The 103252-nt window shown below is 45.2% G+C and overlaps 2 protein-coding genes and 1 long non-coding RNA gene across 4 annotated transcripts; 1 reads left to right on the top strand and 2 right to left on the bottom strand.

Annotated features, from left to right (window-relative positions):
- Positions 1-15602: 15602 nt before the first annotated feature.
- Positions 15603-42285, bottom strand: HEXA (hexosaminidase subunit alpha). 2 transcript variants are annotated; one of them, XM_083475840.1, is made up of 14 exons: positions 41975-42285; positions 39100-39195; positions 37941-38006; positions 37624-37670; positions 36896-37006; positions 33687-33788; positions 28784-28916; positions 27820-28000; positions 26612-26698; positions 25167-25239; positions 21709-21889; positions 19787-19877; positions 18654-18758; positions 15603-15856 (listed from the first exon to the last, which is right to left on the bottom strand). In XM_083475840.1, the coding sequence occupies exons 1-14, from the start codon at positions 42207-42209 to the stop codon at positions 15793-15795; spliced, it is 1572 nt and encodes a 523-aa protein (XP_083331966.1). In that variant the 5' UTR covers positions 42210-42285; the 3' UTR covers positions 15603-15792. The 2 variants fall into 2 exon arrangements, with proteins under 2 accessions (XP_083331966.1, XP_083331965.1); XM_083475839.1 differs by having other exon boundaries at positions 26612-26694; positions 27816-28000; positions 41975-42279.
- A 7168-nt stretch (positions 42286-49453) lies between these two features.
- ARIH1 (ariadne RBR E3 ubiquitin protein ligase 1) lies at positions 49454-99084 on the top strand. The gene is made up of 14 exons (XM_083475820.1): positions 49454-50064; positions 64760-64827; positions 70129-70273; positions 79075-79167; positions 80037-80092; positions 85479-85545; positions 87536-87642; positions 88001-88043; positions 88565-88636; positions 89803-89933; positions 90238-90295; positions 91089-91349; positions 94182-94294; positions 95933-99084. The coding sequence occupies exons 1-14, from the start codon at positions 49681-49683 to the stop codon at positions 96015-96017; spliced, it is 1683 nt and encodes a 560-aa protein (XP_083331946.1). The 5' UTR covers positions 49454-49680; the 3' UTR covers positions 96018-99084.
- On the bottom strand, positions 98320-101717 carry LOC310693719. Its single transcript, XR_014519361.1, has 2 exons — positions 101381-101717; positions 98320-99234 (listed from the first exon to the last, which is right to left on the bottom strand). It is a non-coding gene; the product is annotated as an uncharacterized lncRNA (long non-coding RNA).
- Between the last annotated feature and the right edge of the window lie 1535 nt (positions 101718-103252).

Here is a 103252-nt window from a genome sequence, read left to right as displayed (position 1 = left end):
ACGAAACAGAGGTGTTCATCTGAGCTTAAAGAAAAATATAACAAACTGAGCTAAACGTCTGCTAAAAATGAAAATAACAGAGGGTCTGAAGCACCACTGTGGGTGCTTTAAAAAAAAATCAGGACAAGAAAATAACCAGGGTAGCACAATTTGGAACAAAGGATTTGCCTGCAAAGGAGAGAAAAATAAGACACAAAAGACTTCTCTGTGCATGAAAAGCTCAGGGTCCAAAATGGCTAGGAAGCAGCTTGGGAGATAGACCCATTGATTGATTCATCAATACATTTGACGTCTAACATTGACAGTAACAAGAAGCTGCTCTTCAACTCCAGCTCCTTGAGGCGGTCAAAGCAGAAAGGTTCAGAGAGTGTAAAAATAGAGTTCTAATTGAAAGGCCTAAGTATTGCTCCCCGAATAAGTCAATTTGCAGTGCACATTTAGACCTAGTTTGTCCTTCTGCTCCTAGTTTTAAATGGGGTGGGAGACAGGAGACAGCATGCAGGCGTGTGTATCTTCCTAACATTTTCTTAATAAACATTAATTGTGCATATAATTTAATTTAGCAGGGAAATGCAAACAAGAAACAAAAGCTGGGAGCCATAACTACAATAGTAAAGACCCATTTGCAGCTGGAATTAGGCAGTGAAACGGTGTCTGGAAAAATGGCCCACAGGGAGGGTCAAACTCAATGAGGTCCAGGATTCACACTCCCAACAAAGCAGGGGTGGGGGCACTGGATCAGAATCATGCTTGCCCTGTCCCCGTGCTTCCCCATATTTCAATCTCTCATGCCCCCCACAAACTGTTAGTAAGAACTTCAGAAGGCCCTGCTGGAGCCAGTGTCCTGTTCTCACACTCTCCCCACTTGTGATTCCCAGGAACTGCTATGGTTAAGGGGGCAGAAACAGATATGTTGTTGTTGTTGTTGTTGTTGTTGTTGTTGTTGTTGTTGTTGTTAAATTAGGAATTTAAACCAAACATATTATCTTAAAACATATCATCCTTAAATTCCCCCCCTTTTCCCCTCCCCCCCATAATGAACTCCTGCAGGGCTCCAACACGCTGCGGATGTCTGCCCGGGGCGGGGGGCGCTCTGCTTCAGGGCGCCCCTCGTGCTGGGCGGCAGGCTGCTATCCGCAGCCTAGACATCCTTGCAGGACCTCCCGCAGGGCTGCCTAGGCTGCGGATGTGTTCCCGAAACACCGGGTGCTCTGCTTTCAGGGCGCCTGACGCTCCAGGAAGCAGGCTGCTATCCACAGCCTAGACAGCCCTGCGGGACCTCAAGTTCCCCGCAGGGCTGCCTAGGCTGCGGATGTCTTCCTGAAGCCTGGAGAGCGAGAGGGGTTGGTGCGCACCGACTCCTCTCGCTCTCCAAGTTTCAGTAAAAGCCTGCATTCGCCCCATAGGACGCACCCAGATTTCCCCTTCATTTTTGGAGGGGAAAAGGTGCGTCCTATAGGGTGAAAAATATGGTATTGAATTTATATACCGCTCAATACTTGGAGGTCTCAGGGAGGTTCACCTCTATAGCATCCTCTGCATTGCCATGTAAAACTCTCAGGTAGTGGGTGAGTTCTTCCATGACTGCAATGTGCAGAGCATCCTTGAGCAGACACCAACATGTAAAGACGACAAGTGACTTGAGCCAAGTGGAAGATTTGTCACCTTTTAAAATGGACAGAAGGAACAAGGCCAAGTCTGCCTCTCCTCTGCAGTCCTAATTTCTGCAATTGCAGGGAGCCAGAAAGTGTGGACTGATTAGCAGGACCTCTGGAGGTGCCAATTTGCCCCCGCAGTTCGACAGTGTCGCCACAGGCGTAAGAAACCACCTATGGATAGTTTCCATAGAGTTTTCTCTAATGGTTTCTGAACTGAAACAAAAAATAGCCGAGTCCTATTCTACTTATCTCAATTTCCTCCTCAAGTCCCGCTCCCAGGGGGATTTCAAGCTCAGCAGCAGGTGATATAAATAAGTCAAAAGTGTAAGATAAATTTGAGAAACCAGCCCCTCATTCTGGACTGTTGGTAATGTTAAAAATAAATTTCATATGGTAACAAAGGTTTGGGTATTAAAGTATGTATCCCCAGAGATTAACTAGAATATTTAGAACTGAGTTTGTTTTCTTTTCAATCTTTCCGAAAGTTAGTGGGTCAAGAATGGAACAGCTTGGTTGCTCCTCCATTCTTGAGGCATATATTTGAGATTGCTTAATGCAGCAACAGAGAGAGAGAGAGAGAGAGAGAGAGAGAGAGAGAGAGAGAGAGAGAGATTGTAGTTAAGGGGCAGTGATGGGTGGCTACTGTCTGGCATTTCCAGATGTTATAGACAATAATGAGGATTCTAATCTGAGAGATTCTGGAAGTATGGACATAGCAACCAGATTCTGGCAGAGATGGATCAGCACGACACCTGTAGCAGCCTAATCTGTTCATCTGCGTTCACACCCATAGCCACACGCACACACACATGCAGACCCACACACAAACCTGCTGCTTCTACTCCTCCCTTCTTTTCCAGCCACTTATCTCAGCTCGCTAATACTAGCTGTATCACAGCAACCGTCATAGCAACCAGGAGAGTCCTCAGCTAGCCCAATTGGCAAACAGTTGCTAAGAAACCAACTTGACCTTTCTGCATCCACTCTCAGCATCTCTCCGTACCATCTCCAACTAGCCTGCATGGATGATGAGATAATGTGTCGCCAGAGAGATCTGGCACCCATTTGGATGAGAGTTGAAGAACTATTCCCCCCGTCTCCTCCATGCACACTGAGAAGTGCGGAATATGTCAAAAGCAGCGCAAGGCTCCCTTCCGATGTTCCTGTTCTCATCCCTGCACAGGGGAAAGCAGTTCTGATGGCAGTGGGAGCTGGTCTGCTAGGGTGAGTGGTGCACTGCCCCACCTGCTTTTGTCTGCCAGTCCCTATCTGCCTGCCAAGCGACGCCACTGCTGTCAGGAACGAGTGTCAGGAACAGGCCAGCAATAAATCACACAATGTTAGTGCAGCTAACTCTCTATTCAAGAAAACATGGCCAGGCTTAGTGAGCACAGCAACTTGTCTTGGTAGATCTTGCCCCTATGAGACAGTTGTGGGGACTGAGAGTCTCTGCAGTCCTACAATTGTCTAAGTCTTCTCCTCCACTGGGTCTTTCCCAAGCAATCTGAGACTCCTTCACCATGCCTGCCATTGTTCCTCCCTCTTCATACCACTTGTGGTTCTGGGAGACCAACAGGGAGGGGAACCTGTCAGAGCCAGAGAGGGAGACACCCTGACTCATCTCTGCCTCTTGGCTCCCTCCCCTGCAGCCTCCACTTCTACCTCTGGTTTTGACTGCTCTCTGCCACATCCTCTTCCTGCTCACTAAACCCTGTTACCTCTTCAGCTTCTGACACCTCCTCTTCCTTGTCTTCTCCCTCTGAACACTCATCATCGTCCCACCATCAACTGCTGGACTCCGAGTCTTTTTCCCATGGGGGTTTCTGAGTTGGTCCCCCGCCCCCAGCATCCAGCCAGTCCATGAAAACAGCCTCTCCGTTGCCTGTTGTAAAATGAAACAGGAGGAAGGAGGGGGACAAAACTAGAATGAGTTGGCTTTGCCTGTCATTGGCTTGGGCTCCACCTACTTTTGGGCTCGCTGCCTCCTACCCTACCAGCCCCCACAGCCTAATGGATAAGGATCAGTGCATGAGCTTCAAGGAAAGGATGTGCAGAGCAAATGGCAGCAAGGTCCCTTAGTTTTTATTGTTTTCGGAGATGTAGATCTGGCAAGACAAATAAACCTATCCTTGTTCTGTATATGTGTTTTGGCACTTTTCTTGCCCAACGGGCAGGGATGGGGAGCCAACGGCATGCCAGGTGTTTTTGGGACTCCAATTCCCACCAGCCCCAACCATTGTGGACCACAGCATCCAGCAACACCTTCTGAAGGACCAAAGGTCCCCCACCTGTACATAAGGAAATGATGCTGAAGCCAGTGCTGCAAACTGCATTCACCAGACTGGGCTAGTTCATGATTCGTTTACATTTGTTGTGGTTCTAATTTCCCTTCCCTTCAGATCTCCTCTAGAACAAAAAATCCCAAATTGGCACTCTTCTTCCTGCTTCCCCTGACTCATCCATGATGTTACTTGTTCTCAGTAAGGTAACCCAGAAGTTTTGATGATTGGTGTCAAGGAACCACTCAATCTATGAGGTCATTAGCAAATATCCAGCAAATATCTGGCTATGGCATGCAAAGCCCTAAATGGCTTGGAGTTCAGCTGCATGAAAAGATGCCTCTCCCAATACTCTCCTCCTTGCGATCTGAGATCAGCCAAGCAATTCCTGTTAATTGTTCCAACACCAAGGGAGATCTGTTTACTGAAACCTGGAGCAGGGTTTTCTCAGCAGTTGCACCCAAGCTCTGGAAGGAGCTCCCACCAGAATGAATATTAACCGCAGCTGGAGCCTGTTTTATTTCATCAGGCCTTCAGGCAGGGCAGCAGATGTTAATAATTATTCTGCTCATCAGAGATGAAAAATATTGTGGATGTGAGGTTATTGAGACTGGTTTTAGATGTTTTAGTGATTTAATTTTGTATCCACCAATTTTATTTAATTATCTGATGTTATAGCCAGCTCTGTGACCATACCGTGAGGGGTGGGATATACATGTTAGTAATAAGAAAATAAGCCAGTGGCCAACACCATGCTACTCTGGTTTGCATGCAACATTAAGCCAAACCATGGTTTAGCACAGGCATAGGCAAACTCAGCCCTCCAGATGTTTTGGAACTACAACTCCCATCATCCCTAGCAAACAAGACCAGTGGTCATGGATGATGGGAGTTGTAGTCCCAAAACATCTGGAGGGCCGAGTTTGCCTACGCCTGGTTTAGCATGAATGAACAAGCATGCTAGTGCATAGTAGGAAAATTGCAGACACTTTGCTCTCTCCTGCTCCCCACCAGGAACCATAGGAGCCAATTCCTAGGGGCTGTGGGGCCTTTGGCCCCCACAATAAAATATGTGAGGGGGCTGGGCCCCCACAAAGTTGGTGGGCATTCCCCTTCAAATGGTGTGTGCACTGCATCATGTGATCAATTGTGCGCGGCAGGACTTACCTGGGCCCCCACAATATTTTATTCAAGTTGGCACCTCTGCCAGGAACTAAGAACAAACCTTGATTTGATTTAGCATCATGTCCGATTCCAGGCTCACAGTTTGTCTCACTCCAAACAAACCACAAACTGTAATCTAGGTTCATTCTCAGCTAACTGCTCATAGTTGGTTTGGGAGTGAAATGCCACAAGTCTGGATTTGCACATAATGCCAAGTCAAACCTTCACTTAGGAACTAAGAGGGTAGAGCAAAGCAGCTTCTCTTTTAAAAATGTGCACCTAGCACACTTGTTTGTTCATGCTAAGCCATGGTTTGGTTTGGCTCACTTTGACTGCATATGAATATGTGTTCCATTACTGGGAACATGCACAAGCAGCCACAGCACAGTGTGGGGCTGCTTGAAAGCCCTCTTGCAAAGAGCTCTGCATTGCTCTTCCCACCCAAATTTCCCCACCATCCTTAGACGATATCTCGCTTACAGAACATTCATTCCAATTTTCCAATTTTTTTGTGCGGAGGTCATAAGACAGAGAGAATTCATCATGCATTCATTCTGATTGGCAGGGGGTTTACACATCTTCCTGTTAATCGCTCATTCCTCCACACTTTTCCCCATCACTTTCCTAACTGCAAAAAGACTGTGGCTTGTTTTTACAAATTGGATTTGTTGCACCAGGGCATCCCATTAATCCACTTTAATGGTGCAAACCTAAAATTCCAGAATGCACTTAAATCCCTCCACCAAAATATCGCCAGTCCAAAGTTTGTCAGTGACCAAAATTTGCAGTGAGGTCATAAAATGTTGCATCAAAGAACTGTTATACTTTTGATGCACTTTCTGGCCTCTTTCCTTATTGTGAGAAGTCTGAATTCAGAACGGACTGTTGTTGCACAAGACTACCAATCAAACTTTAATTATGCAACCTGAAATTGAAGATAGGCAGTTGAATCCCACCCAAAAATAGCAACAGTGTGAAAGCCCCCTTTAGAATCATAAAGTGAGAAAGTATCCTTCAAAGTTCGCTGGGTTTTTTGTCTTTTTGTGGGGGTTTTTTTACTGCCTCAATATAGTAGAAACATTAGCGGCCACAGAAATGGGCAAGCAGACATTCCTGTATTCAAGTGGTCTTGTGAATCCAGCAGTGGCGTAGCGTGGGGGTGCAAGGGGGGCAGGCCGCACCGGGCGCAACATCTGGGGGGGGCGCGCTCGCTGCCTCCGGAGTCGCCGAAGAGCCTCGGGCGCAGGCTGTAGCAGAGCCGCATGTCTCGCGGCGCCCGGCTGAAGGCGCCCGGCAGGCAGCGGCTCTCAGCGCTCACCGCGGAGGACGTGCCAGGCAGCCCCTCCTCACAGCCCCGCCTCCACTGCTGCTGCTGCAGCTGCTGGGCCGTTGCATTTTCCTCGCCTCTCTGCCCCCCTCCTCCTCCGGGCAAGCGGCGTCGTTTGGGCAGCAGCGCCAGCGGCAACTCGCAGGTTAGGGGGTAGGGGGGCGCAAATTACGTGCCTTGCCCCGGGTTAGGGGGCGCAAATTACTTGCGTTGCCCCGGGTGCTGACAACTCACGCTACGCCGCTGGAATCCAGCAAAACCTGTCTTGGTGCCCTGCAGGGAATCCACAGCAGGCACGCTGTATTCCTGGCACTGCTCAGCTTTTGCAGGCTCCTGCCAGCTCTGCATTTGGAACAAAAGCAGGCACACTAAAAGGTACTAATTTACACTGCATGGGAAAGTGACAGCAACTTTTAAGTATAGGAAGAAGGCAGAATAATTATGCCTCCTGCCCCCATAGGAACCCAGTGAGCAGCTCTACCAGGGGAGGAAGTGGGATCCTATCCCCAGCTCAGCGTTGCCACCTGCTGGCATTTTAGATAAACAACCCAGGCTTCCTGAGGCAGCTGCAGAAGTAGCAATTGTGGAGTTGGAAAACCGATTGCTGCATTTTCTGTGTGTGACAGAGCAGTGGGTGGGGTAATGTTGGAATAATAATAATAATAATAATAATAATAATAATAATAATAATAATAAATATTTATACCCCGCCCTCCCCAGCCAAGACTGGGCTCAGGGCAGCTAACACCATATATAAAAACAGCTGAAATGCAGCTTAAAAAACAAGGTTAAAATACAACATTAAAACATTAAATTGCAGCCTCATTTCAGTGAAAACTCAGTCAAAAAACTTATTTGGTGATAAAAACATCAAGTCTTCACCAAGGCTAACTATCCAGACTGGTCCTACATGGGCCAGAAAAAAGCCAAGGAAGTCCCCAAATAGGAGTTCCAACCCAGAAGGAGAAAGGGAAAAAGAAAGAGGGGGAGGGAATCAAATTGATTCCTAGCCAAAGGCCAGGTGGAATGAGGCTGGCAAGATAAAAACAGAAACACAAGACTCAGATTTCAGCTCCGTCATGGCAAGTTAATACAGCCTCTCTTGCAGAGGGCAAGAGCAGGTGGCACTGTGGTCTAAACCACTGAGCCTTTTGGGCTTGCCGATCAGAAGGTCGCCGGTTCAAATCCATGCAACAGAGTGAGCTCCCATTGCTCTGTCCCAGCTCCTGCCAACCTAGCAGTTCGAAAGCATGCCAGTGTAAGTAGATAAATAGGTACCGCTGTGGTGGGAAGGTAAACTGCATTTCCATGCGCTCTGGTTTCCATCATGGTGTTCCGTTGTGCCAAAAGTGGTTTAGTCATGCTGGCTACGTGACCTGGAAAGCTGTTTGTGGACAAACGCCAGCTCCCTTGGCCTGTAAGCAAGATGAGCGCTGCACCCCATAGTCGCCTTTGACTGGACTTAACCACCCAGGGGTCCTTTACCTTTATCTTTTTTTACAGGGAGTATCCCATAAATATTGTAAGGATTTTTGCGATTGAGCAATTCCTGACTCCCAAGCTGTAACAAGGGACCCATTTTTCTATCCTAGCCCAAAAATGGAAAGAGGACAAGATGCCAACGAAAGAAGAATGGGAAGCCAAAATTATGGAAGATGCAGAGATGTCAGAAACAATGACAACGAATATTTTTTTTAAAAAAACTAGGAACCTTTTATGTTGTACTTCCAGAAATACTGTAAAGAAATGGACTCACTAGCAGGGTTTGATTAAATGCTTACAAGAAAATGTTTAAAGGTCAAGAAATAATAATATGAAATGTAACTGAGTGCAAGATGTAATTATGAAAGAAAATTTGGTATAAAAATGATAAGAATTTAAGTGTATTGAGGTATAAGATCATAAAAATAAGACAAAAATTAAGCAGAAGTAATAAATGTTTAAAGAACCAGAAGGGGAAGTTAAGGGAGGGTTCCCCCCTTTTTTTTGGTCTATATGACAAATGTTATATTGTGTTATTTGGTTGAATATTGTAAAATCCAATAAAACTTATTTTTAAAAAGGGACCAATTTTTCTCTTTTGATTTACACTTAACAGTGCTAATAATGCACATTATTTAATCTTAAAATGGAAATACAGAGCGTCATATACTTCATGTTACCTTAGCATTACTGTTAAAAGGAAAGCCAGTCCTGCAATGTGGCAGGACGGAGGCATGAGGATAGGACTGGCCAGAAATCTGTATCTTATTTATAAAATGGCTCATGGCTTTCTCCTACACTGCACCACCCACTGAAACTAATAAAAGAGAGTCTCATCAAAATAGCACGTCTTAGTCCAGACACACATGCTGTGCTCCTTTGGTCTGGCCAGCCTGAACTAGAATCCAATGAAACAGCAACAGCTTTGCTGCAATACATCTGGATGGCCTCAAAACTCACGAGTAGGTCCCTATATAATAATTAATTAATTAATTAATTAATTATACCCCGCCCATCTGGCTGAGTTTCCCCAGCCTTTCTGGGTGGCTCCCAATCAAGTGTTAAAAACAATACAGCGTTACATATTAAAAACTTCCCTGAACAGGGCTGCCTTAAGATGTCTTCTGAATGTCAGGTAGTTGTTTTTCTCTTTGACATCTGTTGGGAGGGCGTTCCACAGGGCGGGTGCCACTACCGAGAAGGCCCTCTGTCTGGTTCCCTGTAGCCTCACTTCTCTCAATGAGGAAACCGCCAGAAGGCCCTCGGCGCTGGATCTCAGTGTCTGGGCTGAACGATGGGGGTGGAGACGCTCCTTCAGGTATACCGGACCGAGGCCGTTTAGGCCTTTAAACCTACCCTCTGGTTGAAGACCTACGGCCTATATTATGTCAATACCAAGGGCAGACGTATATAAACTGGGGGTGGGTGGTGGGCACCACAGACAAATCCATACTTGAACAGTTATCCTCAGCTGGATCAACCTGATTCGGGCCAATTTGGTTCAGGATATGGCGCACAGCCCCTAATTGGTAGGTCTTATTCTTATTCAGTTCTGCCTGAGTGGATAATGAAGAATGAATTTGCATGAGGGTCTGGATGATGTCTGTGGTCCCTGCATGCCTCAATACTCTTGGCTGCATTTTCTGCAAGCGGAAATTGTGGCCTCCATTTGAGACCAGGTGTGTGCAAGGAAGAAAGCCATCTCAGACGGCTTGGGAAAAACCTGCATATAGGGCAAGGAATGCTAAGAGTTTCCAGCATTTGTCCATTGTGAAGAAAGCTGCCAGACTGTCAGGATGGTAAGGAAACACTTATTTCTTCCCCAAAATATTTATTGTCCCGAGCCTACTGTGAAACGTGGGGTTTGCACCACCAAATGTTGCAGGGGGTCATTTGACGGTGTTTGGCACCGTTTTCAATGTCAGGTTTTTTGTGAAACTGTGACTCTGCAGATTAGGGCAACGAGGGCTCATTTTATGGCCTATCGTAAAATACGGGGTTTGCACTGGCAAATATTGCAGGGGACCATTTGCCGTTGTTTGGTGTTGCTCTCGAGTGAATTGGATACCAGGTTTTTGGCGAAACCACGACCCTGTGGATTAGGGTGCCGAGGGCTCATTTTATGACCTACCATGAAATGTGGGGTTTACACTGCCAAACATTGCAGGGCGCAATTTGCCAGGTGTTTGGCACTGCTTTTGAGTGAATCTGACATCGGGATTTTGGTGAAATCATGACCCTGCAGGTTAGGCTGCTGAGGGCTCATTTTACGACGTACCATGAAATGTGGGGTTTGCACTTCCAGATGTTGCAAGGAGCCCTTTGCTGGGGTTTGGCGTCACTTTCGAGTGAACTGGACGTCGGGGTTTTGGCAAAACCGTGATCCTGCGGGTTAAGGGGCTGAGGGCTTGCAGTAATTAAGGTCCGCTGGAAAAGGTATGACACAAGATGTCAGGACTGCATAAAGGAGTATAACAGTGTTTTCTTTTTCTTCTTCGTTTCTTTTCTTTTCAGGTTATTTTTATTACTTTTCCAAGTTATTACAAATCAAACCAAATTACTTACATTTAATACAATTTCTTAAAATCAGGTTTCCCGCTCCTGTTACAAACATATGCCAATCATTTCCTCCCATAGATGAACCATTTTATTTAGTGTCCATTTGTCAACCTTCATTTGCTGTTACATCATTCTTGCAGCTGACTGCATTTTTCCTTCTTAAAAAACAGTGCCTCTGTTACATCTTATAAATATAAAATCCATTTCACATGTGTAGTTCTTCATACACATTTTTGTTTCGGACCTAGTATGCTGGGATAATTACCGTATTTTTTGCTCTATAAGACTCACTTTTTCCCTCCTAAAAAGTAAGGGGAAATGTGTGTGCGTCTTATGGAGCGAATGCAGGCTGCGCAGCTATCCCAGAAGCCAGAACAGCAGGAGGGAGCGCTGCTTTTGCTATGCAGCGATCCCTCTTGCTGTTCTGGCTTCTGGGATTCAGAATATTTTTTTTCTTGTTTTCCTCCTCCAAAAACTAGGTGCGTCTTGTGGTCTGGTGCGTCTTATAGAGCGAAAAATACGGTAATTACTATCTTCCATTGTTCAGTCCTTTGCAGTGTTTATCTGGTCACATTCCATTCCTTCCACTGTTCACCAACTACCATATGGGCTATGGCCATAAATAACTCACAGAGAAACATGTCCAGTCTCTTCCATTAAAATTCCGCTCTGGAGTTCTTCCTTGCAACACAGTTATAAACATAATCTTTTCTCAAATTCAGCCTCTTGCTGGATCTACAGTCATACCTCTGGTTACGAATGTGATCTGTGCAGGAGGCACGTTTGCAACCCGCAGCCTTCGTAGCCTTCGTAGCCTTGTGCGTGACGCAATTCAGCACTTCTGTGCATGATGTCATTTTGTGCTTCTGCGCATGCACCGAAACCTGGAGGTAACCCGTTCTGGTACTTCTGGTACTTCCAGGTTGCGTGGTCCGCAACCCGCAGCGTTCGTAACCTGAGATATGACTGTATTTGGCAACCATTCATTCTCCTTGCTCTGCATTGCTCCATCTCACTCCTGGTTCAATCCAAATATAATTTTAAATAAAGTCCATTCAACCTCTGTCAAGGACATAACAAAACATTGTTAAATTCCTTGCTGAGCATAAATCTAAAGCCTCTCCCCTCTTTTCCACGGTGACAGACAGAATAACATAGTCGTGGCTACACAAGTCTCTTTCATTTTGCAGGGGAGGACAAGAAGAGAGAAGACCATTTGAAAACCATATGAAAGCACCAAGCACCTTGTCTTCCCTCTTCCGTTCCTGGTTGTTGTAAGGATTCTCAAGATTCAAAGAAAACATCCAGATACCTTCAAAGAGCCAAGCCCTTTCGGCAGCTGACTGATTGCAGCCTGTTAGGAGCGCCTCTTGATTAATGCCAATTGTCCAAATTACAGTAGTGCCTCGCAAGACGAAATTAATCCGTTCCGCGAGTCTCTTCGTCTAGCGGGTTTTTCGTCTTGTGAAGCAACCCTATTAGCGGCTTAGCGGTTTAGCGGCTATTAAAGGCTTAGCGGCTTAGCGGTTAAAAGGCTATTAGCGGCTTAGCGGCTTACAAAAAGGGGGGGAAGCAAAAAAAATCTCAAGACTCGCAAGACATTTTCGTCTTGCGAAGCAAGCCCATAGGGAAATTCGTCCTGTGAAGTGCATCGAAAAACAGAAAACCCTTTCGTCTAGCGAAACATCAACCTAGAGCCGGAACTGATAAGGTTCAACCTTGAAGGCCTACATGGGGAAAATGAAAATGAAGCTTCTGTTGATCTTGATGTGCTTGTGGCTCCAGAGAGGCCCAATGGTAGTGGGTAATGTCAATATAAACCATGCTGAACACATGTTCCAGATATATGGGGAGAATGCTACCCTATATTATGAACACCCAAGGAAGGTAGCAGACATGTCCCTTATACCAGGATTAATCAAGGGTCCTGATGTTGTTTTGGCAGGCCTGCTTTACAATCAGAGTGGTCTCTTTGCAGCCCCACCTTCTGAAATGAATGACATCCCCTACCGATATATCAGATATACCAGAACCACAAAAGGTCTATGTTTTTGCTGTCATGCCACCGGAGTATGGAATTCCAAATGGAAGTATTGGCCCCAAGTTAAGTACCACATTGACAAAGGATGGCTGGGAAATTATACCCAATGCTCTGATAAATTTTGGCTTTGGGGTTCCCACGCCTCCTACCAGGGCAATACTACCTCTTCAGATTTGTACCCATACTTTCCTCAGTACTCGGTTAATTTCACTGGACAAGGGTCCATTTGTTCTGGTTGGATGATTAAAGATCCTAACCTCTGGTTTCTATATGATGGATTGGCGACAAATTTCCACCCAGGAAATTTCCAGGGTGTCGGTGTGGGGGCATTTACCTTTCCGGTTGCAGTGGAGGTCAATCACAAGGTACCTCATCTTGCAAGCAGACGGAAAAGGGCGGCCCTGGGCCAACACTGTTGTCAGAGCTGCCCAAGGTCCCAGCTCACAAAGGACCAACGCCAGTTCGTTGTTATATACAAAGGTCTTTATTGAAGTTCAGTTTGTCTTTCACATCAGCAGCGTGCAGCTCTACGTCTGAAACTCTAGACCGCCGAAGCTCCGTCTGAGTCTCCTCCCCCCAGACACCAGTTTAAGACCCTAGCCTTGCTCCACCTCTTCCTTTGCTCTTTCCTCCTCTGGGTCCGCCTGTCAGCTGGGGTCTCGCCCTTCCTAGATTCTTCTGACGCTGATTCCCCTGAGTCTTCCCCCTGCCTCTGGCGGGCTTTAGGACCTGGTTCCCGATCCGGGCTTTCTGCTGTCCCACGCGCCTGTACATTTGAACTTGGCACGCGCGCCCAGCCGGTAACCTTCCTCCTGACCGTTACACTGCTCCTGTCACTGCTTCCCCCTTCGGGGAGGCTAGCTGGACTTGACCTCCCCTCCGTTCCCCCACTCTCCGATGGAGGCGTGGTCAGTCTCGACTCATCTTCTCTCCCTGCTGGAGGAGTCGCTGGTCCTGACACTTGGGACTCTTCCCCCCCACTACGCTCTGGTGGGGAAGCTGGCCCTGATCTCCAGCTGCTGCTTTGGGAGTCCCCGCTGGCCCCCCTTGCCCTGACCATCGGCGCTTCCTTCTGGGAATCTTCTGATTCGCTGGAGAAGCTCATGGAATCTCTCGGGTCACTGTCATACTCCCCTATGCTGCCCTCAGATCCTTCCCCTTTGCTCTCCATCTCCTCTCTCCCCTGTGCCTCTGTCCCTGAGCCCCTGACAACTGTGAAGATGAAATTTTTCTGTCAAATTCTGTAGGGAGCGTTGGGGGAGGATTTATAGGATTCCTCTCAATGGGAATTTACCCAGGAATAGTTTCTGAGCAAAATAGAAAGGCACTGTTTGCTCTTACATGCAGGCTGGAGAAAACTATCAATGGCACCACCCGTGTCTTGCGCTCCCTGCAGGCAGAGGTTGAGGACTTGAACCAACTGACGATGACCCATAGATTGGTTTTGGACTACCTCCTTGCACGTTCAGGCGGTTTTTGTAAAATTGTCCCAAAAGGTCGATGCCAGGTTAAATTCCACGACCTCAACAAGACAATTGAAGACCAACTGCAAAACCTGCAGTCTCTGGTAGCTGACAACACACCCACTCAGAATCCCTGGGAAAAGGTATGGTCGTGGATACCAGGAGAGGGGTGGGTGCATAGCCTTCTGACTGCCTTAGCTATAGGATTATTTATTTTTCTGTTGCTTCTTTCTGTAATCCCTTGTTGTCTGTCTTTGCTTAGGGGAATGATAGCCCGAAATGTTAAGCATCTCACTGACCCTCAGATTCTGGCAATATACAGAGCTTTGCCTCCAGTGCCAGATGAGCCAGAGGAAGACGATGGTTACGAGCGAATGCATAGGGAACCGGTCCCAGTGCAGGAACAGGCCCCATTGCAGGAAGCAACGGTTTATTCTGATGTCCTGAGTGGTGTTCAAGCTCAGGAGTCAGATGAATCTTCTCTCTGAGCTTGAAAAGGGGGGAATGAGGCAAGGAAGAAAGGGCTACCCCTATGCTATCCATATTATCAGTTATCAGTAATCAATATATTCAATATATATTCATATATGCTTACACAAAATCAAGGATTACAGTATTTTATAATCCATTTTGAATCAAAGGGAAGCTGTGCCTTAGCTAACTGCAAACTGCTTGGAACAGCAAAGTGAGGAACCGACCTTTCCCCTACAAACATCTCTGTACCCTGGACAAGGGGAAGACATGTATCAGAGATTCTGGTACAAAATCCCCGCAGATACAGGCTAAATTAATCCACAGAACAGGAAGAGCAAAACCACAAAATCTCCAAACTCCCTGTCCTGTCATAACTAGGGGAGAGGTTAGACTGAGCGTCACTGCAAGCAATGGAAAGCAGAACTAGAACCCTGTGCTTGACCAGTGCTTGACCAGGAGCTGGTAGCGTGACAAGAGCTTGCTGATTGGCTGATTCTCGCTGACAATATTGTGAGTCCCTCATGGTTGTCTCATGATCTATGATTTGCTGTGATTTGCTCAGGTATAAAGACCTCTGGATTTCTGTCAATCGGGGTCCCAGTTCCTTTTGGAAGCGATTCCAAACTGGGTCCTTATTGCCTGGCAATAAACTTCACCTTCTTATTCTCCATTGCTGAGTCTGCCCGATCCTTATTTTGCACCTGGCCAGAAACCACTAACTTTCACGTGCTTCACTGGGTGCACTGAGCTCTGCGGACCCCACTGGGGATCAGTGTCAGGATTTTTACCTCATAAATCCTGGCTTTCCCCTGCCTGAACCTCCACGCTACCCGCGGAGGGCAGCAAGGAGCAACCACCACTGACTTGTGATGTAGCTGGAAACCCAGAGTATAACAGTGTTTTTTAGGCCCTGGAAAAAGTAGAAAGAACTATAGGGGGACTCAGTGGCTGGTAAAGATGCTCTCTTGGTGATGTGACAGCTCTAAAATTATTATTTTTTGGCAGGGGCTTGGGCAGATACCCCCTGCGGGCCATCCTTGCCTCTGCCAACATTCTTGGGCAGGGGGATTGTTTTTTGGGGGGGTTGGTGGAGGTTGTTCAGACTCCCCCCCCACATGCACTTATAATATACATAGAGTCCAGTAGACCTCTAGGTTTGTTTAACTGATTTTTATTATCATTCTTGTTTTAAATGGTGTGGCTTTTTTGCTAAGACCCAAGATCAATAGTGGCTGATTTCCCTTTGACGAATAATTGAAACTTTTTATTGAAAATAGTACTAAATCAGTGCTATGCCTACAGTGGTGATACTGATATGGCAGAGAACAGGACGAGGGTGTAGAAGTCAAAAGGCATTGTATTCATAGTCACAGTATCCTGTAAACAGTGGCTCTGCCCGGATTCCTCGCCTGCAACAAAGAAGAAGAAAAAGCATATCAATGGAAGATCACACTGCTTTACAAACAAAACAAAAAATAAATATGCTCAATGAAGATGTGCTTTTGTTTTTTTCATTTCACAATATTTACACATCGCTTCTAAGCAGTTTACCAAAAAGAAGAAGAAGAAGAAGAGTTTGGATTTGATATCCCGCCTTTCACTCCCCTTCAGGAGTCTCAAAGCGGCTAACATTCTCCTTTCCCTTCCTCCCCCACAACAAACACTCTGTGAGGTGAGTGGGGCTGAGAGACTTCAGAGAAGTGTGACTGGCCCAAGGTCACCCAGCAGCTGCATGTGGAGGAGCATTTAAAATGATCCATAAGCGTCAAAGAGATCGAAGAACATTCAAAAGACAAATGCAATAAACACTGTGCAAAAAGAAATTAAAACACGCATCCGCATACTGCATACTAACAGCGTTCTGAAGACACCCCTCAAGCCTTTTTTAAATCATCTGTCAATCCACAGAGAGACCAGGGAATTCTGAGAACATGTGCTGGAAAACATGACTTACTTGGATTCTGGTGAGTCACTGAATCACAGAACTGTAAAGCTGAAAGGGACCAACCCCCTGCAATGCAGAAGGAATATGCAGTTGTCCCTTATGGGGATTGAACCTGCAACCTTAATGTTATCAGCACCACGCTCTAACCAACTGAGCTATAATTTTGTCTATTTTTTATTGCTCCAGTCGCTAATAAGCAAGGGTGGGAAGGACTGGGGCTCCTCCGATGTTGTCGGACTCCTGGTCCCATCAGCTCCTGGCCAGAATAGCCAAGGACCAGGGAAGATGGGATCAGGAGTCCAGCCACAGCTGCAGAGCCACAGCTGCTCTAAACTAACAGCAGCCATTCCTTGGTACATGGAGATCTCCTTTTAGCAACTGACAGCTGCTTGCGTTAAGAGGGGGAAAAGTTCAGAGGCAGCCTACTCTGAAAACCAATCGACATGGGGGCAAGGAGCTTTCACGCCCTAGCTTGGGGGCTTCCTAGAAGCATCTCGTTGGCCGCTGTCAGAAAGCACAACATTCCCAGATACCTGTGGGAAACCTGCGAGCAGGACCCGAGCAAAGGAGATACTCTCCCCTCTCGCAATTTCTTATCTGCTCTTATGTTCTTATTAGTTGCGGCTGATAAATAAATTGAGCCTACATGTCCAAATATTGAACGATATTGTGGGCTTCCCAGAGGCGATTAGCTGGAAACTGATTATGTGAGCCTTTGCTCTGTTCTAGCAAATCTCTTAGTTTTCTTTCACTGTGCAAAGAGAGTTCGGGAACCATGGTAACACTGCACTATGCCTGCTTGCTCAGAAGTAAGTCCCACTTAAATGAATGGGACTTACTCCCTGGGTAGCTCAGTTGGTTAGAGCTGCTTCTTCTTCTTTGGCGATCCCTCATAGCTGAGTAAGATTGTTTTCCATGAACATGGTCTTAACGGTGAGTCTGTAAGTGACTGTGGAGGCCAATTCTGGATCCACACGTCCTTCCACAGTGGGGACATAGGTTTCTGGGTGGGAGTTGATAATGGTGTGGATGTGCCAAGCATGCCTTCCTCTTAGCACGCTTCTCCCTTTCGTCCCGAGTTTGAGCATCTTCAAAGCCCATGACACCTTTGGTAAAGGCTGTTCTCCAACTGGAGCGTTCGCAGGCCAGTGTTTCCCAGTTGTCGGTGTTTCTACTACATTTTTAAAGATTTGCCTTGAGAAAGTCTTTTGTTGACCACCTGCATTACGTTTCCCATTTTTAAGTTTGGATAGCTCAGTTGGTGCTAATAACGCCAAGGTTGCGGGTTCGATCCCTGTATGGGACAGCTGCATATTCCTGCATTGCAGGGGCTGGACGAGAGCAGGGGTCGCCAAGGTTTACCTCGCCTGGGCCGGTTCACTCCAGCGGAGATCCCCCTGTGGGCTGGATCGTGCGCACATGCTTGCGATTTCCAGCATCTGTGTCTGTGCAGACGTGATTTTTGGCGTCTGCACAGATGTGATTTTCGGTGCCTGTGCATGTGCAGATTCAATTTCCAGCGACGTGGAAGCGAGTCCCCATGCTGTGCTGTACTGGTTTAGTGCAGTGCATGGGGACTCACTAAGAGGGTGGCTCGGTTTGGGAGCGGCTTGGGGGCCGGTTAAATGACCCCCGTGGGCTGCTTGTGGCCCACAGGCCTTAGGTTGCCGACCCCTGGACTAGAGGATCCTCAGGTCCCTTCCAACTCTGTAATTCTATCATTCCCAGTCAAGCATGGACAGCAGCTTAACAAGGCCTGCCTGGTCTCACTAACTGGCACACAAGACTGCATCAACCTTATCGGCCAAGCTATGCCCACCTGCCCTGCACCTGGCATAAAATACGAGGAGCAAGGCAGTTACAGGTGGGGCTTAGCCAAAAGCAGGTTTGCTGGCACCACTGATCTATGTTCTGCAAGCGTTGACAATCAGCTGGTTGCTAAGGTTTGCAATGTACTGTGCTTTTACCCACACAGTTTGATTTCAAACAGTGCAGGGACCAAAGCAGGTTGCCTGGTGTCACAGCCGGTGATTGACAGATGGCCAGATCCAGTTCCCCACCGCAGCGTACAGGATTGCTGCCTGAGGTGCATGGAAATCTCAGGGCATCAAGCACAAAGGCCTTTGTATATCCAGCTACAGCTCACAAGTTCGTCTGGCCCTTTTCACTCTCCATGGCTAATGCAACGGTCACGTTGCACGTTCGTTCTTGAGAGCCACAGGTACAAACAAAGCTTCCCAGAGGGCTCAGCAGAGTTTTACCTGAGGAGGGTGCACCGGAAGTCTCCCAGCCTCCTATATGCATCCTGCACGTCTCGGACCGTCGCGTTGCTCCAGAGTCTCTCGGCTACAGCCCCAGCTCTAGGCCTTGAGGAAATAAAACAGCACAGCGCTCACGTCAGAAACTATGACAGGGCTGGTGAAAATAAGTCACAGCTGAGGAGCAAGCACTGAAACCTGGCGAGAGAGAGGCTCCTGGGTTAAGCTTAAGGAATGGCACGCTTGCTTGGAACGTGAGAATTCTGACCAAAACGGAAGCAGGAGTGGAAATTGTCATTATTTGCTTCTTCATTCCGTGTCCAGGACAGAAATCAATCGAGCAAACACAATGATGGATCTGGTAGCGGGAAGGAGGCCGCCGCCTCCATTGCAATCACGGCATTTAAGCCTTAAAGCTAAAGGCCACCGCAATCCAGAAGTAAAATAGAAATAGAAATAGGAAGACAAGATATAATGGAAAGAGCAGCATCTCCTCTACACATATTAAGAGCAAATGGAAAAAAATCCTCTGCAGGGGCTTAATTGAAAAGGCCTAGTCATGTGGACAGGGCAGGAGGAGACTTAACAATTTTTTCCATGTATAACACACACACACACACGCCATGTATAAGATGCCCCCTGTTTTGGGGGACTCAAAATTAAGAAAATGGGGGGGGGGAGATTGCCAAGAGTTGTAAAGCTTTTTTTAGGGGGGGATAGGCCAGAGTAAATGGTGTTTCCATGCGCTGCTCTGATTCGCCAGAAGCGGCTTAGTCATGCTGGCCACATGACCCGGCTCCCTTAGCCAATAAATTGAGATGAGCACCACAACCCCAGAGTCGTCCGTGGCTGGACCTAACAATCAGGGGTCCCTTTACCTTACACTTGTTTACACTGAATTACATTTGCCATTTTAATGCCCAAACACGTTTGGAGAGGTCCTTTTGCATCTCGTCGCTATCTCTTTTTTTGGTATTTTAACAACTTAGTATCGTCAGCAAACCTCTCTCCTCCTGGGAAGCCAGAGGCGTCAAGGACACATTCCAACCAGGCAAATGACCTCAAGGAGGACCTCCATCAGAAAACGTGCCCCTACAAGACAAGGTGTGGCCTGGTTTAGTGACCACTGATCTTACCAGAGTCTTGGGGTTAAGTTTGTCACATCCACATATTCCCCCCACATGCAGGCCTCTCCTCCAATCACCAGCTTCTTCTGTTCTGGGCTGCCTGTCAACAAGATGCATTCTTCAAAAAAATGTATTTAAAACAGTAACATCTAAAACATTAACAACATCTAAAAACAGTCACATAGCCTCACAACCATTAATTTCAATTGCCTGGGTGAAACTCCCACCCACCCTATTGGAAGACACAAGATTTGCCCATCCTGGAAGAATGGCAGATGCAACTGATAGACTACATGGAACTGGCAGAAATGACTGGCAGAATCCGAGACCTGGGAGAAGAGATAGTGGAAGAGGACTGGAAGAAATTTAAGGATTATTTGCAAAAGTATTGTAAGCTGTATGAATGTTAGAATGATGCAGGATATAAAAACAATATGGCATCAGTGACATAGCTGAAAGGAGTATGAAAATAATTGATTTATAAGAACGAAGGTGAAACTTGAATAATATTATGTCAAGTTTAAATATTTGATAACAAAGGGAAAAATTGGAGACATAATAGCCGAAAGGTACAATTTAAAATAAGTCTTGAGAGAAAGTGAAGTATTGCTGAATAAGATTTTGTAAATGGGAACACAGAAAAGGGAGATGCGAGGGAGTCAGAAAAGAGGGTTATGGAAATTTTATTCATGAAACTGAACTATTTTTCATGTCTTTTTTATGATCTTTTGTCCCTTGTTCTTTTTTTGTGTATGTCTTTTTTCGGGGGGGGGGGGTTGGTCTATGTGATTGACGGTGATGGTGTTTTTTCTTTTTCGGGTTATGTATTTGAATGGTGTTTTATTGTTTAAATTCTTAATAAATATTTTATATATATATAAAAAAAGAAACTCCCACCCACCCTTCTCAGATATGAAAACAAAGACCACCACAGCCAACCCCAAATGAACAGCCATACCCTAGGCCAGGGGTATGCAACCTTTAAGACAAAAAGAGCCACTTGGACCCGTTTCCGAAGAAAAAAAAACTGGGAGCCGCAAAACCATTGCGACATTTAAAACAAATATAACACTGCATATATTGTTTCTTACCTTAATGCTATATATACAGGATTGTAACGCACGCACTGCCCCCATGCGACGTCACAGCCAGTACAGTGCCCGCCACAGTGGGGAGTGTCGGGGCGCACAATGCGCCTCCTCCCCTCGCTAGTATCTGCCCCGGAGCCGTGGCAAAGGTGTAAAAGAGCCACATGCGGCTCCAGAGCCACGGGTTGCAGACCCCTGGACTAGGCCAACCCCAACCTCTCTCACCACCAAAGGAACACAAGTGAACAGCAGAGAACCTGCACGAGCAAAGCTGACACCAGACCCTACATATAGTAAGTAAAATAGAAACATCGCCACCCGACCGCACCCCCACCCATCTCCCGCCCCTCCACCTCTTTCCCCCTTTTCTTCCTAATGTCTCAACAAATGAAACTGATTTGTAAAAATGTTACATGGGGGAAAAATACGAGAGACATACATTGCACACACTTTTGTAAATCAATAAAATCTTTAATAAATAAGAAGAAGAAGAAGAAGAAATTGCCTGGGTGAACCAGAATACCTTTAACTACCTCCTGATGATGAGAGAGACGCAACACATGAGGGAGGGCATTCCACAAATGGGGAGCCACCACCAAGAAGGCCCCGCCCCAGTTCTGTGCCAATAAAGGCAACACCCAGTGGTGCTACCACTAGCAGGGCCTCCCCTGCCAATCATAGGGCCTGAGGGGGTCAAGACTCAGGGAAGCGCTCTTAGGTGGTTGGGTCACAAGCCATTTAGGACTTCACACGCAAGGGCTGACACCCTGCGGGCCTGGTGACTCACAGCCTCTCTGCCTCACAGCACCCAAGATGGCAGGAAAGCCAACACCAAGAACGTACCTTCAAATGCCAATGGCTCCACCTGATGAACCGCCACCCAATCCTGTCCATAAGAGATGCGGTTAAGATACCAGGGGGCAGAGAGAAGAGCCCGGTAGCCGGCTTTGGTGACGCGAGCCATCTCTGCTTGGTATGTCCCCGCGTTCTCTCTCCACACATGTATTAGGGTATCAGGCTTCACCTGCCCAAAAGAGAAGTAAGAACATCAGAGACCAGGGAAGGGCCCAGTGTTCAGTTAAGACAGCAGGGCGGCTGTAGAATCATGGGAAGCCGCAACAGTGACGCCACGTGAATTACAGCCATTCTAAATGGAGAGCTTTATCCCAGCTGGTATCTGCACCGGACTTGAACTGAATTTATAAGCAGGTGCTGTTGTTGTTCCAACCTGCAGAGTTGCTTTCCTTCTTGTTGCTTTTTATATGCAATGGTTTCGACCACTTTTTATATCTGCAACTGTTTTATGTATCTGATATATTTATATATATTTTATATATGTGGTATCTGAAGAAGTGTGCATGCACACGAAAGCTTATTACCAGAACAAATTTAGTTGGTCTATAAGGTGCTACTGGACAATTTTTAATTTTTATTCCGACTGCGTCAGACCAACATGGCTACCTACCTGAATCATGGAAGGCGCCACATTGAGCTGCATGAAATGGAAGTCCATCAACCTCAGTATCTGAAGAAGTGTGCATGCACACAAAAGCTTATACTAGAACAAATTTAGTCTATAGGTGGTGCTGGATATTTTTTTAAAAAAATTGTGTTTTATATATGTCTTTATTGTATCGTAAATCACTTTGGCATGTTCCATGGGAAGCAATGCATAAATTAAAATGATAATAGTAATAAATTAGAAAAAAAATAAGGAAACCAGAGAGGGGATAGCCCTTTCCCCACCACCATGATTCTGACTAAATCCCCACCCCAACCGTCACGCACACCCCAGGACATCCCAGGGTCACCATTCATCAAATGTGTAGCATGTGCCAGTGGCGTAGCGTGGGGGGTGCAGGGGGGGGCGGCTGCACCGGGTGCAACATCTGGGGGTTAGGGTTAGGGGGCGCAAATCCACGGGTTAGGGGGCGCAAATTACTTGCCTTGCCCCGGGTGCTGACAACCCACGCTACGCCACTGGCATGTGCTTAATCAGACGATATGCTTGCATTGATTTGCTCAGATGTATGAATTATTATTATTATTATTATTATTATTATTATTATTATTATTATTACAGTCATACCTTGGGATGAATACGCTTCAGGTTGAGTGTTTTCGGGTTGCGCTCCGCGGTGACCCGGAAGTAACAGAACATGTTACTTCCGAGTTTCGCTGCTCGCGCATGCGCAGACGCTCAAAATGACGTCATGCACATGCGCGGAAGCGGCGAAACGCGACCCGTGCAGTCGCGTGTTACATTTGCTTCAGGATGCGGACAGGGCTCCGGAATGGATCCTGTTTGCATCCAGAGGTACCACTGTATTACTAATATTCCTAATATTAATATTTGCATGCTGTCCTTCACCCGGAGATCCCAGGGCAGTTCACCACAGAAAAATACAAATTGAGAACACAAAACAAGAAGAAGGTGAGCCAAAGGGACCAAACCCCACACAGGCTACATGCAAAGCTCAATGTTCCAGGCACTCCTGTGATACAGGAACAGCCTGAACGGGACAGACAGTGGCAACCTATTCCTCTTTAGAGAAAGAGCAGAACAGCTTAGTGCTTAAAGGGAACAAAAGGTGGGTCAGAAATGCAAAGCGGCTTTGGGAGAGGGGAGGGAGAGAAGAGCATTGCAGACGAGTAGCAGCTAGAAAGAGCCAAACGGCGCATGAGATCAAGCACACTTTTTGTGATATTCTCTCAGCTCCACTGGCTGCCAACTCATGCAGGCCCTGAGTTAAGGAATCGGTGCCCCTCTAGGTGTGGATGGGCTCTCGAATCCCATTGGTCCCAGGCAGCAGGGCCAGGATGAGACTTGTAGGTGATGAAAGATGCATTCATCCCTAAGTGATGTGCTTCGATACAGCAGTCCAGCCAGAAGCCCAGGCTTGGTGCAACCACGGTGGGAATGCACCAATGGGGAAATGGCTCTTATTCTGGCCTCTCAGAAACGTAATTGCGACCTTGACCCAGCCCAGGGGTAAGGAACCTCTGATCCAGGGGTCAAATGCAGCCCTCCAGGCTCCTCTGCGTTGCCCTTGGGACTCTCCCCAGGCCACGCACCCCTCCAAGCTACTGTATTTTTCACTCTATAAGACACACTTTTTCCCCTCCAAAAATTAAGGAGAAATGTGTGTGCTTCTTATGGAGCAAATGCAGGCTCCATGGCTTCGCGTTGCTTTCGCTGAAGCCAGGAGAGCAGGACTCACCTGGCTTCACGGATAGCCACAGCGGGAGGAGAAATGGAAGGGGCTCCGTTTCTCCTGCCGCTTCGCTGAAGGGGCGCTGGGCAGAGAGGGAGAGAATTATTTTTCCTTGTTCTCCCCCTCTAAAACAAGGTGTGTCCTATGGTCGGGTGCGTCCTATAGAGCGAAAAATATGGTGCATCCATTCCCACCTGTAGATGCTGAGGATAGAACTTGGGACCTTCTGCATGCAAATCAGATGCTCTACCATTGAGCTGCGGCCCTTTCGGGTACTTTGCCTAGAGAAGGAATACAGTCATACCTCTTGTTACATTCGCTTCATGTTACGTTCTTTCAGGATACGCCCCACAGCAACCCAGAAGTACCGGAAAGGGTTACTTCTGGGTTTTGCTGCATGCTCATGCACAGAAGCGGCAAATCGTGACCCGCTAACACGCAGACGTGGGTTGCGTTCTGCTCATGTTGCGAAAGGGGCTCTGGAATGGATCCCGCTCGCAAGCAGAGGCACCACTGTATATGGGAAGGTTGCAAATTCAACGACACTCCTGCTCAGCTGCATTTGGTGGGGAGAGGGGCAGAGGGATCCACAGGACGCAAACGTTCTTCCTACATGTAATTGCTCCGCTACCAGGCAGGGAACCAGGCAGAGGGCCTTCTCGGTAGTGGCACCCTCCCTGTGGAACACCCTCCCACCAGATGTCAAAGAGAACAACAACTACCAGGCTTTTAGAAGACATCTGAAGGCAGCCCTGTTTCGGGAAGCTTTTAATGTTTGATGTATTATAGTATTTTAATATTCTTTTGGAAGCCGCCCAGAGTGGCTGGGGAAGCCCAGCCAGATGGGTGGGGTATAAATAATAAATTATTATTATTATTATTATTATTATTATTATTATTATTATTATTACCATGACTTTTGCCCAGCTGTCCACATAAAAGAGAAGGCAAGGGGGGGCGAGGGGGGGGGGGAGAAGAATTTCTGCTGAACCATGCAAGAAGCAGATCCATATATTGGTTGGTGGAGGGGAGAAAAAGTTGTGAATAGGACACAGCACCTGGAAATTAACCTAGAGGCCTTCTCACCTTCACTCCGTTATCAAAAACTTCCTGCCATACCGCGTAGCCTTTGTTGTAGGAAGAGACTATATCCAGCAGCCTGGAGTAAAGAGAAACAACTACTGAAAAAAGGAGGTGTTTCCCATCCTTCCCCCATTTATTCCTACTTTGCCTATATTCCATACCTGGACAGGCCATAGCTCAGTGCTAGAGCATCTGTTTTGCATGCAGAAGGTCCTCAGCTTCTGCAGGTAGGGCGATGAATGGTTCTTCTCTGAAAACCTGGAGAGCTGCTGCCAGTCAGTGTAAGACAGCACTGAGCTAGATGGACCAATGGTCTGACTGGGAGGATACCCAGAGCTTACAGAGTTAACAGCTCAAGGGGAATGACGTCCTGTCACTGGGGGAGTGTTTGCATACGGGTATTGTACTTTGTGATGTGACCGTTTTTACTTTCTGTTTTGGCTGTGATAGGAGAAGCATCATGTCTCTGCTCTCTCCTGGCTGATTTGTTGTTTTGCTGCTGTACAATAAAGCTTTGTAGAATAGAAGCAGCTGTTGTACGAGAGTTTCACTGCATGGCTGAGATTCCTTCCGCACAGGCACACCGCTGCTCAAGATACTCTGCTCTAACTGGGAGAAGCAGATTGGCGCAGTGGAAGCGGACTGGACGCCACAACAGTGCCGCTGTTCGCAGCCTTGACGGACGCTCAACGGAACACTGGCCCAGGATAAGGCACCTTCCTGTGTCCCTTCATTTGCACTCCCAACTCAAAAAGCTGGCTTGGAAAGTCATATCTTAGCTTAATAAACCAAGATATGAATGAGTCAACAAAGCACCTTTGCTCCTTATTTTGCACGAGCTGCAATTAATTAATAAGTTGCCCACCTGGTCCAACTGAAAAACTGTAATCACCAGCTTTGGAAAATGTCAGGCTATTAACTTCAAACCATGGTTTGTTCTAAAAGTGGTAACCATAGTTTCTTATTTGAACAAATTGGAGAACCACACAGTAAGCCCACAACTTATGTGGAGGTTACATTCCAGGGACTGTGCCGAAAGCCAAAGCAACTGGGGGAGGGAAAAAGAAGAGGCTCAAGTGATACTAGCCAATCCCAGCTACTCAGAAGTAGTTCCCACTGACTTCAGTGGGGCTTACTTCCAGATAAGAGTGTATAGAATTGCAACCTAACTTGGATCAGTTCTCCAAACAGTTCAAGAAAGGGGCAAAACAAAAAAGGACTTTAGGTAAATATCTTGAGATTTGGAGAGGTGGTGGGAGATCAGAGTTTTGATAGTCTCTGCAAGTATTTTTTTATTTACGTTTCCCTGGGGAGGCCAAAAGCAGAGGAATGCACCTGTACAAGAAGCATCACCTGGAAGACTGGGGTGATCTTCCAACATCTGGCAGAAGTCCCTACAGCTCTTGCTCTGTGAAAGCCCCTGAGCAACTGAGAGCAACGGTCCTTACCTCTGGATGTAGAATGATTCCAGCTTGGTATAGTCTTCGCCAAACCCCATCTTCTGCATAAACGCCTGGACATCTGGATTGGACTTCCTGCATGGGATGGAGATGAGCCAGATTAGAACTACAGAACAGGCAGCACCCACCAAAGGCTCTGAATGGCTTTCTCCGAGGGTCAACAAAAATAAAAACCAAGAATGGGCCTCTCATCCTGCAGACATCGGGTGATTTACTACGTAATCACAGTGAACTGCAGTATACAAAGTGGAATCCTCCCTTTCTTTAAGCAGAATCCCTTTTGATTTTGATTTCTTTTTTAAGCAAGCAGGATTTGCTCCGGAGGGTAGGACAGCTTCAAGTTACAAGAAAGGAGTTTCTGATGAAACATCAGGAAGAACTTTCTGACAGTATGAGCTGTTTGACAGTGGAACGGACTCCCTTAGGAGGTTGTGGACTCTCCTTCCTTGGAGGTTTCTAAGCAGAGGTTGGGTGGCCACCTGTCATGGATGCTTTCGTTGAGATTCCTGCATTGCAGGGGGTTGGATTGGATGACCCTTGGGGTCCCTTCCAACTATATATCTCTATGATTCTAGCCACTCCAGATGACAGGAAGAAACCTGAAAACAATGGGCAGAGCATGCCTACTGGTCAGGAAAATCTGCCTTTCTTGTGGATATCTATAATTAAAATGCTCCGGATATGTAGTCTGATGGAAAGTAACAGAGATGGAAAGGGAGACTGTATGTGATGGGAATGTAAATATATTGTGCTTGTTTTATGACTTGTTGTTCTTTTGGCGTAACACCATCAGCCAATTACATATTAAAAATATGAGTCATTGATTTGTTGCTTGCATGGATGCATTTATCTAGTCAATTTTATGGGATAGGGAAGTCAGAAAGGGAGGACCAAACAGCGTTTCAGCAATTCTGATGATGGGTGGAGGAGTTTTTGAAAGATTCACAACATCTCCCAAGAAAACTGTGCGTGTGTGTGTGTGTGTGTGTGAGAGAGAGAGAGAGAGAGAGAGAGAGAGGAGAGGAGAGGAGAGGAGAGGAGAGAAGAAACACTTATGGTTCACAGCAAGAAAGCTGTACATGTACAACAAAACTATTATCCCAGAAGACACAGCTCACTGAAACTAGCCAGCTTCTCTCCTTCCCCCACCTCCCTGTCACTCCTACTCCAGATCCCTCCAAGAAATCAAGACTTGCCAGCATGTGAAGTCAACCTCATCTCCTCCCAGGTGAATGTAGAAGTCTGGAAACACAGAACTGACTTCGGCAAAAAACTTGGCCATGAACTGGTAAGTTGTATTGAGGATGGGGTTGACTGGCCCGTAGCTTCCGGAGGGATTTAGGCCCGCATAGCAAGGAGTCAATAAGCCTGGGATGCCTAAGATGAGAAAAAACAAAAACAAAAACAGGGGTGGGATTGGGGTGGGGGGAGTCTGCTTAAACACATGGAGCAGTGGACAAAAGAAAAAAGCAAGCTCTGCATGGGTGGCCCTAGAAGATGAGGCACTGGTCCCCTTTGCCAAAAGGGACCCAATGGAAAGACTTATAAAGCTAAGAATAGCATGCAGAAAGTTACAATTTACTAACAGCCCAATCCTAACCATGTCTATATATCAGAAGAAGTGTGCATGCACACGAAAGCTTATACAGTACCCAGAACAAACCTAGTTGGTCTCTAAGGTCTCCTCTCTTCCTCTGAAAGTCCAACACCATCTCCTTTGTCTTGCTGATATTAAGGTGCAAGTTGTTCCCTATGTATATATTTTTTGGACCTACCCTCTGTATGCTGATTCATCTCCACCTGTTATTAAACTCATTATGGTGGTGTCATCTGCAAACTTAATAATTGCAGTAGACGGGTCAGATGATACACAATCGTATGTATACAATGAATACAGCTAGGGACTTAGCACACATCCCTGTGGTGTGCCAGTGCTGATTTTTAAGGAATTAGATGTTACATATAATGTTAAATACATTAGATTTACACACTGAAAGAGTCATATAAGCACCTGGCTCAAAGAGCTACACATCTAGCACACCTCTTTCAGCCAGGTGGTTTTCGTTTGTGTTCAGATCCTAACTCTAGACTCAGAATATACATTGGCTCCAGGAACCACTAAGTACACCATTCAGCTGGTCGCTGCAGCTCAGCTCTTACCTGGACCCCATGAGAGAGTATGGCCAGGAGTGTCAAATTCGGAAATCACCCTGATCCCACGCAGCCGGGCATACTCAATCACTGTCTTCACATCTCTGGCAGTGTACACATGGGTGGTAGGGTGGAAGGCTCCCTGGAAAGGCACAAAGTCACAAGATCTTACTGCCCTACTGAGGCAAGGAAGAAGGGCTACCCCTATGCTATCCATATTATCAGTTATCAGTAATCAATATATTCAAAATATATTCATATATGCTTACACATAATCAAGGCTTACAGTATTTTATAATCCATTTTGAATCAAAGGGAAGCTGTGCCTTAGCTAACTGCAAACTGCTTGGAACAGCAAAGTTAGGAACCGACCTTTCCCCCACAAACATCTCTGTACCCTGGACAAGGGGAAGACATGAATCAGAGATTCTGGTACAAAATCCCCTCAGATACAGGCTAAATTAATCCACAGAACAGGAAGAGCAAAACCGCAAAATCTCCAAACTCCCTGTCCTGTCATAACTGGGGGAAGGTTAGACTAAGCGTCACTGGAAGCATTGGAAAGCAGAACTTGAACCCTGTGCTTGACCAGGAGCTGGTAGCGTGACAAGAGCTTGCTGATTGGCTGATTCTCGCTGACAATATTGTGAGTCCCTCATGGTTGTCTCATGATCTATGATTTGCTGTGATTTGCTCAGGTATAAAGACCTATGGATTTCTGTCAATCGGGGTCCCAGTTCCTTTTGGAAGCGATTCCAAACTGGGTCCTTATTGCCTGGCAATAAACTTCACCTTCTTATTCTCCATTGCTGAGTCTGCCTGATCCTTATTTTGCACCTGGCCAAAACCACTAACTTTCACGTGCTTCACTACAAGTCTTGTTAAAATTGTGTCTAGTCTGGAGTCCTTAAGAGAAGTGGATTATTCAAAATTCTCACCTAGTCCATCTGCACTGTACATTTAAAGCAATATCATGCAACTTTAAACAGTCAAGGTTGATTGATTGATTGATTGATATTTATTACGGCCATTGGCCCGTCACACGACAGTTTCCCATACCAACATAATGTACTTAAACCTCCAAATTTAAAACCACCAAAACTTACAAAAAACAGACAAGAACCAAAGCAAAACAAAAACAAAAGACCAACATCATACATTACAATAAATTTGCAACATAAACATCACCCTCTGCTCATAAATTAATAAAAGACATCAATGGTGATATCACCTAATTACATCCTAAAACATAGATCATGGTTTAAAAGGGTTATCCGAGCCACACAGGAGTCCGTTTTTCTTCTTTAGGGATAGGACGCTGATCAAGAATCTGGCAACCGTGAGTGATCTTAGGGGGTCTTCATCATTTAATAGATATCTCAGTTTGGCTTCATTCGTATCATCAGCGATTCCCTTTAGATATTGAGCAAGAAACTTGCTCCTGGCCGATGAGTGAAAAGCACAATCAAGAATTATGTGATGCAACGATTCCGGTGCCCCACAATTACAATCACATAAGAGCGATATCTGTCCATTGGAAAATCTATTTCTCAGCACGTTCGATGGGAAGGTGTTGAATCTTGCCTTTATAAAGGCATATCTATGAGCCGAAAAAGTTAAGGAATTCAAATAATTTGGGAGCCTTAAGAGGGGTAATAAACCAAGGTTTAGAGGTGAGCAGGTACCATTGCCCAAGACCATTTTCTGCTGCAAGTCCATCTCCTCTAGTTTACAGGTTACTGTTCTTTTAGCTGGAACTATGTCCTGCTCTAGTAATTTGGATGGGGAGATTCCCATTGCCGTAATTTTCAGCTGTAAAACTTTTACCCATGGGCTCTGGAAATCATCTCTCCACATACATTGTATCAAGTACAAGTTTGGGAGATTGTGCCATAGAGATAACCAGTGACAAAGTATGTGCTTCCACAGGGCGTTTTCCAGGGATACAGTATTAAGTTCCATGCAGTAGCACCTTAAAGACCAACTAAGTTAGTTCTAGGTATGAGCTTTCGTGTGCATGCACACTTCTTCAGATACAGAAGAAGTGTATCTGAAGAAGTGTACACTTCTTCGTATCTGAAGAAGTGAGCATGCACACGAAAGCTCATACCTAGAACTAACTTAGTTGGTCTTTAAGGTGCTACTGGAAGGAATTTTTTTATTTTGACTATGGCAGACCAACACGGCTACCTATCTGTAACAAGTTCCATGCGTAACGCTGTATTACTTACACAATTGGGCAGTTTCAATATCCCTCTTAAAAACTGATTTTGAATAACCTCTAGGTCAGATAGGTTGACAAAAGTCCCCCAAGTTGAGATGGCATAAGCAATTGTCGGGATCACCTTGGCCTTGAACACTTTCAACGCCGATGGGATGTGAAGGGCCCCATCGGTGAAGAAGAATCGCAAGATCGCCAAGGAGATAGCTTTGGCTCTATTTGTAACATAAGCTACATGGGCCTTCCATCTAAGGTTATGTTGTAACCAAACCCCCAAGTATTGGAATCTATAGACTTGTTCGATGACTCTCCCATCAATTCTCTAATTATGGAGTTTCCGGCTCTTTGAGATAAACAGTCATGGCTTCCCCCAAAGGATCCTGGGAAGTGTAGTTTGTTAAGTGTGCTAAGAATTCCTAGGAGACCCCCCTAATCCCCTCTCGGAGTTACAATTCCTAGAGTGGTTTAGCAATCAATCCCTCTTTCCCAGATAACTTTGGGAACTGTAGCTCTGTGAAGATAATGTGAATCTCCCAACAATTCTCCGCACATTGGAAAAACTACAGTTCCCATTATGCGGGGGGGGGCACAGTACCGTTAAAAGTGGTATGATACCGCTATAAATGTATAGTGCAGATGGGGCCTTCAGCCTGGCAGAGATATTTCTCACCCTCAAAAGTTTAAAGAAAGACAAGCAGAGCGCCAACTCCAGGCTTTGGAGACTCTTTGGGAAAGACACCCTCCTTCTAGGAGTCTGTACCTTCACTACCATTTTCACCAGCTGTTCAGGCTGCTCCTCTTCCTCATTGCTACCACCTACCGAATTTTTCGCCCTATAGGACACACTTTTTCCCCTCCAAAAATGAAGGGGAAATGTGTGTGTGTCCTATGGGGCGAATGCAGGCTTTCGCTGAAGCCAGGAGAGCGAGAGGGGTCGGTGCGCACCAACCCCTCTCGCTCTCCAGGCTTCAGGAAGCTACCCGCAAGCCCTGGGAGCCCGCTGCGAAGTCGCGCAGCTCTCCCACAGCTTGCGGAGAGCTGCCTGCAGGCTTCGGGCTTTGCGCAGCTCTCCCATGGCTTGCGGAGAGCTGCCTGCATCCTGAAGCCTGGGGTGCACTGAGCTCAGTGCGCCCCAGGCTTCGAGCTTCGCCCAGCTCTCAGCAAGCCGTGGGAGAGCTGCGCGACTTCGGGTAGATATCCGCAAGCCTGGGGAGACCAGCGCAACTTCCCGCCGGGCTCCCTAGGCTTGCGGATAGCAGCCTGTTCTCGGGGCTGGGGTCGGGGGAAGCTCGGGCTTCCCGCGCCCCATCCCCGCGCCTGGGGGGGGATAATTTTTTTTCTTTATTTCCCCCCCCAATAAACTAGGTGCGCCCTATGGGCCGGTGCACCCTATGGGGCGAAAAATACGGTACTTTTAAAAAAGGGATGCCGGTGGTGCTGTGGTCTAAACCACTGAGCCTCTTGGGCTTGCTGATTGGAAGGTTGGCGGTTCAAATCCCCGGGACAGGGTGAGCGCCTGTTGCTCTGTCCCAGCTCCTGCCAGCCTAGCAGTTCGAAAGCACGCCAGTGCAAGTAGATAAATAGGTACCGCTCCGGCAGGAAAGTAAACGGCATTCCATGCGCTCTGGTTTCCATCATGGTGTTCTGTTGTGCCAGAAGCGGTTGAGTCATGCTGGCCATATGGCCCAGAAAGCTGTCTGTGGACAAGCGCCGGCTCTCTCGGCCTGAAGCAAGATGAGCGCCACACCTCATAGTTGCCTTTGACTGGACTTAACCGTCCAGGGGTCCTTCACCTTTAGATTTTGTCTACCACTTGCTTTACTTGTCAGGCAGAGAGCCAGTAAGCAAGGAGGCAGTAGCATCTACCATTCCTCCTGATTGCCACCATAATTTAGTAGGTCCAGGTAAAAGGCAGGTGGACAAGCCTGTTTCAATGGGGTGACAGTAAGAGCTGTTTGAGAGTGGAACGCTCTCCCTCGGGAGGTTGTGGACTCTCCTTCATTAGAGGTTTTTAAGCAGAGTTTGGATGGCCATCTGTCACGGATGCTTTGGATGAGATTCCTGCACTGCAGATTGTTGGAACGACATGACCCTCAGGGTCCCTTCCAACTATGATCCCATGCTTCTATAAGAGGAGGGGGGCAGGTCCAGGGAGCTCATCCATGGGTTTCCTGCTAAGATATGGACACTCAACACATGCTTGACCAAGCTGATCCTTGGCCCCAGCCCCAGAAAGGCAGTTTCCCAATGAGCAAACAAGACCAGGACAAGATAGGAAATACAGTGGTACCTCGGGTTAAGTACTTAATTCGTTCTGGAGGTCCGTTCTTAACCTGAAACTGTTCTTAACCTGAAGCACCACTTTAGCTAATGGGGCCTCCTGCTGCCACCGCGCCACCAGAGCACGATTTCTGTTCTCACCCTGAAGCAAAGTTCTTAACCCGAGGTAATATTTCTGGGTTATTGGAGTCTGTAACCTGAAGCGTATGTAACCCGAGGTACCACTGTATACTTCAGATGCACGCAATGCTGCAGTTTTCCAGAAGGGCATAAGCATTAGGTTTCAACACAAACACTGTATTCCCAAGAATTTCCTAAACAACAGCAGGGGTGAGGAGCGAGGTCACGTACAAAGCTTTCCCTTGCCAAGTCCTTACGGGATTCTTTGGTAAACTCCTTGTGATGACTTACCTTTTGGCTGAGATCTGGGAATGTCACGCTCTCGTACGGAAAGGATGGGTCGTCCACAATGTGCCAGTGGAACACGTTGAATTTGTTATAGGCCATGGCATCCTAGGGAATTGGAGAGCAGCACACACAGTCCTGAGAGATTGATTAGCAACAGATGCTGTTCTCAAGAAGCAGCCCTGCAGAGCTCATGTGGGGTCCCAAAAGTGAGATGTACCCTGGGTGCTGTTTGTCACTGGACGTCTTCCCCACCCACAAATCTAGGGATGGGGAGAACCTGGAGCCCTCTGGATGGTGTTGGACCGAAGTACCCATCATCCCTGACCAAAGGGCATGCTGGCAAGGACCAATGGGAGCTGGGAGTTCAGTGAAATCTGGAAGGTGACAGGTTCCCCATCCCTGCACTAAACCATGCCTGAAATCACCTTTCTACTCCAACATGGTCTACATTCATATATAAAAGGTAAAGGTAAAGGGACCCCTGACCATTAGGTCCAGTCATGGCCGACTCTGGGGTTGCAGCGCTCATCTCGCTTTATTGGCAGAGGGAGCCGACGTACAGCTTCCAGGTCATGTGGCCAGCATGACTAAGCCGCTTCTGGCGAACCAGAGCAGCGCACAGAAATGCCGTTTACCTTCCCGCCGGAGCGGTACCTATTTATCTACTTGCACTTTGATGTGCTTTTGAACTGTTAGGTTGGCAGGAGCAGGGACCGAGCAACAGGAGCTCACCCCGTCGTGGGGATTCGAACCGCCAACCTTCTGATCGGCAAGTCCTAGGCTCTGTGGTTTAACCCACAGCACCCCCCGCGTCCCACATTCACATATAAATTATTACAATTACTAAGATTATTCATGGGGGCTTCAGAGACTCCACCTTATGCTTTAACCAGTCCCACAAGTCTTCCAAAGCAAAGCAGGCAGCTAAAGCCAGAGCCTTTTCAGTTGTGGCCCCTGCCACTGGAATTCCCTTCGCAGGCAGGTTTGCCTGGCGAAGCCTGCATTTTCTTTCCAGGACCAAGCAAAAATGCTTTACTTTGCCCAGGCTTTCTCGGGGGTTCTGTTTCGTTTGTTAATCCTCCCTCCCTTCCTTTTTACGTTTTATGCCATATATAACCCCCTGGATGCAATTAAACCTAAACATTGCAGAAAAGGAACATCCTAGAACCTTTCCTCTGGCGCTGAGCGCTACATCACAAGACAATCTGCTGCCAGACACAACATGTATAAAGGCAGCAGTGCCTGTGGGCGAGGGAGGAGTCAATAGGCACAGCAGTCAGAAGCAGATTTCTAAAGGGAGATAGCAGGGTTCTGCACTGTTTTTTAAAGCAGATCCACTTCCTGCCCTGATGGGGTCATTCCAGTCCACGTGCATTTCCTCCCAGTTTTAACCCCTTCTCATTCTTCAGGCTAAAACTGGGATTACTGCGGAATTGCAGGACCCTGTTGCACTATATTAGGCCTGCAGAGATCATGGGAAGTGGATCTTGGCGCGTTTCAGGAGTACCGTATTTTTCGCTCCATAGGACGCTCCTTTTCCGTCTTAAAAACTAAGGGGAAAAATCTGTGCGTCCTATGGAGCGAATGCAGGGGGGAGGCAGGCAGCAAAAGCCCCCAAGAGCTGCACACAAGTTTCGCGCAGCTCTTGTGGGCTTTTCCCCAGGAGGGAGAAGGGACTGACACGGCCAGCCAGTCCCTTCTCCCTCCTCATAGAAAAGCCTTGCGCAACCTTTCCAGCCGGGGGAGGCTGCGCAAGGCTAAAGAGGAAGCCAAGGCAGCGAGCGCGATCCATCCCCCTCGCTTCCTTGGCTTCCTCTTTAGCCTTGCGCAGCCTTACCAGCCGCGGGAGGCTGCGCAAGGCTAAAGAAGCCAACTTTTTAAAAATCTCTCTCTCTCTACCTCTTTTTCTTTTTTCTTCCTTTCTCCACCCCCTTCTTTTCCTCTGGAGCAGTGTTTTTATCTAGATTAACATTTTAATATGGAGGGGAGGGATATTATAAAAAAGGAAACTTTGCAGCTTTTATTTTAGTATACAATAAAAACAGATTAAACAAAACACAAAAGAAAGAAATAGCACAGAAGAAGAAGAGAAAAGGGAAAGAGGGGGGGGATACAAAGCCATTTACCAGAGGTAGATCTTAACCCTTGCCTCACCTGGGAGCTTCTCTGGGCAGGAATTCCCTCGGCTTAAGTGAGGTGGGGGAAGAGTGGCAGGTAGGGGGGTACCTACGTAAACACTGAAGCCACATGGCTCTCCGACAGTGGCTGTGGCTCTCCTGCTGCAGAATTGTAGAACCGTATAGAGTTGGGAGGGCCACCCGAGGGTCATCTAGCCCAGCCCCCTCACAATGTAGGAATCACAGCTAAAGAACGCCAGGCAGATGGTCCCCCAACCGCTGCTTAAAAGCCTCCAGTGGTGGAGACCCCCAACACCTTCCGAGGTCATAGAATTGCAGGGTTGGAAGGGAACCCCAGGAGTCATCTAGTCCAGCCCCGGTGGACAGCGGGCGCGATCCATCTCGCTGCGCAAGGCTAAAGAGGCTGTGCAAGGCTAAAGAGGAAGCCAAGGCAGCGAGTGGGATGGATTGTGCTCGCTGCCTTGGCTTCTTCTTTAGCCACGCTGGAGAGGTTTAGCTTCCGGCTGGAGAGGTTGCGCAGCTATGGCAGAAGCCAAGGCACCCAGCAGGATGGATCCCGCTCGCTGTCTTGGCTTCTTTGCTCTTTGGGGCTGGGGGGGGGAACCCGGGCTTCCCCCACAGCCCCAAGAAGCTCTGGGAGAAGTGGACAGGCTGCATGCAGCCTGTCCGTTGCTCTTTGGGGCTGGGGGCGGAAATAATATTTTTTCCCTTTATTTCCCCCTCTAAAATCTAGGTGCGTCTTGTGGTCCGGTGCATCCAATAGAGCGAAAAATACGGTAACTTTTGTTAGGTTATATAGCAGTGTTTCTCTAGCTTGGGTGTTGGGACTACAACTCGCATCATCCCTCTAAAATTTTCCCAATCTTCCAACTCAAACAGGTTAATTCATTTTCCTTTTTACATAAAAAAAAAGGTCCAAAAGGGGTTCTCTGATTATTACTAATAAATGTCAGCAATAGAGCAGAAAAATCTGGAGGAGGACCAGAGTTTCTACACTTCTGATTCGGATGATCATCTGAACCAGACTCGTGAGTTTTCCAGAAAGACTAGCGACACTAAGCCAAATTCACATACCAGTGTCTCCAGAATTGCTCTCAAAGGCAGGTAATGGCGTGACGTATCAAGCAGCAGACCTCGGTGAGGAAAGCGGGGAAAGTCAACTACATCTGTCTTGTTTATGCGGAACTGTGCAGGGGAGGAGATGAACGACAGTCAGGAGAGTCTCCAAAACCCTTCGATGGCAAAGAGCATCCCCAGGGCCAAGGCCAGTTTTTACTACCACAGCCTTCCCCAAACCTGATGATTCCTTCCACCCCCACCCAATGCTGTTGGGTTCACATCTCTCATCACATCTGAGCATGGGTCTTCTGCCTGGTTATGGGGCAGCTGCTCCAGGTTTGCAAGTCTGACGGGCATGCCCTGAAAATAAATGGCATTTGCTGGATTATTCCAATCAAACGCCCCAAAAGCAGAAGTTAGCAGCTACTTTCTCTGCCCCGTCATCTCAAATCCCTTGCCTGAGGGAAAGGATGACAGCTGGCAGAGGGCATGGTGGAAGTGAAATGCAACCCGTTTGACTCAGGAACTGGGCATTCTGCAGCCGTTTTTTCAGCTGGCCCTGCTGAGCCTCATTGTGGGTAGAGGTGGGGAAGGATATCCCATGGGCTGGAATTCAGATGTTCTGTGATTCCAGTGCAGTGAAAGGAGAGCCTGCAGGATCAGGCCAACGGCCCATCATGTTTTCACAGTGGCCAATCAGATGCATCAACATCACCAACCACGGAAGATCCATATTCACTCACCGCCCCATCATCGTCTCTCCAGGCGAGTTGGCTGAAGGTCTCCAGCCCTGTGGAACAAGGCAAGATCAACTTAAATGTACAAAATATGGGAGCGTAGAAAGTTGTCTTCTACTGCGTCAACCCATTTGCCCATTGAGCTCAGCCAGCTGGGAGTGGCTCTCCAGGATTTCAAGCAGGGAGTCTCTCTCTACCTGCAGAGGCCAGGGATTGAACCTGTGCCCTGAAGCATGCAAAGCAGATGCTCAGCTACTGAGCTATGGACCTTCTGCTTACACAGACCCAGGAAGAGGGACCGTGAGAAAGCTCAGTTGCCTTACCTCTGAGAGCTCCCCATACAGTTTGTGCTGTCAGAAGCATCTGCGCATCCGAAACGGTCAGCTTATCTGAAAGAGCATCAAACAAAAGAGTTGTTAGGACTTCTTAAAATGTAGCCTCTCTCAGAATTATGCCAGTACAGTGGACGCTCGGGTTGCGAACGTGATCCGTGCGAGATGCATGTCCGCAACCCGCAGCATTCGCAGCCCACGTCTGTGCACACGCGGGTTGCAATCCGGCACTTCTGCGCATGTGCGACCGCCAAAACCCGGAAGTAACCCGTTCCGGTACTTCCGGGTTTCAGTGGTCCGCAACCCGAAAAAACGCAACCTGAAGAAGCTGTAACCCGAGGTATGACTGTATATAGGGAACCTCGGATAGATAACAAGTCTGTTCTTCTAGGTTTATAGCAGGGGTCAGCAGAAGGCATATAAGGGATCTATACTGTGATTATCAGCAGCCTAGAAAGGGTTCCTGACTCCCAAATGTTCAGCAGCAGCAGCAACAAAAATTCACTCCCTTGAGGTGTCTGGCACTTCAGCTCCTATTCACCCCAACCCGCATGGCCAGAGGTCAGCGATGAGGAGATGAAAAGTTCAGTCATATCTAGAGGGTCTCCGTTTGACCTCCCCTGCTCTTATTCTTCCTAAAGTACATAGGGCAGTCTCTGAAATAAACAAACGTACCCTAATTCAGCATTCAGTGAGCGATGTCTGTTGCAAAAGGTAAAGGTGGGGTTAAGTCCAGTCAGTGGTGACTATGGGGTTGCTCATCTCGCTTTCAGGCTGAGGGAGCTGCCATTTGTCCACAGACAGCTTTCCGAGTCACGCGGCCAGCAGGACTGAACTGCTTCTGGCGCAACGGAACACCGTGACGGAAACCAGAGTGTACAGAAACGCCATTTACCTTCCCACCACAGCGACACCTATTTATCTACTTGCACTGGCATGCTTTAGAACTGCTAGGTTGGCAGGAGCTGGGACAGAGGAACGGGAGCACACCCTGTCGCATGGATTTGAACTGCTGACCTTCTGATCGGCAAGCACAAGAGGCTCAGTGGTTTAGACCACAGCGCCACCAATACCTGCACTGAAGCAGCTCTTGAGCACAGTTGCTCAAACACAGTACTGGAGGTGGTGCTAAGACACTTGGTTCTCTTACAGCTCTCTGAGGAGTCCAGCGAAGGGTAGCCATCACACCCTGGCTCAGTGACACTCACAAGCAGCTCATTACAGGGGTCCTCAGAGTGGGCGTTCCCTGCGAAACACAATTGAAGCAAGCAAGAAAGAACAAATGAAAGATCACAGATAAATCATTGTCTCTGCTAGCACAGGAAACACCTGTCAATGAATTTGGGCAACGATTACACTTATCCCCCCCCCTATAATATTATGAAAATTATTGTTAGGGCTGAGAATATGGTGACCATTGTATCAAAATTGTATTGATGATGATACAATATATAATTGAATTGCAATAGTAAAGAGTATGTGTCTTAGGCATAGATTTATGAGTTTTTAATTCACATTTTTCTTTTGCTTGTCCACGCAATTTATTATCTGAAATAAAAGAAACCTCCTGTCCGTGGTGTTTGATGCTGCTCGTTGAAACATCCTGAGATCTTCTGGCAGGTGTCATTGTCAAATGATATGACAGGTGTCCACTACTACCTACATACATTCCAGAAACAACTGGAGGTATTTTTGTTCCAACAAGTTTCCCCCACTGCATACATGGGTCTTTAGTACAGTTTTAAGTCCGACAAGAGGGGGATTGGCCTGCCGGACTTAAAACTGTACTACGAAGCAGCAGCGTTCTGCTGGGTGAAAGAGTGGATGCTCCTCGAGAATACAGATATCTTGGATTTAGAAGGTTTTAATAATGCATTTGGATGGCATGCATATCTGTGGTATGACAAAGTTAAAGTGCATAGGGCCTTTAAAAATCATATTGTTAGAAAAGCATTACATAATGTTTGGATTAGATATAAGGATTTGCTGGAAAACAAAACCCCTAGATGGTTGTCACCCTTGGAGGCTAAAGCGGTGAAAAAACTCAATATGGAGGCCAAATGGCCAAAGTATTGGGAAATTCTGGAACAGGATGGAGATAAACTGAAACTACAGAGTCATGAGAAATTAAAAACAAAAGTATGAGATTGGCTCCATTATTTTCAAATAATGGAGGTATATAAACAAGACAGGAAAATTGGCTTCCAGGTGGAAAAATCTAAACTAGAAACAGAACTGTTAGAACCCAATGTTAAGAATTTGTCAAGAATGTATAACTTGTTGCTGAAGTGGAATACACAAGACGAAACAGTTAAATCAGCTATGATTAAGTGGGCACAGGACATTGGTCATAACATTATGTTTGCTGACTGGGAATGGTTGTGGAACACCGGTATAAAATTTACGGCATGTAATGCCTTAAAGGAAAATATTATGAAAATGATCTATAGGTGGTACATGACCCCAGTCAAGCTAGCAAAAATCTATCATTTGCCTGACAATAAGTGTTGGAAGTGTAAAGAAACTGAAGGTACTTTCTATCACCTTTGGTGGACGTGCCCGAAGATTAAGGCTTTCTGGGAAATGATATATAATGAAATGAAAAAGGTACTAAAATGTACTTTCCCTAAGAAACCAGAGGCCTTTCTCTTGGGCATTGCTAACCAATTGGTGTCGAAGAAAGACAGGAATTTTTTTATGTACGCTACTACAGCAGCAAGGATCCTTATCGCAAAGCATTGGAAGACTCAAGATCTACCCACTCTGGAAGAATGGCAGATGAAGGTGATAGACTATATGACACTGGCTGAAATGACTGACAGAATTCGTGAATAGGGGAAAGAGACGGCGGATGAAGATTGGAAGAAATTTAAAACGTATCTTAAGAAATACTATAAAATTAATGAATGTTAAAATGTTGAGGTTCTTAGTAAGAAAAGGAGATTACAGCGACAAAGGATAAAGTAAAAGAAAAGAACAAATAGGGAATAAATTTGACAAAATTAATTTTAGGACTTGCTGAAATAATTTTGGAAATTGGGATGTAGAAAGGGGAGGTTTGGGGGAGTCAGAGAAGTGAGGTTTATGAAAAAAGGATACGAAACTATACATGTTTGTTTTGTCTTTTTATTTGTTTGTAATGTTTATAAAAATTTTGTAAAATCAATAAAATTTTAAAAAAAACCACATACATGGGTCTTTACCCCGAATGTCTGCTTTGTATGGGTCTACTTCTATTTGAAACACCTTTGCTGTTTTTGTGCTTTTAACTGTTTTGCATTATCTTTAGGGTACATTGCCCTGAAGCTGTTGTTCAGAAGGCAAAGAATGAACCACGTTCTAGCTGGGCCAGAGGCTAATGCGGGAAGAGCAAGAAATATAAAATTGACCTTTGTATGCCAGGCTAGTTGCTACACACATACACCCAATTTATTGCAAGAGGTACAACCAGAGTTCAAGGACTCATTTGAGTCAGACAACAGCAACAGCAATGCAAGGAGGGTGCAAAGCAGGGACTGCGAAGGGACGTGGCCTACAGAGGGTCCCGGGGGCCAGATAAAAAAGTCTTAGAAATGCAACTAAATAAACATGACTTGCATTATTTTGGACAACAGCATTATTAGTGTAGTGGTACATTTTAAAATAACGCATATGACTGTGTTGATACTCTTTCCCCCCCTACACATACACACATCCCAAACAGCAGCAGCACCTCGTACCATAATATTTAGTTTATCAGAATGAGTACAAAAGAAATCCTCTGCATATTTTTCACAGTTTTAAAACTGAAATAAAACTGTGCTGGATGCAATGCTTTCTACAAACAGGGGTCAGACTCGGCCACGCTCGGAGCTTTCAGTTCCCCAGCTAGGAAGGGAGGAAGCGGCGTGTCTCTGGGCATGCACAGAGTTCCCCTCGGCAATCAAATCCCGCAAGCCCCGTCCGGGATGGCAAAGCGTGCAGATATGAAAGAAGAGCGGTGCTTCTCCTTGAAAATCACCCTTAGCCCCTCAACCCCGCCTGACCTGCGTCTTCGAGTCCGGGAAGGAAAAGCAGCGCCCAGTAACGTCGGAACGCCTCGTCCAGCACCGAGCAGCCGGGCCCCACGGCCGACGAGTCGGCATAGCCGAAGCGGAAGCTCCGGGCTCGGAGGCGGCAGCCGCCCTGGGCAGCCTGGAGCAGCGACTGCGGCTGCGGCCACACGGCAGCGGCGGCGGCGGCGGCGAGCAGGGAGAGCAGCGCGCAACGGAGCCCCGCCATGGTCACCAGCCGAGCGCGCGAAGAAACGCCGCCGAGCGGAGGATGCGGCGCAGCGCAGCGGGAGGGGCGGGCGGGCGGGTCATGTGACCGTGCAAAAGAACCGGTCGGAGGGGAAGCGGGTGGTGCCCCGGGGACAAGGCGGAGTCGGGGAGCCGCCCGTGCAAACGAGCCTGGGGGGGAGAGGGCGAGGGGTTTGCAGCAACCCTCTCCGCCTGCAACCAGCGCCGGATTTACGTATAAAACTAAACAAGCTATAGCTTAGGGCCCCACTCTCATGAGAGCCTGCCCAAAAATTAAAGGAAAAAACAAACTGGATGTACATTTCCAAATTATAAGAACCAAATAAAATAAAACCTACATACAGCAACAGTGTTTTGTGTTGTGTAGGCTCCTATGATGTAAGTCAGGGGTAGGCAAACTAAGGCCCGGGGCCGGATCCGGCCCAATCGCCTTCTAAATCCGGCCTGCGGTAGGTCCGGGAATCTGTGTTTTTACATGAGTAGAATGTGTGCTTTTGTTTAATTTTTTTTCCATTTCTTTTATTGGTTTTCACAACATTATAAACAAATAAACACATAAAACTTCCCCTTGGTTGAATTTCATTGCATGTCCTTTTAACGGTTTTCCAAATCATAGTTCTTAAAATAATTTAACTTAAACATTAACATCCTTAGATCTTCACGTTATGAAATTAAACATATTAATTCATCATTTACCTTAAATAAAATCCTAAGCCAATTAAGTACCTGCAAGCTGTTTTCAGTTAGTTTAACTTAACACGTTTAACTAAGTAATCATTAAATTTGATCCAATCTTCCTGATCTCCTCCTTCTGGTCGCGGACTCTTCCGGTTAGGTCAGCTAGCTCCAAAAAATCCATCATCTTCATCTGCCATTCTTCTATCGAATGTGTACTTTTATTTAAAATGTATCTCTGGGTTATTTGTGGGGCATAGGAATTTGTTCATTTTTTTTTCCTTTTCAAAATATAGTCCTGTTATGTACTCAAGTTCTCACCCTGGGCCAGCAGGGGGATAGTGTAGATAGTTTTCACTCAGGTCCACGTCAGTTATTTTAGGCAGGAAACCCTGGGTTGTTGTTGCTACAATGTTGATAGCCGGCTGCCTATAAAAGCAGGCCGGCTGAGCTGTTTGCTCTTCAGTTCTGTTCAGCTTACAATAAAGAGCTCCTCTGGAGAAATCACTGTGTCATCTGCTATGTTCGCCCACAACTTAACACTGGCCACGAGGGTGGGATTGATGGACATCAGAGCACAGCCAGATGCAGCCACCCTCTGAGCAGAGCTGAATCACTGAGCTGAATCACTGAGCGAAATCACTGAACAGAACCAATTCAGAACTGACTGTTCTGGCTAGAGCACGGTGTCCATCCATCGCCCTTTTCTCCGGCATCGGAATCATGGCTTCACTTGTGCCTCTACCGCTGTTTGCGCCAGCCTCTGAATCATGGGACTCCTACCTCGCTCGGTTCGACTGCTACCTCCAAGCCAACGAGCTGACGCAAGTATCACAGGAGCGTAAGCGGGGCCTATTCCTCAGCCTCTGTGGGCCTGAGGTGTTTGAGACGGCCCGAGCATTGGTTGCGCCTGCAGCAGTCCAGGCAACACCGTGGGACACGATCCAAGAGAAGCTCCGCAACCACTACGCACCAAAGCCGTCCAAGATTGCTGCCTGCCATGCGTTCTACCACCGGAACCAGGCAGAGGGGGAGTCAATCAACAACTACACCACCGCCCTGCGACAGGCTGCAATGCACTGCGAGTTCCGAGACTTAGACGATGCCCTGATGGATCGAATCGTCTGCGGGGTCCGGGACATCCATCTGCAACGGCGTCTCCTCGCCAAGCCAGACCTCACGCTACAGAAAGCCATTGAGGAGGCTGTGGCCTCAGAAGCTGCTGAACGCTCCGCCCAGGAGATCCGCAAGTCCAGCAGCCCGCGTTTTGCTAGGAAGCCAGTTCCAGTGCATCATGAAGAGGCCAGCAGTGATGAGGCATCCTCCAGTGAAGACGATGACGTGCACCAGACAAAGCGGGAGCGCAGGAAGTTCCAACAGAAGTCCAAGAGCCAACCAGAATGTGCCGGCTGCGGAGGCAACCATTCCCGTGCCAAGTGTCAATTCAGAGACGCCACCTGTAGGAAGTGTTCCAGAAGGGGCCACATCGCTAAGGTCTGCCGATTGGCTCCGTCTGACACCCCCCCTTCACCGACTCGCAAGTCCAAGTCTTCACTCCAGTCTGCCAAGGAAAGCTGTTTCGCTCTCACCAACTGCCGCTGCCCGTCTGGAACCACGATTGGCCAGACAGACTCGCCTACGTGACGCAAGCTGAACGTCACAGTGTTCATTGAAGGAGCTCCATGTGACATGGAGATCGACACCGGGTCTGCCCTGTCCATCGTGTCTTGGAGCACCATCAAAAGACTGGTACCCAGAGTGTCCAAAAGGCAACTCGACTCTCACCGCGTACACCTGAGAGACTACCAGGAAACGACATTCCCGTGGTAGGCGTTGGCCGGTTCCAAATCGCCTTCAAGGATTTTTCGGGCCTGCTCCGACTGGTGGTGGTAGAAGGTCAGCGGCCAAGCCTCCTAGGGCTAGACTGGTTTGATGCCCTCGGCCTGGAAGTCACCGGCATCAACTGCATCTCTAACGCAGAGACTGAGGGTCTGGTCAAAGACTTTGCCAAGGTTTTTGATGGCACTTTGGGGCAATATACAGGTACACCCATCTCCTTTAGCCTTGATCCATCAAGCTAAAGCCACACCGGGTTCCCTTTGCTCTCAAGGCTAAGGTGGATGAACAACTGGACAAGCTGATCGCCCAAGGAGTTTTGGAGCCGGTTGACCACGCCAAGTGGGAAACCCCCATCGTCACGCCTGTCAAGCCAGACGGGTCGGTGAGAATCTGCGCTGACTACAAGTGCACGATCAACAAGGCACTTCAGCAGCACGCTTATCCGGTTCCTGTTGTCCAACACCTGCTGCATTCCCTGGGTGAGGGTAAGGTCTTCGCTAAGCTGGACCTTGCCCAAGCCTATCAACAACTGCCTGTCGATGATGCCACTGCTGAAGCCCAGACGATCGTCACCCACCGAGGGGCATTCCGTTGCCGACGGTTGCAGTTCGGGGTGAGTGTGGCTCCTGGCATCTTCCAAAGCCTTATGGAGCGTCTCCTGCAAGGGCTTCCGGGCGTGGTACCATATTTTGATGACGTCTTGGTGTCCGCAGATTCACACCAGCAGCTGTTCGAGTGCCTCTGTGCCGTGCTGACCAGGTTCCAAGAGTCAGGGCTCAAGGTAAAGAGGGAGAAGTGCCAGATCGCCATTCCACAGGTAGAGTTCCTGGGCTATCTTATCGACGCCTCCGGCCTTCACCCAACCACATCCAAGATCCGCGCTATCCAGCAGGCCCCCATCCCAAAGAACAAGACGGAGTTGCAGGCGTTCCTGGGGCTACCGAACTTTTATAACATGTTCCTGCCCCACAAAGCCACAGTGGCTGAGCCTCTTCACCGACTCCTCGGCACAAAGATGCCTTGGTCCTGGGGTCATCGGGAGACGGTGGCCTTCAACGCGGTCAAGGCTCTCCTTTCATCGGACAGTGTGCTGGTACAGTACAGTGAAGCCAGGCCGCTGGTCCTTGCCTGTGACGCCTCACCTTTTGGCATCGGCGCTGTCCTTAGTCACCGTTTTCCAGACGGAAGTGAAGCACCGCTCGCCTACTTTTCCAGGACGCTATCTCCAACGGAACGGGATTACAGCCAGCTCGACAAGGAGGCACTGGCACTTGTGGCTGGAGTGAAGAGGTTCTATGAATACCTCTATGGCAGGACTTTTGACCTCATCACTGACCACAAGCCGCTCCTGGGCCTCCTCGCCGGTGATCGTCCAACTCCACCAGTCCTCTCACCGCGCATGCTGCGATGGACTGTTTTCCTGGCTGCCTACCACTACCAGCTCGTCCATCGCCCGGGGAAATCGATGGGCCATGCCGACGCCCTCAGCCGTTGCCCTCTTCCAGCGTTTGTGGAAGACCCGGCTCCAGCTTCATCGCTCCTCCTGATTGAGGATCTTCCGGCAGCGCCTGTATCGGCTGCCACTGTGGCCTCCACATCTGCCCAGGATCGCACCATCAGCCGTGTGCTCAACTGGGTGTGGAGGGGGTGGCCACAAGGGCCTTTCGCATCAGAGTTCCAGCCCTTCGCAACCAGACAACATGAACTCTCGGCTCATCGTGGCTGTCTGCTGTGGGGAGACCGCGTCGTGATTCCCCAAAGACTCCGTCAACGCGTCCTGGAGGCTCTGCACGTTGGCCACCCGGGAATTGTCAAAATGAAGGCGTTGGCTCGGTGTTACGTCTGGTGGCCTAACATGGACGATGCCATCACTGCCTGGGTGTCCGCCTGTCAAGCGTGCCAAGAATCGAGGCCTGCACCACCGGCAGCTAAGGGACACACCTGGGAGACGCCAAAGACACCCTGGTCGAGGGTGCACATCGATCTGGCTGGCCCCTTTCACGGCCGGATCTTTATGGTAGTGGTGGACGCCTATTCCAAAAGGCTGGAGGTGGCCCTGATGCCCTCCACCACTACCGAGGCTGTCATCCGGGTGCTGCAAGGCCTGTTTGCGACGCATGGGTGTCCTGATGTCCTTGTCTCCAACAACGGACCGCAGTTCATGTCAGGCACTTTTGAGCGGTATCTTTTGGGACTGGGCATCCGCCATGCCCTAACGGCACCCTTTCATCCATCCAGCAACGGGCAAGCGGAGAGAATGATGCGCTCAGCAAAAGAGGCACTGGCACGCCTGGACCGGGGAGACTGGCATGAGCGGGTCGCTGAATACTTGTTCGTGCAACACATCACCCCTCATGCGGCCACAGGGCGGAGTCCTGCTGAACTGCTTATGGGCCGCCGCCTCAGGTCACCGCTCGACCGGCTGCACCCGGACTTTGCCGTGGCCAAACCCCCAGGCTGTGCCAACGCGCCACGGTCATTTGTTCCAGGAAACCAGGTCTTTGCCCGGAACTATGTGGGGGACATTCCTTGGGTGCCAGCCACAGTAGTGGGAGTCACTGGACCTCGCTCGTACCAGGTGGCACTCGAAGATGGACGTTTGTGGCGCCGGCAGATAGACCAGCTTAGGCGCAGGGTTGGGGACTTGGACACTATTGTGGTGCCCCCAACTGCGCTTGTGGCTCCAGAAGAGACACTTACAGATGGCGAGGCTCCACCTACACCTCCCTCGCAAACTGCCAGCGTGGAGCCGAACCAAGCCTCTTCAGAGGGTCTGCCAGACTTACCACAGACTCAGACCACTCCACTTGCGGAGGCTCCACCCACAGCAGCGGATCCAGGGGATTTGGTTTCAACGCCACCTAGGATTGCACCACAGCCTCAGCAAGAATTGTGTGGCCCCCCAGACTTGGCTACCAGTCCTCGGAGGTCTGGCAGAGTTTCCAAGCGCCCAACTTATTTAAAGGACTATGTTGTTGGACATGTATCACTGTTGGTCTAAGTATGGGAAATGTAACCGATATGCTTTTGTGCCTAATTGAACCATTACGTGTAGTGCTGTATATAAGGAAACCATTACGATTGTAACTAACGCCTTATCTCGGTGGGGAGGGGTGTTATGTACTAAAGTTTCACCCTGGGCCAGCAGGGGGATAGTGTAGATAGTTTTCACTCAGGTCCACGTCGGTTATTTTAGGCGGGAAACCCTGTGTTGTTGTTGCTACAATGTTGATAGCCGGCTGCCTATAAAAGCAGGCCGGTTGAGCTGTTTGCTCTTCAGTTCTGTTCAGCTTACAATAAAGAGCTCCTCTGGAGAAATCACTGTGTCATCTGCTATGTTCGCCCACAACTTAACAGTCCGGTGGTTTGTGGGTGGGGTGTCACAACATCCCACAGGTAAGTATTGTGCCTCCCTCCCTAAACCAGGCAGAAGCTTCCTGGGCTTTGGGAAGGTGGAGTCAGGCCCCTGACAGGATGCTGGATTCAAGCAGAAGTCAAGCATGGCTCTCCCACTCTGACTTCTACCTGCTTCCAGCCCAGTTCTCACACACATCTCTCAATTTTGTCTTTGCCCCATCCATTTGCCTTCTAGCATAGAGCAACCATTGCTAGATCCAGGACCCCAGGGATTAGAAGGGACTCATACAGACTAACCTCCCCTCTAAAAAAAACACCCTGTGGCGTGGCGTGACGGTTGCCCACTTCTGTAGATTTAGACCACTGATGGCCAAACTTGGCCCTCCAGCTGTTTTGGGACTACAACTCCCATCATTCCTAGCTAACAGGACCAGTGGTCAGGGATGATGGGAATTGTAGTCCCAAAGCAGCTGGAGGGCCAAGTTTGGCCATCACTGATTTAGACAAATCCATAGAAGATGCAGGTGCCCATAGCAGCCTGCCTGTGAATGTTATTGTGGAGCAATACATCCAATATATGTTTATTGTCGGTGTGGTTTTCTTTTACTGAAATGGATGTCAGGTGCTTTATGGGGAGCAATTCTCATATGGCATCTAACACGAATGAACAAGATGCTGATGAGATAGTATGGCATACATTTTCCAGAATGAAATTACAGTGAACCAGGCAGAAGGCCTTTTTCGGTGGCCACACCTTGTACTGTGACTTCCCTGCAAGATGCCCAAGAGTTAAAACAACTACACAATTTTTCGCCAATGTCTGAAGGCAGCCCTGTTTGGGGAAGCTTGCACTGTCTGATGCCGTATTTTGTTGGAAGCCGCCCAAAGAAGCCCTGGGCAACCTAGTCGGATGCGCGGGGTAAGAGAAATTAATTGTTATTCTTCTCTAGCAAACTCTTGCCACAAACCGCGCGCTACTTGCCCCCAAACCCCTTTTGCCACACCCAAGATGGAGGCGCCCAACCACTCCCTTTCGGAAGGCGAGCAAAGCGAGGAAGGAAACCTCTCCCGCTCAGAAAATGGCCGCCGCACTGGAGACTCCCTTTTATTGTTCACGCGCGCGGCCACACTCAATATGGCCGTCACCACCAGCCTCTTCTCTCCTCAGAAAAGCGTCAGCGCGCCGGCCTTTAAAAAAAAAAGGGGGGGGGGGAGAAAAGAGGGGCGGGGCTTGTCGCCGCTCTTCCCCACCCCGCTCTTTCTGGCCCGGCCCGCGACGCCGGCGACGTCAGGCGACGCGGGGTTGCGCCCCGCCGCTGGCTGCGTGCGTGCGTGCGTGCGTCGAGGTGACGGAGCGGGCCGGACGCGTCCCTTTGTTGGCTCAGCGGCGCCTGTGAGGAGAAGCAGCAGCGGGCAGAGGCAGCAGCAGCGGCGGGTGTTTGTTATCGGTCCGCCGAAGGGAGGCGGCCAGGCCGGAGACTTCGAGTCCGCCCGTCCCCCCGGCGGCCCGCTGGGGCCGGCCCCGCTCCGCGCCGTCTCTCCCCGCCGCTCCAGCCGCCGCCGCCGCCTCAGCCGCCGCCATGGACTCGGACGAAGGCTACAACTACGAGTTCGACGAGGACGAGGAGTGCAGCGAGGACAGCGGCGCCGAGGAGGATGAGGACGAGCCCGACGACGAGGACGAGCCCGACGACGACAACCTGGACCTGGGCGAGGTGGAGCTGGTGGAGCCCGGGCTGGGCGTGGGCGGCGAGCGCGACGGGCTGCTGTGCGGCGAGACGGGAGGCCTGGGCCCCGGCGGCGGGAGCGGCGGAGGCCTGGGCAGCAGCGGCCTGGGCGGGCCGGGCCCCGGCGGAGGGCTGGGCCACGAGCAGGAGGAGGATTACCGCTACGAGGTCCTGACGGCCGAGCAGATCCTGCAGCACATGGTGGAGTGCATCCGAGAGGTCAACGAGGTCATCCAGGTGCGCGCGCGGGGCCCGGCCGGCTCGAGGGGGCCCCCGGCTTGGCTTGCACGCGGCGGGTGGCGGAGGAGGAGGAGGAGAGGAGCGGAGCAGCCGCGGCTGGAGGAAGCTCGGGGGGAGGAGGCGGGGGCGAGGGAAGGGGTGGGCGCTGCTCGTGCAGGAATGCGGGCCGTGGAGGGCCAGGAGGATCGGCCGCGGCCTGCTCCAGCCACGCCTTCGCACAAGCGCTTCGCCCAGCCAGCGAGCTGCTTGGGAGGCCCTTGCTTTTCCTCCCCCCCGTCCTCCCTCTCTAAGCTCTTATTTCTGCCTCTTGGCAGGGGCGATGCGGAGGGGGAGCAGGATGAATGAGGAGCAATGGCTCGGGGTGCCGTTGTCTTGTTGCGATGGGGGGAAGGAAGGGGGAATGTGCTCAAGCGGGTGTTGCCGGCTGTGTTAGTGTGTGCGCGCTCAGGGTTTTCAGTGAACCCGGCGTGGCAGCCGAATGGGCCTTGCTGCGTTAGAAACAGCGGCTTTGTGGAACTTTAAACCAACAAACAAAATAGCCTACGCTTATACGAGCTGGAGTTCCCTGATGCCTAAAGCATTGTTCCCAGTTGGAAGAAAGAGAGGCAGATATATACACACACACTCTTACTTGTAAGCAGTGGAGGGTGACTAATAGCCATGAAATGCATGTGTATGCATAGCCTGTGACAATTCTCTGTGGACTTTAAATGTGTATATGCCATCCCTATTATCATCAGAAATAATCGATGTTAACACAGTTATCTTAGACTTTTTAAAGAACTGTAGCCTGTAGTCAGCCAGGAAACCATTGTCCAGAAGGTTGTACCCCTATGATCCCTAGCCATCTTTTAAAAAGCTTCTGGACTGTGAACTTAGGGATTGCACCCAGGCCCAAGAATTGAGCCCCAACAATCCTTTATAGAGTGTGCCTTCTGGATTGTGCTGGGCAGCTTTTCAGTATTGCAAAATAAAAGCAACAAAATAAAAGCAATAAAAGGCAGGGCTCAAGAATGTGTGTGTGGAGTGGTGTGGGTCTGGAGTTTTTAGGTAGTGTTGTGGCCTTGTGAGCTGTATAGTGTCGATATTCTTTAGTCTGCACCCACATGTTTAGAAACACTCGTTCATGTTGCACTTTTTGCAGGTTCCACAGATACTAGAACTTTATCAGAACTAGGGTTAATCATACTTCAAGTAGTTCCATTGAAATTGATGGACACAACTCGCTTCAGTACATTAATTTCAGGGGGTTTGTGCTGAATAGTTGCCAGGTCTGCTAGAAGGGGGGTGAGCCTTCCAAATGCCAAGGGGTCTCATCTGTCTGACATAATGCTTTTTGGCTACAGTAAAATATGAGTTTGGGGACATGGAGATGCCATTATAATATTTTAGGGTGGCGTGTGTTAAAATTCCACTTCGTGCAAAATAAATTGTGTATTGATTTTTGTGAACAATTTTATTCCTAATAATGGTGATGAAACTAGATGGTGATTAAATCTTTTTAGTTCTAACCAATCATTCATATTAGGCATCCTTACATGTTGCTATCTTGAAGATTGCTGGTTCTTCTGGTAGAACTAGGAAAATCTCATGCTTTTATCTGAGTATTTTACTGTGCCTTTCAGTCCTCAAGATGACATACAATTGCCTAGGGTGTGTGACCCCGCCCCCTTACACAGACAATAACTATTAAGGCAGGCAGGCAGTATTCTGTTAGCATCTTCACCATCATGAATTTACAACCATATTTAATGGTTTGCCTTTAGATAATATACCAGAATAAAACATAAGTGCTCCCCTACACATACTGATCTTGCTGAAAAGTCATTGATTCCTGCAAAATATCATTTGACTTATTCAGGAAAGTTAATGACAGATTAACATGATTCAGGAGCACTCTGTCTTAGGTACTAAAGAAGGTGTTAAGCTATGGAAGTTTTGATTCTAATTTTGTTTGGTTCAAGTTGCTTTTCTTGTTTGGCAACCATGTTACTTCTGGTTGGTAGGAATAATTGTCCTCCCTTGTCTCACAGGTTAGTTGCCATAGCAGGGGGTAGGCAATCAGTGGCTTACATAAAACTCTTTGAAAACTTCTTCCTTAAGCAGCTCCTTTGTTTGGATCAACTAGGAGAGGAAGTTACTTTGATGATAAAAGTACAGGCATCCTTACTTTGCATGGTGTTCACATGGTTGCCGTACTTGGATATAACATAGAAGATAAGTTGCATGGTGCCCTGACTGATTTTGGCCCCATCTGTACCATACATTTAAAGCAGTATCACTTTAGAGGTTCATCACTTCCCCTAAGAATCCTGGGAAGTGTCTTTTGTTAAGAGTGCTGAGAGTTGTTATTCCACAGCACAGTATTCCCCTCACAGAGCTTCAGTTCTGGCAAGAGTCAGTCCCTCTTCCCAGGTAGCTCTGTGAGGTGAATGTTGTTCTCCCAACAGCTTCTCAGCACTTTAACAAATGGCATTTCCCAGCATTCTTTGTGTGAATCCATTACTCTTTAACATGATATACCTTAAAGAGTACCTTACATGTATAGTGCAGATGGGACCTTTGTTTTACTGCATGTGTGTGTTGTAACCATTTTCTAGCAAATACTTTGCCAAATCAAAATCTCCCTCCTGTCCTTTGAGCGGAAAAGAGATGTAGTACTGGTATATCTGTCAGGTGGAAAAAGCAGTAGGGGAGGGAGGCAGCATTCTAACATTTATTTTAACTGTGATGAGACAGGAAAGAAGCTAGGATTGGAAAATGCATTCAGATGATGCAGAGAGGCTCTTACTGCCATTCTTCTACATTTAGGTATCACAGTGATTTGGCCCTAAACATGACTAAAGAGAAGGGGCAGTGCTTTTTTTCCTGGGGAGGATGCAGGGGTAGGCATACCCCTAAACATTTTATTAATCTAAGTTTGGCCTCATTGAAGGGCAGTATTTCAGTATGAGTAGGAAAATGAGAGTACTCCTAAGCATTTTTTTAAAGGAAAAAAGCATTGAGAAGGGGTAACCATGAACCTATTTGGGGTCCTAGAGGGGGTCATTGTGGCCAGAGATTGCTCTCCTATTTCCAACAGAAGACCTGCATGTCAGTTTTATATTGGGCGTAAAACTCAGCTTCCAGCCCTAAATCTATAGAGTTAAACTGAACCCAAACTTTTTTAAGGGCCTTCACTGATGTGGTAAGAAGAATGTGAGAGGTAGTGTACTTTGCCCTGTAGATTGCAGCTGCTGTGTCATCTGTTCTTCTTACCCACCCTGTTTGCAGCCTGACAGTTTGCACTTTAAATACAACAAAGCTTTGCATAACAGGGAGGGCTGCAATAGATTCTGACTTCACAGCAAGTAGGAAAATACTTGTGAAGTAACTTGTAGCACAATTTGTGTACTTTTGTCATTCGAAGTCATGTTGGCTACTTCACATTAGTAGTGAAACTCTTGCTTTTGGGGAACCTTCAGCCTTAAGGTTTAGTCCTTTGGTGATTTTTTTTTAGGCAAGATGAAAAATGGCTGCAGTTTGATTTCAAATTGCAAGGGTTGGGTGGTTGTTATTGCAGAGTGAGCAATTCTGCTTCAATTCTGTTCAAGTAGACCCTGCTCTTAAACTTATCTCTTCTTAATCTGTAGTGTGAGATATGTAAGAAGTGTGTATCTTGGTATATTTGTGTCTGACACTTCAAGGTCAAACAGAAGATTGGACTTTTATTCAGGGAGCAAATGTGCTTGGTCAACTGGATCTCCAGTCCCAGCCTGCTGCTGTTGGGTTATATGATCAGCTTCTCAGCTCTTGCTCCTCAGGTCTTCAGTTTTTGTGAGGCTGAGCTAGTACATGCTTTTTACTTGCTTAACCACTTCTACCTTGTGATATATTGAAGTTGTCTTCAATGTATTACCCAGCAAACAGAAACTTTAGAATGAATGCCTTCTGGGTTGTTGGTTTTGTGTGTGTGACAGACACAGGAATGACTTACCACTCTGTAATGATGGAATGAGGTGGGGTTACTTACTCAGTCTTAAAATCTGCATCAAAAGTCTATAATGAGCAGGAGGGAGCAGTTCAGCTAACTTATATAACATCACATGTTCATGTTTACATACTACTTTTGCAAGCATGCAGAATGCTAAGTTATCATTAGTTATTTTGCTGAATTCTTATCCGGGCACCATGGTTCTCAGATGTGAGTTATTTATTGAAAAGTCCTGAAATGGGCTTTGGAAATTATCAGAACACTATTGCATTACTACTTGTGTTTCTGAATCTGAAGTGCTTGAGTCCACTTAATGCAAGATATTTTAGTTTTTGGAAAACATACCAGAATACAGAATACCAAGCTAGTGTCAGACAGAAGTAAATGCATGTGTTGGTATTTGTTCTTACGCAAGTGAAAACTAATCCTTTCCTAATTGTTGATTGCTTGTATTTTAAAGGTTAAGTGCACAGACCTAACATTCCTTGAAAATTGAAGCCATTAAACATTATTTCCCTTAGGCTTTGAGCAGAGGGTTAGAGAGGGGAAGCTGAACATTAAATGCATTAAATGACTTACCAGTTACCACATAAAATGCTACTTGGTACATTGTGAAATAATAAAATTAACACATTTTGATTCTGACAATAATCAGGTATATTTTTGATACGAGAGATGGAACTACAAGCTGCTACAGTCTAAAGTAACTAAGCATATCCCCATGACCATGAAGAAATAAATTCATTTTTTTGGAGACAACTCAAATGAATGAATACAAGTAGGCTTCTGAATAGCTTCTTGCCTAGTGATTTGATCTATTTTGCTTTTACTTTGGGACTAGTGATGTTGTATAAAATTGTTATGTTGACATTCAGGCTTGCAACTTGCTTGCAATACTTCCCTATAAAGTAGCTAGTACTGTTTCTCTGTTCATTCTCATTGGATTGTTTTTCTTCACTTTTTCCATATGGGACTTTGCATGGAAGAAGAGAATACTATTGAAACTTCTTAAGCTTTTGAGTGTTATGCCTCAATATGTGTAGTAGGATAGGAGTTTTTGCACATAGATACGTGTTTGCATTAGTGAGAACTCGCACAGATACCTGTTGGACACATGCTCTGGCTTACTCCAGAAGGGAGGGAAGAGGACTGACAAACACCCAGACTTGGTCCAAGAACAGTTCTGGAGCTGCTGCTTCACCAACATCTCCTTGTTTTCTCCCTTTTATGGGCAGCCCTGCAAACAGAGTCCAGATTCTGTTGTGTTCTCTGCCTCCTTACTTGTGAGGAAACTGTATTTGTGGCCCCTGGCTTGAGGAATATTTTGTTCCTTTTGTCCTGAGGTCAGCTGCTAGGAAGACACAGCTACCCATGGCCTCTGTAACAACACTGCTGCTTGTTTCTTTTCTGATTTCTCTTCTCCCCCAAATTTCCTTCACCCTCTTCTCTCACTTTAGACTCCATTCTTGCCCAGTGGGCTTGTGCCACAAATTGAAGTAACAGAATCCATGTGTTTAGCTATCTTCTCATATTGTATCTGGAACCAATGGGTTATGGCAGTGGTTTTCAACCAGTGTGCCATGGCACCCTGGGGTGCCTTGAATTACGGTCATGGGTGCCTCTGACCTTCTCGCTCGCCTTCCCTTCCTCCCCTGATGCCCTCTTGCATCTCTGCCTCCCAAAGGTTTGTGCAGCTGTTTGATGCAGCAGCCCTGGCTACTAGCTCCCCAAGCGAATGATGCTTCTGGGGCTGGCCAGTGGTTACTTTCCAGGTTCCTGTGGAACAGTGTGAGGAGGCACCTCTCTTTGGGGCAGGGGGGCAGCTCAGAGACCAGGGGCAGCAACAGTGGCTGCCCAGAGGACTCTCATGGAGAGAGGAGAGGAGGCTGAGGGAACACTCCTTAAGGGAGCGTGAGGAGCTGCCGGCTCTGCAGGCAGGGGGTGACATAACTGGGCTCCTGATCCCCACAGGAGTGCTGCAGAAAGAATGTACAGTCATCCCTCTGGTTGCGTTTGCTTCATGTTGCGGATTTTCGGGTTGCGAACGCGGCAAACCCGGAAATGTATACTTCCAGGTTTTTACGCACACGCAGAAGCGATCTGCGCACTTTGCACATGTGCAGAAGCACACGCGCAGTAGCAACACTCTACTTACGGACTTTTCGGGCTGCAAGCGGCACCCCGAAACGGATCACATTCGTAAGTAGAGGTACCACTGTAGTTGGTCAAGGGAGTTGTCGGCCCAAAAAGATTGAAAACCTCTGGGTTATGACACGCTAGCATGCTTTGGAACTGTTATTACATCATGTGATAAATATGATTCTTAAGAGCCAATGAAAGTCAGCATGAAGGTAAAATCAGAATTAGCTCAGAAAAAAGATAAATGTGAGGCCTAGTTCTCACATACAGCTTAACCAGTAGTTAGCCTATCTGGATGTACCACACCGGAGTGCAAAATGATGTTCTTGTGATCCTACACACAGCACGCTATATCAGAAAGGGCCCTGACTCCTATTTTTCTATGGGGAAGGAATTTTTATTTGATATGGAGGAACATTCATTGATGTGACCCCCAGCATGCACTCAGCCCATGTACTGCTGGATCAAGCCAAAAACCAGTCATGTCCAGCAATTTGTTCTCACAGTTGACAACCTGATGTGTCTTACATCATCATCATCATTATTATTACAATTTATACACCGCCCTATACCCGGAGGTCTCAGGGCGGTTCACAACAAGACTGAACGCAGGACTTGAGGAGTGCAGCGGTGCTGGTCCCACTTATAATGCCCAGCAGCTGGTATTCAGAAGCATATGGCCTCCAACAGTCGCGTTAGGGCATATAACCACATGGTTAGGAGTCCCTGACAGCCCCATGCTCCTTGAATTTGTCTGCTCCTCTTTTAAAGCCTGTCCAAACTGGTGGCCATCACTGCTTTTTGAGGGGACAAATTCCATAATTTATGCTGTGTGTGAATGAATACTTCCTTTTTTCCCTGTCCTGAATCTTCCAACATGCAGCTTCTTTGGCTGGAGTGCCTCAGGTTCTAGTGTTACGAGAGAGGGAGGCAAACCTATCTGTGCACTCTTCTTGCACCATCCATAATTTCATACAACTCTGTTGTGTCTCATTATTCACCTTTTCCCCAGTTAAAAAGCCCCAAATAGTGTAATATTTCTTTAGCTGGTAACATTTCCTCAGGTGGTTCTCAACATATTTAAAAAGCTTCTTTGTAAGTCTTTTTTCAAAACATCTTTAAAAACGACTAGAGAGTTCAGCTGCAGCAAAGTCATCCAGCTTCCTTGACAGGAAGCTTACTAGTCTTGTTGCTTAAACCACCATGTGATTCATATGCATACTTTGAGGAATACTGTTCACTTTAAGATCAACAAAGGCTGAAAAGTGCCAAGAATGGACCAAAAGAAAAGCTGCGCCATACAAAAAGCCGCATATGCACCCATGATATGAAAGAAAAGCCTAAAGTTATATCATCCCACTTCTCACCTCAAGATCAAAACAAGAGAAAAATACAAATGATCAGTGCCAAATTTACTATTTTACTATTCCTGTTGTCAACAGCCCTTAATTTTCCTGCTTCAACCTCTTTTCACCTTTCTGTGTGCCTGTGGTGCTATTGATGACATCGGCTAATCTTGTTGATTTACATCTGATGGGAAATGACTCTTGATTCCAATTCCAAGGAACAGAACTTAGAGGTGTTCTTTGTGTCTCCCCAGCAATTGCGAAAACTCCCGTCCCCCACAGGTCTATAAAATTATGAATCCATATCCTTTTCTGTACAAGCTGGGGGATAACACAAATTGGATATGTGTTATAAATTATTTTAGTTCTAATTCTTACCTTTGGTAAGCTTTTGAAAATGGATTGGACTGAAATTGAGCTCAAATTTCATTGTTCCTTGGACTCCCACTTTATTTGGATTTCCAGGGAGTGGTCCAAAAATACTTACAGGTGTGTCATACTGGAAGATGAAGCTTGTTGGATGTGGCCACACTTCCCTAGTGGTTGTTGATGGAAGCAGAATTGGAGGAAAATTGAATTGGTTTAAAAGTTGGGCATTGCCTTTACCCAACGTGAAAGCACATGAGTTTGAAGAATAAGAGTGGATTGGCAAGTGTTCATATATGTGAAACTGTTTTATTGAAGGATCATGATAAGGTGTAATGCTTTTTGTTTCTAAGGTAAGAAGCAATAGCACAAAATTTTAATAAAGAAATTTAGGTTGAATGTTAGAAAGGACTCCCTAGTAGTGATGATGATAATAATATAGCACGGAAAAGATGCCCAGGGATGTTTTGGGATCACTTGCCATTGGCTTGTAAGCAAGCTTTGACATTCTATTTTCATGCATTTGTTGATTTTATTGTAGCAGTGCTTTGTGTTTTTTTTAAATGATATTTATTGAGAATTTTAAGGTTACAAAGAAATAAGAAGGAAAAACCAAGAGAAAAAAGGAAAGAAAAAAGTAGATAAAAGTAACAATTAAACAATACAAATCAATAAAAACCAAAGTCAAAAACAAAACACACAATAAATCAAAAAGCAAAAATAAGTGCTTTTAACAGAGAAGCAATACTTTAATATTAACAATAAAAAGAAAGGTTTATATCAGGCTTCCTCAACCTCTGTCCTCTAGATGCTTTGAGACTACAATTCCCATCATCTCTGACCACTGGTCCTGCTAGCTAGGGATCATGGGAGTTGTAGGCCAAAAAAACATCTGGAGGACTGAGGTTGAGGAAGCCTGGTTTATATTCTTTTTGCCACTGGCTAATGGAGGCAGTTGTGGAAATAGCAGCACTGCAGGCCCTCATTGGCCAACCAGAATTTGACTCTTTTACTTCTCTGTTTTTCGAAAGCAGATGAATAGCTACCACTTGTGACAGTGGTAGGAAAAACAAGCCTTTTGATTCTGGGTTTGGTGGACTGTGCTCGTGTAATGTAGTACTGTAACTAGATTTGTTGGAGAGACCCTGCCTTAAATTCCTGCTTGGCCACAAAGCCTCCTGAGGAGCCTTGAGCTGGTCTCAGCTGAATCTACCTCACAGGATGGCTTTGAGGATAAAGAGAGGGGGGTGTATTCTGCTCTGAGCTCTTCAGAGAAAGGGAAGGATTATAATATAATAGCGGAGCAATCTCCAGCTCTGTAATTGCATCTAGCATTAATTTTGTTTGCAAAACTTCATATATTATCACCGATGTACAAAAAAAAAAGGCCTAGGCTGTCTGTCATTTAAAATGATGCACACTGAAACCATTGGTACTGAAGAAATGTGAGGCTTTTATAGTCTCTGTTTGAAACCTGGCAAAGTAATTTCATACTTGGAGTATTTTGAAATGTTTCTGAGCCTCTGTGGCTGTAAAATAGATTTGTTTGAAATATTGCTGATATTTCAGCTCTGTGCTAATTGTGGCAGCCATTCCAGAAATGAAGACCATTACTTGAAGCTGTCACTTTCAGTGCTTAAGTGACTTGCAGATCCTTGATATATTTTTAACTTCAGGAGGGTTGCCTACTGGAATAGGACAGCTGTTTATTTTGCCACTAGCAGTCTTTGGGCAACAAGAGCACACATGTAATCACCCTAGCCCAGACCTAAGTAGAAAGGGGGTGTTATGTAACATGTTGCTCTCCGAGGGTTTAGAATAAGCTGGCTTGAGTTATGTGGGTTTTTGTTTTTAGGCTGCAAATATTTTTTAAAACATGCGTAACCTGAATAACTCTTGGGGGCCAACAGATCATATTGCTGTGTTTTGAGAATACCTGTGATATTTATTCTGACTTTTTTCTAGATTTTTTTTTTTTTGTAGAAATTCAGTAGACTTTCTACAGTGAAAATTGTATAACATAAACCCAATTGAGAAGACTCCCTCTTAAAAGGGTGGCATGTTGCACTTAGTGACCACTTGATACTAATCTATTCCTATAAAATCTTGATTACAGTGCTCTCTAAATTATTTAGTTGTATTGTATGGGCATTTAACATCTGTCAAATCTGTGAGGACACGTTACACCACCACAGTAAGTGTAGGTGCACTTACACATGGGTACTATGTAAATTTGACATTTGCAGAAAATGCCCAAGAGACTTGGCATGGCCTTTACTAGGATACGAAAAGCTTTTTTTTAAAAAAAAAAGGCAACAAGCCCTGGTAAAAGCTAGTTTTTCCTGGAATAATGTATTAATTAATCCTTTTAGCAGTACTGTTTAATCAAATGCATATTGTGCTGCTGTGGATTGTTCCATATTGAATATTTAACATAGGAAAATCACTTTATACAAGTCAGACTCCTGGACTACCATGTAGTTACTATTGCCTGTACCAACACCAATCTTTCTCAGTTTTCAATATGCCAGAGATTGAACCTGGGAACCTTTGCATGCAAAACATGTTCTCTACCATTGGACTACAGCCCTTCCCTTAAGGACATCTAACTGTTTAGAAGCTTAGTTTTTGAAAAATGTCTGAAATTTTAGCATGGAACTCAAATATCTGGCCACCACAGTGTTTTTGCTGTCTCCTTCAGAATATACTGGCAGATGCCTAACACAAGACACTAATATCCTTGATATCTCTTTTCCACTTTTTCAAAAGTGTTTCCTTTTCACTCACATTTTCCTTTGCCATATATCTTAAGCGACCCTTCCTACATGATTGCTTTCACTTGGGCAAATTTTAATATGCCAGGATACTCTGTTTTGTATGAAATGACACAGATGTAAAGCATGTCACTAAAATATATGCAAACAGAGGTGTGACCTTTTTCCATTCACTGTTCACATTTATTTTAAATGCAAAAATAGAGAATTAGATATGTGGACACGTACTGCACACCATGTCAGGTCAGCATGCAACGAAATGCAACACTTTCCTTAAAAGCAATATTTCATCCTCCCACTCTCTTCCTTCTTCCCAAACAGATTGCCAAAACTCCCCTCCCCTCTGAAAGAATACCCTACTTTTCTGGTAGAATGAAGCTTTGGGTGGAACCATATGGAAGCCCATAGTTCATTCATGAGTAAAGGTGGAAATTTAATAACTGGGCGGCTCTTTTCTGAAGCAATAATATTTCTAGGGCTTCCCACTTTGCACTGTCACTTCCTGAAGTGGATACAGGTAAAGTAATTTTGCAGTAATATAGTGGGTTGTACATCATTATACAATAAAACCAAGCGTAGGAGATTGTAAACCCATTGTCTCAAATTTCTAGTGTAAAGCTTTTCACTGGAGCTGATTGAAAAAACTACCTTTTCCCTTTCATTAGTTTTCTGGTGCTAGTGTCTTTCCCTTCATTGAGAGCTAGTGTGAAATCCTGGTTAGTTTTTTGAGCTTAGATTCAAGGAGCTCTAGTTTGAATACTCACAAGCCGCAAAACTCACTGAGTGACATTGGGACAGCCAGTGCATAAAATGTGACAAGCCCATTGATGTATGCCCCCCTGAGCTTCCTGGAGGAAAGTGGAACAGTAATGTGAGAAATGACGAGTCCGGGCTTCTAAGTACCAAAACTAGCTTCCATTTTAAGCTTCATCATTTGCTCCTTGATACCACGCACTTTCAGGTGACTAGTTTTGTGCAGTTGAACGGTTTCTGAGGATTTCAGTGGGAAAGGGTAGGAGACACTTGCTGGCTATGCATGTAATGAAGTCAGTAGAAGTGGTACATGTACAGAAGTGGAGCCCCTACCATAAGCCTTGGCCTGTAAGAGAGCTGATGCCATCTGAAATTTTGTGAGTCAAGCGTGTGTCTAATTAGGTAGAAATGATTTTTAAATTTAGCGAGGAACTGTTTGACATGGAACGGTAGGCCGGAATGTTTTGGTAATTTTGAGTTGTGTTTTAGAAATGCTGAATGAAATGCTTCTTCATCAACTAAAATGTTGTGTGTGTACATGCGTTCAAAACAAATGGATGAATTGACTGGGCAGTGCTTTTTTACATTTGAACTATGACTGCCATAGGGAGAGCCAAGAGTTCAGCACTCCTGAAGTCTTTCCACATTGAACTACCACTGTGCCTATCCAGTGCTTGGGTTGCAAGGAGGCTCCTTCCCCAAATTATACTGAATTTTTGCTAGTCTTATCCTGTAGACAGGTTAATATTGCTGAATATCTAGTCAGTTTCTCTCCTGCTCTCTCCTTGCCTTCCAAGTGTCTTCCATTTCCCTTGTATTGAACAACCCTAGGGTGTGTAGCCGTGAACACAGTTCATGATTAAGTACTTTTTAATTAACGTTTAGAATTCATACCCAAAACCGACAAAATCTTGCTTGCATTAGTGCGGCTAGGTAATTACACTGGATGCTCGGGTTGCGAACGTGATCCGTGCAGGATGCACGTTTGCAATCCGCAGTGGCGCGTCTGCGCACGTGCGGGTTGCAATTCGGAGCTTCTGCGTAAAGCGCGATTTAGCGCTTCTGTGCATGCGCGACCGCCAAAACCCGGAAGTAACCTGTTCCGGTATTTCTGGGTTTTGGCGGTAAAAAACGCAACCTGAAGTGTCTGTAACCCGAGGTATGACTGTACAGAGCTTGGACCTAATGTTGTTATTTCCTCCCTCCCCACTGCAGATACTGTGGGCAAGAGTTTTGTAACAAGCCCAGGGCAGTCAGCACTTTGTAGGACCACAGATACCTTCCCCTCTGAGCACTGGCCATACTGGCAGACACGGATGGGAGTTGGAACCCAACACTGTTTGGCGGGACACATCTCCCCCTCCCTCATCCCACTGCCTCCAGTGTTACGTTAGTAGCTGAAGAGTAGGGTATGAATGAAGGTGATGTGGGAACTCCCATTAGATGCTTTAAAAAAGAATCCATGCTAGTTGAGTTGCAATTTCAAATGTGTTTTGTGCTGTGGGCATACTCTTGACTTTCTTGCAATTGGAGATCAGTTAGATAATGGTCTTCAACTGGTGCTGTGGGACTCATAAATGGATTATCTGAGGATTTTTTTTGCATCTCCCTCCCTCCCAGTGTGGATCCTGTGTTGCGTGTTGGGATTAAAGGTGGTTTCTGGGTCTAAGAGAATGTTAAAGGTGTTTCTATTATAAACAAGCATAACAAAGTTGCTTTTCAGTGAAACTGTTGCATTCTAGTAGATTATTTGTGTGGATACAAATTCTACAGGGTCCTAGGATTGACAGTTTCCTCTGAGGTAGCAAACCCATAATCTCTTACAACTGTAGTTTAGTACTATAATAGAAATGAAGTGATCAAAGCAACTTGATATTTAAATGCTATGTTGTGAAACCTGCAACTTCCATCAATTCGTCCCTGATCATTGATTATTTTGGGGGGGAGCTGATTGGAGTTGGAGTCCAATAATATCAGGCTGTGTGTGTATGTGTGCCACAAGTTTTCTACCCACCTACCCTGGCTGTAGCATACAGTGGCAGATTTTGTGATTTGGTTTATATTTGTAGTGCTGCACATTCATTTTACTAGCACTAGTCTTCTGAAGTAACAAATTGTTACTGTAGGCTTCTGGCAACGTTGAGAAACTTTAGAAATAGGTTATGAATTTGGCGGGTGAGGTATTGAATGGCTTTATATTGTCATCTTAAAAACTGTTGTCAAAATCGCAACACTCAGAATTGGGTAGTGTAACTCTTGTTCCAGATAGCAGCTTACTAAAAAAATCCCACATGTCTGGCCTTTGATACTTGGGGTACTTGAGGTAGTATGTGCTATGAGTCTGAAGTAGTGCTGGATAATTAGAATATTGGTCATTGTGTAAAGTAATGTCTTGTTGGAGCCATTTCTGAATTCCTGTCCATGGGTGCTAGAACCAGTGATGTTGTTTAGCTTTGCAACTGGGATGGAGTAGGGCTTAGAAATAAAATAAGCTTTTATGACATGAGTCAAAATACTATTTGTATTTCAGCTGGGCTCATAAATAAACAAATGCCATTTTCAAGGCTCCCTGCCCTGTGTCACTCTCCCTCCCCAACCTTACCTTCTAGCAGCAGTAGTGCTTGGGGCCTGGCAACCTACAGTTCTCAGGCACTTCCCGTTTGTAAGTCTTCCTGGCCTTATGAAGTCCTCTCACTTAACAGATTCCTGTTGCTGAGTGTAAGTTGTAGTGTTAGAAAGGTACCAGGCACGTTTTGCGACTAGGGTGGGTCCAGTTGTGACGGCATGGAGATCTTCGGATGCCAGATTGGCAACTGGGGAAAGCAAAATGTCATTTAGATAAGGGTCTGAAATATTTTCTTTGAAGCTTGAATTTGTTTTGTTCTGGGTTGTTTTATTTGATGTTTTAATGCGTTGTAAACTGCTTTGAGATTTGTTCTTTAAAATATAAAGCAGTGTAGAAATTATGATGATGGTAACAATAACAAATTCCACCGGGAGGGCAGGGATGGCACCTAGACATTACATTGTGGAGACTGTAATCTAGGTTTAAGGTACCATTTGGCGATTAGAGTATATATCTGATTTTTGAACACTGGCAAGTTGTGTTGTTTTTAGGAAGCAGGTATGTGTAGCTAGCAAAATATGGTAGAGGAAATTCAGCTACAGAGAAGTCTGGGGATAGTGAAGGATCTGTAGTTGTCTTCAGATGGAGGAAGGGGGATGTAAATGTGTATTGGAGCTTTGATGCCTACGCATGTTAAACTTCCAGTTCTTCATGGGCATGCCTCTGTTTTGCTGCTCATTAACTTCTACCATGACATTTCCCCCCCTTTTTCTAGAATCCAGCAACTATCACCAGGATACTCCTTAGTCATTTCAACTGGGATAAAGAAAAGCTGATGGAAAGGTAAGCAAACTGCTTTTCTCCTTCTGGAAAGTGTTCTCGTAACCTGGTAGGTTTAGTATTTCAGTTATCTAAACTTGGCTGCAGATTAGCATTCACAATGATTTTCAGATTTTTGTGAGAGCAAGTTCTTAGTGAAGAAAATGGTGTTCAAGCCACCCTGAGTATGTAAGTGCTTCATTCTATCTAGACAGTCACCAGTTGCCTATGCTAGAGGCAATCAGATGGCTGAATGCGAGACTTGCTGTGTTTTAAGGTTGTGGTGGCAGAGTGGAGGGGACAAGGGTGGGGTCAGGGAGAAGCCTCCTGTTCCCAAGAGATATATGCAGGGTACTGCCTTTTTATATTGAATATGCCCGTCTTTTACAACGTGTTCTCCCTAGGGTTTCATAACCCTCAGTGCAAGCGTAAACATGGTCCTGGGTGGTAACTGGAGAGAGTTTTCAAATCTGGATGATTTTAGTTATCCTGGCCCTTGCTTGTACCTGACAATACTCATTGTATTAATTTCAGGCTACGTTGCTGTTGACATATATTGAACAACCATATAATGTGGGCAGAGCTAACTGGCTTGTGTCTTGCCGCGTTTAATTTGTAGCTTGAGTGTTGCTATAATAAAACGCTATTTTCAGGAAATGCAGATCTTGTTTCTTTTTTGCAAGTTGTATTTGAACTATGCCAACATGGAAATGTGGAGGTTAAGCAACTGCAAGGAAGCCAAATATTCTCAAATCAAAAGAGTTCCTTCTCTAACTCCCATGAGGAGTTCAGAGTTGGACTCATGGAAATGGTATGCCTTGGCATGAGGCACTTTCAGCATTCATTGTTGTTGCACTAAATGTCCAACAGACTGTCTAAAAAAATCTTTTTAAAGTCCCAGCTCAAATAGTAGCATGAGAAATATGATACAAGAGGAAAAAGTGATGGAGGTAGGGAGTCTGTGGCTTGTCAGAAGTTGCTAGTCTGCAGGTACTTTCATCCCCAACCATAGTGTCTGAGATTAACAGTCTACCCTTCATAGTTGCAAAGATAAATTTGAAGAATCTGGTGCTTTGCTGATTCCTCAACCAAGTTAAAATCTGGCCTTCTTCATTGTGCTCCAGCTGCTTTCAAGATAGAGGAATTTAAATCACCAAGAAAAGATTGTAAATGAGAAATGTGGTTTAAATCTATTTAGAAAAAGCTGGATCCAGCTGTTGGTGTAAAAGAGAAGGCTAATTTATATTTCTTGCATATTAACATTTGGTTTGACAGCTTGTTTAAGATGGCAACCTTAGTTAAGAGAATGGTAAAGTCATATCTGAACTGCCTATTTTTCTCTTGTTTGGAACAGCAGACAACTGAGTAGGGAAATGAGGTTGAGTAATTGTGTCTTACACTTCAGAAAAATTGCTAGTAAGTCGAAAAGTTGTAAATGGATTCATTAAGCCTTTTTTTTTTCCATGCTAGAAAATCACATAACTACTGGTGGTCCATGTTTTCACCAAGAATAAAGCATGACACTGCCTGTTTGCATGCTTTGTTATTTTGTTTTAAAGAGCATAGCTTTCAGGTGACATAGCAAACACTACCCAGTAGGAAAAGTATACATTAGTTGTCTGGCACTTATTCCAGGTGTCCCAAGGAATATTATTGGTAACTTGATTACGTTTACTTAGGAACAGATTCCATTTGCGGTATAGCTTTTCATTCCAGTAATGCTTGTGAATCTATTAAAGGATGCTCTTCCATGTGTAAACTGATGTAATCTGCTATTTAGCTTTGAAATCCTCTTGGGCAAACTATTAGGAAAATCCCTTGCTCTGAAATGATAGAAGTATGCTTCCAGAATATCTTTGATTCCAAATCCTTTGGATTTCCCACTTTTTTCATCTCCTCATGTCTCATTTCCAATTACACATGATATTGTATAGTAATTCTAGGAAGCAGTTTCCGCTTATTATAGCTAGGTTGCTTGATTCAGCATTGATTAGGAATTTAAGCTTGAATTTAAACTTGTTATACAATGGCAAAGCAATATTTGTCCTTAAAGGTCAAGGACCCTGACCATTAGGGTCCTGACTGGACCCTGACCATTAGGTCCAGTCGCGGACGACTCTGGGGTTGCGGCGCTCATCTTGCTTTATTGGCTGAGGGAGCTTCCGAGTCATGTTAAATTTGACTAGACCCAAGACCCCACTAGTGCAGCATTCTGATCTCACCATGTCCAGCCAGATGCATATATGAAGCCCACAAGAAGAAAATGAGTGTAATAGAACTCTTCCTCTGTTAATACCAGCTGCTGAGAATCACAAGACGTGTTGTTTCTGATGCTGGAGGTATAGCCACATGGCTTGCATCCTTCCACTAGAAACCGTGTGTTCCGTATCAGCCCAATTCTGTGTAACTTTCTCCTGGCCCTGTTGAACTTCAGGCATTTTGATTAAGCTTTTCTGACTTCTTAGTTAATTTTAACTGAATTTATGTTTTGTATTGTTTGTAAACCCACTGTACTTATAAGCAGTGGTGTTAGGTGGTATGCAGATCGTTGAAATAAATACCGTATTTTTCCATGTATAAGGCGCCCCCATGTATAAGACAACCCCTATTTTTTTGAACCCAAAATTAAGAAAACAAAACCCTACAATAGAAGTGAAAATCTGGGTGATTGGCGGTGGCAAGTTGTTGATCTTTTTTGGGGTGATCACCCTCAAAGTGTCCAGCAAGAGGTGCATGCAGTGCACCATTGTGCAGAAGCAAAGGCAGCCATTGGGGCACCACACACTTCCCCTCGGTGGCAGCTGCTGCTGCTGTGGGGAAGCAGGCTCCTAAGCAGGATGCCAAGGAAGAGCCGGAGGAAGGCAGCGGCCGCTCTGCGTCGGGCCATGCCGTCAAGCAAACTAGGCTGAGGAAGGTGGTGAGCAGGCTGGGGGCAAGGTGGGAGTTTGAGAGGGGAAGAGGAAAAAGAGGAAAGAAGGGCAAGGAGAGGTAGCTGAGGCAGCTCTCAGCGGCGGCAGCTCGATCCGGTGGTCAAGCCAGCGGGGGCTTCAGGAGGTGAGCCAATCGCTAGCATGTAGCCCGGGGGGGGGGGAGGGAGAGAAAGGGGGGTGGCAACAGGAGGGCCTGGCGAAGCCTGGCGAAGCCAAAATCCCGGTGTCAGGGAATTGACATCAGAGCTAGAGGCGGAGGGAAGGCTCTCAAATGATGCTGGAGAAGGGCCCAGCAGGGAGAGAGGCAGCTCCGCAGATGGGGAAGCAAATCAGCGCAACACCAGGGATATAGAGGGGCTGATGGGGGAATCGGCGAGAAGGCTCCAGGACTCTTCACCGGACACCAGCGGGGAGAGCACGGGTCCTCCGCTACCCACGCCCACCCTGCGCAGAAGACTTCCGCGCAGAGAGAGTAGGAGGAGACTTGGCGTCAAACAACTTTTATTTTGGAAAAGATTTAAGAAACGCCCACTGACGGATTCTGCTAGCGACTGAGGCAGCCACGAAGTGAAGGGCTGTCCAGACTGAAAGGTTTAGCAAGGCAACAAAGCCTGGAGATGCGGCAACTTACGCACGAGCAACCCATACACATTACACCCGGACATATGCTTAAATATTTTAAAATTCCCCCAGATGCCCATGTTCCGTGTACAAGACAACCCCCAATTTTTTACTATTTTTTTAAAGCAGAAAACCTTATCTTATACATGGAAAAATACGGTAAATGGCAAATGTCTGCCATTCTACTATCAACACACTCTTCTAAGCAACAGATTAATCTGATGCCTGTACAAAAATGTGCTGAAACACTCTTGTTAATATTTTATGTTACACTGTGTTAGTTGTGTTAGATAATGGGAAATGCCCATCTTGACATAATTTAAGATTTCTTTAAACCTGTAAGGAGTTTAGCAAGACCTGTGAGAGGGCAAGTTTCCAACAGCTGCCCCAACTGGGTAAGCTCTTTCCTCCCCCACCTCTCCTCCAGAGTATTCAATGGTTTCCATTCATTCTTTGAGTGGCCTTAAATACCAGGCTATCACAGACCTGACTCAAACACTGCCCATTTATTATGTCACCCGAGAAATAAAGATGGCTGCTGCTTTTGAAATTTCCAGTGGGATGGCTCAAGATCAGGCAGTTGGTTATTCTAAGCAATGAGAGCAGCAGCTGCAGAAATTGCAAGGATTAGAACCATAGGAAGCTGCTTTACAACAAATAAGACCGTTGGTCCATTTAGCTCAACATTTAGTTATACTCACTGACAACAGTTTTCCAGGGCTTTAGATGGGGTCTTTCTGAATGCAATTTGGAGAGGATGAGAACTGAACCTGGCAGCTTCTGCTTGCAAAGCATCTCGTCTGCTACTTGAACTAAAACCATTAGCTGAAGCAGCATAGTTTCTCCTATCTTAATGCAACTCCTGTTTAAACATAATAGAGGCAGGAAGATCTGTTGCAGAAACTCAGAAGTGGCAGGACATTGCTGTAGGAATTAAAAGCATGGCTTGTTAGAGAAAGTTCTTGAGGTATTAATCTGCACAGGTAGATGGACTTGTTTGCTTCTTCTTCTTGTTGTTTGTTGTTGTTGTTGTGTTAATCGAGGTTTTTAAAAAGTGCACTAAGAGAGCACTGGGAATTGGGTGGGGATGAATTTATTATGAAGTATGCCCTAGGCAGCATAACAGAGTGCAGCAATGTTATGTATTTTGGAAACTAGAGTTGCTAAACGGAATAATTTGTCCAAAGTTTTCACAGGTAACTTCGGAAGAAACCGGAAAGATTCCCCCCCCCCCCCCGTGAGCAATTGTTGCATAGCAGACTTCTGTCTGCGCAAGTCCTAATTTACACTCCAAAGGCTAAATTTGAAGATGCTTTGATAAGTTGCCATCTTGACAATCCAAACAACTGTTTTATAGTTGTTTTTAAAAATGTCTTGGCTATCTACAGATCTAAGGTTGGTGATCCAAAACACTGCACATATACTAGGAAGGGCATGGACCTGAACTACTCCTTTGATGCAGGAAGTTCTTGAAGCAAGGCAGCCTAGATGTGCCTGTCCTGAACTTTGTAGCCTTTGACTGTTGGTGTTTTCCTAGCTGCAAACATTGCAGGGCTATTTGAGTTGCCTTATCTTCACAGTTTTACAGGGCCAGTACAAATGGCAAGGTGAGGCATAGGTGGTGGAGAAAGAATAGGCACCCTTCCCATTTAAAATAAGGACTGAAAAGCTCCTCCTTACTTACTCAATCTCTAACTACTATTCTCAAATGAAGAACAGTTTTATTTTGTTGTTTTTAAACATTTGGCTTCACTTCCCTTTTCTGTTAATGCAGGTACTTTGATGGCAACTTGGAGAAGCTCTTTGCAGAATGTCATGTAATTAATCCTAGTAAAAAGTCTCGAACGCGTCAGATGAGCACAAGGTCATCTGCACAGGACATGCCTTGCCAGATCTGCTATTTGAACTATCCTAACTCTGTGAGTAACTTTAAAAAAAGGCATTTAAATATTTAAAACATTGTCTCATTTGACTTCTAAACTCTTATTTTGGATGTCTGCAATTTAGCCAATTTGTATATGGGTTGTTATGGAAGATAATAGCCAGTAGTCTTTCCTATATCTGTCTTGGCCTTCATCTAGCTATCTTCTCTCTGACACATGTGTTTTCCCTGCACAGGGAGTTCTTTTGTATAGACTAGAGGAACATTTAATGCAACCTCTTCCTACAGGCTGAAGTGGTACATGGTAGAAACAGGTTTTCCTTATTTGTTGTTTGAGAACTAGGCTTCTTTTTCTTTTAATATAAATATTTCAGTAAAGCTATATATTAGGCTAATAATAAAACTTATTCTTTTATACAAATAGGGAACAGGAAAATAACACATGTATTTCAAAACTAATAAGCTTATCATAATGCACTTGTATCAATATTGTAATTTTTGGAATGCAATAAATGATTGCTAAATTTTCCTTGAAGTTTTTATACAGTCTCTTCTTTAAGCATTACTGTTTCATTGTTCGAGCGGTGTAGCACACTTTATTTAACTCTTATTTCATGGTTAAAAGATTTGAAGTTTGCCAGAGTTTTTGCTGTTTGTTTTGGTGCAAGTAATAAATATGACACTAGTGAGTAATGTGTATTTCTAATGATTCAAGAATAATCAAGAGGTATAGCTATTAACCAATAATTTAACTTGATTAAGGCTCATATTTCTAATTGAATATGGATCTTTGACATTGTTCTTCAAATTGTATAGCTTCCAAGTGTTACTCTCATTGACTTGCTTGCCAAGGCACAGCCTCCCTCTTCTGCATTATAGCAGAAGATTTGGGGGAATGTTGTAGGACACATACTCAATTCACATTGGACCCCTGCAAACCTTTTTGAATCTCTGTGTTACTCCATTTGCATTCTCTGTGACTTCCAATGTGACCAACATTTCCAGTATACTCCATATTGAAGATTAACAGTGACATGCAACCTGCCTTTGCAGGGACATATTATTTGATCTTACTAGGGAATCCCAGGGTTTCTCAAACATTTGGAAAATGCTGTTTTGTGAGATTATCCGCTTCTTTTTTCATCTCAATAACGTCTTGATAACATTGTTCTTCTAAGAATTTCATGCAGTCATTTAACTTTGCTTCTGTTTTATGGGATTTCTATCCAAGTACTTCTGACTTCATGTAATTTAATTTTATAACACGTTCTAATGCCAGTCAGCAAGTAATAAAAATTGAGTTTCCTAAGTAAAATGCAATATCTTCATGTGCTGTCTTGCATTCATTTTTTTTATTGTGTATCCTTTTGGTTCTTATATCATTTGTTTGGATCATTGTGCACAAGTTAAACCATAATTGTATATATGAATGCTGTCCAACTTCAAGGCAGATTCTCAAATGCTTTTATACTTGCCAGTTGATACTGAGTTACTCCTTCAGCTGGCATACAGTGCATCACAATGTTCCAAAGCATTTGGATCCTACTTGGATGGGTGTTGCTTAAGGGATGTTCCCCATGGAGCCTTCAATGTAGGGTTCTGGCAAGGTTCAATTTTACGCCCTATGTCAGTGGTTTTCAACCTTTTTGAGTCCACCAGCCACTTACACTGGGGTTCTGTTACAGGACACACATAAGTGGGGTTTCCCCCCATTCTGCCCTCCCTCTTTTTGGCATGTCTGTAAGTGGGAGCACATGTCGGCGGGAACCCAAGCAATGCCGCTGCTTTGCAGGGCCAAGCTGACCCACTCCACGTGGCAACCCTAGCCTGCCTTTCCTGAAATTAGAGTGTACATTGGGTTGGGGAGAGCACAAAACAATATTAAGATCAGAAGTATTTACTTATTGTGGGGAAGGAAACCGAGAAACACAGGACGCACATGCATACATGGCTCTTTCCTGCAACATTCTCCCTGTCCCCATAAAGCTTGATGACTGTTAAGGAGGAGTGGGTTGCCTGCAGGGAGAGGTAGAGAAGAAGAATGAGGAGGAATGTTGAGGGTAGAAGGAGAGAGAAACACAGAAGACACTCCTCACTTTCAGGGTTATGTTTAAATCCCTTCTTATAGGACACACATACACACCATCAAGCTACTTTGCTGTTTTCTTACATTTCTCAACTGTTAGTTACTGAAGCTGGGGATAATTTTTTTTTTGGGGGGGGGAGATTTAAGTCATGCAAAAGTGTTTCCCCACTTTTTTGCCACTGTTTTATTTCGGGAAGATAATGGGCTGCAGATGAAGGTGATAGACTATATGGGATTGGCAGAAATGACTGGCAGAATCCGAGACCAGGGAAAAGAGATGGCGGAAGAAGATTGGAAGAAATTCAAGAATTATCTTAAGAAACATTGCAAAATTAATGAGTGTTAGAATGATGTGGTTTTTGAAATTAAGTGAAGTACAGCTGTAAAGATTAAGTTAATAGAAAAGAAAGGTTGACAATTGGATAAAATTAAGGGTCAGGATTTGCTGAACATAATATCTGAAATGGGAATGCAGAAAGGGGAGGTATGAGGAGGTCGGGGAAGTAAGTTTTAAGAAAATAAGGTTTTGAAATTATATTTGTTTTTCTTTTTCTTTTTGTTTGTTTGTATTGTTGTGTCTGATAAAAATTATAAAACTTCAATAAATATTTTATTAAAAAAAAAAGATAATGGGCTGCAGGTTAAAGTTGCCAGTTCCCCAAATGTTCCTCAGGGAGAAAAAGAGAGAGAGAATATGCAGGAAGATATGGGCTGCAAGTTAATTAAAGGGTGCCCCCCAAGGCTCCCCTGAATGTTCCTCAAGCCACCCCAGGGTGCCTCAGCACACTGGTTAAAAACCAGTGTCCTATGCTGTTTAACATCTACATTAAACCACTGAAAGGGGTTATCCAGAGGTTTGGAGTATGTTGTCGGCAATATGCTGATGGCACACAATTCTACTTCTCTGTATCTGCAGGTGAGGCAGTGCTTGTGTTGGACTGTTGTCTTGCTTCGGTAGTAGAGTGGGTGAGAGCCAACAAACGAGCTCAATCCAGATAAGATTGAGGCATTGGTAGTGCATGGTTCCTTAGACCGGGTGACTGCCTGTTCTTCATGAGGTTACACTGCCTATGAAGGAGTTGGGTATGCAGCTTGGATCCTTGGCTGTCGCTTGAGGCTCAGGTGGCCTCGGTGGCATGGAGTGCCTTCCATCAGCTTGGGGTGGTGGCCCCCATATACCTCTATCTGGGCAGAGCCAGCCTAGAGCCTCTCTATGTTCTAGTATCTTTACAGCAATGTGTTATACATAGGGCTGCCTCTGAAGATGGTTCAGAAACTTCAGCTGGTGAAGAATTCAGCAGCCAGGTTGCTCACTGGGACAAGACTGTTTGAGCATATTACACTGATCCTGGTCCGACTGCACTGGCTGCCAATTAGTTTCCAGGCATAATTCAAAGTGCTTATTTTGACCTATAAAGCCTTAAACAGCTTAGGACTGCACAAGGACCACCTCTCCCCATATGAGCCTACCCTGGACCCTGAGATCATCATCTGAGACCTTTCTTTGTGCGCCTCCTCCATGAGAGGTTTGTAGTGTGGCAACACAAGAACGGGCATTTTCTGCAGTGGCTCCCCATTTGTGGAATTATGTGTATAAATGAAACCCAGTGAAAAACCCTGCAAAACACCCCACCCCCTTTCTGCTTTTTTAGTGATGGTTCAGTGATGTCTTTATGAACACGTATTAAGTAGGGGGCTGCCTGTAAACCAAAGTCGCCTCAAAATTAATTTCTTTCTAAAATTATTTCCTTTTGTATATTTAGTAAACTGTTGTACAAAGGGATCCTTAATTTTTTTTGTTCTAATCTGTTTTGGTCCATGGTGCATCATCCTGTTGTATAGCACTTCCAAATATCCATTATCCTTCCCTAGCACATGTTTTTTATAATAGTTTGTCATCTTTAAAAAAAAAAGTCAACCTGATATTCTTACTGTCCCAAGAGGAGTTAAGCACAATTAATGTTGGCAGATGGATGAAAAATGGATTTAGGCCCAACTAATCTCTGTGGGATTTTAATCCTTATCACTGACTAGCTACCTTTCAAAATAAAAAAATTCCTTCCAGTAGCACCTTAAAGACCAACTAAGTTAGTTCTTGGTATGAGCTTTCATGTGCATGCACCCTTCTTCAGATACGTATCTGAAGAAGTGTGCATGCACACGAAAGCTCATACCAAGAACTAACTTAGTTGGTCTTTAAGGTGCTACTGGAAGGAATTTTTTTATTTTGACTATGGCAGACCAACATGGCTACCTATCTGTAACTAGCTACCTTTCGTTAGCAATGTTTTTAAAAAGTGTAGAATAATGAATTAATCTTGAAGAAAATGTGAGGTGATGTTGGGGTTTTGCTAGTGGTAATACCAAAATGCATATCCTTCTCTTGAAGTAGATGAAAATGTATAATTAAACATTAGAGATTCTGTTTTTCCTCTCATTAATTCCAAATTGAATTTTCCCCTTGTCTGTCTTTGCTCACTCCCCAGTGTCTTGTGACCAGGCCGTTGGTGCACAGAGACCTCTGAGTAATGCTATATATGCAGGGGTTAGAAAGAGTTCAGTGGAGCTGTTTGCATAGGATGATGCAGCTTTATGAATATTGCTGTGAACGCAGATCACTGCTTGTGAAACAGCAAAATTAGATGGAAGAATACTGATGCTAGAGTCAAAGTTTGGGGCTTATAAAGAAGCAGAGCAGGTGTTTCCCGCAGGTAATTGAGAGTGACTAGTGACTATAGCAATAAAAAAATGGCCTTCCTGAATCAGCCCAAAGCCCATCTAGTTCAGTGTTCTGTTTCAAACAAAGGCTAGGTCTTTAGAGGCAGGCACATAGCGTAGTGTGGTGCTGTGGGTTAAACCACAGAGCCTAGGGCTTGCTGATCAGAAGGCCAGCAGTTCAAATCCCTGCGATGAGGTGAGCTCCCGTTGCTCGATCCCTGCTCCTGCCAACCTAGCAGTTCAAAAGCATGCAGTGCAAGTAGATAAATAGGTACCGCTCTGGCGGGAAGGTAAACGGCGTTTCCGTGCACTGCTCTGGTATGCCAGAAGCGGCTTAGTCGTGACCGGGAAGCTGTGCGCCGGCTTCCTCAGCCAGTAAAGCGAGATGAGTGCTGCAACCCCAGAGTCGTCTGCGACTGGACCTAACGGTCAGGGGTCCCTTTACCTTTTTAGCATAGTGTGTCTTGACGGGGACTGCCTTTTCATGGCAGCAGCTGACAGGGCCTGTGTGTGTGGTGGCATTGATCAGGCCCTGGGCCATGTCCTGATATTTTTCAACCCCACCATGTGAATTATGTTATCCCCACCCTTGACATACATACACTGAGACAGAACTGGTATAATTAATACGGAGGTACTTCCAGCAACCCCTGAGGCTTGAAAGAATAATCTTGTTGCCTGGGTAGCGCAGGACCTCCTTATAGGCTTGTGCCCCAGAGAGGAGGCGCACTCCATTGTCTCTTGAGACAGACGGGTGCCAACAACTACAACAACCAGAGTTGACACGTATGACCCAGGGTGACAGCTGGCTCCACTGGGCAGGAACACTGACTGCAGGGCTGCATGTCACAGGGACTGGGTGGTAGTAGCCCAGCGGCAGCTCTGATTGGAACTTTTATGTTGCTACCAGGGAGGGCAAGCATGTGCTCTCATATACCGAGTCTGAATGTGCAGAGTCCAGGAAGCAGAACTTTAAACTTGGCTGTAGAAATACTTATGCACTTCATTCCACAGCAGAAGGCAGCACAAAACTTGAACTCAAAAACAACGCAGACGAATAAGCCTGGGGTGAGATACCAGAGCTCTTGCAGATTTTACTGGGTTTGGTTGAGCCTTCGCTCTTAACTGCCCACTTGCTGCACTGCATTAAACACGTGCCTCTCAGATCTCCTGGTGAGGGTGAACAAAATAGGAGAGATGCTATATAAATAGCTGGCAACAAATATTTCTGAGTGGGGGAGCTTCTCATGCCATTGCTTTTGTCAGCAGGTAGTTGCTAGACCAGGCTTTCTTGCCGTTTCCTTTCCTTTAAGTCTGTTGACTAGTCCATAAACGTGATTTAAGTTCAACAAGTTAAGAGGAAGCCCTGAAGAGAAGGCAACAGTGGAGGTTTAACACCATGCATTTAATATCCCTTGGCTTAGCACATTTAGATAGAGGGAATTTACGAGATGTATTTGCATTGCCAGTTGTTGTCCTCAGATTTGAAACTTTTGCAGTAAAGTAGCCTAAATTTCATGTGAAGCTAGACTTGAAAAAAGCCCTGGGGTTGTTGGTGGTGCTGGGAACCATCACTTCTTGTCACAAATAGTATGCATGTTTAATAGCTGCATTGTATACTTTAGCTTCCTGCTTCGTCCTGGACAGTAAAAGGCAAAATCTTCCCTACCCCCACTCCAGTGCTGGGATGCAGATGGGTACAAATGCAGCTGTTTAAGGAGTGGGCGGGGATCTGTCCAGCCACCCATACCTCAGTGCTGGAGTGGAGAAGGTTACAAATTCTGACTGTGTTTGTGCCTACCTGATTTGTGAGGCTGAGAGTGTCTGTGTGTATATATGTGTGTGTGTGTGTGTGTGTGTGTGTGTGAGAGAGAGAGAGAGAGAGAGAGAGATGTGTGCTTGTGCCAAGGGTGGGGAAATAAAGGCACATGTTTTTTTTTGGGGGGGGGGGAAGCTTTTTGTGTATGCCCACTAAAGGTTAGGTAAGTTTTAATGCAACTCAGGCTCATAGCGTTTCCCTACCCTGGTAGACTACATTTATTACACGTAGGGAATGTCTTTTTGCAAGTGTAGAGAATTCATTGAAAATGATTAATGAAATGCTGTCAACAAGCCTGCATTCACATCTTTCAGCTTTCAACCCTTGGGGCTACTATACCTGGAAAACTGGGCTGAATTCTTCTTCTTCTTCTTCTTTTCCTCCTCCTTCTCCTTCTTCTTTTCTTTCTTCTTCTACTTCTCCTCTTCTCCCCCCCCCCTCTCTCTGTGTGTGTGTGTGTGTGTGTGTGTTGGTGTGGGGACTGGAAGCACTGGGATGTGCAGAAATTGAGACATGGGAACAGCAGAAGGGAGGGGGCAGTAGAGAAGGCAGTGATTATAACTTTCACAGGTTAACTGCCATTCATAAACTCTGCATGTGGATGGGAGCAGGCTTGTGCTTTTGACCATGCCCCTCTGATTATGTATTTCCTCTGTGTCTATGCATTGAGTGGGAAATATGTGAAGTGTACATGTTCTGCATGATCCAGGACCTCTGCATGGAATGCAGAAATTGGCATGGTTGGGCTTGGCAGGGCATGTGATACGGAAGGGGGCAGTAGTCACAGCCACCCCAGCACAAAAACTATATGTGTGGAGGTTAATCTGTGAAGATTTAAGTCAAGTTGGAGGTTTTGAGAACCAATGTGATGAAAATAATCATTCAGTAGTGCATTAAATGATGCACAGGAGGCCAATGTTGCTTCTAGCTCTCTCATGTTACAAATCTCATTGTCACAACTTTCTGCCTCCACCTTTATCTTTGATATATCACATAGAAATGGCCCTCCATGCCTCTCTGAACTCTCCCCAGGCCACACCCCCTTACTGTCTCTGCTTCACATCCTCCTTGAGAGACTTTGCCTGCCTGGATTGTGTCCTTGAACTCCGAGAATTCCCCTTGCTTCCCTTGATGGAGGATAGACGGGTTTGTGAGTGTGAACACTAGGCTAATTTCTATGCAAAGGTAACAATAGGATTGATTGCTCTGCTCAGTTTTGCCTCTGGCCACATCCATCGCTGTCATGTGACCCCCCCCCCCAGGTGGCTCAGAAAAAAATAGAACCCACTGCCTAAAAATGGTTCCCTAGTGCTGATTCCGATGATGCCTTGGGCAGAGAACTCCATAGTGCACAGAGTACTATTTTGATATCTGGCATTATTATAAGAAATGCTTTGGGAATAAGCCCTGAGTAAAACTCCATACCTGCTGCCTTGCGGGACATCTTCAGAAGAAAAGGCTATGGAGTAAACCCTACACACATCTGGAATGTAGTCCCTAAGATAGTTGGATAGCACCTAGTACGCCTCCTTCTGACAGCTTCTGCAGCCAAGTTGGTGCCAAATGTATTGCTCTGCTTTCCTATGGACCACAGTGAGGCTGAGAGCATGGTCTTGTCGTCTGGGCAGCCCAGGATTTCGATGCACACTGCCTAAGTTTGTGCCTCAGAGAGGAGGAGCATTCCATTGTCTCAAGACAGACGGATGACATCAAAAACAATTACTGTAACATGTTTATGATCATGTATTCTGGTTTTCTTTCTCTTGGGCTTCTGATTTGTGATTTATTTATTTTTTACATTATGAGGATGAAAGTGGGGATATTTACTTTTTATGTGCTATTTGAACTCTGAAACAAAGGGACTAAGCGCACCATAAGATTTTCTGGTTAAAGCAAGTGAGTGCGGTTAGGTCAGTTAATACTTGAAAGAAGCTCTAAAGTAACTGCTATAGCAGTAATGATAGCTAACAGCCTTCCCCAACCCAGTGCCCCTCAGATTATTCAGGACTACAACTCCTATCAGCCTCAGTCTCTAGGTTGATGAAAGTTGTAGTCCAACACAATCTAGAGGACACCAGGTTGGGAAGGGCTGCTCTAGGGGGAAGATGTTGACATTTTGCAAGGTGATGATTCTTTCAGGAAAAACTGCATACAGCTAATCTTGCAGCAATGGGAAAAGAGTACACAGTACACATAACATTCTCTCTCTTTGCAGTACTTCACCGGTTTGGAGTGTGGACATAAGTTTTGTATGCAGTGCTGGAGTGAATATTTAACTACCAAAATAATGGAGGAAGGCATGGGACAGGTAAAACTTTTTTCCATTATGTTTTGATGTCGGAGAAAGAATTGTTTGATCAGGGTCCGCAACTTTGCTCACCATTTCAAGTGTCTAGGAGGTGTGGAGAGCCTTAGGGTTTGCCCCAACCGTGAAGCTGGAGGTGGGCTTGCCCCTCTAGTTGTATTGCACTTGGCCTTTTTCCTTCCTGCCCCCCCCCCCCCCGCTCACAGCTTGAGAGGAAGCCTGAGGACTGTAGTGCTTCAGAAGCGCAGTGCTTAAATGACAAACTCCCAACACTCACTCCAGCTCTGTGCTGAAGGGGTGAGAGCTTGCTGGCTTGACTTTCTTCTTTCAAGGCATTCTATTGCATCAGAAGCACCTTGGAGCGCTGGCTCCAGCTGTAAACCGAAGAGGGAAACTGGATCTTGTTATCAAGCTATGCTTCCATGCAGTACAAATCCAAAAGTGATCCTTCACCTGCCTTCCCAGCTCTAAGCTTGGAGCAGGGAATTGTCCCTCACTCTGTGCTGGATTTTGGAGATTCGGTGCAAGTTCATGGATAAGACACCCACCTGCCTTTTCAAATCTCCCCAGTCAAAAAACCAGTCTCTTGGCAACCACAAACCTGCTTGACAACCAGAATTTGTGGACTTTTTAGGTTTTGCCTTGGGAGGGTGTTTAGAACAATCACCTGGGAGGTTTGTTTTATATTACAGCTGATGAGTGTTCAGGGGAAACAGTTAAACTTGGAGCTTAAGCCCTTGGTTGGCCAACCTCTTGTAACCTGTGTTGTGTTTTAGAAGTGCTGCTGAGTGTACACAGTTCTTAGAGATTCTTCACTGCCATTCAAACTAAATCAGATGTTCTTTCTGACTCCTGTTTCCCCCCCTCACCAGACAATTTCATGCCCTGCTCATGGCTGTGATATCTTGGTTGATGACAATACAGTTATGTAAGTATTATAGTTGATACATGACTTAAGTAATACCTCCCTTCCTGTGTTGAGCGCTAAAACAGATCGGTTAAGGATTGACTGGCCCAAAGCTGTGTTTTATCGAAATATAATGGGTCAGTCTTATATGATCATCCATGGACATCTTTGGATGCCTTGGGAGAAGTGAGCCTCCTCTGTAGTCTCCATAATGGAAACCAAAGAATGCTTCTGCTTTGCCATCAACTTCACCTTTTTGCTTGCAGTACGTTTTGCTTGCAGGAGCTTTTTGACAAAGTCATAAAATGACTGTTGCTGACGTTTTCCATTGGCTGATTTCGCAGACATAAAGCAAGAGACCTCTGAACTGCAGTTAGGTCATCTAATAAATTTAAGTTCATGATCTCACAGCCTTACATTAGATGGTTTAGTCAACCTTGTGTAATCCTTTCCAGGAATAAAACCCCCAGTTTGGCCTTATTCACCCCTCATTCTTTGTAGATTGCTTTTAGTGTTAAATTAGTGTTGTGGTCCTTTTTCTACTGTTTCCATTTTAAGTTGGGACTTGTATAAATATGGAAAGTAGGTATAACTGTACTGATTTCATCATGTGAAGCCCATGTAAAAGGTTCTGTTTGTTTTTATTGAGTCTAAAATAATCTGACTAAAACATATCCTTTTATATTATTATTAAACTAGTTTTATCTTGTAATACAACATCAGTTGCAAGGGAGTACTTTTGAGACTGTCCTCAAAAAGCATAAAACAAAAAGGCACATGTTTTTAGGTATCCTACCTTTTCTTTCACATACACCAATTACCGGTACGTATCATATTTTTAATGAGAACTGTCTGACATCCCCATAGTTTTAAATTTCTCTGTCTGACATCCCCATAGTTTTAAATGTTGTGTTCCATTCATTGTCCAATCCTCTCAGAGGTTCACAGGTGGTCTCCAGGTAAGGTACCTGTCAGACCTAGGTTTGTTTTGGTTCACAGAGAATTATACCCCCAATCTCTTGTAGTTGTAATTTGTTTTTATGTTTGTTATTTATTTAAAAGCATTTCTAAATCGCTTTTTTAAAAGGAAAGAAAAGCCCTAAGTGTTATACAGAAATACAATATAGAAGCAATAAAAACAGAAATTCAGTTAATAGGGTTCAATCTCATAGGTTCAGGCAAAAAAACACATCTTTACAAAACACATTAGAAGCAACTGGTGGATGATGCTTCAGGTATGGCACACTTTGACAGAGGGAGATTGCTTTAAAATCTTCAAGGCATCAAATCAGTGTGCTTCTCATGATAACAATGGAGTTATAGGGTGGTGTTCAGCTTTACTCTGAATAGACTCATTGAAATTAATAATATGACTAAGTTGAATTCATTAATTTCAGTGGTGAAACTTAATTGAATACCATGCATATTCCAAACCATCTGGAAGGCACCAGGTTAGCAAAGGCTGATCTGTACCCTTTAAAAATGTGTGCTTCCCCAAGTACAGGTTGAATCACTTGTTATGCTGCCTAGCAGCCAACACTTTATATCCAGTGCCAGCCAATGAATAAACAAGAGGGTAAACAGTGGACACCATATGCCCCAGGTACATAGTGGCCTTCGGCAGCTTTCCTTGACCCCCCCCCCCCCAAAAAAAGAGATTGTATGTGACCAGCTAATACATTTGTTTTCCTTAGAGTTCACTGATTGAGTGTTTAATATGCTAATGGAAATCCCTAGTTTATGGTGCACATCTCTCTATTCATGGCCATCTGTATGAATGGACGTCGTCTTTCAAAAGTTTCTTGTCCTATGTCTTTTTAGACAATTGTTACATAAAATTTGATCCAGTAGTGCAAAGTGGAAGAGCATCTAGTCTAGTGTACAAAAGTTGGAAATTAGTATTGTGGGTTTTAGTGTGCCAGTGCTCTGGAATATGCCTTAGCATGTGTGGTTTAGCTGGCTTGCCTCCTTGTTCTTCAGACAAGGAGCACAGGGAGGGGAGAGGCTGGAGACAGTAACTCTAAGGTCACCTTAATGCAGTGGTTTTGAAACTTGAATTTTATGGGGATACCCATGTTTCTTCAGAAATGTATTGGGTGTATCTAATTGAGAAGATGAGTAATGCAGGATAAACTACCCAGAAAGGCTGCTTGCGCACAGTTACCAAAATTCCCCGGCAATGTGGCTGCAGGAAGGGATTTGTGTCTCAATGTGTGTGTTTTTTCCCCTCTCTCTGTTACACTCAGTTCATATGGGACAGGATTGAGGCCCAGTAGACCTCTCCAAAAACTTTGTGCACCCCTGAACATGTCCCCCAAATCCTCTTCAGTTAAGCTGGATTTCTCAACATGGAAAGTATTTCCTGTAGGTAGAAAGCTTGAAATGGGACAAATCTTTACTCAGTAACGAACAGTGTAATGTTAAAAGAATGAAAGTGTACTCTTGGTTTGTACACATAAAGCTCCTTCGTGGGCCATGGAAGTTCTAGTTTCTTTAAGCAACCCATATGAGGCTAGGTAACATAACAATAACACGTTGAAGCAGTGCTCATTTTAAAGAGTTTCAATAGAGCTGGCATCTGCAACCCATTAAATGTTACAGAAGTAATGCTTCAGATGAAACCTTTCCGGATATATCTGCAAGGCTCCTCCCTCTTATCACCAGGCACCAGCCATTATATCAGGCTGCAGCAGAGGAGGGGATGAGAAGGGATGCTGAGCCACTCGCATTAGTGTAGCTGAGAGACTGGCAACATCTGGTGCCACCTCTGCTTAATCTGTTTCTACTCCAGCTCATCATTAGAAGAACTTGTAATCAAGAACCTGTACATGAATTTGCTTATTTATTCTTCCTTCCCAGTCCATTTGACTTTTATATTATGCCTTTTTAGACTGTAAGCCTGAGGGCAGGGACAGTTCCTGTTTGTAGTCATTAGTAAGATCCTCTGGGACCTTTTTTGGCAGAACAGCAGAATAAACATAAAGTAATACACCAAAGCAATAAAATGCTATATTGAGGGTTTCTGGACTTAACTTCTGCAGTGAAGATTAGGGGCCAGGCAGGCAAAAAATAATCACCACCATCTTTTGTACCTACCAGATTATTTTTGTGTGTGGACACTTGTAAGCGTGAGGAGGCTTATCAGTATCAGAAATGCAGTTCCTCAACCACAGAACATGATTTTAACTTTGAATAGCTGTCTGTTAATGGAAAAGGAATTCTGTTAAATGCATGCCTGCTAGTGTGTTCTAACACACATTTTTAAAAAGCCGATTGCCTTCCCTGTGCTTTGAAAAATGTATTGTTTTGGGGTTGTTTTTTTTTTAGTATTGCTGATACCCTTTGTCAGCTCTGATGGAAGACTAGCTCAGTTTGGCTGCTCCTCTCACTCAGCTATATTTAACTTTACCTAGTGGTGTTTGAATTTTCTTGTTCTTCCCTCACTATACCTTTCCCCCACACTTCTGTGTTGCGTCAAATGGTTAACTTTAAGGCAGGGATTGTCTTTCAGCTGCTTTGCCTTTTGTTGAACGCTAGCAGGAGGCAGCATGTGGCACAAGTGTTCCAAGGTTTGCACAAGCACCCTGTTATCTTCTGGGCTACGTTTAAAGTGCTAGTTATTGTTTATATAGCAATTGTGCAGCTTGGCCCCAGTCTATCTTCTTAAGTGCCTGTGCTCATATGAACCCCAGCTTGCTTTTTTCAGTGTCTTCCCAGGAGGCCCAGACTGCCTTCAATATCTGCCTGTTAGGTTAGTTGGGACCAAAGTGTAGCTTTTTGTGATGGCATCCCTGCCTTGTAATTCCTTCCATAACTCATAGAACTGTAGAGTTGGAAGGGACCCCGAGGGTCATGTAGTCCAAACCCTTGCAATGTAGATCTCAACACGCCGTCTCCCATCCAATTTGAAACCATAAGAGACCCTGCTTAGCTTTGCAAATGTGCTAGCGGTTTTATTGCCATGCCACTAGCTAGGTATGCATGTAAACTCCTTAGAGGTTTTATTTACAATTAAGTGGTATGCGAATTCTGATAGATAGATAGATAGATAGATAGATAGATAGATAGATAGATAGATAGATAGATAAGGCTTAGCCTGACAACTAAAAATGTTTATTTGGCTGATACCTAGGACTTAACCCAGGACAACATAAAAAACACTAAGTGTACATCTTTCAGAACCACCAAGGGCTTCAGTATGGCATGTGCAGGGAAGACCTGCTGCAGGCAGAAATGGCATGTATATTTCCATGTACTTGTCCTTTAAAGCAACAAAAGTATTGCAGGCCATATGCCACAAGATGCCCATTTGCAAAGCTGCTTGAGTTAATCTCCACAGTAAAAATTTTACCTAGTTGATGGAATAAATAGCGCAGATATTGGGAGCTCTGCTTGATCAGACCAAAAATCCTAATAGTTTAGCATTTTGCTGGAACCCCAGAAAGAGGAAATAAAGCTGATGGTCTTCTCCCAAAGTTGCTCCTAGTTGCTGGTATTTAGTGGCAAATTCCTCCTGAACCTAGAGTTGCATATAGCCATTAGTCAGGAGTTTAAACATTAATGTCGGACAACCATTACATTCCTTCAAGGAAACCGCTTTGTCACAGGCTTCTACTTTCAGACAGAAGTTTTTTTGCCTAGTATACTTGTTTTAGAGCAGAATTATCTAAATAAAGCTGCAAAGCATATGTTAAACATCACTGACGGAGACTGTCACTAAATACTAAATTAAAATTTGATCTTTGTTATGGCTCTTCATTTATCACATGGTATACTACTTTGGATTATTGCCTTCAATAATGCATGAAAAACATTATTGTTTTGCAGTATATGATAATTTGCAAAAAAGGCTCTTAAATATTTGATTGGTGTCACCAGAAATCTACAGGTGTCTGTTTTAACTTTTGATGATAGGTTCTGTATGGTATGCATGCTGCACTAGTTAGCGTCCGTTTTTCATTTTGCTTATGACTTTGCAAGTACAGTGTTGTATGTCCATTCACTAATTTACATTGGGATGGAAATCAAGATTAAACATTGCCTTTGTGTTCTGGGCTCTGTGAAGGAAATGGTTGCAGGCATGCCAACAACTGAGTAGAAATAAGCAAAACATATTATCTGGGGAACAAGAGAGTGAATAAAATCTGGTCACAAAACAGTGGTGGTTTTGGGTTGTTGTTTTTTAAAGCAGGGCATTAATTCTGCTTTTAAAATGTGTGTTTGCCAAGTAAAAATATAGCATGCCTTAAAATTGTGGGGGTAGGGGTGGGGAATTACGCAATCTGCGAAAATGAGTCTCCTTGCTCACGGCTTCTGCCAAGCAATAAAGCTGATGTAGCAAACAATTTCTGGACTGCCAAAAAATGAATGTTCTCAATGAAATGTTTTTTCTCCCTTCTCTTCTTAGGCGCCTCATCACAGATTCAAAGGTTAAATTAAAGTACCAGCATTTAATAACTAATAGTTTTGTAGAGGTGAGTGTTATGTTTCAAACTATTCTGAAGAGACAGGCTGTGATTTGAGGGCTTTCGCCCATCTCTTGTCTTACATAGCAGGCATTTACATGTAGTTTTCATTGGGGGGGGGGGGTCAGTCAGATTTTGTTCATTTGTTGGCAGAGGTTGCTTCCCCCGCCCCAATTAACAGGGTTGATCTTACATAGGCTCATACTGATAGAGAGTGTTAAGCTTTTTGTTAATAGGTGGCATGATTTTAGCTAGAATGCTGCTTTAAATACGAAAATACTTTAAGCTGGAACGTTGCTTTATAGCACAGCATTCTGCAGCAGAAATTTGAAATCCCAGTGCCTAATGTAATGGCTATAGACAGCTGTTCAGGAGATTAGAGAAGGTAATAGTTGTTAAAGGCACATTGCTGATTATGTGCCAGGTATTTCAAGCACTCGATTTATAGTCCTTTGAGAACAACTAGGCACAAACTTTTTGTGTCTTCATCAGAACCTAGAGCAGGTACTTCTGAACTGAATCCAGTATTACTGTAGGGTGCTACTTAAGCAGATCTGTTACAACTTTAGAATTGGTGAACCTTTGAGGAAACACAAAAAAGCCTTGCTTGTTGTCCCCTCATTTGTAATAAAAGGATTTTTGAATTCAATTTGTGGAATGCCGGTGAAGCCTAAGCTGAAGAGGACTGAAGAATCACAATAAGCCACATGTGACCCTCAATTCAATCTTTGTTAATGTGCCTGCACTGGTGTGACGCTAAGCCACAAAACTGCCGGGTTCTCCTGAGCAGACGACACATGGGAGCGATCCATATGTGAACATCACGGACCTTTGGCCCCCTAAAAATTAAACCACTTAACATGAAAGATGAGCCATTTCTAAAACTATCTTGTCAAGCTACCTAGTTTATTTTTGAGCTGAAAGTGAGATTCTTAAAGCTTTGCCAAAGGGAACAAAATACCTTAGGATGGATGGGTGGCTGTCTTTTAGGCTTAGAATATTACCTTTAGAGTATCTTAATTTGCTTTTGTCATCAGAATGGATTTTCTTATAGGTTGCATTTGTAGTCTTGGTGACAGTTGGGAAGGTTGGTGTGGGACTACCGTATTTTTCGTCCTATAGGGCGCACCGGCCCATAGGACGCAGCTTGGTTTTTTTTTTTGGGGGGGGGATGAATAAAAAAAATTAACCCCCCCCCCGCCGCGGCTGCCGCCCCAAGCCTTGCGCACACCTGCCCGAAGCACGGGGCACCCTCCGGAGGGCTCCCCGTGCTTTGGGCGACAGGCTGCCGCCCCAAGCCTCGTGGGCCCGGCGGGACCTCCTGCTGGGCGCGCAAGGCTTGCGGACACTCGCCCGAAGCACGGGGAGCCCTCCGGAGGGCTCCCCGTGCTTCGAGCGACAGGCTGCCGCCCCAAGCCTCGCGCGCCTGGCGGGACCTCCTGCCAGGCGCGCAAGGTTTGCAGACACTCGCCGGGGCTGCAGGCTGCTGCCCGCAAGCCTTGTGAGCCCGCGGGAACTCCCGCCGGGCTTGCAAGGCTTGGGGATAGCTTCCTGAAGCCTGGAGAGCGAGAGGGGTCGGTGCGCACCGACGCCTCCGGCTCTCCAGGCTTCAGCGAAAGCCTGCATTCGCCCCATAGGACGCACACACATTTCCCCTTCATTTTTGGAGGGGAAAAAGTGCGTCCTATGGGGCAAAAAATACGGTAAATTGATTATCTGGAGTTGGTTCTATTTAGAAGGTCATCCTGGGGAACATTGGGGGCCCCCATCTCATTTTATAACTGATTCTGTGAAATTGGCTTGGCGTATTCTGCTTGGCTGTTGGTGTGGAGGGACAAGGTCTATACCAAAATGAGAATTGTGGCATTTTCCTGCCAAGATGAAACAGAGCTTTGGCTAAAAGGAGACTTCTGGGGAAATGGAAGGGAAATACCACACTTTGATATCTTTAATTCTGGTCAATTTCCAAGTAAGATCTGGTAGCTTTTTATTTTTGCAGTGCAATCGGCTGTTAAAATGGTGTCCTGCTCCAGATTGCCACCATGTTGTTAAAGTTCAGTATCCTGATGCTAAGCCTGTTCGCTGTAAATGTGGCCGTCAGTTTTGGTAAGCAAACATTTCTTGTGTTGGGTTGTAATGATTTTGGATTACTTACCACTAAGCGGAAGGTGGTTCCTGTTTCTCTTGAAATGACAAGTTGCCTTGGTAGGCCTATCCGTGCTGACTACCAGCAAGCCAAACACTGACCGTTTGGGATCTGATAAACTTGAGAGTTTTTGCTTCCTGACTGGGATTGAAAAATTGAGGTTCTCAAGTACCCGTCAAGCCACATTACCTTGCTGGTATAATGTTTGGCTTAGTAGGTAACAGTTACAGTTGCTTGAATTAGAGCAAACCTCTAAATTTTAGTGTTGCATAACTGTAACACTAAATGTAATATGTATAAATCTTTTTATTTTTACAGCTTTAACTGTGGTGAAAACTGGCATGATCCTGTTAAATGCAAGGTGAGTGTCTATGGCAGAGTGCTGGAAAAGTAAACTAGCCTTTCTGCTTAAATATCACAGTTGTAGTGTTGTAAAATACTTTGATGATACTTAGCAAGCTATTCAGATATCTTTGCCATGGTTACCTTTTAGTTTCCCTTAAGTTGTGTGTAAGTCACCCTGAACTATTTGACTCTGGGTAACGTTTATGAAAGAATAGTCCATCTTGACTGTAACAACAAAATAAGCACTCCTCCCCTTAGTTCAGATCTTTTATTTCCACCTAGATGGTATTTGACACAAACATGAAGAAAATCATAGTTGTAAGACATATCCACGATACATAATTATTCGAAGGTTTATGCTGGAATCCTGATGTGTTATCTTGGAGTGTTGGATCTGAATGGGCAAACCTTGCTTAACAGGATATGATGTGTCCAGTTCAGAGGAGCCTGTGAGCCATGAGGCGCAGATGCACATTTCTCTGTGGCCTTTTTCACTTCTTCTCTTGTTTTACAATTCTTTTCTCTCTCTCCTGACAGTGGTTAAAGAAATGGATTAAGAAGTGTGATGATGACAGTGAAACTTCAAACTGGATTGCAGCAAACACAAAGGTTTGGTAGCATCACATTTCTCTTTAAAACATGCCATATTGGCCCGAATATAAGCTGCACCTTTAAAATTCGGAGGCTTGGGAGCCGCGGATGTGCTGCGCTGCGCACCTTTGCCCTGTGCTCCGGGGGGGGGGGGGCTTTGCCAGCGAATATAAGCTGCTCTTTAACTTTTCACAATCGGAATTTGGAAAAAAAAGGCTTATATTTGGGCCAATATATTAGATGCTCAAAATTTCACACTTGCAGAGCTGCTTTTCCCTTACAAAGACATAACTGTCAAATCCTGAACTTCCATTGTGAGTAGTGAGGGGTAAGTCCTCCATGTAAATAATGGGCTCTGTTTTCCTATCTCCCCCCCCCCCCACTTCAAAGTTCACAGTGAAGCCAAACATTACCACCAAAAGGTACAACAGGCTTCTGTCTAGCTCTACTTAGAATGAGGCTTTTAGAGCTAAATTGAAGGGAGGCGCCAAATTGGCAAACATCTCAGTACTTTATAGATTGAGAAGTACTTACATGTGGTTTGCTGAGTATAGGAATACAGAAAATTGCTTTAGGCCAAATCAGACCATTGGTCCTACCTAGCTCAGTATTGCCTATGGAGACTGACTGTGGCTGTCCAGGATTTCAGAGTTTGGCCATTCCCAGCCTTTATGTGGCGATGTGAAGGGTTAGACCTATTACCTTTGGTTTGCAAAACATGTGCTATTTCACTTCACAACAACCCATCCCTTTAGTATGTTCATTCAGTGCATGTGGAACCCAGTCTCACTGGACTTAAATCAGTAGATCTAGAATGTGTTTAATATCAAGTGTCAAAGCTGAGCGTCTCACACACACACACACACACACACACACACACACGAAAATGTCCCACTACTTGCAAATGGCTTCCTATCTAAGCTATCCCATGAACTGGAAGAAGTGCAACTTTTCCTGGTATTGATCTGTTATTTTGTGCTATTATATTGCTATAAGACTACCTTTTCACTACATTGCTAAGGCAGCAATGGGAAGCCAGCTGACAGCTGAATGTGTAACCAGAAGAGCCACTATTGCAAATTCTTTGTAACACCACAAAGCACTGTCTGCATCCCTCCCCATTTTTTTAAAGTTGGAAGACACCCACTTTTATTTCTTTCCACCACTCTTCATACCCGTCACAGGAATGCCCTAAATGCCATGTGACCATAGAAAAGGATGGAGGCTGCAATCACATGGTCTGTCGGAACCAGAATTGTAAAGCAGAGTTCTGCTGGGTGTGTCTTGGCCCCTGGGAACCTCATGGGTCCGCCTGGTAAGTTTAAATGAATTCCTCCCAAGCTTTCTTTATGTGTCTAATTGTACTGCCATGTTTTGTTTCTGTACCCTGCAAAAATAATTTCTGTGGGAGAAAAACACAGAGCAGTAGCTGGTGCATATGTCTATACTTCTTAGGGTGAGAAAGGTCTGGGCTGTTTCTTGTTGAGCCTCTGCTCAAGGTATCAGAGGGGCTTATTATGTTTACAGTTATGTACTGACCAAAGAATACTTGGAGCCTCAGAGCGGCAAAAACAAAAGAAGTTCTGGAAACCACTATGCTCATAAAAGTCTTTTTTCAGGTACAACTGTAATCGCTATAATGAGGATGATGCAAAGGCGGCAAGAGATGCCCAAGAGGTGAGTCCATAACTCTTGGTGACCAATATTATCAGCTTTAGTAAGATGGTTTGGCCTAGCTTTTCACTGTGCTTGCATTTTCCAATTGAGCACTGCTAGCTTTCAAGCTGAACTCCACAAAACTGACAAGAGACCCACCCATTTTGTTACTGGTTCCTGATGTTGTCCTGGCCAACTTGTAAAACTATCCAACTTGAGCACTGGAAGCAGTAATCTCAGTATGAATATGCCCAACCCCATATCCTACCAGCCAAACCCTTCTTGGCAGTTGCTTATTGCTGAAAGAGGTTTTCTACCAGATTAATTTATGTATGGCTATCATTTCTATCTAGGCAGTTTATTTCACCATGTTGCACTTGGGCAGTTTTGCCACAGAACCCTCTGCCAATCAGATCTTTCTGCTATGTATTTATATGGGAAAATAAAAATGTTCGTTCATCTCATGACCGGGTATATGCAGCTTATCAGGTCCACAAATGTGGCAAGTAGAGAATTGCAACAAAATGAAGTATATCCTAAGTCCCTGTTCAGGGCTCATGATCCTGTAGCACTGTTTGGGGATTGCAAGGGACTCTTTGTTTTCTTTTCTACCCGCTTAAAACTCTCTTCTGTGTCACATAGTGCCAACAAGATCAGACTCAAAGCAAAAGGAATACTGTGGGACTTTGAGATAAGAACATTGCCCTGTTGTGGCCACATTTGCCTTGAGGCCCCTCATTTATAGGGCAAGTCAATCTGCTATTACTCTGTTTTAACTATTGATTTTCTTTTTCCCTAATGGGAATTAACACAGCGATCCAGAGCAGCCCTGCAGAGGTACCTCTTCTACTGCAACCGTTACATGAACCATATGCAGAGCCTGCGCTTTGAGCACAAACTCTATGCCCAAGTCAAGCAGAAAATGGAGGAGATGCAGCAGCACAACATGTCATGGATCGAGGTCCAGTTCCTGAAGAAAGCAGTCGATGTCCTCTGCCAGTGTCGTGCCACACTCATGTACACATACGTCTTTGCCTTCTACCTCAAAAAGAATAATCAGTCCATTATCTTTGAGGTAAGGAGAGTTTACCAGACATTTTTTAACCCAGCTGTTCGGTCCTAGCATAGCGTAAGAGTCCTGTAGGATCAGATCAAGGCTTATTTAGTCCAATATTCTGTTCCCACAGTGGCCAACCAGATGCCTAAGGGAATCCCACACATAGAAAATGAGCTCAATAGTCCTCTTCCAATCCTTTTTCTTAGTAACCAGCAATCCAGAGTCTTATTGCCTCAGATTCTGAAGCTAGTTATAGTAGCTGTTGATGAGTAGCTCAGCTGTATAATTATGGTCCATTGGATGAGTGACTTGTGCAGCCCCTAAATTGGACTTTCTGTAACAACTATGTGATTTTTTTCCAGCGGCTTTGTTCTGAAGGCCTTTTCTGTGATGGCTCCAGAGTTTCAAAACAAAAACAGTTTCATGCAAGTGCCTGGGGTGATCGGCAACATAGGCTTATTAACTTTGTTGATTATTTACCACATCCCACTTCTCAGCAAAAGCATCTGCCAGTGATTTACAACTTAATACAATGGCTCACTTCTTTGCAAACTTAAGATGGGGGTGGGCATACATGATGCAAAACAGTGGGTCAGGTGTTAACGTACATACATACATACAGGCATAATTTTATTTGTACGCTGCCTTTCCACGGATCAGACCCTGCTCAAGGCTGCTGACAACAGGAAAAAATACTTAACTAAAATATAAAAGTAGCCATAAACAATAAATAAAACATTAAAAATGCACAACCAAACTGAACAATTTTCACATTAACCCTAAGATTTAAAATAAATATACAAAAACAAACAAAAAAAGCCACACATCAACAACAGGGGGGAAATTCACAGCAAAACCCCACAAACAGTTCTCCTGCCCAAGAGTCCCTTCAGCAGCCTCAACTTTTTTTAGCTGGAGTCAGTCTGGGCCCCACCCTCCCAGGCCAGGTGAGAAAGGCCTCCAAGGCAGGGAGCAGGTCCTCCAGGACTCCTTGACAATCTGCAGATCACCAGCATTCTACTGATAGAACCTGATTTGTCCGCTTTCTGGCCTGCCCTGACTAGAGACAGAAGTAAGAAGTCAATGCAAATTCAGCTCTCACAAAACTCATGTAATGAAATTATATAATGACCAGGTGGAGGGTCACTGCAGGAGGCAATTCAGAAAGGGGAGGAACACAAAAAGACAGCTGTTTCTAGTTTGTTCTTTGTTTTTATGCACTTTAATTTCACATTGTTGTAAGCCACCTTGCAAAGTGTCCTGTTGAAGAATTCCAATAAACATGGGAAAGGGGTGTTTGTTTGTCTGTTGTTGTTTTTTTTTAAAAAGTTAGCCAGGAATATACCCATAACTATTCAAAAGTCAGAAGTTGTGGAGTTTCTTCAGAATGGTGGGAATCAAAGTTTGTTTTAGAGATACATAACTTGTCTGTAGAGTCTCCTTGCCTTTTGAATGCCTTCTCTAGGTAGGCCTGCTTGGTACCCTCATTGCTATCATTTAGGAACTAAGCAAAGTGACAGCAACGAAAAACAACTACCAAATTTAGCTCTTTTGTTAATTTGTAGTAGTTTTGATTTTTACTTTCTACTCCGATAAACCTGCTGTTTTAGTTGGTGTCTCTACAGCTTATTTTCTTTTTTATTGAATTTTAATACCTTATTACTTTGTTAGGCACTCTAGCAACATAAACTTATGTTTATATTGTCTGCCATATTGAGTCAACCCAAGATCCCATTGTATCACAACATAAACGAAAAGTTGCTTCTTGATCTTAGGAACCATTGTGCAAAATTTGTTCACGGTATCTTAAGAGGTGTCCAAATGCATAGTGAATAGACAAACAACTTTCCAAACACATGCAAATAAATAAATTTCAACTTGCTGTATTACCAATATAGGTAATACAGTGCAATATAGGTACGTTTCGGAGTTATAAAAGGAAGTGTAAGCAAATTCACAATTTAACAAGTAAAAATTGCCTCTCATTCCTTCAGCCTTGCCACAAAGGCAATCTTTAATATTAGATTTCATTTCCTGTGGGATATCAGAACAGGAGCAGCCCAAAAATGTCAACAGTGTTGTCCTTGCTACCTCACCAATTAACAAGTGTAGGGGTGGGGCCCACTTCTAGGAAACTTAACAAATGCCACAAATGGTGAGTGGAGTCAGAGACAAATGTGTGTGGAGTAACTAATATAAATTTTACCTTATTACAATGTTAGTTTTTACATACCCACCCACTATGCCTCCATCCATATGAGCGAGAGGCATTATCAGAACTCAAGGACACATTTGAGTCAGATGAAAAGACTCAGTGATGCTGTAAAGCAAGATCAGTGAGAGGCATGAGCTGGTGATAATTTTGAGAGCCAGATAGAAAGGCCTGGTTGGCAAATAGGTTTTTTCTTAGCTTATAAAATGCAAAATAATTAACTGCTGGAGCCAATTATAATATAGCTTCCACCTGACTTCCAAGACAGGAGCAGTGAATTGGTCACATAGATAAATGCCCTTAAGAATTGTGATTTCTTAATGGGAAAGAGTAATGGCTGTTGGTCAGAAGTCATGATTGCCCAGAATAACATCTACTTAGTTTGCAACCACAAGATGGTTTTGTCTGCCAGTAGTACTATAGAAGGTGATGGTAAGTTTTCCAGTACGTTAGTGTGTTTTCCTGCCTGCTATTCATACAACCAAATGAGAGAACCGCAGTAAGACTAGAAAAATATTCAAAGTAGGTTTCAATGAGTATTTGCTAGCAAAAGGGATAAATTCCATTCATGTGGTGATTCTCAATTCAAGGAACTGCTTAAGTTTATTAAAAGTGTGCCTTGTATTTTGCCTGCCTAGAATAATCAAGCAGATTTGGAAAATGCTACCGAGGTCCTTTCTGGGTATCTGGAGCGAGATATATCTCAAGATTCACTGCAAGACATAAAGCAGAAAGTGCAAGATAAGTACAGGTATGTTCCTTGTTCAAAACTGATGGATTGTTAATTCATTTCATGTGCCAGTCTCTTAGGCATTAAAGGGGCTTGACTTACAGGAAATGGCTGAGAGAGATTCTGCTGCTTACTCCCAATATAATCTGTGGTGGAGGGAGGCTAGCCAGCTAACTTTCTGTGTTGGCCTTCAAACAGGTTTCCTCATCGACTGCTGCTCTTGAATCAAGCAGCTGGAGACAGCAGCAAGTTGCAGCACATGGGAAAATCAAGTTAGCATGCCCTGTTTACAGGGGCTTCTTGGCTGTTAACATTTTGAATTGTTACCTAGCAAGCAAATCCTTTATTTTTTTGCTGGCTCTTGAGCTGAAGGGTGCCACTGACCTCAGGTTGCATGCAATATGGTTTTCTGTTGCTTTAAAGGACATGATCTTGCCAGGGCTTTTTCGGCTGCGGCTCCAACCTGGTGGAACGCTCTGTCACAAGAGACAAGGGCCCTCCAGGACTTGACATCTTTCCGCAGGGCCTGCAAGACAGAGCTGTTCCACCAGGCCTTTGGTCAGGGCGCAGCCTGACTCCCTCCTTTGGCAATCTTTACAATACTTTAGTTTATGGTTGCCATCAATTTTGATTTTAATTAATTCTTTGATGTTTTTATAATGTTGCACTATTTTAGTGTTGTTAGCCGCCCTGAGCCCGGCTTCGGCTGGGGAGGGCGGGATATAAATAAAATTTATTATTATTATTATTGAGTGAATGAGAAATTGGCACATGGGACTGGTTTTGTGACACAGTTGTGCCTTAACGTTAAAGGTAAAGGGACCCCTGACCATTAGGTCCCATCGCGGACGACTCTGGGGTTGCGGTGCTCATCTTACTTCATTGGCCGAGGGAGCCAGCGTACAGCTTCCGGGTCACGTGGCCAGCATGAGTAAGCCGTTTCTGGCGAACCACAGCAGCGCACGGAAACGCCATTTACCTTCCCACCGGAGCAGTACTATTTATCTACTTGCACTTTGACGTGCTTTCGAACTGCTAGGTTGGCAGGAGCAGGGACCGAGCAACGGGAGCTCACCCTGTCGCGGGTTTGAACCGCCGACCTTCTGATCAGCAAGTCCTGGGCTCTGTGGTTTAACCCACAGCGCCACCTGCGTCCCGCCTTAAAGGGATCACAAAAGGTAGTTTTTACACCTACAAGGCATGGTTCCTTGGGATTTCCTTGGGATAACATTTTTGCAGATGAGGGGTTTAGTTTAGTTTGTGTCACATGGGAGGAGCACTGTCTCAGCCTACAAAATTCCAGGTTGTAAATATTGTGCCGCCCTCACACTTAATAGGCTCCACTTTTAAGAAATTGGGCCAAGACCCATGCTTAGCAAATACAGCTTGAGTTCAACTGTCTTAGCATTAATAAGCATAGTGATTATATGGTAATAGGTCCTGCCTTCTCTGCTTCAGCGCATAATCTCTCCCACCTGTGAAATTACCCAGATGGGAGGCCCTTTGTCTTTGTTTCCATTCTGAGCAAGGTAAAAGGTAGACATTCCCACTGTGAGCCGCTGTTGACTAAACTATTTCCATGCTGCCTTGAAATGCATTGTGTGCGAAATATTCAGCCTTTGTTTTCTTAACTGTAACCGTGCGCCCTTCCCCTTGCAGATACTGCGAGAGCCGGCGAAGGGTTTTGTTGCAGCATGTGCATGAAGGCTACGAGAAGGATCTGTGGGAGTATATTGAGGACTGAGACTGGCCTGCATAAAACGAACTCTGAAAACCTTTTACCATCTAGAGTGCTCATGCAATTAAAGCAAAACACACACAAAAAGGGGCACTACGCCTATTACACCGCTGGTCTGTAGTACCGGAATTCTGTTTTTGTTAATGGAAAAAAATTTAAGTAAATTATATTGTAATAAAAAAGGTAGATAAACCATTGTACAACAGTATTCTAGGTGGCCAGTAAGTGTGACAGACGCACTAAGAAAAACAAAACAACCCTCCAACTTTAACTTGTAATGTAGCTTCATTCTCCAAGCTGACTTCCCCCCCTCCTTCTTTCTCCTATGCGTATTACAGATAAAACTTAAAACAGTTTCTTGACACTGCTTTTCATGTCCAACCAGCCATTTTGATGTACTTTGGTATGAGATTTCCCCCTCCCTCTCCCCTTCTCTACTCTCCCCTCCTCCCCCCACATGCACCAGTTCATGGGTGACTGTTGTTTGGCTTATTGTAAAGAGGATTTGGGGCGGGGGGAGGCGGGGCACACAGCAAGGAAAAACTTTGTATATGACTTTTAAAAAAACAAAGAGGACAACACAGTATTTTTCAAAATTGTATATAGCGCATATGCATGGACAAAGAGCAAGCGTGGCACGTGTTTGCATAATGTTTAATTACAAAAATATTTATTCTTTAAAAATCTTCAAGATGATGTCTATTTGCTGTGCATTTTTCTTTCATTTTGCTTTTTACCTGAGATTGGGATGGGGGGCAGTGTGTGCTGCTGTAACAAATCTTTCCCTTTCCTTCTCTCTCTCTCTCTCTCTCTCTCTCTCTCTCTCTCTTTCTGAGAGATTTTGATTTCCTTCTTCCTCCTCCTGCAGCTCCTTTGCAACTATTCCATGGTTTGGGTGTGTTCATTGCTGGCAACGGACACCGTCCCATTTGCACTTCAGCTTCTGATGCAAACTGGTTTACCTTGGTGTGTGTTTTTAACGTTTGGAAATGAAAGTGTAGTGATTCTGGCTGCTTTGTCTTTTTGCTCAGAATAGCCATCCCTCTTGTCCATTTCCATGCATGTCCAACATTCACCTTACACCTGGATCATCGTCATACATAGGAAGTGTTAGGAATTTTCCTCTGTGGATTGAAGTGCTCAAATGGAACATTCCTTGTTGCTTTGTCTTGTCAGTTGTGAAACACCGAAAAAAGGGAGACGGAGCTCCTCTGGGTCACGTTTTTGCGGCTTGGTTGTTGGAAAAAGTGCCTGATACAGCAAACACTCATCTAGTTGCAAGGATCTGCAGTCTCTGAAGTCATTGGGGTATTTCCCCTCTCTCCCCACCCCACCCCACCCCAGTGAGAGGGAAGAGTGAGTGAGCTTCATCTACACAGTCCTTTTTTGTAATAAAAGCTATGATAAAGCACCACTTGGAAGCAATTTGTTTAAGATCTGCTCCTGGTTGTGTGGGTACTTTTCCACGATGGCAGTGTTTTACACTTTCAAGTTGAAAGAGAGAAAAAGTAGATCTGCTAAAGCGGTATTTCAAGCCAGTTTCTGCTGCTCGTTCAAGTAGAGATTGTGGCCCGGATCCAAAGATCTGCTCAGCTAGTTCCATGAGTCCCCAGTGATGGTTTGGCTTGTGTTTCCAGAACAGCAGCCTCCTCTGTCAGCTGGCAGACTTCTGAAAAGAAAAGGAACTGCAGCAAGCATGTGAAATATTTCTGAGCGCCTGCTCTTGAAAAGAGTAATAAGATTTTGCTGAGCTCTTGGGTTAATCTAATGCTGCCTAGCTTGTTTGTTGAGCGGTACAGTAAGAAGCCGAGCTTTGCATCTGTTCACACGTAACTCGTCTGGCAGGGCTTATTTAGTTGCTTGCTGTCCATCTGCAATGTCCCAAAAGCTGAATCGGACAGAAGCTATAGAGGGAAGAGGAACCTCAGCTTTGACTTGGTAACATTGCAGTGGAAGATGAGTTCTCGCCTTCAGTGGGGTGTGAATATTTATTCAAAGAATTCCACTCCATTAAACTGAGTGTGGTGCAACTGTTGCTTGGATACTTCTCCTTCTAAGGCTTTCTGTCATGTCTTTTACTATGCTTTTGCACACTGCTGCTCAGACTGAACTTCCAGTCTAGTTAAGATTTCTTTTCCATGTTCTTTTAGCATCTTTGCCTAGAACTGGGCTGATTGGAACAGGTGGCCCTGCTGTGTGGGTGTGTAAATTGGATGAATGTGTTCCATACTTTCAGCATTTCCCCCAGATTTTTCTCATTTCTAAACACCTTGCTCTTGCCATACCCTCCCCCGTCCATTTTTGTTAATAAAAAATCCAAAACTGTATATAAATCTGCTGTATCTTCTGCTCCTGAGGATCGTACACTTAATTTTGGAAAACTTTCTAAAACTCTGTGGGCTTTGGAGTGAGATCACTTGAACAGAAGCTCTTGTAAAGGCTTGCTCATCAACCCTAGACAGTTTTCCTCCTCCTCCTCTCCTTTAAGCAGTCTCTTCTTTCCTTAAAAAGCAAATACTTGGCAATGAAGATGCTACTCAAGCTTTGGTTGGTGCAATATGCTTAAATAATGGTTTGTGTTGACTTTATCATGGGCTAATTGAATGAGGGCCTCTAGCCGCACACAACAGGAGAGCAGAGCATGGTCTGTATTTAGCACCCACCCTCTTTTCTGTTCCACCAAATTCACTGCAGCTGTTTGGGGTTTTTTGTTTTTTTTTGTAGTGTATGTATCAGACAGTCTTAATTTTCAAAACCATTTAACCCTGAAATGTTTTAGTACAACTGCTGTGTTAAAAATCAGTTATTGCGTGAGACAAGAGCAGTGCTCTTTGGAGAACCTTTCCATGGACAGGAGGATTTTGTTATTCAGCACTTGGGGGTTGGTATGACAATCGGACTGGGCTGTGAAGGACTGAAGACTTGTAATCTTCTATTTTTTCCATCTAGAGAGCACCTCATGCTGTGGAAATAACTGTTATTAGACTTCATTGTAACTGCTGGACTGTTCCGTGTTAAGGCTAAACAGAGGGAGAGAAAGTGTTCCTAATTCTAATAAACTTTTATTTTGTTATTTCATTAGTTTTTTTGTGTTTGCTTGCAGTAATTTTGTCCTCTGCTTCTAAATTGGAGCAGGCATCTCCTGTAACTGCCTGGTTGTTGTTTTTTAAAGAGCTGGCTGGGTTGGGTGCTCCATCTCTTGAAGTCAGAAATGCTGACAACTCTAGTTAATAATAATAATAATAATAATAATAATAATAATAATAATAATAATTTGTTCCCATCCACCCTGAGTGGCTTCCAACAAAGGTTAAAAATACATTAAAATGTAACACATTAAAAACTTCCCTGAACAGGGCTGCCTTCAGATGTCTTCTAAATGTCAGGTAGTTGCTTATCTCTTTGACATCTGATGGGAGGGCGTTCCACAGGGCGGGCGCCACTACCAAGAAAGCCCTCTGCCTGGTTCCCTGTAGCTTTGCTTCTCGCAGTGAGGGAACCACCAGAAGGCCCTCTGCGCTGGACCTCAGTGCCCGGGCAGAACGATGGGGGTGGAGACGCTCCTTCATGTATACAGGGCCGCGGCCGTTTAGGGTTTTAAAGGTCAGCACCAACACTTTGAATTGTGCTCGGAAATGTACTGGGAGCCAACGTAGATCTTTCAGGACTGGTGTTATGTGGTCCTGGCAGCCACTCTCAGACACCAGTGTAGCGGCCGCATTCTGGATTAGTTGTAGTTTCCAGGTCACCTTCAAAGGTAGCCCCACTTAGAACGCGTTGCAGTAGTCCAAGCGAGAGTTAACTAGAGCATGCACCACTCTGGCAAGGCAGCCCGCGGGCAGATAGGGTCTCAGCCTGTGTACGAGATGGAGCTGGTAGACAGCTGCCCTGGATACAGAATTGACCTGCTCCTCCATGGGCAGCTGTGAATCCAAAATGACTCCCAGGCTGTGCACCTGGTCCTTCAGGGGCACAGTTACCCTATTCAGGACCAGGGAGTCCTCCACATCAGCCCACCCACTGTCCCCCAAGAACAGTACTTGTGTCTTGTCAGGATTCAACCTCAATCCATTAGCCGCGATCCATCCTCCAACCGCCTCCAGGCACTCACACAGGACCTTCACTGCCTTCACTTGTTCCGATTTAAAAGAGAGATAGAGCTGGGTATCATCCGCATATTAATGGACACCCAGCCCAAACCCCCTGATGATCTCTCCCAGCGGCTGCATGTAAATGTTAAAAAGCATGGGGGAGAGGACAGAACCCCGAGGCACCCCACAAGTGAGGGCCCAGGGGTCTGAACACCCATCCCCCCACCACTTTCTGGACACGGCCCCGGAGGAAGGAGTGGAACCGCTGTATAACAGTGCTCCCAGCTCCTCTAGACGCTTAACACATTTGTCTGACTCCACAGTGAGACATCTACGGACCATTTTAAGGGGCGGGGGCAGACACAAGTGTGTGATAACAAGTTAGGAAAATGTCCCAGCTTAGAATATGTTTCAGTGAACAGCTAGAGAATGAGCCACATGGTAGTTTGGATTTGTGTGTGTTCCTGGTGGGATGAAGCCACTGTATGTGGGTTTGTCGCCCATATGCAAATCTCAACATATCCCCTCACATACATAGATGTACCAACACTCCACATGTCTGCAGCTCCACTTCCTTGTCTGTGCATGACTCTACTGCTTAACCCATATGATTTTTATCTAGCCCTTCTTCCAAAGAGCTCAGATAACACACTGGATCCCTTCCCTGTAGCTCAGTGGTGGAAAACCTGGGGCCTTCTAGATGTTGCTGGACGACAACTTCCATCGTCCCTGACAGTGTCTTGCTCAAGGTTGTCCAATGAACATGCAAGCAGAAGCTGTTGTAAAATGGCCGAACATCTAGAACCAGCATTGGGCAGTGAGGCACATTTGAGTATTCAGCTGTTATAATGTAGTACCTTTGCCCTTTCTATTTTATATAGCAATATCCAACTACATGACATACAAGTGGTATAACAGATCCTTACCAAAGAGACTTGCAGTAGATAGAGGGAAAGAAACGAGGAAAGAAGAGATGGGTGAGGAAGGGAAGAATATGCAGTTATTTAAATTACATATACTTTGACAATAACAGTAAAGCACTAGGATCATGAGGGAGTGGCAATTTGAGGAGGAGGAGGAGGGAAGTGGGTAAGAGGGGACACTAGGAATGAAACCGGGAAGGAGGAGAAATGTGGCAGAAATGTGAAGTCTGTGCAACAGGCGTACATAAAATATGTTTTCATAGAAGCTTCCCTCTGAAAACTTTATCTGGAGCCCCCCCCGCTCTGAAACCTTTCCCACCGATTACAGAAACTGCTCAAATGAGAAGATGCTTGCCATGATGTTTTGTAATGCATTTTGAGGAGAGGCTGTATACTAACGATGAAGCCTTAGAAGAATGACATCTGTGTCCGCCTTTTTCTAGGCAACTAGCAATTTAACTATGACACTGTGCTCAGCACAGTTGGGGACTGTTTCCATAGAAACAGAACCCTTCTGCAATCCATCTTGCTGCTCATAGAAGCATAGCTGTTTTTCATCCACCTTTTATCATGAGCTTTTAGTCACTTGTTGCACCCGCAGTTCTGAAACTGACTTTAGGTGCCAAGGTGTTGCATCCTGCCTCTTGCCACTATTGTTAAACAAGAGCAAAATCTAACTTTTATTAGTGTGGTTTAAGAGTATTTGCAATGCAGCCACTGAAAAGTATTTCATTAAAAGCAATTTCCACAAAAGGCTTTAAGTCTTAGTGGAATCCCAGATGTGCTTAATAATTTATGGAATTTAGTGTTTTTAAAAGGCAGTATTTTATATAGATTTAAAATCATTACTTAACCCTTTTAAGTCTGAAGAATACAACTGAAGAATTGTAGATGTGCAAAATTAGGTATCGATCTCATTTTTAAAGTTCCTAGCTTACATTAATGTATGAACACAAGAATTACCAGTGCTCCAGTTCTGTGAGTGTTATGATCCAACCCACACAGTTGCTGCAGTACAAAGTGGGTGTAGCCAAACGGAATAAAATTTTACTTCACTGCTGATTCTTCCATGTTATATTTGCAATATAAAATGTGTGCCCCTTTTCTATTAGGTTATGCCATAAGTGTTTTAAACTGTTCATTTGCTCCATTCAAAACTATATACTCAATTACAAATACCGACAAGCACCAATAATTCAATTTAGCAGTACCAGTAGATCTCAGTACAACTCAGTACCCAATGGGTGGGGAAGCTGTGAGCCTCCAGATGTTGAGCTAGACTAGAGCTCCCATCATCTCTTTTGGCCATGGTGGCTTTGGGGTGATAGGAGCTGGGAGTCTTAACATTTGAAGGGCTGCAGGTGGCTCTTGCCTGCTCTAAAACAATACCGACTTAAATGAAACATGCATCTCTTTGTGTTAAAAATCTTACCCAGATACAGTACTTTAATTCAACACTTTTTTTCCTAAAAGAAAATGTTTAGGGGTACTCTCATTTTCCTACTCGTATTGAAATACTGCCCCTCAATGAGGCCAAACTTAGATTCACAAAATGCTTAGGGGTATGTGTACCCCTGCGTCCCCCCAGAAAAAAAAGCACTGCTTAAATCTACCAGAAATATATTGTGTGTATTATTATCCATGAATGCCCATCCTTTGCCTGTGTGCATGCACATGTTTTTCATGGGACAAATGTAGCATTTCATAATTTTTTTCCTGCATGTACAGTTAAAGCTTCATACGCAAACCTGCAAGCTCGCAACTACACTTCATTTCAGGGATCCAGCAACCTGACTGCTCTGCCCTTGTTCTCTCTAGCTGAAAAAGTGTAAGAAACGCCTCAAAGACTATAATACGGTTCACGGCATATGCTGTTGTAGGCTAGAAATCACACTGACGGATGCCTGCGATGAGGCAGTGGGTGGTGAGGAGAGCAAAGTCCCAAAAGCCTTATACCGTTCTCTAAAGTGAAGCAGAATAAGATCGTAGAATAGCTTAGGCAAGGAATGGCTTTCCTACGACTCCCTGTCAAGACTGGTTATCAGTGCATATTTTTTCATGGTTTTAATGCTCATCGAGCCTTTTACACACGCTTCCTCGCCTGCTCTGTTTACCATCCAGCCTGATGGGAAACTCGAAAGCTAGCTCACTATATTGAAATTATAGTTGCGCCAGTAAAGACATTGCTTTTCCCCCTTGTGAGTTAAAACAGGCTGCGTACTGTTTC

Source organism: Podarcis liolepis (assembly GCF_965112155.1).
Source record: "Podarcis liolepis genome assembly, chromosome: 14".
Classification (NCBI taxonomy): Eukaryota; Metazoa; Chordata; class Lepidosauria; order Squamata; family Lacertidae; genus Podarcis; species Podarcis liolepis.
Note: the sequence above shows the minus strand (reverse complement) of the source record. Positions and strands in the feature narration are given on the sequence as shown.

Coding starts and splice junctions, on each gene's coding strand:
- ARIH1 (XM_083475820.1), top strand. CDS start 49,681: ATGGACTCGGACGAAGGCTACAACTACGAGTTCGACGAGGACGAGGAG. Junction 89,934..90,237: donor GAACCTCATGGGTCCGCCTG/GTAAGTTTAAAT, acceptor GTCTTTTTTCAG/GTACAACTGTAATCGCTATA. Junction 91,350..94,181: donor ATCAGTCCATTATCTTTGAG/GTAAGGAGAGTT, acceptor TTGCCTGCCTAG/AATAATCAAGCAGATTTGGA.
- HEXA (XM_083475840.1), bottom strand. CDS start 42,209: ATGGCGGGGCTCCGTTGCGCGCTGCTCTCCCTGCTCGCCGCCGCCGCC. Junction 28,001..28,783: donor TACTCTCTCATGGGGTCCAG/GTAAGAGCTGAG, acceptor TTCTCATCTTAG/GCATCCCAGGCTTATTGACT. Junction 19,878..21,708: donor GGAGCCATTGGCATTTGAAG/GTACGTTCTTGG, acceptor TCTTGTTGACAG/GCAGCCCAGAACAGAAGAAG.